This window comes from Triplophysa rosa, linkage group LG11, assembly GCF_024868665.1.
Source record: "Triplophysa rosa linkage group LG11, Trosa_1v2, whole genome shotgun sequence".
NCBI classification, from domain to species: domain Eukaryota; kingdom Metazoa; phylum Chordata; class Actinopteri; order Cypriniformes; family Nemacheilidae; genus Triplophysa; species Triplophysa rosa.
The window spans coordinates 6,253,785-6,397,963 of record NC_079900.1 but is presented as its reverse complement, the minus strand read 5'-3'; the positions used below and the strand labels follow the sequence as shown (position 1 = coordinate 6,397,963).

At 37.6% G+C, this 144,179-nt stretch overlaps 11 protein-coding genes across 20 annotated transcripts; 10 read left to right on the top strand and 1 right to left on the bottom strand.

Annotated features, from left to right (window-relative positions):
• Positions 1-4,104: 4,104 nt before the first annotated feature.
• eve1 (even-skipped-like1) lies at positions 4,105-6,903 on the bottom strand. The gene is given in 4 exon segments (XM_057345466.1): positions 4,105-4,167; positions 4,170-4,535; positions 4,860-5,101; positions 6,828-6,903. Coding segments are annotated over 4 exon segments (747 nt in total).
• Positions 6,904-14,201: 7,298 nt separating this feature from the next.
• hoxb13a (homeobox B13a) lies at positions 14,202-15,261 on the top strand. The gene is made up of 2 exons (XM_057346429.1): positions 14,202-14,865; positions 15,014-15,261. Exons 1-2 carry the CDS (start codon positions 14,202-14,204, stop codon positions 15,259-15,261), a joined length of 912 nt encoding a protein of 303 aa, XP_057202412.1.
• Positions 15,262-29,104: 13,843 nt separating this feature from the next.
• hoxb10a (homeobox B10a) lies at positions 29,105-32,278 on the top strand. Its single transcript, XM_057347166.1, is given in 4 exon segments — positions 29,105-29,609; positions 29,612-29,813; positions 29,815-29,906; positions 31,078-32,278. Coding segments are annotated over 4 exon segments (819 nt in total). The 5' UTR covers positions 29,105-29,167; the 3' UTR covers positions 31,161-32,278.
• A 3,399-nt stretch (positions 32,279-35,677) lies between these two features.
• hoxb9a (homeobox B9a) lies at positions 35,678-40,667 on the top strand. The gene is made up of 2 exons (XM_057347167.1): positions 35,678-36,323; positions 38,772-40,667. The coding sequence occupies exons 1-2, from the start codon at positions 35,810-35,812 to the stop codon at positions 39,005-39,007; spliced, it is 750 nt and encodes a 249-aa protein (XP_057203150.1). The 5' UTR covers positions 35,678-35,809; the 3' UTR covers positions 39,008-40,667.
• A 4,405-nt stretch (positions 40,668-45,072) lies between these two features.
• Positions 45,073-47,763, top strand: hoxb8a (homeobox B8a). Of its 2 annotated transcripts, none has more exons than XM_057345951.1 (2): positions 45,073-45,919; positions 46,680-47,763. In XM_057345951.1, exons 1-2 carry the CDS (start codon positions 45,496-45,498, stop codon positions 46,994-46,996), a joined length of 741 nt encoding a protein of 246 aa, XP_057201934.1. In that variant the 5' UTR covers positions 45,073-45,495; the 3' UTR covers positions 46,997-47,763. The 2 variants fall into 2 exon arrangements, with proteins under 2 accessions (XP_057201934.1, XP_057201935.1); XM_057345952.1 differs by having other exon boundaries at positions 45,074-45,919; positions 46,683-47,763.
• Positions 47,764-48,834: 1,071 nt separating this feature from the next.
• LOC130561259 (homeobox protein Hox-D3-like) lies at positions 48,835-61,866 on the top strand. Its single transcript, XM_057345465.1, has 4 exons — positions 48,835-49,370; positions 52,394-52,640; positions 59,870-60,324; positions 61,316-61,866. The coding sequence occupies exons 1-4, from the start codon at positions 48,947-48,949 to the stop codon at positions 61,564-61,566; spliced, it is 1,377 nt and encodes a 458-aa protein (XP_057201448.1). The 5' UTR covers positions 48,835-48,946; the 3' UTR covers positions 61,567-61,866.
• On the top strand, positions 54,965-104,197 carry hoxb3a (homeobox B3a). 9 transcript variants are annotated; one of them, XM_057346959.1, is made up of 4 exons: positions 54,965-55,142; positions 95,281-95,347; positions 100,844-101,453; positions 102,080-104,197. In XM_057346959.1, exons 3-4 carry the CDS (start codon positions 100,952-100,954, stop codon positions 102,838-102,840), a joined length of 1,263 nt encoding a protein of 420 aa, XP_057202942.1. In that variant the 5' UTR covers positions 54,965-55,142; positions 95,281-95,347; positions 100,844-100,951; the 3' UTR covers positions 102,841-104,197. The 9 variants fall into 9 exon arrangements, with proteins under 9 accessions (XP_057202942.1, XP_057202944.1, XP_057202938.1 ...); XM_057346961.1 differs by lacking the exon at positions 54,965-55,142 and adding an exon at positions 73,348-73,678; XM_057346955.1 differs by lacking the exon at positions 54,965-55,142 and adding an exon at positions 81,684-81,864.
• On the top strand, positions 63,859-66,314 carry hoxb5a (homeobox B5a). The gene is made up of 2 exons (XM_057346964.1): positions 63,859-64,518; positions 65,224-66,314. The coding sequence occupies exons 1-2, from the start codon at positions 63,939-63,941 to the stop codon at positions 65,469-65,471; spliced, it is 828 nt and encodes a 275-aa protein (XP_057202947.1). The 5' UTR covers positions 63,859-63,938; the 3' UTR covers positions 65,472-66,314.
• hoxb4a (homeobox B4a) lies at positions 76,675-80,307 on the top strand. Its single transcript, XM_057346965.1, has 2 exons — positions 76,675-77,735; positions 78,676-80,307. Exons 1-2 carry the CDS (start codon positions 77,312-77,314, stop codon positions 78,990-78,992), a joined length of 741 nt encoding a protein of 246 aa, XP_057202948.1. The 5' UTR covers positions 76,675-77,311; the 3' UTR covers positions 78,993-80,307.
• A 132-nt stretch (positions 104,198-104,329) lies between the features above and the next one.
• Positions 104,330-109,231, top strand: hoxb2a (homeobox B2a). The gene is made up of 2 exons (XM_057346963.1): positions 104,330-107,189; positions 108,004-109,231. Exons 1-2 carry the CDS (start codon positions 106,700-106,702, stop codon positions 108,717-108,719), a joined length of 1,206 nt encoding a protein of 401 aa, XP_057202946.1. The 5' UTR covers positions 104,330-106,699; the 3' UTR covers positions 108,720-109,231.
• A 10,651-nt stretch (positions 109,232-119,882) lies between these two features.
• hoxb1a (homeobox B1a) lies at positions 119,883-121,584 on the top strand. The gene is made up of 2 exons (XM_057346465.1): positions 119,883-120,504; positions 121,268-121,584. Exons 1-2 carry the CDS (start codon positions 119,883-119,885, stop codon positions 121,582-121,584), a joined length of 939 nt encoding a protein of 312 aa, XP_057202448.1.
• Positions 121,585-144,179: the final 22,595 nt, after the last annotated feature.

Sequence of the window (144,179 nt, the reverse complement as noted above, 5' to 3'; positions counted from 1 at the left end):
TCCTCTTAAGTCTTCGTTATTGTTGGAAGCATGATTCTGGTATGTGTGTATGTGCAGTTGTATATGGTCTATAAATGTGCATGCTTGTCTGTATTGGAAAGGTGTAGAAAGTTTTGTGTGTATTTAATTAATAAATAAATACTTTTGTCTCTATGGAATGTTTGTATTTAGTCTGGGCATGTCTGTCTCTCTGCCTATTGTGTGTATTTAAACATAGAAATTAAAGTGAGGAAAGCTATAAATTCCAAGAGTTCCAAGGAGAGTGAATGTGCCCATTTAGTACACACCAGGGCTCTATAATAAATATTGTACAATAACTCAGTAAATTAAAAGATGTTGCATTGCTTAATTTCGCTTCTATTCGCTTTATGTGCAGGTTGCATATTAACTTCAGACATTAATTACTGTAGCGGCTCTACACGACACCAGCCGAGGAATAAGGGTGTTGTATAGCGAAACGATTAGTCATTTTCCAAGAAAACTTATTGAAATTATATACTTTTTAACATAAATATATGGCTTGCAGTGCCTCGGAGTGCCTCCATGATGCGTGTCCACTATACATAATCACATCTACAAAGGTCGCGGAAGTTCCGACCCAGTGTTTACAAGTGTGGAGAAAGAAGACCGTTCAAAAGTTCTTGGATGTTGAATGACACATTATATGTCTTTGTGCAAGAGTATTGTTTAAAATGGTCAGTTTGTGTTGTGTGCATATCAGGGATGTTTAAATCTTAGAAATCTACGTCAAGCATAACATTTTTAACACGATTGCATAATACGTAAGCCGTGCAAGCTATGTATTTGTTTAAAAAGTATATGATTTTTTGTTTTCTTGGAAAATGACTAATCACTTTGCTAGACAACACCCCTATTCATCGGCTGGTGTCGTGTAGAGCAACTGAAATTTGGAACTCAACCAACAGCCCCCCGTTGAAGTCCATTATGTGGATAAGAACCATGCTTTTTTCAGCCTCAATTTGTTTTCGACAGAAGAAATAAAGACACGGACAGCTTGTATGACATGTGGGTGAGTGAATTATCATGATTTTTTTATTTTATACTCCTTTATGGGTTCCTTTTTGTACCTCTACAGGTACAAAACATATGTACCTTTTTGAGTACATATTGTATCATAATTACCTGTTGTATACCTCAGTCGAATGTTAAATGGAAACAAAACATACTTTTAAATGTACACAATTAGAGGAACAATTATGTACCCCAAAAGATCATAAAGTGTTTTGAACCTGTAGTTGTACAAAAAGGAGCCCTTAAGGGGACCACCCCAGTGACGGCTATTGTAACTTAGAAAGTACAGTTTTGTACATATTTTTGCATCATTTTAGAATTTGCACACAATTTTGACATGGGTTGTTTATTTGATCCATTATCGATTGTTGGTTATATTATGATTTTCATGGTCTAGAGCAAGCAGTTAAATCTAAACAGATGTGACTTCCCCTTCTGAATTGTGATTCATAACTGTACAAATATTTAATCTTTATAGATACATAAGTGGTAGTGACTTTACATAAGATTTTGTTTTTTACATTTGTTAACAGTATAGTTTCTGAAGTTCTACTCTCTCATAAAGCTTCTGTCCACTTCTTGTGGGGCTTTTCTATGTCATATTTCTCTCTAGTGCAGACGATTGTGGAGTTGTGATTCATGAACTCCTGTGTGTGATGTGAATTTGGAAACAAAACATTCTGTGCAGTCTTCTCTTGTTGCACTGATCCTCTGGAAACACATATAGTACTTCAGACCTGACATTGCCTGAGATGAGCTTATGAGTTTTAGACTTGCCTACAGTATATGAAGAACCATACAAATTAAAGGGATAGTTAGGAATACTATAATTATTCCTGAATGACATCTTGTTAGTCAGTCTTGTTTGGAGCTGCAATGCTGTATTATTACTGTGAGCTGGTTGTCTTCATAATCTTTTGAGCTTTTTTGGTGTTTTGCACGCTGGACGCATTAGAGTTCTTGCATAACTTGTATACTGTTTTCAGGGGTAAACTATATGGTTGGTTAAATGCAATGTGAGTTAGGCATCATTCTATCTAAAATTGTACATTTTCCTTTGAGCAACACAAAGTGACATCAACATTCATCACTTGCTCACATTCCATCAAGTACATCACAAATATTTGGCATCATTGATATTAAACAATAATAATATGTTGATATTATCGCTGCAGTTTGACTGAAGGAGACAGATTTATGGAGAACTTGCCATCATGTCAGCCTGTCCACCTCTGACTCCCTGAGGGCCGAGGCAGTGTTAAGAGCAGGAAGTTGTAAAAATCACACGGTAGTGCTCTCCAGACCAAAGACGACCTGCTACTGTGTGCTCAATCAGTGTTCCCACAGTCACCATAGAGGAGAATCTCTTTACAGTCTGTTCAAATTTACCACATCACTCACAATTCAGTTTTTTACTGTCATTTCCCACCTATTGCCTAAATTTACTGCAGACATCACCCATTGAGTTATTGTCAAACTCAGACAAGGGTATGACTGCTGGTCCCAAATGATCTGTGCATCTAAAGAGTTGTTTTTACCTAAATACATGAAAAGATTTGATAGCGTTACAATTATTCCTATTAATCTTGCAGTTTACCCTATTAGTCTAATTAGATACATTTTTATGAGCATTGGATTTAAAGTGATAAAGTGCCATTTCTTACAAATGATCCAAAAATGTGATCCAGTCTCTGAAAACCAGCTAAAGTCATTTTTTTGTGATTTAACATTTTCTCCATAACATTATTCTTCTACATAGCTAAAATGTAAAGAACATTCTGTGAAAACCTTGATATCTTTAATATGGACTGAGTAAGACCATTTCAAAGATTGAAATCATAGTGAAATCAAACTTTGATGCTTGTTATCTCATAATTTGATTTGGAGATTTTAGCCTGGTTTTCACAGACAGGGTCACATAAATTGCAATTATTTTAAAATTTACATAAGAAGCTCAAATTATTTTGGTTGAAGAGTAAAATATGTAAGATGAAAGACATGAAAATAAGCAGCAATGAATTTTTCTCATTATTTTTGTAAGGGTTATCACAACACAGCATGAGAACAGGTTTATTTTTGCTTAGACGTGGGGTTTAGCTGCTTTTCAACTAGAAATCACCTGTAGCAGGTGGGGGTGAGATAAGCCAACACACCTGGATACTCGACAGGTGCTTCACTTCACATAACCAAAGCTATGTCTGAGGCACCTGAGCTATAACTCGGTTCACAGTCTTAACACCCATTAAAAGCAAAATGCATTCAACACTGGAAAAGCTGATATCTTCCAAACATTGAAAAGATTAGCTACAACACATTAGCCATATATGCGGTCAAACAAGTCAAACAAAGAAGTTGGTTATTTCCCATCTTTTTAAAAAGCAGAGCAACGTCTTGTCTCTATCCTTTTCATATACTCTAGACAGTATGTTAAAACCTATGAAGTTCAGGTGTCTCAGGCATTTCTGTCCACCTGTTGATGTTTTGTCTGGCAACAGAATGTTTGTTTTTAGATTTCTAGATCATAATTCGGCAGGTTGTGTCTGGAATAGACTGTAATGACAGGAGCTTCATGTCTGTAATTTGATAAGTGGTCTTTTAGATTAATGTGGTGTTTGGTCACCAGATTGGTGTTAAACCAATAAGAAATGTGTTGGTGTGAATGACCCGAGACATGTCAGTTTGTGTAACATTCACAGACATTTTTTAATGTGCATTCATAGCCCTATTGCTATTTTTTTGCTATTTATCTTGCAAATAATAATAGAAAAATGCAGAAGAAAACTTTTTCCATAAATATCTTTAATACTCAAATTTGTCATATACATTTTTGAAAGCACATATTTACACAGGAAACTCTATGACAGTGTTCAGATGCAAAAATTGCAATTGCATATAAAAATGTTTATAAACGATCAGTGAAGTATTTCAAGCAGGCAAAATGGTCATCAAGATGGTAAGAAAAGATAAATAGAGAACATGACCTACACGTCTCCAGTGACTATCTAGATTCTGAACTGCAGATACATAAATACAACGTGACATCATCTTTATTGAGGCAAAGACACCTCTTTGCTATTGTCCTGAAGCATTGCCAAAGGTTTTGAGTTGCGTGCCTGTCGAAACCCCGGGCTGTCTCCCCCTCCGGCTTTATGCAGTTGTTCCGGTCTCCAGTGGAGGCAGTGGGGACATGGGCATGCCACAGGATGGTGCATTGTCTGGGCAGGGGTGTACAAAGTTGGCTGTGGAAGTCCACCCAGCCAGGGGTAGGTTGAAGGAGGGAGGTGCAGAGTGTCCACTGGCCTTGTTGTGGCAACATAAGGGTTTGAGTAACCCATGCCCAGGTGAGAGTACAGATGAAGAGGTATGTGGGGTAGCAGCGGGTAGGGCAGTCCGGATGCCGCCTGGCTCACCAAGAAGGCACACAGGTTTGGGTCCAGTGGATTAGGCCAGTGTAGACTGTGACGTTGCCTCTTGTCCTTCATTCTTCTGTTCTGGAACCAGACCTGTAATAGATATAATGGATAGTTTGGGTCTGAGTGTAGGACACAACATGGTGGCTGGTAATGTTGTAAGAGAGAGTTGAAAAAAATCTTTTTTTTCAAGACTGAATAAAGAAGTCCGTTTTTCATAATCATCAATTCTTTTATAAGCGCTTTTTACAAGAAGCTTCAACTTGAAATGCATTTAAAATTTCGTTTTGGATAAAAGTGTCTGACAAATGACTAAAGGTTTAAATGCTTTAAATGTTGTCTGGATGACTGGAGAAGCTTTTCTTGGGCCAAAGTTTTGAATAGGCCTATGTCATACTACAGGTGATGTCGAATTACCTTTATCGTTGTCTCTGGGAGGTTTAGCGCTGCAGCCAGTTCACATCGTCTGGGTCGAGACACGTAACTTTCTTTGCAGTATTCTTGCTCCAGACGGTTCAGCTGCTCCCGTGTGAACGCGGTCCGGTGTCGCCGACTTTGGTCTATTCCATTGAGGAGTGAAATACGAGGGCAATCTTCATCTCCTTGGTCACTGTCAGCTTGAACGACAGTAGACACTGGCGACTCCCTGACTTCTCCTACTGAATAATAAACAAGAGACCGTCGTTTAGATTAATTCAAATTCAGATTATGTTGGCTATTAATACATTTTAGCTGGGAATAACGAAAAATAACGAGTAAATTGTTTAATCATGCTATTTAAAACTATGTACACACAAAAATCACTGTTGATTTTACTTCACCGAAACCATGGTAAATTTTCATAGGCCTATATACATTGAAAGTTAGTAAAGGAGACGACTTTTAATCTAAAAATGAAGTTGCTGCTCTTACCTAGGCTACAATGGCTGCTCTTATTAACGGCTATATTAAACCTGTTGCTGTGAGTGCATATATCACGTCATATTTACTTAAGTAACATGTTTAACAGGTAAATATTTTAGTAAATAGTTTATGCAAAACATGTCGACATTCCTCTTCACAAAACGTAAATGTTAAAATATGGGCACTTACACATTTTACCGTTGAGTTTCACTTCCTCTATAGTCCACTAATCCAAATATTTCCAAGCGGATTTTCACAAGCTTTTCATTTTCCACGAAACGGCCCAAGACAGGCCCAAAGAAATGAACGATCTCTCTTCACACTGCTTTTCTACCGAGCCAAGTTGGGTTATGCGCGGTAAGATGAGTTGTTTTTGTAGTAGCTGTCCACCCCCCTCCCTCACCTCTGCATCTTTCAGGTCGTCCCATCTTGTCCTAATGAGAGAGACGCGCTCTATCCGCCGAGGCGCCGCCTGGGCGCGCGGACAGAGGGAGGTGTTAAATTGTCTTTGGTTTCCGACTGGCCTTTGTACTTTTGTTATGGAGAATTAAGATCGACCTCCCTTTGCGTACTGTCACAGTGGCTTCCCCGTCGAGATAGGCCGAACCTGATTGTTCCGTGGCGTTTGATGTTTGTATTTTTGGAAGTCAATCATTAGAATCCTAATGTCCTCAAATTGCAGAGGTCTGCGGTTTATAATAAAGATGAAAGCGCTGCAGAAACGCCATACAGGCGTGTGAGCAGCGAGCATTTGACGCAGTTATAATAAAAATAATTTTGCACTGATCAGACTGGATTTATCTATTGTTGTTTACAGTTTGACATAATAAGTGATACCTGTGCCAGGTGAAGACAACTATTAACACACACTGCATTCATTTGCATCACACATCACATCACACTTTAATGTGTCTTATGAAGACAAATAAATAAATAACCAATTAGGCTACAGTTTTATTATTAAGTTTTGATGAGGTTTAATTTGCATTTAATTTTCTGCTAATCTTCTGTCAGTAATTGCTGGGCACATGTATGCTGACAAACAAAAGGGATCAAAGGTCATTAACCTGTTTACACACACAATCTATGACTTTTAGCCACATTACAGCCAACATTAGATAAAGTAAACAAGGCAAGAACAGAAGAGGAAAATAGCATTTAATGGTAATTCTTAAAATTAACAAAGTTAATTAAAGTAAATACATTTTAATTGGAATTGACAAAAATATTGTTTCTAAATATTATAAAACATACTTTACCAGCATAGATGTTTGCATGTCTTTATTACCAGTACATGTAGCCATAGATAGACCGTCACCAGTAACTTATTAACAGATCTCTTCTCCCAGACATGGTTTCAAATCCTTCCTTGGTGGTACAGATTAACCTGATATCAAACTGTCTGATTGTTGTATTGTTATACATTAGTGCTTTGATCACTTGACGGTTGGGGAAAGGCTCCGGCAAGGCTATAGTCTTTACCTGGACACTGGGAGCAGATATCACGTATAGGGGTGACAGACGCTTCACCTTCGTGAACAGACAAGCCCGTCTTCATCACTTGAAAACTCTGGGAAACCTGAGCATGTTTTGTTTGCACTGAAAATTTAATGTCAGTTTTATTTGGCCTTTTATATATTCTTTCGGTTATTAAATTGGTCAATGTCCCCATTGATTGTTGTATAAACCTAAATGCGTTTTGGTATGAAACAAAGATTTTCTTTCAATATCAATACTCAGTTAAAGGCATACTCCACCCAAAAATGAATATTCTGTCATGAATTACTTCCCCCAGAGTAGTTCCAAATCTATATACATTTCTTTGTTCTGTTGAACACAAAGAAAGATATTTTGAAATATGTTCGAATCTGACATTTCTGGGACATCATTAAAAGTCAAAGGTGCCCTGTTTACTTTCCTAAATTCTTCAAAAAAAAATGTTGTGTTCAAAGGAACAAAAAAACAATACAATATTATATCCCAGAAATGTCAGTTGCTAACATTTTTCCAAATAACGAGTTTAAGATAATCTCTGTTTTAACAGGCACTATTATTTTGCAGGTAGCAATTTTAGTTTGATACTTTGTGTGTCTTTGTAGTGAGCTTTTTATAATTTAGTACATCCAGATTTTTTCCCGTGTTATATCAGTGCTTTGTCAACATCTAGCTTTTGACTACAATTGTAAAGAGTGCATTTAATTGTAAAGTCCATCAAATATCGTATTGTTTTATAAATACATTATGAATACATACAGAGCAAGGCGCATAGGCCATGTCCAATAACTGCATCTCATCCTAATAGTACACCAGTGTGTAGTGTCAAGTGTTATCCATGATGCACCTCAACCTGCTCTGCAGTGTTCAGGATAACTTGAGGATCACAAGAAGGTGTGTGATCAGTGCTAGAACTAAAAGACAGCTCTTCAGAAGCAATGTTGGCTGTTTCTGGTGTAGCTATCGCATGGCACTTGAATGAAGTCCACCATGTGTCCAAGTGTTCTACAGGGTTGGTGCAGGTCATTGTGGGAGTTCATTGTGGGTGTAGATTTTAAACAGAAAAATGACAACACTTTTATTTCAGTTCAGTAGTTCAGATACCCCTTATACATACATGTGTACGTTTCAGATTAGAAAGTAAAGTATATAGCATTTGCCAGGTCTTTTGCTTTCAACACAATTCATTTATATTTATTTTAAAGTAATTGGCCACATGTTTTACTTAATACTTTTTCTGCATGACTAATGTGGTTTTAGAAAGTCTAATGTTTCAGTGTGCTATGTTTTGATGCTACAATGTACTGTCTATTTGTGAAAAAGTGTTTCTATGTACATCACCTGCATACCTTCTTAACAGAGTAGTGCTTTCCCATTACATTTTCTTACAATCATATAGAATGATTGTAGAAGTAGAGCTATAGTGATCAACAGCGTGTGACATTTACTTGGAATTTAGTTGTACAGCAGGGGTACTTTGTCCTGGTTATTTATATCAGCTCCAAACCTGCTCCTACAACCCTGACTGTAATTTTCCACTTAATGCCTTTATTTGCTTGTTTGGGTGTGTTTAACTGGAGATGAAATTAAACTACAGAAGTGTGGATCTCAGACAGTAGAACAAAGCATACATTTTAATATCAAAAAGACCATTTTTTCTTGAAAGAATTCTTGAAAAATTCTTAAAAATATCAAGGGTCAGTTTTTAAAGTAATAATATTTATAATAAAAAAATCTATTTCTAAATATGAAGATGCCTCTTTACCAATTAGAGTCAAGTTTGTTTGACAAATTACTCCAAAATTCAAGTTGAAAGTAAGAAATAGTTTCATCAATTTCAACTGTACATATGAGGGTTGAAAACCTTTAATGAATAGCATATTTCATTACATTATTTGGGATAACGGATGGCACGAAAACAATTCACAAAGAAATGTTCACATACAATATTCAAGTGTTTCCACAGTTTTTGTTGTTGTTTATGTTTTTAAATAGGGTCATTTCGTTTTGAAATGGTCATTTTCAAAAAGTCATTATTTAGTTCTATTTTCTGTATACCTAAATCAGATGCACCCAAGGTTGATTGGCAAACTATATATTTTTTATATATCTTTGGTGGAGCAAATTTCCAAGCTGGGTTCACCCAAAAATGAAAAAGTATTTGTCATCATTCACTCACCCTCCTGTTGTTTTAAAGTGGATGACATTCCTATTGCACAACACAAAATTTTGATGTAATCCAGACAATGCATGAGAATCAAAGAAGTTAGAAAGTTTCTCATATCTTTGAAACCAGTAGGTCTTGCTAATATAGGCCCACTATATGAGACTTTAGCAAGGGCGGAGTTTCTTGTGGTTGTATTTATGTTATGGTTTAAATTATTACTGTTCCATGTATTAGCAACAGATATAAAATAATATAAAATCTCCTGTTGTTCTTAGGTGTGTAGTCATATTCTCGAGTTTGGCGTTTTATTGCTTTATATGGTTCTGAATATTAATAATAACTGCACTCATTGAAAATGTATAGATAAAGATAAATAAAGGAACTCGTAAATTACGTAAATTAATGGCCACTGATTTTTGTGGGCGGCCACGTATAGGGGGTGCATACATTTTGAAGACAAATATACAACATCGAAACATTTAAGAATAAATAAATGAAAAAATGAATGTCGTATGAAAGCCGGTTAAAGTTAGCTCCTATGCCACCTTTTAGCATATACGCTTACCTGCTCTTCATGCTGTTAAAACCCTGGGGCACTCTTTTCATCACAGACAAGACCACGTTGCCACTTGATTTATCCATAAAGCGCACCTTGCATCTTAATTCCATCTTTAGTGCGCTCTTACTGTAACTCTATAAGGCAATCGTTATCATTGTACATGTATGTCAGGACCATTACTGCAAACGCGCATCAGCCGAGCCAATCGGTAAATGCGTAAAAGTAACACAAAATACAGAACACGAATTTCGGTGAATTGTCGTATACGTTATCGCGCTAAGCATTGTTCATGTCCAAATTGCAAGAAGTAAATTTACCGCATAAGTGCATTTAATGGAGATGATTCGATCTTATAAATTGTTTTTTAACCTATGTGTTAATGCCTATACTTATTTCCATATGTTTTGTCTCATTCCTACTTAATTTACAGTAATTTAAAGTTCATTAAAATCTGCTGTAGGTCTGCATACCTGCCCTGTGCAATGCCAGTGGCATTTCATGAGTTTTTTTCTGTGAATGCAAATCTTTTCAAAGGTTTTTCTTGTTACAACAGCATTGTTAACCTGCCCGCTTGCTAATTTATAATAATAATAATTTATATATAATACAAAAAAATAGCGTTCATTGTTAAACATTAAAATTCTTGGTCACTGTAACGACTGTTTTTTAATGTAAGACTGCGTACATGAATGTATGCTACTTAATTGGTTAGCTAGATTGTTCACAGAAGTAGCCTTTGATTATTTTCATAATCATGCTGTTTTAACATATTTGTAGCGTTGTTTCTTACTCTTATTTAATTTTGATTAAACATTGTCTTGACTTTAAATATGTGTCCTGTCATTTATTGCGTTAAGTCACCGTCACCGGTGGTGCTACAAAACCCGTGTCTTAAAAATAAAAGTATCCCACTGGACAAAATAGTGATTAATTACTGTTTTATTTGCCTAACAATTAAGAATTATTATTTGCTAATTAAGAATTAGGGGGGACATTTATAAATGACTTGGATGTATAGCCTGTCTTCTTCCACCTCCTCATTTTTGTCACTTATCTGCATTGCAGCACTTGTTATAGCAGACCACCGTTTCATTTTGCTGATGTCCTTGAAGCTTACATCTCTTGTACGTTTCACAACACGCATGACGACCTTTTCTAGACAGGCAAATAGACGTATTGCTAAAACAAAGGCTGTAATGAAAGTACGTAGTGACGCGCACATTATCAGCTCGGTCATTAAAGGTCCAGGATTACAATAACGTCCCTGCCAATTGCTACGTGATTTCTATGTTGCGAGCAGTAGGCCTACATTGAGAATGTAAGGAGGCGCTCCTTTTGCATTAGTTTAGGCAATACTCTGTCATTGAGAGTATTTATTTAATTGTGGACAAATGTGAGGTATTAAAATATACGTACCGACCTTGTGCTTAGTGCACAAATATGCAGTTTTTTTAAGCTTGCAAAAACAACATTTTATCAAAAGCCGTATTTCTTTTGAACAGAACACTTATTTAATCCTGTTTATTGTGTGGTTCTGGGATATCTCATTCTCTATCAGCTAGAAAAGGTTTTTTGAGTCCTGTTAAAGGTACATGCATTTACAATATACATCACATTATCTGTTATTCGTAGCCTGAAACCCTTTGGATGAAACAACTGTCACTGCATTAAAACATGAAACAACAAGAAAGGGTTATGCAGAAAATAAAAAATATGCAATAATATAGTATGCACGCAACGATCTCGCTCTATAATCCAAGTACAACAAAACAGTTATGCCTACCAGCTTTCCAATTGAACAAGTAAGTGCAAAAATACAAAACAATTACCAATTCCAACTAAACAAAAAACTTTTATCTAAAATGATAGAATACCTATTATTAGTTGTTAATTACCACATTAAAGTTGTTAATTCCATTTATTATAAATTCCAAACCATTTAAGATCTGGCTAATGTAGTTCAAATGACCATGCTAACACTAAATGTCTAAACTTAAATTGTTTAGCAACGCTGAACAATTTGTACATTCCGTTACGATTTAGATAATTATATTGTCATATTAAGTCTTACCATGCTGCGCCTTTATGTCTCTGTATGTACTGTGTATACAGAGTATATACATATATTTGTATGTACTTGTCGGTTCACGCGATCTTTGCATCTTGTTTTATTGTACATGCTTCAAATGAATTAGACGTACCCTATTGACGAGGTGTCTTCGTCATTGTTAGTTCATTTTGGAAGAATGTGCACAGTTCTGGTAAGAACGTGCAAGGGAGACTACATTTCTCGTGGGCAGGACACTGTACAATTAGATCATTAAATGATTTCTTGCGCACAGTAGCAGTCTCCAGTGGGTACAGCATTTTATGAGGCTGCTGTTGTCTTCAATCACGAATACCATGCAGCTGCTCAAATGGCGTGATACCTCACTTTGTGTTTAAAAAACACGAAAAGCAGGCACTTTGTTTTCAGTTCATTCTTAGTTTGAGGCAGATCTGTTTACATTTTCTGATACATTATAGCAGTTTAAAGGAAGAAGGCTATTCAAGACAGGCTTACTCGTTTGCCATAAATCTCGGCAGTTTGTTATCCCCCCGGCCGCGTCATTCTTCAAATGTGTTACCTTTGATGACAAGTTCGATCCAGAGACCTTGAACTTGAATAGTTTGTCTAAGGAGGGACTGCGTCTATCGCTGCCGCCTAAATAGGCCCTTCAGGGGGGGCTTTACTCGTCCCTTTAAACTTGGCCTTGACCTTGAGGGCCTTGCCTGACCTGTTTGTAAATACAACCGTCTGGGGATGTGTGTGGGAAGGCACATTAAAGGGGAAGCTTTTTTTTCCCATGTAGCCATTTTACAAAACCTCACAATGTATGCCAAATATCACATCAAGCTTAAACGTAATCTTACCATTTTTTTATTTGGTGGGAAAATTATACAAAGTAGCCTATATTACCTCCAAATAACGTTTATATTTAACATGCGTTCACATGTTACAAATAGTCTACCAACGTTTTCTGTTTTCAAAATTATTCATTTAAATCCCCGCAGCATTTGTATTATTTTGTTTATAGGACATCTTACTTTGCCGTCGTAATAGTGTTAAAATTTGCGTGCAAACACATCTTACTAAAGTTTGGATTCTTAAGCATTTTAATAATGTTTTCGATTGCTCTTTTTTGTTATCTACATCACAAATAATAATGAATCTTAATACAAAAATCAAAATCCTTAGTGATAAAGAAATGTTTGAAAATGTTGATCATTTCACAAAAAGTTTTTTTTTTAATAGAAAACCACCAGTCCCCCAAAGCGTGTAAAACATTTCTTTAAAATCCAATGAAAAATAACGTTTAGTTTAATATTTTGTTCAACAATTTTCAACCCATGTTGTTCGCATTAAAGTCAAGGCTGCCGTAATAAACGAGACTTTTGACTGTTGTTTGGGGAACAATTTTGAATGATTTTTTCCCTCTATCAGCGGAGAAAATTTGTAAAAAGGCGTGAGGCGTTTTTCAAACTTACGTGAAACAAGTTATGATTTCAATTTTTATGGTAATGATAAATCGTTTGTACATTTGGCACTGGTGATTATAGGCCATTTAAATGTCTGTAATGAAGCATTCCAGTGTGCAATTAAATCCTAAATAAAAATTATGACCTATATAATATTCTATATAATATTTGATGTTCAGTATTTTGTAGATTTGTACTTCTGTGATATTATTCTGGTATTATTCAAGAAAGTTGATTTTTTCCAGTGTTGCAACAATTTAGTTACAATTTGAAATATTTTTATCATCAGAAATACGAAAAAATAGGGTAATGCAGGTTTTAAACAACGTGTATTAATTGTTTATTTACTGCGTGAAACAGCTTAAACATTGTTAATATTAGTCCAAATGCAATTGTTAACATCCAGTGTGTGTAATACGGACACTATGAATGCAACCTGGTTGTCACATTGTCACTCCAAATTGTTGCATGAAAGAAATATTTATTTATTTCACGTGTCAAAGCAATAACATAATGTAATGAACGAGTTGTAATAGAATTTAGAGTTCATTGAATAATACATTGAATAATAAAAAAATGTCCAGAGAAGTGGAATGTGGTTCTTTTAAGTTGCTATTCCGATTTAATTTCCAGATGGTCAAAACGTCTAAAAATGACCTATCACTATGTTAAATAAGATAGCTCATGAACAAAAATACTGGCATGATTTTTAAAAATATGTATTTATTAAAATGATATTTGTTGGACAAAATACTCGATATTTAGCTACAACTTGAAGTTCTTGAATAAATAGCAATAATTTTTTTCCCTAAAAAACAAAATGACGTATAGGTCGTTCTGTTTGTGTGTAAATTAAAAAGGTATAAACCTTTAATGCATAAAGGCAATGCAAAATTAAGGCAGGATTTGGAGCGTACTTTAAAGAGGCTTAAAAAAATCTTTGACATTCCTATGTCAAAGTTTATTTTATGCATCACGTGGTGCACTTCTTATCCAATGAAGCCACAGCAGTGCAGACGGTCTGTTGCGTCAGTGCAGCTGTGCCAATGTAACCGAGAGTCCTGCTTAGGACTGGAGTCTTTGCAACATAATTCTCCGTCTGAATGGTGAGCGTGCTATGACAACCTCCTTGGTCCTGAATCCTCGCTGGGCGGACACGGTTATGTTTGTGTATGAAAACAACTTGGAGGAGCTAAAGAACATGGAGAGTCTGGTTGGAAGCGGCAATTTTGCGACCAATCAGTGCAGGAATCTGATGGCACACTCGGCTTTGAGTGGCCACCCGTCTAGTCTCGTCCATGGCTCGAGCTATCCCTCTGTGGACGTACCGACTTCGAGTTCTGCAGAGACGGGCAAACAATGCACACCTTGCCCAACGGTTCCCCAGGCTTCGTCAACCGGTCCTATACCGTATGGCTACTTCGGCAACAGCTATTATCCTTGCAGAATGGGGCGGGGTTCGCTGAAGTCCTGCACGCAGCCGAGTGCACTCAGCTACTCTGCAGAGAAATACATGGATACCCCAGTCACATCTGAAGAATATCCTAGCAGGGCCAAGGAGTTCGCCTTTTACCACAGCTACCCCAGTCCCTATCAGTCCATGGCCAGTTATTTGGACGTGTCAGTGGTACAGACGCTCGGAACTGGAGAGCCGCGACACGATAGTCTCCTGCCTATGGACAGCTACCAGCCTTGGGCTCTCGCTAACGGATGGGGTAGTCAGATGTATTGTTCCAAGGACCAGACCCAGGCAGGCCATCTTTGGAAATCCGCACTAGCAGGTAGGCTTGAAATTGCAGTATAGCAGAAGTAAAATGTGCGCATTTTCCTCAGTAAGACCAACACCCAACGGTTGAAAGTCAGAGAATGCAATTGAGGTGGACAAGTAATTAGCCTATTAATAATAAAGCTGTATGTTATTCATTCCAGATGTTGTGGCCCACCAACATGACGGGGGCTCATTCCGTCGAGGTCGAAAGAAGCGGATACCCTACACAAAACTGCAACTAAAGGAATTAGAGAAAGAATATGCAGCCAACAAATTCATCACAAAGGACAAGAGGAGAAAGATTTCAGCGGTAACCAACTTATCCGAGCGGCAGATCACTATTTGGTTTCAGAACAGACGGGTAAAGGAAAAGAAATTTATTGCCAAAGTTAAGACCAGCGCGCCATAATGCAGGCGCGAGAGCTGAATCTTTGTTTTCCCAAATGATCGTCGCTAGGACTTTACTTGGACTGGAATCGAATGTTTTTCTGCGTATTTACATAGAAAACGAATAAATTGATGGACTTAAAAAAACAAATGTTCCACAAAAAGTGAAAGGACCATAACTTGTAAATACCGCACGTGCCTGCCAATATATAATTGTGTTCGTTGAAGTCTTTTGTCGTGCTTTAGCTTCGAGTTTGCATTTACATGTTATATGTCAATGTTGTTGCAACAGTCATATCGCCTATTACTCAATACTTGTCAGTACTTATATTCTATGTTTATATCGCTTGTAAAACAATATAACATATATCAAAAACTTAATAAAAGTGTTAATTCCATTCAGTGTTTTTAGCTTATGCATAAACGTCAGATTTAGCTACATGGATTCTTATTTTGCGTCGCGTAGTAATGCCTTTTTAGTCGTTTTTTCAGTATTCTGTAACATTTCCTAATGTGGCATAATGTGAAGGAAATCAAGAAATTTGCCAAGAGTGTCTCCTTTTAAATTTTAGGATTTCCTTTTCCATTTTATAATTACTGAATAAGCGGACGTTTGTCTTGCTGTTACGGTATCTGCATAAATTTGTGTTTGTAAAATTAGCTTATTGACATTTTACATAAAATCATTTATCGTTTTTTTTAAGGAAAGATTTGCGGTTCCTTTGTTGTCATTTCGGGAAGTTAAAGGCTTTATTTAGAATGTTGTGTTTAATAATTTTTTCTTGCAACATTTTTAAAATATATTTTCGATAACAGATTGGAGCGATAATCCTAACCGTTTATACACATTCATAAAGAAAGAGCACTGATCCTTAAATTTAACGATCTGGGATTTCCTCCTCACGGTGGGACAGAGCACGACCGGGAATGTTTTGATGTTGGTGGTGGAGGAGGGGGCGCTCGACTTGCAGCAGATCCACTAAATCAGCCCACAACCTTGACCTTGAAGGTGACGTGTGAAGATAAGAAATAGATTTTGTTCTTCCCGAAACAATGCGTATTTTAGCATACCACTTCAATTTACAACACTGCGCTTAGCACTTATATTACTGAAAGGTTTCCTGTTTCCATAATTATCTTTGAACATTTTACATCAAACAAAACGCCTGGTTATTTGTCTTGGGGCTGCAGAGGTCTATAATCCTATGAGTAATATTGTGAGCGCCATTTATCTCTTAATTTTAAATCATGAGCTCATGGATACAAAGTTATCTCTCAAGATGATTTACTAACGATCATGTCGTTCATAGTCTACAGAAGATATAATTTATGTTTCTTTCCAGGTCCGAGCAGTTTAATTGTTGGACAGTCCACAGACCCACAGTCTGCTGTCTTTGTAACCTGCACTTAATGTCGGTCTAGATTAGTAAGGGTGTAAAAGGTCCGCTGTTACTCAACGGCTTCACTTTGTCACTTTCGACTGCAACACTCCACCTGTGATTACTTTTTAAATTTAATGCATCTCCAAAAACATAAAAAGTTCGCTTTAGTGTATGTATAGCCTAATATTGGTAAACTCTGGAATGTAAAGCTTGGTAAATCACGATACCTCGTCGTCAAGATAGAAATCAAAATGCTGGGTTTATAATCCATGTACCTCATCCAAATATAATTAACGTATCATACCCCACATTTTCGAAATGGTTATTGAGAATAAATTCCGCTTCAAACTTCTCTCGAACAATACAGCAGATGGCCAAATCTATATGTACGGAAGTTTAAAAAAAAAAATTAATTTATTCTGAGCATAAACACAAATTCTAAGAATTCTATTTAGAATGTGGAATTATTCAAAGTTCACAATAAAACAAATAGCCTACGTTTGTATGCGAAAAATAATTGCCAAAAGACGTAAAACAAAGTTCTAAACAGAGTGGTAAAATGTAAATGTAATGTCTACCTTCCCCAGACAGCACAGGGGGTCATAAAATGTCCAAGTTCTTCCTTCCACTTCCAGTTAACATTGAACTTGACAAAAGCATTCAAACAAACGGTACGTTTTTTTCACGAGTTTACACGTGATTTAATAGCAATTCTTTCCTCTCGTTTCAAAATGCACAAACCACTATCAGCCTTAGAGCTCGGCCAGTCCTAACACTAACAAACAACTGCCACATTTGTTCAAAACTAACAATATGTGGGGCTAAATTGATCTAAGTGATTGTTCTTGTGGTCAAATTTGTCCGACTTCAGTAACCAAGTGTTTTATTAACATATAGGCTAACTATCATAAAGACGCAAGATGAGAATGCAGCAGAGAATAACATGATTTACGTGCAGTTGATTCTTTTTATTAAATTGTTTTATTGCAATGATATTAACGATATGTAATGTACGAAGATACAAACGATTAACAGCTTGGTCCGATTATTTACGTAAGATCAAAATCTATATAGGCTTTTATGTAAATAAAGTAAAATAAAAAGGTGAATAAAAAAACGATTGTTGCTATGTATTTAAATGTGTTGTAGCCTATGTGTTTTGGTGCCAACTGGTTGACTAAAGTTAGACTTAATTCCCTCAAGTTCACGTCCAGCCCCCTCCCCCAAAGTTTACTGCAGCCTCCAGCACTGAACCCCCCCAGCATTTCTTCGGACAGACTTTTGTTAAGCGGCGGACTTCACAGTTGAACTTGAGACATCTTGTAAACAATAAGTAGTCTGGCCCTTGTCTGGGCAGAGGTTGTTCCATAGGCCCGTAGATTAGAGCAAAGTGAATCCTCTTAAGAAAGAGGAGAGGAAACAACTTCACACGAAAGGCCCCCAACGACGAAGAAGAAATGTCCACTGTCCAAGTTGACATTCTGCAAAACGATTGGTGCATTTACCGTGTTGTGACGCATTATTTTTTTGGCAAATGTTACAGGTTGACACATTTGAAGCGCTCTTGTGTGTATTCAAATTACATTTGTAAACGTAAACGTTATTAAATGTAAAATGTAAACTGTGAAAGAACGTGTTTATTTTTTTCATTCGTTCCCACTACACAGCAAAATCGGTAGTGTTAAAAAAGGTCAAAGTGTGGATTATATAAACACTGTGAGTGTTAATTTGAGTGTTAACACTGTGAGTGTTAATTTTTTAACACTGCCTATTTTACTGTGTATTTATTCTTTTTGTCTCATTCTTTCCCACTATTTATTAAGGTATTGACATATTTAAGAAGCGAAGAAACAAAACGGATTTAAAAACGTTGCAGCTGTGTCTTTCTGTATATACAGCGAACCCATTCTCATCAAAATTGAACTTTGGCATACGTATTACACGATATTGCAACAGCGTGTTATTTATAAGCAAATCGATGAGAACGGGTGGGAACCGCAGTGAATGTCAAATGAGTTAAGGAAATCGTCCAAGCAAATAGTTTTACCGAAAGATGCATGTCTTCTTTTTATGCAACTAATTTCACTATACAAACAACAACACGAAGACACCATAAGAAAACACAAAACACAACATAATTTTAAAACAAGTTGATTGTTTTAATATGCTTATGTGGCACATGGGCCTTGATTTGCCGTAGTCTATATGTTCGACATTGCCCCAAATGCCCAGATTCCTTGTTCTGCACTGTTAGTCAGGTAACCTATTAGAAACTTTTCATTGTGCATGTGCTCTTTCTAAAATTACAAATTCGATGTAAACTAGGAACATGTAAATGGATTTATTGTGTTTTACGGTGGACCTTTAAGCGTTGCCGAATTTTCTTTGTGACTTAATTTATTAGTGATGTCAACAAGAGCCATTTTCCATACCTTGATGCCTTTTAACCAGTTTAGTTTGAGCATAAAAAATGGGAGAAACATTTTTCTTTAATCAAATATAAAAAGTTCATGCTCCATTTAGGTAACTGTTTAGGTATCTCTGACGTAATTTCCAAAAAGGAAAGAAATTAATCATGTCCTGCTTCTAAAAACACGAAGCCATGCATATATTGCAGCAAAACATCGAAAATCCTAATTGTTTTCTTGGCTTTACCAGGAGGAAAAAAGAGACGATGTATTCGATCAAGTCAGTTTTGGATGTTAGTGAAAAAATAATCTTTGACAACCCCGCAACTTTTAGCTTTATTGTTATTCAATTATTGTAATTTTATTATCTTATTCTTCTTGTAATTCTTTTGCAATAGCACTATACAACAAACTCATTATTAATCAGCAACACATTTTAGTGCTTTTCTTATTATTTATTATAATATAATATTTATCACAATTCGAATTATTTAGACACGTTCAGGATTCTATCGTCTATTAATTATGCAAGCAAGCAAGCGGTTAAAAAGAACAGGGTTGATAAAGCTACAAAACATTTTGTCCTATGAGTGCACAAACTAATATCTGATATACCAAACTGCGTCGTAGCTGCTTTCTTGGAATGCCAAACCGCCTAAACACAAATTAACATAACTGTATGTCAATAAAGAAACCAAATGCATTGGCGTGCAACATGCAACTCATGGGTGAAATTTTACAGGGCACTACAATTATGTTGACCTTATAAAGGCGAGTTAATTGGAAAGAACTGGATTTCTTTGATAACGCATGCCATTATTTTCTGTTATTGCGATAATTTTCACGCTAATGTCAGGCTGCTTGTGGTAAGAACGATACTTAGTATTGGTGAACTGAAAGCCTTCGTTTTGAGATGACTTCGGTTGCTCTTCCTTTCTTGTTGGTTATGACATTTTTTAATAATTTGGTTTTATATAGGCCTCTATTTTGCTACGTGCTTAGATGTACAGGGTAAATAATAAAACGTACGAAGAATATGCTACTTTGTAAAATAATTACGGATTGCAGTGAGATTGTGTTGGAGCCGTGAGATTGTGAAGAGCTTTGGTAACGGTCTCGGTTGAAGGGATAATTAACACAAAAATTAAAATTCTGTCATCGTTTATTGGCCCTCATGTCATCCTGTTATGTCTATATCTTCTGAACAAAACAATAATTTATGAGAAATGTCTCTGTGGTTTTGTGTCCATACAATGAAAGCCAATGGGGTTTGTGACTTTCTTTACAAATCTTCTTCTGTGAAGAAAGTCTTGCAGGTTTGGAATGACATGTGGGTGAGTAAATGATAAAAGGATTGTAATTTTAGAAGGATAAAAAGGATAATTAATTTTATCACGTTAAGTGTTGTGCTCTAACTGGCACTCTGCGATCCATATGTGAAGGTTCCATGTGCAATGGTATAAAGCAATAATAAATTGACATCCATTACATTTTGTCAAAAAGGAAAAATGAACTATTTTACATTTTGTACAAAATTAAAAAATAGCTATTCACAATAATGTGTGTTAGGTTTTAATCATGTTTTCTAAAAATATTGTGACAGGTGGTGCCAGCTAGCAATTTTGTTTGTGAAATTATAAATAAACCTTATATGTCTTGTTAAATATAATAATACTAAACTAAAAAAAATAATGATAATGTTTATGTTTAAATGATGGATGATAATACAGATTTCTAGTTTAACATTTCAACTTCAGAAAAGTTTAGGACCATCTTTAAAAATTAATTTGAGTATAATGTTTATGTATAAATGATGGATGATAAAGAGGGTAAATAATACAGATTTCTAGTTTAACATTTAAACTTTAGAAAAGTTGAGGACCATCTCTAAAAATTTATTTGAGTTATTCACATTTTAAATGGCCTCAAATAGGTTGCCCGCAGTAGCCTATATCCTTGTGTCACGCATGCCTGAATTAGCCTGAGACAACAGCTTTATGAAGGCCTACCTTGATAAATGAGTAAATAGAAAGGAAAGATGTTTTTCAAGATAAAAAACATAGTACTAGTTCTACCATAGTAGGAAAAAATACAATGGTACTCAAAAGTACCCCAGAACTGCATGTTTCCTGTCCTACATTCTTCAAAATGTCTTCTTTTGTGTTCAACAGAACTAAAAAAAAACTATTGTAGTCAATGGGGGGCAAAATATGTCTGGTTATAAGCGTTCTTCCAAATATCTTTTACTGTGTTCATCGGAACAAAGAAAATAATACAGATTTGGAATAACTCGAAGGTGAGTAAATGATGACAGAATTTTTATTTTTGGGTGAAGTATCCCTTTAAGTTGAATTTAATAACGAACGATATATTTGGTTTGGGAAACAGGCATTTTTTCATGTTAAAATAACGTGCACGTATCAGAGAACCCAACACTAAACCATTTGTTTCGATGAATAGCCTACAAGTAGGCTAAGTAATACAGTTTGGATAATAAAAATGTGATTGTTAACTCTTAATTATCTGTGAAATAACTAACAAAATTTGTATAATTACTGAGGTGTTTGGATTAACAACATTTCAGTAACAAATTTAAATTCGTTTTCATCTTACATTCGGTCATCTAAATGTTCTGTAGTGACTTTAGACTCAGAGCAGAGTAAGTTATTTACTTGTTTTATTACTTAAATAGAGATATTACATGATCAATGCAAATACAATGCAAGGCCATGAATGGCTGTATTAATAAAACGTAACTGAGTTTTGGTTACTGACATCTACTGGCGACAGACTCTTACTGCATCTTGCAAAACAACAGGTAACTATTGTGAGATTAAGCGTTGCTTTCGGTGTAAATTGTGGAATGCTATAGTTGATCAGTTACATTTGTAATTCTTCACTAGCACAAAGCAACTGTGGCAAATTGATATAAAACAAGTTCGAAATTCTTGTATCTTTGCCCTTCACAGCCGAGCAAGGTCACACTAGATTTCATTGTGGAGGCTCTGATTTGAATACGGCTTGGATTTTTACGATTCTGAAAAAGGCGGTCTGTCTCTCGGTGACGACACCCACTGCAGGTTTTTATAGGAAGCCTCTTTATTGAATTGTTCTTGCTCTGATAGGCATCCAGAATATTGGGCGTGTGTTCTTTGACCTAATTGTCTGTTGGCGGCTGTAAAGCGTCACTGAAATACACAACAATAAAATACTTCACCCATGCCCATTGATGGAGAATGTCTGTCCAGTTCGCATATAAATGAAAGATTAAATTAGAAGCTTGATAATAAATGCATTTTTTAAAACTCAATTTAGTTGGTTTTAGGATGTTAGGGACCTTCAGGATTATCAAGGTTTTCACACACGCACGCGCACACTATATATCTACACGCTACACACTCTCTCTCTCTATATATATTTTAATTTTAGTTTAAGTTTGCTTTAATGACATGACAAAATACTTTACTGTCGGACTTGCAGGCTACGTATTAGAAAATAAGGAAAACTTTCAAGAAACATATATTTACAAACTTGTGGTGTTAATATTTAATTTTAGAACTTTTTCCTGATGTGTTTCTTCCATTTTGTTCACAGTGTGGACATAACCCTTCTAACTGGCAGCCATGTTTTTCTGTGTTTGTCTGGTTCTTTAGGTCGTGACCTTGTGAAGGTGTTTCGTTTTATCCGTCACTGTGTACCATTGTGTCCCATGTTTTACGACCAGATAGCATTTAATTTTAGTTGTTGTTTGCTAATAAGTAATATATATTTTTTATATATTAAGCTGTGGTGTGTTTGGACTAAATCTAATCCAATTTTAATGTTTAGCCCGCAGTATGTCTTTTAGTAGTACAATGTCTCCACCTTGTGGTCATTATATATAACAACATTACTTTTTGACTATACTGAACAGTCTTTTTTCTGTCGTGTTTTTGGGAGCCTCTGTTACTTCTAAGAAAAAAATGTTAGTTTATAGACTTCCGTTTTTTGTGCATATTATGGTTCCATGTTCCATCGTTGAAAATCCTGCACGTGTCACCTACAAACGTTTTACATACAAACATGTATTTAAACACACTTTAATCGCAACTGGCTGTACCATATACAACCCGAATTCCGGAAAAGTTGGGACGTTTTTTAAATTGGAATAAAATGAAAACTAAAGGAATTTCAAATCACATGAGCCAATATTTTATTCACAATAGAACATAGATAACATAGCAAATGTTTAAACTGAGAAATTTTACACTTTTATCCACTAAACTAGCTCATTTAAAGTTTGATGACTGCTACAGGTCTCAAAAAAGTTGGCACGGGGGCAACAAATGGCTAAAAAAGCAAGCAGTTTAGAAAAGATTCAGCTGGGAGAACATCTAGTGACTAATTAAGTTAATTGATATCAGTTCTGTAACATGATTAGCTATAAAAGGGATGTCTTAGAGAAGCAGAGTCTCTCAGAAGTAAAGATGGGCAGAGGCTCTCAAATCTGTGATAGACTGCGTAAAAAGATTGTGGAATACTTTAAAAACAATGTTCCTCAACGTCAAATTGCAAAGGCTTTGCAAATCTCATCACCTACAGTGCATAACATCATCAAAAGATTCAGAGAAACTGGAGAAATCTCTGTGCGTAAGGGACAAGGCCGGAGACCTTTATTGGATATATATATATATATATACAAACCCGATTCCAAAAAAGTTGGGACACTGTACAAATTGTGAATAAAAACAGAATGCAATGATGTGGAAGTTTCAAATTTCAATATTTTATTCAGAATACAACATAGATGACATATCAAATGTTTAAACTGAAAGAATGTATCATTTTAAGGGAAAAATAAGTTGATTTTAAATTTCATGGCATCAACACATCTCAAAAAAGTTGGGACAAGGCCATGTTTACCACTGTGTGGCATCCCCTCTTCTTTTTATAACAGTCTGCAAACGTCTGGGGACTGAGGAGACAAGTTGCTCAAGTTTAGGAATAGGAATGTTGTCCCATTCTTGTCTAATACAGGCTTCTAGTTGCTCGACTGTCTTAGGTCTTTGTCGCATCTTCCTCTTTATGATGCGCCAAATGTTTTCTATGGGTGAAAGATCTGGACTGCAGGCTGGCCATTTCAGTACCCGGATCCTTCTTCTACGCAGCCATGATGTTGTAATTGATGCAGTATGTGGTCTGGCATTGTCATGTTGGAAAATGCAAGGTCTTCCCTGAAAGAGACGACGTCTGGATGGGAGCATATGTTGTTCTAGAACTTGGATATACCTTTCAGCATTGATGGTGCCTTTCCAGATGTGTAAGCTGCCCATGCCACACGCACTCATGCAACCCCATACCATCAGAGATGCAGGCTTCTGAACTGAGCGCTGATAACAACTTGGGTTGTCCTTGTCCTCTTTAGTCCGGATGACATGGCGTCCCAGTTTTCCAAAAAGAACTTCAAATTTTGATTCGTCTGACCACAGAACAGTTTTCCACTTTGCCACAGTCCATTTTAAATGAGCCTTGGCCCAGAGAAAACGCCTGCGCTTCTGGATCATGTTTAGATATGGCTTCTTTTTTGACCTATAGAGTTTTAGCCGGCAACGGCGAATGGCACGGTGGATTGTGTTCACCGACAATGTTTTCTGGAAGTATTCCTGAGCCCATGTTGTGATTTCCATTACAGTAGCATTCCTGTATGTGATGCAGTGCCGTCTAAGGGCCCGAAGATCACGGGCATCCAGTATGGTTTTCCGGCCTTGACCCTTACGCACAGAGATTGTTCCAGATTCTCTGAATCTTTGGATGATATTATGCACTGTAGATGATGATAACTTCAAACTCTTTGCAATTTTTCTCTGAGAAACTCCTTTCTGATATTGCTCCACTATTTTTCGCCGCAGCATTGGGGGAATTGGTGATCCTCTGCCCATCTTGACTTCTGAGAGACACTGCCACTCTGAGAGGTTCTTTTTATACCCAATCATGTTGCCAATTGACCTAATAAGTTGCAAATTGGTCCTCCAGCTGTTCCTTATATGTACATTTAACTTTTCCGGCCTCTTATTGCTACCTGTCCCAACTTTTTTGGAATGTGTAGCTCTCATGAAATCCAAAATGAGCCAATATTTGGCATGACATTTCAAAATGTCTCACTTTCAACATTTGATATGTTATCTATATTCTATTGTGAATAAAATATAAGTTTATGAGATTCGTAAATTATTGCATTCCTTTTTTATTCACAATTTGTACAGTGTCCCAACTTTTTTGGAATCGGGTTTGTATATATATATACACACATATATATATATATATATATGAACACCACCTTGTGGCTGTTGTCTGATCATGCTACCTCCTATAGGCCTGAAAAGGAACTCCGATCCAGCAAAAGTATGTGCCGCTGAACGATAGAAAATTAAACACGTGGTATTATAATCATGGAGACAGATTTCATGATTCCAAAAATTAAAAGACTGGCAGGTAATTTAAGCTTGGAGACACTTATTGTTTCTAAATGTTTTCATTATAAATTCTGTCATCATGTTACGCACATCAATATAGCCTATTGTTTAGCCTGTTTTATTAAGTCCCAATGTATTGGGTTTGTTAGTAGCCTAATTGCGCAGTGTCCCTAATTCAGAGCGTTAAGAATTAGCAGATGTCTAGAAAATCCTTTAAATTGTCCATATTACACTTGACCTCCTGTCACGTCCTCACAGTTCAGTTATTTTTAAACTACACTTAATGCAGGGTGTTGATCTGTTGTTTATAGCGAAAACATGTTTCTCTCATTAAAAATGTATCGGAATGCATTTGTAATTGTTTGCAGAATTGAAGCTTGGATGCCGTTCAAGTTGATCTCGCCGACAAAACATTCGCTAAGTAAATATGCTAATATGCTTTCTGATATCGCCTAACTAATTTAGTTGTGGCGTGAGTTTGCAGCAAAGTGGATGGCGAATTATTTGATGTATTTTAGTTTTTTATTTTGTCAGTATGTATTTCAAAAACCATTTGTTGACCATTTTTAAAAAATACATCAATCAAACCTTGATGAAAAAATTTCTATTTCTATAATTGCTTTAAAGGGATACTTCATCCAAAAAAGAAAATTCTGTCATCATTTAGGCTACTCACATTTGAGTTGTTCCAAATCTGTATAAATTTCTTTGTTCTGATGAACACAGAGAAAGATATTTGGAAGAATGCTTATAACCAGACAGATTTTGCCCCCCATTGACTACCATAGTAAAAATACAATGGTGATCAAAAGTGCCCCAGAACTGTTTGCTGTCCTATATTCTTTAAAATGTCTTCTTTTGTGTTCAACAGAAAAAAGATTAAATAATTTTTCCTACTATGGGAGAATAAAGAAATTTATACAGATTTGGAACAACTCGAATGCGAGTAAATTATGACAGAATTTTCATTTTTCGGTGAAGTATCCCTTTAAAGCTTGAGACAAATAGCCTTATAAATGCCTTCGAAATTCAAAATCTGGCCCTCTAACTCAGCTGTCTAACTATAGAACATGTGGATTTATTGAAAAGGAATGTTTTCCGTAGATACAATATTCTTGCTACACCTTTTGTTGTAATTGTTCTACATCTTGCTACAGTGTATGCATAAATGACGTCATTTCAAAGTCTAACCGGAATACGTATTCAGCCTTAATCCTGAACTTTTAAGAGCAACAAATAATTATATCACTCCCTTCTCCTCTCCAAACCAGACACATGTTATTTGCGGCCTGGCAGTAAAACTTTACAGCAAATGGGGTGGCTCAGTTGTCATGGCTACAGTTATACGAGTATGACCGAAGATCCTCTCACCATTTGGAAGGGGCCAGCTTTTCTGTTTGTGATTATAAAACTGGAATGCGAAGAATATATAAATTCGACTAGGTTTCCTTTCCTTTCTCGCTATTTGTTTGTATGAACTGGAGACAAGAAGGGAAACTATCCCTTGGCATCTGATATTCTTAAAAGTATTAGACATGTCTGTCAGAAAATGTTTAATGGTTTTAGGGTAGCACGCCAGACAGAAAGTAAACAACTGCCCGAGATTGGTGATGTCAACGTCAACCCGTCAAGTAATCGCTCGTAGTGCATCGAAGGCCAAAGGCCTTGAGCCGAAGAAGCTGTATGCATATACAGAAATAGCAAGAGAAAACATAGCTTCGTTTCGTTTACATGCCTGATGTTTTTTTCATTTGTGATAGACAATTAAAAAGGAGACTGGAGAGAAATGTAAGTATTGCGTTTTGAAATGCATTACTCTATACATTATTTATCTCCACTTTTAGTTTGATCAGGCTAGTTCTTGTTTTACGTTGCGAGCCTATATGTTATACTGTGTACGAACAAAAACGAATGTAATAAAATTACGAAGAAAATGCAACATTAGACATTAAGATACAGGCAAATTATATCATATGCTTTCAGAGCCCTGTGCTTGCTTATGTTGTTCTAAACGGGCTGAGATTTAACAGTCATTTTAGCAATATTACGTGAATTCACTTTATTTGCAATAAAATAATGACAAAATGTAACATTGAATGTCCGAATTTGTCAAGTTTCGAGCGACCTACAAGGGACTACACATTTTCTTTGTCCATTAAGGCTAAAATGAGCTCTTTGGCACCCACAATTAATTTCGTCAATATCATACATGTTGTATTTTTTCGTTTAGATAGAATATTATGCTGGGGGCGCAGATATTCTCAAATTAGCAAAAGATTGTTGTCCTTTTAGAAACTATTATGGTATGTTCATTTTCTTTGTACGTTAATACATATCGGTTGTCTCATAAACCAACATGTTATTTAATCTCAACATTTAATCATGAATTGATGAAGCACGGGATTTGGGCCTAGGGTCCTATTATGTTTTTGTTTAACGCATAATAAAAATAAGAACCCAGATTAGTCTACTGTATGCTATGATAATTAAAGAATGTTGTAATATATGTATGTATATTTGAAGAGTTTGGTTCCAAAATAAGATAACCCCGTTTTAAAAAAAAATCAAAAATCATGTTTTTTTATTGTGCATTCCAATTAATACCAATCTAACTGCTGTTTGTTTGTTTTGATTTAAGCCACATAACTAAGAAAAACACAGCAAACTATAGCAAAAATAAAAACATGATAACATAATAAAAAACATTATTTTTGTTTGTTTTTTAAACGGAGTTATCTTATTTTGGAACCAAACTCTTCATTTATATATTCTAATAGTTTGTTGAACGTATAATGCGTACGCCTATTACTTATCAATTTGTAGTCTTGAAATGAATTTAAATTCGTGGCCATCCTGTATGTTATTTAAACTCGTGGCCATTCAATCGATGAAAATGCTAACTTATATATTCATGTATTTGTAGTTCTAAATCTAATTCTACATTTTAGTGAAAGTAAAATCAAATGATACCAACAAGGTAGCAAATTCGTTTATGGCAAAGTAGTTTTTTTTTACAATTTTAGATAAGAAATACTACAACAAGCACAAATGACAAACGCAGTTCTGTGTGTTTAATAAAAATAAAATACATACAATATAACTGCCATGCCATAAACGGCAACATTTTTTCGTACAATTAGCCTACAACACATAGTACATACAATGTTTATTAGTTATTTCTTATGATTTGAGTGTGCGTTTTACCTGTAGCTGATAACGAAATTACTATCAATTAAATTAAATCTGGATATTTCCAGTCCTAACGGCAGTGCTCCAAGTATTAGCTATTTTCTCTATGTTTTTATTTCTGATGTCAGCGAAGAATAAACTCTGATTTCGAAAAGAATACAAATCAAGTTCTCTGTATACTGCATCAGACAAAGACTTATGTAGCCTATCATGTATAAATAAGGACTTGATTGTGGACGACATTTTCATTGTTATTAACTCTTATTATAAAATTTTAATTGTCCGCAATTCGATTATTTTGTGGAGCGTTAAATCATTAAAAGATGAAAAAGTATATAGTTATTTGGAGTAGAAATAGTCTGCAAGGGGAGGAGCTTGTCCATGAACCCCAAATTCTATTTAGTATGAGGCAGAAGGAAACGTTAGTGTGCGCTACAGGCTGAAAAGCAATTTGTAAAGGACTTGCTTCATGGCTCAAAATATGCTTCAACAGTTACATGCTCCGAGACATTCATTTTCTAAATGTTTTCGATGAACTCATTGATAGCCACGGTTCAAAGGAACCTCCAGGTGGGGCATACGGAAGCTCACGTTCTAACATGGACCGTCAAGTCCAAAATAGCTGGACGACCACATCAGATTCGGGCACGTTCAAGACGATAAACCAGATTCAGACAGACCCGGTCCAAGAAGCCATGGCTCTACCGCGTCATCAGTTTCTCGATGTATCACGCTTGAGTCCTGTTCAGATTCCGCAGGTCAGCACGTGTCCCTTTAGCGCTTCAGGTGGAAAGGAGAACACCATCTATTTTACGCTGGACGCGGCAGTGCAAGCCAGACAGACCTTTGATTTCTCCGCCTTCAACAGACTCTTGACGGATATGGGGTCTTTGAACGTAACAGGTCCCATTACAAACATTCATCCTCCAGAAGCGTCTTTTTACATAAACTCTTGACACCATATACCGACACGGACGGTAATCCGGACAGTTCGCCGCGTTCTTTCCTTTCTTACTCCCAACATTTGCACAGTCTGGCTTTCTCCGCGCCTTCCGAATATGACAGTAAGCCTGTGACTCGTTATTTAACGCTTCACGGAACAACACGACATGACAGCTGCATCGACAGGACCACACAGACCACCAGTCAGTCAGACAAACGAAGACGACACAGTGCCCAATATTCTCCAAGCAGACTTTGCGAGGGGAGATAAAACTCACAGAGAGAAGACGCAAGGTGGGTAAACAGGGTTAGAAGACATAACGTTGGATAAAGCAAACTACCCAAAGGCCAAGACGAGTTGTTTTCGTTCCGAAGGCCATTGAAGGGTGTAGCCACGAAGACACAAAGAGAGCCTTGGCTGAAAATGAATTTATTGCACGGAATTACCCTAGACAGACTAAATTGCACGTCTTTTCTCAGAACATCAAAACAGCGGAAGGCTCCATTGTCAACTGGAAGCCGAAGAGTGGGCCAGGTGTGCTATTGCTTTAGGGCCTGATTTTATTGCTGAAAAAACTAAAACTCGCGGACAGACAAATTCTGGGTGCAGAATTCTTAGCGCTTTTAGCATGGGCTAAAATGGCTTGGGTTAGACAGTAGTCCAAGTTTAGTGTCAGTGTGTAGTCCATACACAACAAGGATATCTGGAGATAGACAAGAGTACGCGATTGGTAATAGTCATTTAAATAACAATTTATTTGTATTTTCCTGAGACCTTGAGACTAATTCATGTATTTTTTCTGTTGAGGATTCTGGTAAACGTGGCAGAGGCCTTAAGCGTGTGCTAATGTGTTTTGGCTTAGTCATTTAGTGTCTTTGTGTGACACTTGTTTCTCATATTCTCTACTCAAATTTTACGAAATAAATGTTAGGTATACGCCATTGTTTTGTATTTGATCTAAATGCAATTTTTTAAAGTTTTTAACCTTCACTGTGTAGCATTTTGTTGCTAAACATTATATTTTTGAATGACATTAAACAATGTAAACGTTTTTCATTCGCTGGCTTTTATTTCAGTTCCACTTAAAAATTAATACAATTTTAGATTCTTCCACTAGCCAGTTTTCCACTAGCAATTTCAATTTGCGTCACTGTAGTTGTGATGTAAAAGCTAATTGCAATCGAGCATGCTTAAACAGTTGCTCTCATGCATCTTTTCCTTTGTGTTTTGCTTTTCTCCCCCTCTCACCAACCAACACAGACACACTGCATTGTCTAGTCGGCAATTGCATTATTTCCTGTCATAAAATGTCGGACACAGCCAGGTAATGGCCGCAAGCGTCAAGCTCAGTCATTGTTTGTTTACTATATGGAGGGCGAGTGTTACAACAATCTTTCTTTCTTTCTTTCTTTCTTTCTTTCTTTCTTTCTTTCTTTCTTTCTTTCTTTCTTTCTTTCTTTCAAGACACAACTTTAGAAAAGTGCGAGTGGCTGGCTGTCGACAAAAGCTGGGAGGAAGAAGCAAAAAATGAAATTCACAAAAAATGAATTTCTGTTCAACATGTACCTGCCTCACGAGCGCCGCCTGGAGATTAGCCGGAGCGTCAACCTCACCGACCGTCGAACTGTCAAAAGAATCCAGGACAAGGGACCCTGACACCAGTTTCAGTCTCTGATATGTTCTGCAAAACGATTAAAAGCTAACTGCTACTGCTAATGGATTAGACTTAATAACGACGCTCGTCTTTGTCCATTCAGTGTAAACTTATCATGTTCACACAGGTCCAGGAGTTCTTTATTTATTGACGTTTTGACCAATTCGTTCACCCTTTGACCGATTATTTTTAATACTTTTACAAATGTCGAAATGATTTTTCCATGTTATGAGTTTTATACAGTATTGGTCGTCATCACTCAGGGCATAATTTGTACGTAATGTGACCTGCTTTATAATAAGCCACTTTTACCTGTTTAAGTTGTATGCCCTCGAGGATAAAGAAATGTGTGTGCTTATTGTGTTTATATGTTTTTATGTCTATTCCAGACCGTAACTGAGATATAAATAATAAATATTGAACAAGACTTTGCTGCATGCAACTGAAAACATGTTTCTGGGTCAAAGTCACTCAAAATTATGGAGCAGGTCACATATTTGCGCACAATGGCGTAGGCGAAATGGCATAGATTTTCTTCTAAAGTATGCTGGAATGTACTTATCGGACTGTGATACTTTAATATTTGTTGTTTAACATGCAGTTTATTTTAAATATAATATTGCTCTACGTGACCATTATATTATTTTGGGTTATACTAAGCCTTTATTCTCAGCGGTTATACTGTCTGAATTTCAAACATGTCTATATTTGCAGTGATTGAATAGTATGCTAAGCATTTTCGTTGTAATTTTTTACGAGTTTTGTGTTGGACCATTAGGCCTACTTGGTCTTCTAATTTTCATAGAAGAAATGATGCATCTTTCTTACATATAGAAGAAAAAAAGGAACTCCGGAATATTTTTTTAACAGTTGCAAAGAAACAATTCCAAAGCTTTCCCACTGCTTGCATACTAATATGCTAATTATGGGACATACGACATGAAATAATTTTAAATTAGACATTTAATTTAGGGAAAATGGCAAGTTGTTAAAAAAGAACAACAGGGCGTGGTGAGGTTGTAATAATGTAATAATAAGAAATTATACGTCAATCAGAGAAAGAGGTAGCATGCTAAAGTGTGTCACAGTTGCATTTTAGAATATTAAAATGAAAAATTTAGAAATTCATTCATTTGCATTGATTTAAAATATTGAAGTGACACCTCAGAAATATTACGAGTTTGCATAACTCACTGATGAAAGTATTCTTGCCTATGTGGGATTAAGAAGGTACCCAACATGATATCATGTGAACCATGTTTGGAAAAAACAATCCACACTGTCTTTAAGTTTTTTGGATAGTAAGAAATAATCCAGAACATATGCTGATACTGCTTCACTTAATACAGTTCCCTCTTTTAAGTGAGGTAGGCGAGTCCTGCTTTGGTGAACCGCCATGTTGAGATCAGACATTCCCAACGCCATTGGCTAGGCAAGAACCTCTTCTTATAGCAGGGGCAATAGACGTTTTTATTACCGACAGTCTGGAGAGAACCGGAAATTACTTTATTTGAACTACTGTAGACAATGCCCAATACCTCTCTGTATTGTTTTTCCTGTTGTACGTGAAACGTTTCACTGGATATTTTAGCACTGGTGTCTTTTAACAGGATTCCCTCCGTTAAACGGTGCTCTCTGAAAGTAATACTGAAATATGAGTGTGCATCCGGTTCAGCACGTTTGGACGCTGGAGTACTGGCAGCTATTCAATGTCTTGCCTTTGAACACGGAGAAGGCAAAGCTGGTGTGATTTAGGTAGTTTCAAGTTGTTGGGCTGGACGTTTAATATCACAGGAACCTGAAACTGCCTGGATTGCTCCGGTAAAATGCATCATAGTCCGTTTCAGTTGGACTGAAGATATTGTAACGACGTCGTTCAAAGTAATGCTTTGATAGCCTATGCGTTCTGTTAAACCAACAATTTTTTTCAGTTTATTATTTTATTCGAGAACGCTTATGGTGTGTTTCGTTTTCTACAACCTGTGACACGGAGCTTTACGCGCAATATCTATGCGTTTTACATATTCAGTTCACCTATGTTTATGAAAACTTGTTCATAATATACTATATCTAGGCTAGGCTAATAATAGTATCCGACACCATTGTATAGCATTTTATGGCAATATCTAAATGAAAATATATTAGCCTGTTGCATAAATGTCCGTAAATCTTAGGGCCATGTTAATTAAATTGTGGTCACCTGTGACGTTTTTTAATTTAAATAAACAAAACATTCCTGTCGTTTATGCTAAACAGTGACCACACACATGGATAAAATAAAAATCAATAAACGAATTTCTGGCTTTGACACCATAATTAATTGAGGAAGTTGGGTGTGTGTGTATTTGTGTGTGTATGTTTGTGTGACTGCATGCCTGTTTTTTGTTTTGTTGACTCATTTCTGTTGACAGCCAGAGTTAATTCGTGTAAATTTACTTGTAATGCATATATAACTTTAGAATTTTTAGATTGGTTATAATTAAAAATTATAAAAAATAAAACTAATATGATTGTTTTATTTAAACATAAAAATGTCCCCTAGCTGTTTTGCATGGTTTGATAAGTTTGATAACTTCATAGTTCACGTGCAAAAACAGATAACAAAAAAAAATCTAATTAAAATCAACCAAACTGCATTTGGGTTGTTATGATTATGTCATAATAACTCAGAAAAGAACAGCTAAATAACACAATAAACATGACAACATAATAAAAACGGTTGAAAAAGGTTTTAATAAAAGTTACCTGTTATTGCAAATAAACTCTTCATATAATCTATTTAAAAATGTGTAGTCGTATAGTCAGTGTATGTGTGTGTGTGTGTGTGTGTGTGTATACAGTATATATATATATTTTTACTGTTGTATTAAAATAAGCACTGATTGTCTTATACTTTAATTAGTTTGTTAATATGTTCTATAGATATAGATATATTACAACCTAGCGTTCAGTACACATTTTTCAGAAACAACAATTTTACAGAAATCCAGATTCTTGCAGTCACATCGTGTGGCAATGGACCGCTGATAGGTTGACTTACATAGAGTTTAGATGCATTTTACAGTTGATCAAACAAGTTTGATCAAAAAGAAAAGTTTCCTGATATAATTATCATTTTTGTGGCTTTCCTGGGTTTATGCACTTAATACACAAAAGTCACATTATGTAACTGTAGCTGTCTACACCTTTTACTGTGTGCTTCATAAAATGAGCACTAAGCCAAATGCATTTGGCTGAAGTTACTGAGAAAAATAAAGGTAGAAAGAAAACTGTTACATGAGAAGGGCGTTTAATTTTCATGTGCAGAAACATTTTGGGTATTTGGGTACAACATATTTTTGTTGGTCTTTTTGCAGAGGCACAACGGCCTGACTCGGTTTCAATTTTTAGGGTTAAAATATTTCTTGGGCACGGCCAAGATGCTAGTCGTTTAAAACGGACAGTGAACGTCTCTGTAAAACATTTAATTCACTGTCTAATTCATAATTTCTTTCTATCAACACAGAGTGGACAAGACGTGTGTTTTAATAATTCAGCAGAATAATAAAAACAGGAAATTTAGTTTGTTTAGTCTGTATTTGTGTGTGTGTGTGTGTGTAAGTGCAAAGTGCGCGCTTGGGTGGAATGCAACAGTGGAGTCGTTCACGGTCCTCGCCACAGGCAGTATATCAGGCCTATAAAAATCAAAGGTGCCTGATGTAGTATTTTATTATAGTATTAAACGACCAAAAAGTTCAAGTAGTTTCTTCCATAAATACAAGGGGATTGTCGCATTGTGGTGTTTAATACCCTCGTTAAGAAAAAAATACTGTTAATTTTCCAATAAACCTGCTCATTATCTTAGCGTACACCAGAAGAGAAGAGGTTTGCTTCCCTGGAGGTTATGAAGTTTAGCATTATAAATAGTATAAACATTTTATATGCAACATAAGCTTATATAAACAACCAATAATATTAATGAAAAGTTGGAAAAATATGGTTAAGTGAATTACACAGCATTTGTTTTTGTGATGTCTTTTGCAATCTTGTTTAATATTTCAATAAATTGTCCACTTGAATTTTATAAAGCAAATATTATCAAGATTCCCTTAAGCACTGTTCCTGTCGAGCACAGAATAATGCATACATTTACAGAAAACAATGTTGTCTCACTTATTTGTAGCCCGTTGCCCAGCATATGCGTTTGAACACACAATGTCAAAACGTTTCATAATGTAAGCTGACATTCGTAGATAAATAGACGCGCTCCAATTTTGCATATTGCATAAACAAGAGAATTTATATAGGCTAGATGGGAAATATAAAGAACGCAAGTGTAGGAGAGCGTTGTACAGCCTCTTGGCGGATTGATTTACACCCCATTGACGCTTTATCAGGCTCGCGAAAAAAGTCTGACCAATCACTTCGCTCTGAGCGCACACCACAGCAGCCCAGCTCTACTTTGTTAGCGAGAGAGTGAAGAGGAGTACCGTAAACAGGGGGGTGAATTTCTATTGTACATGTTTTCCCTTCAATGAACAGTAAGTTATATAATGTCCGAGAATGTCCATTTCTGGAACTTTAAGCAACTACTATGTCGATTCTATCATAAGTCATGAAGGAGAAGATCCGAATGCGTCCCGCTTCTCCAGTGTACAGTACTCCAGCGCTAGACAACCGGGACCCGGAGACCATCCCGAGTTCCCCTCTTGTAGTTTTCAGCCCAAACCTCCGGTGTTCAGTTCTTCGTGGAGTCCATTCAGTTCCCACGCGTCCAATGGCTTACCAGCAGTCTACCATCCATACATATCGACGCAGCCTGTGCCTTCCACGGATACACGATACCTCCGCACATGGCTCGACTGTGCCCCGAGAGCAGAGCCGCTGCCTGGGCAAGGGCAGGTCAAAATGGAGCCGCTCCTTGGACATCTCGGAGAGCCACAGAAACTCGGTGGGCAACATGAATTTATCTTGGAATCCTCAACAGCACGGGAGATAAATTCTTCCCGCAGCGCTGGGTTTGAAGACAATAAGGACATTTGCGAAGGTACCGAGGACAAAGAGGGACCGGATCAAAGTAAGTTATAAACCTAGGAAGTGAACACTCTGTAAAGCTTTTAATGCTGTCATAAAACTAGAACAAAGCAGTGGAAAGCCACAGACACCTCACGGAGCCAAGTATGATCATGTAGCTTTCCGAAGTGTGTCTTAACATTAAGCTTTACTTTTGTAAGTCGTTTTTTGCCCTTACTATTTCATTTTGACCGTGATTTCGTATGCAGTCATATTCTTGCTGAGACCCGTTTTGTTTTGTTATGGAGTTACGCAGAGGTTTGTACACGTTTCCACAATAGGTTAATGCTTCAGCCTTACTCAATTAGCTTTTATTTCGTTGTTGAGAAACTTTTAAGTTTATTTTTCTCTCTCTCCCCCAATCACAGTCTGCTAGAGTCGGTTATTTGCGCGTCAGTGCACTTTAATGCACCAGCCAGTTTTAGGTCGGCAGTAAATTGCTTTTTTCAGTGTCTCTCTAAAGCTTCCACTTAGTTTTTTTGTTGTTGCAAAAATACTGAATATGAGCTGTCTTTGTTATGCATTGCATTTATGTTCTTTAAATCTATGGAGGAGAGAATAATTATTATTCTTGACTACGTGCTCGTATATAATGTCATTAATACTATTTACTAGCTTATGCTAGTACTGCATAGATATGTGTCTGGTTGCTCTTGTTGCCTGTTATTTTTTCAGCTCCTTTAGCTGCACTATAGCTAGAGAGTGGATGTGAGCTGGTGCATTGATAGCTCATAACCAACAGACACATACTATGGGCCTTGGATGATTCATTAAGTCCGATACTTTCCATTGGTGCAGCCAGGTGGTAAAGAGAAAAAACTGATCAATTATTTCCACAAATTCAAAAATACAGCTAAATGCTTAATCGATGCACCTCTTTTATTTTTTTTATAATTCATTGGAAATACCCATTGATTTTATTCGGTGCAATAGGTTCAAGAAATGCAAAATGAAGGAATTGTGCGCAATAGAAATCCCCAATGTGCTACCCCGAGAGGAATCGTTATCCCCAATCGTATGTGAGAATCGGTAGTTGTGCTTAAAATAAACTCTAAAGATAAATACAATTTTATCTATACATGCAATAAGTTTCCTAATGTTAAAGGTCCATTTGGAGATTAGGCCTGAAGAACCGTTATACATTAATTTCTTTATTTGGAGATTTTGATGTTTCTGTGGTACACGTCACTTTCTTCAAATCATACAACCTAACACTGGGTGTTTCATTGTTGGGTTTCAAGTCTTCAACCCATCTCGTAAATGACAATGTAAAGTTCTCTTTGTATATGTGTCCGTGAGGCCTACAGTTGACATGACACGGTCATTGATCATTTTAGACAGGTGTATGTATTTCACTCCATTATAAAAATAGAATTACGTAATACAATTTTAGGATGCATAGATAGTTACTGTACAGCTGAAGGGCATATCTTGGAGCATAAAGCGATTGGATTTCCACTTATGTGATGAGAAATCGTCGCATCACGAAATTGTGTCTGGTTGATTATGATCTAAAGTAACTAAATCAATGTCAAATGTTTTTTACGTAACTCGGTCTTTATGTACAAAATATTTGACATTGATTTAGTGCTTCAAGTGAATATTACAATTTTGACACGGGACAAACCCTCAATCAACGTTATTAAGCCAAAGCAGTTATGGGGGTATTTACGGAGTTGTACTGTGAGATTCAACTTGTTAGTGTGCATAGTCCCAAATGCATCACAATGGAAATCTTTTGACTCCCATCTGCATTCCCGACCGAACCGCTGAGGTAGAAGACGCCTCGTTAGAAATGCTCTGCCTCTATAATTTACCCCACAGATTTCCCTAAAAAAAGAAGATAATCTTATGTCACATGTGTCAACACATATTACAGTCTGCATATTACAGAGTATTACAGTGCTTTGCACACAGTTAAAATCTGTTTCTTCACAATTCAATTTTAATTAGAAAATGTAAGCATTTCATTTTAAACCTATCAATTCATTGCCCAAAAGCTCTGTGAACGATAGATAATTTCAAAGATGATCTCTTGTTCATTGCGCAGTCCATGGATTCCAGTTGTTGTTCTTGAATTCGTTGGCCTCCATCAGGTCTACAGCAGCGCTTTAGGTCGCCTCCCAAGTCTGCTGCAGAATTAAGTCAATACTACCCCTATGTTGAAAACGTAGGACTAGCAGTAGAATTAGACAAATATTTATACTGTAAGTCACTACGCACTGAAAGGTCGTGGTACCGTGGAAGCGCATATTATCAGTGTTTTGAGGTTGTATTTGTATTGTTTTCCCTGTATGTTCAGATATTACACTCGTTTAGATATGAATGAGCCCCTTTGATATTTTTATGGCCTTCGTAAATGTTCGAACTGAAAGTTCATTGTAGCATGTGTTTCATGTAAAAATCTGGAATCCTGTAACTAATATTTTGATCTGTATTGCTTGTTTTGCAGATGATCCCTCAGCCAATTGGTTGCACGCTCGATCATCCCGGAAAAAGCGATGTCCATACACGAAATATCAGACCTTGGAGCTTGAGAAGGAATTTCTGTTCAATATGTACCTCACTCGCGACCGGAGGCACGAGGTAGCTCGTCAGCTGAACTTGACAGAGCGACAAGTAAAAATCTGGTTCCAGAACCGGAGGATGAAAATGAAGAAAATGAACAAGGACCAGGCCAAAGAATGATAACGCAGACTTGTGCCTGGCTTCCAAACCTTTTACAAGAGTCTTCTGAATCTGGAAGCTGATGCAAGCACACATACTTTCCGTATGAATGAACAGTATTAAGCAAAGAATATAAAGGAGAGGTGAATGACGCAGAGGAAAGGGAAACGTCTTAACACTCCCTTGAATGCTACTTTTATTACGTTCATGTCTTGGGTGAAAGAAACGGACACTACATCAGGAAACACACAGGTGTAAAAACATATCTGGTTTACGAAGTGTTTAAAATAATCTGCTTTATAAGGTTGTTTCTTCGAGTTTTGCATTTCCGTCATTCCTTTTGTGATGTATTTAACATTAAATTTAAAGTTAGCCTCCTCCATTGTACAAGTCAAATTAAGATTTATTATTATTATTATTACTGCTACGAAAGTAAATGAAACAACCCGTTTCGTTTCCTAGAGTCTGTTTTTCCTCAAACGAAGTTTGCTTATTTTTAGGTTTTCAAAAATGTAATGTATTAAATATATTAATGGTATGTACTTGTGTTAAAAAATAGGGTTGTTGTAAATTTATTGTAAAATTATGTTACATCTCTCACATAAAGCATCTTATAAAATGTAATGATGATAATAATAATAATAATAATAGGCTCATCGAAATCTGCTCTCTTTATTTTAACTTTAGCCTGGAGTTTTGTATTATTTTAACTTTAGCCTGGAGTTTTGTATCGTTTGCTTAAAATCAGGCAGATTAATTAAACGCGAACAGTGATTCATTTCCTTATCTTTTCCGCTTTCGTGACAAATATCTAAAATCATCCTTGAATAATTCTAAAAATAGAGGTTTTTAATTTTCAAGGAATTACACACAATGGAAAGAAACACCATGTTTTCGAATACATCTTCTGAGTTGTAATTGTAGTGTGCCCGTAACCATGCAATTTACATGTGCTCAAATGTATAACAACCTTTAATACAAATTCGGTCGCCGTTATGCTTTCTCGTTTACATACATTTGCGCATGCCTTCATTAGTGTAGTTTATATGTGCTAGTAAAAGCTAGTATTAATTCAAAGCTGTTTTATGTGCTGTCCTAGGATTGTATTTTTAATTTATTGTAAAAACATTAATAGCTTGTTTCTTTTGAATGAAATGTGATTTTATTGTTGTAAAAATAATTTCAGAAAGTCTTTATACTTGAATGGGCAGATAGATGTAATTCTTCTAATTTTATTTTGTTTACAGCTTTCATGTATTTGACCAGCATCCGTTATGTCCGTTGTTTGTATTGTCAGTGTGTTTTCTGTATTTGCCCTTTTCTCCATGTTACGTTGTTGAGATTTATTTTTTAGGTGAAAAAACAATGTTGTGGTATAATTTTACTCTACAATCAAGCGCGTCTTCAAATAACAGTTTTAATATTTAGTGGCCACTAACCCAACTCTCTCCCACCTTTTTTGACACATGCCCGCATTCTTGTGCACCAACACAAGAACATTTCATTTAAGACAAAAAACAATGCTAGATTTTAAAGCAGAGACCCACTCTAACTTCAGTACTACATCTATTTCGTCCATGTACACGTTTATGTTCTCCGTTTCATTTGGTGTTACTGTTTTGTTGTGTTGTTAATCTGTGCTATTGCACGGCTGATGCTGGACTCATATTAAAAGTTTACATAGACCACATGCTGATGTCTCGTCATTTTTATGTGCAGAAATCAAATTACCATCTAAATCTAAATAAAACTGTTAGTCTTTTAAAAAAAATATTTTACTGCAACAAAAGCAAAATCTAGAATCTAAATGAAATATGGTTTTAGGCAATATGATGAATGCACCTTGCTCGTCACAAGTGTTATTTAAAAATGTAGCATGTGTGTTTTGTTTTGTCATGTCAGTCTGTCTTTAGGTTCGGTGGTTTGTACCATTGACAAAAATAATATAAAAATGGCATCTTCGTCAATAGTTATGTTCTTGTTCTTTACGGCCCAACATTTATTTTGCATTCTCAACCCCTTTGTGTGCTGGAGCTTCATGTATATTACGTGTTATAATAAGAGGCACATGTTGTAAGTATGCCATAGAGCGCTAAAGCATTCTTATTGAACTGGAGAGAAGGAACGTGCAGATCATCTGTGAACAAAACAATTATTGCGAATAACCATGGCTTATCTTTGCTTTGGCTCTCTGCTTTACGCTTTATTTTACTTCCCTTTTATTAATCCTTGTACGTTTTGTTTTACTGTTTCTTCCAAATGCACTGTTTGTTTAAAAAAACAAAGAAGGGTTTCCGGCAAACGCGATGTATAATAATTGAAGCAAACTAATAGAGATAAGGGTTGATGTTAGCTTTCGAGCTAATAACTAAAAGGCTTAAACGATGGTAAATGCAGTCATGTGTTTCATTAGACTCCACGCAGTTCACATAAGCATATTATGCAGTAGCTTTGAGCTTGAAATTAAAATGACATTTTTTTACATTTAGACTGATAAACAGATTTTTAAGGGAAGATTTGGGCACCCCATATCAATCCTTATGTTTACTTGTCAGTGCTGCTAAATAAAGATGAAAATGTTTTTCATACAACAGCCTGTTCAATTAAATATTTTTGAAGACATTGCCAGGTGTCCTGGCTTACAGATGTTTTCAAGAATGACTGTCACTTATTGAGTATTTGTACTGATAATTCCAAAAGCTAAGAGAAATTTCCAGTCCAGCCATTTCACCCATCAACGCCCTTTATTTTGGTGTTTTGAAAGGAAACAAACTGCAGAAAGAATGTACGCTTGCCCGGAAATGGGAAGTCAACTGTCATAAAGAAAGAGAAAGAAATCCAATGTGGTGTCCCGCAATAAAATAATATGAGTGCAATAAAACTTTATAGTGTATAAATTTCTGAAGGTTAAGAACTAAATGGCTGGAACGCAAACACCACGCGAAAAAAGGAGAAACATTTTAATTCATAAGAACGGTAAGACAGTAATTTGCCTAGGATACGCGCTGTTCGCATAGGGAAAAGGATATTAGCCTGTTTTCGCTCCTTTTCTCACATTTGTCGTTTTATTGTGCACGACGTTTGTTCTTTATCCGTCCAGATTCCTTACAGAGTAGGGGGTCGAGAATGGTGAGATCTGGACTTCCACATAAGAGCCCTGAACCCGATTCTCTCTACGCCCGCACCCTTTGTTCTATTTCCGAATGCACAACAGCCCTTATAGCGGCCATAAAACGGCACAAAAAGGATTTCTGGCGAGACGTCTGGGATGACCAACCTTAATTTGTTTACAACCTTTGGGACCAGCTCGACTTCGCCATTCTGTGGCCACACATCCGATTGTGTCTTGGTGAGATGAGATTCAAAGGCTGGTTGCTATAGAACAACATTTCAATCACCCAACATATTCGTTCTCTCTATTAGGTTATCTCTAGCACATTTCCCCAAACAATGCATTTTTTAATAAACACTGGAAATGCAGAACTGTTGTTGCTGAATTTTCGTTAAATTACCAATATCTATAAAACAAACCGCACAGGTTTGTTGCTAAAGTGACCTATAATGTAACCAGACCTAAAAAAAAAAAAAATTATTCTGAAAAATAATTCTCGAAAGAAAGCCTTTTATGACACACACACGCACACACGCACACATACACACACGCACACACACATACACACATATATATAAATATATATATATATATATATATATATACAGATTGTGGTAAAAAACAGCCGTATTAGTATTTATAAAAAGAATACGGGAACACGCTAAATGCTGCAGTAACAATTTAGACGCGATATTACATTTGAACATCATTCTTAATATTTGATCTTGTTCATAAAATGGAAATCAAATAGTAATAAAATATATAAATAAACATATAAATCTTTGCTACGTTATTGTCATAATGTGTTATTCTACGTCAATGCCAACATGTAGGTTACTTTTCTAAACAATTTGGAAAATCCACACAGACAAGGATCGGTTTAAATGGATTCCTTATTATAGAGAATTAAAATAAGTACTTTACATTATTGGATTTGCACTTACTGAGCTGTTAATTCCCTCATTCTGTTTTTATGTCGGTTGTTTATAGAACCATTAGCTTTTGAACTTTCGCTCATCACAGCTGAATTTGCTGTAGGCCTAACACACAACTGCCGCTTGATGGCAATGTTGCTCCACCAAAACGAGAGTCATCGGTCACTTTTCCCCCTCAAGCCGGAAATCACTGAAGCCAAAACATGTGCTGTGTTACACTTGACTAAAAGAAGGCTCACACGATTTACGTTTGACACGGTGAAACTTTTGAGAGGGATGAAGAAGATTAACTTCAAAAGATTATTTAATATATTTGACAGAGGACCCCAGTAGTCTGTGAGCAAAGTACATTGAATTTTCTAAGGAAATTACCCTACATTTTTGGACACTCCTTGTTTTAATTAAAATTACTCGTTCTTTTCTTTAATACTTTTTTCTAACATTTCATTTGTCTTATTGGGAATTCAAGGAGCCACGTGGAAAGTGCAGTGACTCATTTTTAGGATTACGGTCTCCAACTCGTTTAACAAAACCCCAAATTTGTTATAGGCAAATTTGTTATCTACTTTTATGACTAAATTGTTTAGACTTTTAAATAAAATATTAAATTAGCACACATAACTTTGGTAAGAAAATTGTGTTTTATTGAGAAAAACAAAAAAGCAACGACAAGGACTTTTACACTGAAATTATATACAATTTTTAAATAACTTCTGACAGACAAATTAAACAAACATTTTCAGATTTATTATATCAGTGATTATTATTCAGTGATGATCCTATATTCATTGTAGGCTAGTCAATAAAGTGTCAAAAATTCTTCACATATCTTGTTTATTATGCTAAACATTCAGTTTTATTGGATTAAACATCAGAACTCATATGTAAAATGAAGAAAATTCAGCATATTTTGAACCCGTTGTTAAAATAAAAGATTGCCTAGGGTTAGTATTTTGTCGCCTATGTTAAGTATTGCACATTAAACAACATAAACATTCACAAAACAATGCGCGTTTTGGAATACAAATATTATTCTTAATATAATTAAAGTAAAGATTCAATATGATTCGTGACATTAGGACCGAAGTGCTGATTTTGGGCAAGATTTTGTTTCAAAATCTTTGCAGAAATATATTTACTTTTTACTTTTTGATTTTTGCATTTCATACTGGAGTAACAAACATTATTTCATTCAATTGTTTTTCTTGTGACATTAGTTTACCATTATCTATCGGTTTTTCTACGAAAATGTAAACCAGAGTTTTTTGTCCTAAATATAATGGCAAACCGTTTAAAATACAAAACTAAATGACAATTAAAGGACTTCTTATTTCTGCAAGGATAAAATCCGGAGTGAAGCATTTACAGCCCTGGTAGTGGAACCTCATAAAAATCTAACAGCTTTTTCTGATGCACTACGTCAACAACAAACAGTAAGGGCGTTTATTGCATTTTATAGTTTGTTAAACCATTTACAACCACATTTACCCTATGCCCGACTCCTATCTCTGTGGAATATCTTTAAGTAATATTTTTAAAGTAAAAATTTAAAACTGGAAAGATGACTGCATTTCAAATTTCGATTCGTGCGTTAGTCGACTCAAATCATGCTGTGACGAGTTTTAACGTGGAGGAAAAAGTGTTGTGTGATATGTTTTACCAGAAACATCTTTATAAAAGAACATAGCCTATTTTTTTCATGCTTTTTAAAGTTGTCCGTCTGGACACTGACATAGAATAAAACAATTATTAGTCTTGTTAGAGAACTAAATAAACCAATCCGTTACTTAGGATTCCTGTGATCAACATGCAAAAAATCTTTCGGATAAAGGGTTGTAGTTGATAAGTTGAGTGGGGGATGGGCAGGGGCTATGCACTTGATCTGATGCAAAGCGGCAGATTTCTCATTAACTTACTGGCTTGAACATATTAATGTGCATATTCTCCCCTCCTTTCTCCTTTGACTAACCCCCTCCCGCTTCCTCGCTCCCCCGCTCTATCTCTCCCGCTCTCTGTTCGCTCGCTTTCTCTTTTTCCCTCTTTTTCATTCTCTTACTCCCTCCATATCAGAATAGCACAGAGCGGTGTCCGTGATGGGATGCAAGAAGCCAATGAGATGAGGATCCGATAGTAGACGCAAATTGTTGTGAAAACACTGCAAAATATGAAACTACTTATTTGCCGAGGAGTAAGTCACAGAATGCAACTTGGGAATTGGCACCCTTCACCGGAATTGTGATGCTGGATCTCTACAGTGGGAACATGTCTATGGAAGCTAAATAACTTTGCTTTAGAGAAGTTGTTTTAACAAAGGTACACCAACGCAAGGCATTCCGTTATTGGAAATCATCGCTTGTTGTACTGTAACTGTGAAACGGACCACTTTCTGTAACTACTGAGCTGAAAGAAGCACATTCAAAAGCAAACCCCTGAACAAAATCAGCATCGACAAACGTCAAAAGATGAGCTCATATTTCGTCAACTCTCTCTTCACTAAATATAAAAGCGGAGACACGCTACGGCCGAACTATTACGAGTGCGGTTTTGCGCAGGACCTGGGGACAAGACCCACCGTCGTGTACGGTCCAGGCACCGGGGCCACTTTCCAGCATGCTCCTCAGATTCAGGAGTTTTACCACCACGGCGCGTCGACGCTCTCCGCAGCCCCTTACCAGCAGAGTCCCTGCGCCGTAACTTGTCACGGCGAGCCGGGTAACTTCTACGGTTATGATGCTCTCCAAAGGCAAGCTCTTTTTGGTGCTCAAGACGCCGACTTGGTGCAGTATAGCGACTGTAAGCTCGCCACGGGGGGCATCGGCGACGAGACGGACAACACGGAACAGAGTCCGTCGCCCACACAGCTGTTTCCTTGGATGCGACCTCAAGGTGAGCCTCGGTAAAGATAAGCCTGCCAACTCGCGTTGTGTGTTAGTGAGAGTGACATTAAGTTGAGTTAGTCCCACTAAAATTCTCGTTGCAATTTAATTTTAGAGCTGAGTTTCCTGTGTGCACAAGGGGGGCGGGGGGGGGGCAATAGCGGTTTATTGTTTTATGGTGTTCAAAACTTGTGAATCACTTTATAGTTTAATGACCCTGCCATAGAAAAAGAGGGTAGTGGGAAGAGAGGAAGACAAGAGAAAAGCCCAAATTCCCTTCTTTCTGTTTACATGTGTGAGATTTTGTCCCACGGCGGATCTCTCAGTTCTCACCCAGGTCAAAGTTTTACTGCAGCCTTTAACGACTTACAGTGAGCCTTGGCCGTTTCAAAATGCTTATGTCATTTATGACTTTGACTAATTCTTTGAACATGTGAAATCTTATAGACTGCTTTTGATGACTTTATTGTGTTTAGCATTAGGAAATAATGTCTTAATGCTAATCTATTTATATTTTCATTGACGGAGCCTTTATATTGATCGCATATTATTTAACGTGAAGTCTCCATGGTACACTAAAAGCATATCCAGAAATTATATATTGTGTTAAACACATTTGTGCTCGTTATATGTTTGTATTTCGTATAAGCCTTTAACGCCTGTAAGTTGCTTTTAAATGTACTGATTCCTAGGCAAAAACTTAATTCTAAAACGTTGGTTTGGGGTACATTTAAGATCTGTCTAACTTAAGTGAACTTTTTTATTGCCAGTAGCTGCCGGACGGAGGCGAGGTCGCCAGACATACAGCCGCTATCAGACGCTGGAACTCGAGAAAGAGTTTCTCTTCAATCCCTACCTGACACGCAAGCGACGGATTGAAGTATCACACGCTTTGGGACTGACCGAACGACAAGTCAAGATCTGGTTTCAAAACCGCCGCATGAAATGGAAAAAAGAAAACAACAAAGACAAATTTCCAAGCAGCAAGTCTGAACAGGAGCAGATCGAAAACGAAAAACGGGAGAATGAACAGGCGTCCGGGGCACAGTCAGCCGAAGAAGACTGCGACAAGGCAAAACAAATGTAGAACGGATGTGTGAGCGTTGTGTGTGAGCGCGCGCGTGTGTGTTGAGGGAGCAATCAAAAGAATAAATAGGGAAACAAAGCAGACAATGATGAAAAGAATAAGAGTGTTTGCATGGGAGGTTTGTCTCTCAGAGACAACTTGAGTCGTTACATCTTGGTAACACGATGAAGGAACATAAAAATGACTGGGAATAGAAAAATGACTGTAAACCTAAAATGCTGATGACAGAACTTCAGGACGACGAAGGACCCGAATTTCTACTTTCTACCTGATGTTCAGAGAGTGTGATAGTATTAAAACTAATCTCCTTTCTTTGTGGAATAATTATCGTGAAACTCATGTTTCTATTGTTAGGATATTGTCATTAACAATTACCTTGGCAGCTGTATAGTTTTTAAGTTAAATGGTGCACTTTTAACTGTTCTCACTTATATGTTATGATGTTTATGTAGTGATGACTTCCAACAACATGAAACTGCCTATTTATGCCGTAGAATCTCTTTTTACACGTATTTGGTTCTTCTCAAATCGATGGTATTTTGTTGTCTTCCTTTCCTGGGGTAAGCATGCGCACAGTGGATTATAAAAATGAATAAAACATAATAAAAATAATTTAAAAATGTCATGTGACCCATTGTTTACTAAAATGTTTTTTGTTTGTTCACAATTACTGGTGAAGTAGCATACTTCATGGCGACGACTATATGGTTTGTTGACTTTCGTAAATGTGTGAAATGTCTAAAACTGGAAGAAGCGGAAGAAAATGGACACAATAAAGTTTACACGGGAGAATCCGTGACATCATGTGTCCTCTACCTCATTTCCTTTTAATATGCGGATCAGAGTGATCCGGTTTCACAAGGATGGCATCGGCCAGACAGCGGTCGTGTTTGTTTAAAATTCTAAAAATCTATGGGCTTAATAGAATGACAAAGAATAAATTTACAGTATAATTTACCAAGTAGACCTTTGTTTCACATTGTGGTCACGTTCTTGATTTATAGTTGCATTTATGAGTAACGTGAACTAGGAGAGAGGCATTTGAAGCCACAATTGAAAACCACTATTTTGTCAGTACGGCACTAAAGAGAAACAGATATTTTATGTTATCGGGGTACTATGACATTTTCTATAACACGAAACTTTGTCGTGGCTAAACGTATTATTGAAGGTCATACGAAGAGTTTTGTTCCAAAATGAGATAACTCTATATTAGATTAACTCTAAATTATATTATCATGTTTTATTCTGTTATTATGTCTTAAATCAAAACAAACAAACTACAGTTTGATTTAAATTTTTTGGAATGCACAATAAAAAAACATGATTTTGAATTTTTTTAAAAACGGAGTTATCTCATTTTGGAATCAAACTCTTCATATTATTGTTGACAATTTTGAACAGCGGGGTGAGGGTGGCGCGTGTCCCTTAATGGCTACAGTAGGCTATAGCTGCGGCCCTGGTATAAACGCCGCAAAAAAAGTCGGTGAAAAAGGAACTATCGTCGAAAATCAATACAAAAACAAAAAGGGCTCTTGTTATTTGTGTGTTGGATTTCCAAACAAACGACACGTTACTAAATCTATAGCCAATCCCGGAAACTCAGTAAATATATTTAATGCTCGAGTCAGGTGATTACACAAAGCTTCTCGATAGCATATCGATTTGTGTGTTCTACTGTGCTGTTGTGTAACCTGTACCTTTGGCTGTAAGTGAATAATTTAAAAATATTATGTGGACCATCGGCTGCGTATCCCTTTTCCACTTTCGACAAGGCTGTGGATAGCATACTCATTGGAAGACTTTCATCACGTGCTGCTCATCACGTGGCCCCTGAGGAAAAAGGAGTGTTTTTTTTCGCGTAAACCTAGACTGCAATTCTGTAATATATCATTGGGTCTCGTAAAACCGACACTGAAACCTATTGGCCTATAAATCATTTCTCAAATTATGAGTTCATTGTACTATGCGAACGCGTTGTTTTCCAAATATCAAGTGGCGAGTTCTGTCGTCTCTGCTGGCGTTCTTCCCGAGCAAACTCCATGTGCCTTTGCGAGTAGTGCGGAGCGGTCCAGCAGCTACGACTCGGCTTTTACTGGTACACCGGTCTCTTCCTCATCTTCCGTCTTAATGTCAAGCATGTACACTAACGGTGCAAGTGCTTCCAGACAGGGCTTCGGTATGTTGCCCACTGCATATGAGCTGGGGGCTGTCTCGCTGAACATGCACAGTTCTCTGTTTGAGCATCCGAGTCTACGCATGGTGTGCGCTGGCGATCTCTCTAAAGCCCAAAGCAGTGGTAAGGCAGAGCATGGAGACTATCATCAAAACAACGAAGACAACCTCCGGATCTATCCATGGATGAGGAGCACAGGTCTGTAAAAACTGGGTTTTTCGTAAAGACAGTGGTGTGAGTTTTTGTGTCTGAGGGGGAGGGAAACGGGTTAAGGGGAGCAACCACATTTCCAAATAGTTTTCTTTTAACTGTGCTTAGGCATTAGGGTTGACTTGCAGAACGTACTGGGCAGCTGTCTCCTCACATCTTTTATGTCTAATTGGCCACCATAAAAATGATTATTCAGCACATCATAGTATCTTTCAGAGTAATGGAGGGGCGAGAAGACATTTTCAAGACGTGTTTTATTTTATCATGAACAAATTTTAGACTGCTGCCAAGTTTTTGTGTCATTGTTGCATCGCATTTCATGTCGCTGCACAGTTTCACACAGACATATATAACATTAGAAACGTTATTCCTAATAATTGGCTTTAAATATCCATATATTTTCACAAAAGGCACTTGTATTTCTATGGTACTGCTAGATTGACCTTTCCATAAATTACAGTTGGTAATTTGGACGTGTGAATTTTGTATATGTATTTGTTCTACAAGTAGGCTAATGTATGAAAGTACTGTATTGCCATAATTGTTTGGTATACAATAATAATGTCAACGCATTCATTCTAACATATTTTACTGTATTCCTTTTTTAAATATCACGGCAGGCTCTTTATTTTATTCTGCCTTATCTTTCACATTTTTGTGTATTGTTGTTTTGGCAATATGGTATGCAAAACAAAACAGGTCTGAAATTGACAAAAATGTTCACAGAATATATGACTCAATACTGACCGATAATGATTTTTTACTTAATAGCATTTTCCCACAAGTAGCTACCTCACATATACCATCAGTAGTAATTATAAAGGAGGTGGCTCAAGACACTCCCCACGAGCAACGACGTTTCTATCAGTCAGCTGTCAACCTGGGGTGCTTCTTCTCTTGTTAACTCCCAGTGTAAAAATACAGCAACATAAATAGTTTGAAGAACAGATACCTCATTAGCAATGCTGGTGACATTTACTGGCAGAGAGCCCTTATATGCTAGTGAGGAAGCTCCGTGTGGAATGTCAGTCATGTTGTGAAAAATGCATACTTCATAAATCGCGTATTTTATGTAGGCTACTACAGAAAACGCATGACTCTGCTAATAACACCCGCAGTTTTTCTACTTTGTAAAACGAATTCCGATGTAGGGCATGATTAGGCCTCCCAACTGTTCACACTATTCATACAGAACTATTTAAAATATTTAAATAAACGTTGATGTATTATCATGCATTATCATGTATTTATATATGCAGGACTTGGCCTATATAGGAATATAGTAATTTACAAATCAGTGTAAACAGTTATCTCGAAGGAATTTAGATTCACAATAATATTGGTTAAACGACAAACATAATCATAAAGTTAAGCCTTTAATGTTTCCATACATTTTAATGCATTACACACAAATTCCTTGCAACCACAACATGATTTCATGTTTTACGGGGCAGTTGCCTTTTCAGTCGATTTTGTGATTTGATTCGATATTCTATTGAGATTCTTTTCCCTCCCACTTCCTCTCTCACACACTTTGACATACATAGATGGAATTCTGTTTTCATTTTTTTATAATTCTGAAAGCTGTGTACGTCAAAGATACTATTTCTAGAGTACAATGCTCGGCCTTGTTTTAACTCTTTTTAAACTCTTTTTTTGCGACGATAATACATATCATATACGCTCAATCGTTAAGAGCACAAAATAGCTGTATTGGCTTTTAATGAAAAAGTACGTTGTTTCTGCCTAATATCTTTTTTTCTTACCAAATTCCTCAAGCTTTTGCACAGTTTGTGTCAAGGCGTCAGAAACGGAAGTAAGATTACCACTAAAGAGCGCAATAAAACGTTCCAAAAGCACACAAACTCAAAGCAGTCCCCATTTGTCGACAGTCTGCTGGAAATACACAGACAGCACAAGTCGCAAGTCACTGACTGTGGACAAGGCTGTGAAAGTGTAGATTTGTCCTTAAATAATGTGCTGTTAAAAGATGGATATTACTTATACTCAAATCGAACACTTAATCGACGCTTCTTTGGAAAGGAATTAGATCCTGTTGTTGACTTTGGACATGTTTTGGAAGAAGTCTGAACGCCCGCCCCACTCACGGCAAATTCGGAAGCCAAAAAATTAAACTCATATCAAGGGTATTTGCTGAGCTTTTCTGTGTTTGTAAATGATATTCCACTTTGACATCTAAGCAAATTTTTGGCTTGTTTGGCAAGTTACCTGTTTTCTTAATTCAAATGTGTGCTAAGCTTGAAATACTAATGCAGGTTGTATTCTTTCTTTACTAGTTAATACAATCACAAGAGGATTCAAAAAAGTACATTCAAAAAATTGTTCGCCAAAACGTACAAAAAAAAGTTAAAATTTATTCTTAACTGCGGCATTTTCTAATACATAACCCGCCCTCTAAAATATAAACCCATCTACGTTGGCCTTTCTTTCAAGCTGTTTAAAATGTCACAAATACTAAAATATCTTAAATCTGTCTTCACGTATTCTTCTGGTATCTTCATAATCTTCAAGTTGTTTTACTTTAACAGGGAGCATGGATATACGTAATATCTGCATTCTTTTCAGATGAAAGGAATGACTTGTTTTTGACAAACCCTCGTTATCAATTAGAACAATTCATGTGCGGATTTAATGAGTCCTTTTTTTCCAACTATCCAAAAAAGTAATCATAGTTTAACTACCGTATTTATACTAAAACCATAATAGCCACAAATGTACAATTGTCTCACTACAGTAAGCATATAGTTCAACCATGATATTTGATATTTGTAATAAGAGCTATGGTTATACAAATGGTAATTAATTCGCCAAAAACATACACTTACAATAACAAAACCATAGTTCACAGTATATACTATTCTTTTTTCTATGTTGTTACTGTCCTTGCTACAGATGTATACAATGATACAAAAAAGTTTTCTATACTTTTCTGGTGATTTTGTTTTGCCCGCTGTCAAACCTGAGCCCCTTGCTTACTTCATTTACCACAGGTGTGGACCGGAAAAGAGGACGCCAGACATATTCGCGCTATCAAACACTAGAGCTGGAGAAGGAGTTCCACTTCAATCGTTACCTTTCACGACGACGGCGTATTGAGATTGCACATGCCCTTTGCCTGACAGAACGTCAGATCAAAATCTGGTTTCAAAACAGAAGGATGAAATGGAAAAAAGAGAACAAATCTACGGGTCCCTGCTCTCCTACTATCGACCAAGTCAGGGGCGACGAGGAGGATGAGTAGCAGACTGTGAAAAATCTGATTGTCGGAGGAGCGAACTGACCTGTTTTAATTTATATTACACTGATGCTAAAGATGCTACCTATACTGTAGTCAAATATATCTTACTTACATGTGGAAGCGGAGTGTTAATTTGACTAATAGAATGACAAGATATTACTTATAATAATAATTGTGTAGATGCTAATTTAAAAAGTGCATAGCGATAGCCTATATAATCAACGAAATAATTCCTTGCAAAAAGTATACGTCTAAATATATGGCCTATTGGATGGGGTCAACCATAGAAGGGAACAACCTATTTTATAATAATTAGCTATTGGTTTTTGTACCGCTGTCCAGAATTATTTATGTATATGTGCATTTTTGTTAAATGTATACATGGAAATAAACGAAGCGTACAGTTAATCATAAGATGTAGAACTGTTTTCCACTTTTAGCTTTGTTTTTTCTTTTCTTTTCTGAATCGAAACACGTCATGGAACGTATACAGCATGCTGTGTTAAAACTAATCATGTAAATTAAAACAAATAAACCCATGCAATACGGGAATGTTTTTAGGTTTTAGTTAGAGTTATTAATAAATACCTATTGCTTAAACAAACAAAATATTATCAAGTTACAATACATTGGAATTGACGTTTTATTAGCTGTGTTTGTAGTATTGTTAGCCGCATTACTGTATTAATAAAAATTTAAGTTATAAATTGTATCACTCTGGACAGAATTTACTGTGTTAAAAATCATACCATGATTTGTGTAGAATTTGTATTGTTGGTAAAACAGTAGGCCTATATGCTTTTTAAAGTAAAAGTAAAATATAATAAAAAGCCATTTAAACAGTTTTGGGTGAAATAAGGGGAACCGCTCGCCAAAGCATCTTAAAAGCAAAATATATATTCGTTTTTATTTCAGTATAATTTTATTAGTCTAGTACTATTGTAAGCTAAATTTGCACCATTATATGCCCAAAAAGTATTTTTAAAACACTGATTTTTTTTCTTCTTAGGTCAAGCCGAGTGGACGGAAGTGACAGGTTGTGTGTCGTGTGAGACCAAAAGAAGGCGTTTATATTATGGGTTGTAAACTAATGTGTTTAGTGCGTCAATAAAAAGCCGGAAACGCAATAAAAGGAACAAAAATCAGCAGAATAGGAAAGTGCTCTGTTTTTTGGCTTTAGGCCTTAATAACATGGTTTACCTTTCCGATTTAGATTGAACTGTGTAACTATAAAAATTAAGTCGAATACAAAAACCTCTAGCTATCTTGCTATCAGCTATAGGCTACTGCTTACCGTAATGTGACAAACATTTGTCTTCTATTTCTTATTTTTTTAGAACATTATATAACGTGAATGAGCGAAAAGGTAACTGATCAGAAGGCATTTAAAAACCTTATGTTTGAATCAACAATATTTTATTTTTGGTAATATTAATAACATAAATTTAAATAGCAAAATTAGAATGAAATACTATGCTCATATGTTACAAAATAAAGGCCGAACATCCTCTCTTGGGGCATACGCTTCCCTGAGAATTATATTCAAAACATTTTGCCTTATAAAGTCACATCCCAGGTGTTTATAGCATCGTAAACAGATAGCTTCACTGTAGCTTATTTTATTTCTCTTAGTGACAATTGACTGGATGCCTTCGTTTTATATGAACGCTTTTGAAGCCTGCTTTAAATAGCCTTAAACCATGACAAAAATGCTAAATATGCTTTACTTAGGCATTGCATCCACAAAATGCAAGAATACATTTTAAACAATCGTACATTCGAGTAATAAGCCTTCTTGATAGTAAGGCCGTACATGTTACAGAAGCCGAAAAAACACTATAATTTCCCTTGCGTTCGAACAGAAAAAGATGGCGACTGCAGAGGTACTGCTGTTAAAACACTCATGAAGAAATGCAATAAATTCCTTGTTGTTTTATGAAAATTTACAACTTTGTGATAGAACTTTATGAGTGCCTGGGACCTGGGATTGGCCGAGGATGGTCATGTGGACGGGTAACCGTGAACATGAACTTTTTATGATTTCCCAAGTGGTTATATTGCAGCATTCTTTTGGCCGCCGCACTTATTGTAGCGTCTCTGTGCTCCTTATAGGTTCTTTCTCTGTTTAAATGTATATTTGGGCAAATACCGAACACACATTCAGCCTCAGAGCATTGTGTAGACTGATGTTCTCACATTGTAAAGGGAGAGACCCTCTCCGCTCTGCTATGCTAATGTGGCCGCCTGCATCTGGGATATCCACTGAGATGGAGTTTTACTCAGATGAGGACACGCAGTAGGATCACACGAATTTTTTTCACGCGGGGGTCTCACTCCCGTTGCCTAAAGCGGGTGAAACCGAAAAAAGCGTCGGTGCCGATGTTATTTGTCACTTTTTCGTGCTAATGGCGGAACCAAGAGGAGCAACAGGATTTACCGAGCGCAGGCTACGGCGAAAGCCTTGCCTCTCTGTGGTGCTGGCTGACGAATTATCAACAAAGGTAAGACTGTCATTGTCTACCAGCCCCATCGTTTTTCTGAGGTCAGAGCTCGACCAAACCTAACCATGCGCACTGGATGGAGAGTCAATCTATTTGACTTCTAAGCTATTGTGCAAGCGCGGCTTATTAGTAAACACCTTGTCTAAATCCAATTATTCATTTCCACTTTGGGTGGAGCAGGCTTAAGCCTTGCCATATTTTCACTTCAGCATTGCTAGGATATTTAGATCAAATGTATGCTGTGCATTTGTAGAGATAACGATTTCGAATTTGTCTGCTGCATTACTGTATTTGAGACGGCGCAACCAGGGTATCGAAGATAGGGCGAGGTTTGATGAAGCTGCAGTATTTCCAATCTGGTCTCTTATGTAAAATGCTTAGTAAAGAGAATTTATTTTGCGACGTTGCTGCGCTAAAATTGATATTGTATTGCTAAAAATACTTAAAGACCTCTAGTAAATGGTTAGAATTTTGTAAAAAAAAATATATGAAAAAAGAAAACAAAATACCCAAGGGTGTCCGAACTGTTCCGAATTGGCCACCATTCACTTCCAGATCAAATGTACAAACCTTCCAGGTTATTCTACCAGCTGCCGTGCTGGAGCTTTTTGGAGATTTACATTTGTTTATTTACTGTACTATATTATTTCATAGTGCCAAGCCTGGAAATTGCTTATTATTTTTATGTACAAAATCTCTTTATTCAAATATCATCAGACAAATATTATATTTTTGTCTTAGAACACCATCCCAATAGACAATGAATAACTAAAGGTTTAGCTTTAAAAGCGTTTTAATTTACAAGCAAATTATTGTAGAGTTTAATACACTGTTTTTATAAGTTTTCATGTATTAATGTTTTTATTTCTTTTGCCATTTGTGACGCATCTAAGTTTGTTATAGCAATATTTTGCAAACTCCACCTCTTCCGAGGTGCATTATCTTGGCTATCATCTTGTTGATGGGATCTCCTGACGCAGTTCCAACATTTAGTGCAATGTCCCGCTATCTGCTGCCATCTAGTGGACAGTGTTGCTTTACGACATCACACTACCTTTCTCTTGACTGTTTTCAGGGTGTTTACTGAACTAGGCGTGTGTGTGTGCGCGCTCGAGAGTAGAGAATTTATTACAGTGCTTATTTGTTCGCTATATAGTGTGTGAGAGTATATGTGTTCGTCCGCACGGGCGTGCGACTCGAAGTTTTATGGCAGTGAGAATGTTTTAGTGTTCTTCAAAAGTACGTTTTATTGCAATGTGAGAGCGTAACTGTGTAGGCTATCAATTGTTTCGCTTTAATCAACTCACACCAGCATTGGACACTCACCAACAGCTGTGTGCTTTTGGTTTAAAAAAATAATAAAATCTTTGGTAAATGTAGTAGCCTATATGGCAAAACACTCACAAATTGCAGTCGCAGATAACAGAACAGACAGGGAGGGGTTTTCGGCCCGGTGGCAGTGAAACGTAAAAGAATGCAGGGGTTGTAAATTCTCAGAGCTGTTGTTGCTGCTCTTTGAAGTGTCTGCGTTTAGGAAAGATTTGTGGCACACACCCAGAAAAATCAGACCTTAAGGGCTTATATTCCTTCATCCCCATTCTTTTGCCTATTGAAATCCAACCAGAAAACGAGCATTTGACCGCTCCGTGGTCATTCCACTGTACTGGAAATGAAGTGCGCTGAGGCTTAAATTTAAGCCGATTCCTCTCAATAGTTTCTAAATCCATACTATTTTTTTATTTAATGCACTCTCTTAGGGAAGCACATATTCGGAGCTTTAAGTGTTTATTTAGACTGGCAGTGGACAAAGTAACCGGAAGTAGAGAGAAAAGGGAAAGGGAGGAGGGACTGATTCGAAACTCCTGTTTCATATTATAAAGAGGGAACGTGCGATATGGTCTGTCTCTTGATCTTTGTATACATTTCTTGACTTATATATTGCACATTAGTGCGATCATTTGTGAGCAATTCCAGCCACCAAAAGAAGTTTCCATTATATCAAAAAATTACACCCACTCTTCTTTTATTTGCATAGCACCCATCTAAGTTCAATTATACAATTATAGCTTAACTACATTATAGTGCATAGTAAATTATAGTGTTGCGTTTACGTTACTTAACGTCTTAATTCCATGTACTAAAACATGATATAAGTGGACAAAAATATTATTAATTTGCATTTTAACACACACGCACGCACGCACGCACGCACGCACACACACACAATAAATATACACTATTCATATGTTTTGGGAAACACCAGAGGATTTTCGTTTTGCATTAAAACAATATGCTTTGCATTTGCAAACTCAGAAACCACTTGATGAGGATTGCTAACAAAGCCTACGAAATCGATGCAAAATATTTACCCGTTAGGTCTATGACGTTGGTAAAATCCCACGTATTTATTTTCAAGTTAAACTGACCTGTTTGAATTACATAGCAAACTCGCTTTAAGAGAAACTTTGTAATTTACCCAAATCTGATACTTTACTTAACTTCAGCTTGTTAGGGTAAGCTTTTTTCAATGTCTTGTGTTTACAAATATGTGAAAATATTGAATTTGATTTGGTAATTTAATTTAGAGACATCTATAATTTAATAAGATGAAGACATGGCGTTCAATATTAATTAAATATTTAAGGTTAACATTATTTTTTCACAGAAATCGTGTACTGGTTAATTTAAAGCTTGTTGAAGGAAGGTTATGATGTACAATCGGCGGACCGACTTACAGTACATTTACGTTTAAAAAGTCTTAGAGCAAATTTGAGAGCGTAATTATTACAGCAATGTAAAAACTTTAACAGCTGGTTAAAGACCGGCTATGTACACGACATGCAGAGCAAGTATTGTGAGGTATGTGCCTGTTCAGTTTTAAGGATTCTCTTCATGGCAGAAAGATTTAGCTATTTATAACCACTGCCGTTAACACAACAGCCACTGAGATTTATGGTCAATCAATATGGGTTATGAAAAAAAACCACCCTTTACACTCTTTATTGAACATTTGGTAACATCTTTACTAACAAATATTGATTGAAGTGATTGTTACATATTTTTAAAACACACATGAATGTTTACAAATTCAGTAACAGTTTATTAATTTTAAAACCACGAGTTAATATTCTTTAAACAAATGGTACGCAGGCATACTCTGAACACAATGAAAATAATATTTTTAAGATACAGTCTACATAAGTTTGACACACTTACTGCATAGCTTAATAACGCATTTTTTACATACTCACATAAACTTATTACAATGCGGCACACTCCAGGGAATTAGCAGAACGTTACATCACACTTGCCATAAAGCTAGTAACAACGCATGTCACTCCATGTACAAATTGATGTGAAATTGTCAACTTTTCGTCCTTATATAGGTGATCCGGTGATGAAGTCAAAATAGTTGTGATTTCTGTCAGTCAGCAGCAACAGTGTTCTGGCTCCCGTGTTTCCCGACGAAAAAACATAAATGCCCTGTAGGAAAAAATAAAGTTAAATAGTAAATCATATGCTTCAGGTGAAAAACCGGACAATTGTATCTTGTGGTACATTTAAATCGCAAACACAAGAGTTATTGGTTATTGTACGAAACATTAGTAATTATATGCATTACAAATTAAAAAAAGTTGACTGGACTCTTCTCCCCATTGCTCACTGGAAACACAATAGATGTCTTCCGTTCTCAGAAAACTATGCAATGCGAAAGGAAACGAAGCATCCTCGTCAAAGGAAACCAAAATGAAAGTAAAGCGCACGCAACCCCCCTTGCGTCGCCTTTAAAAATATCCACTTGTTGTGCCGCAAATGGTTTATTGGTTGTATAGCGACAGGATACCAGGCCACCATAACTGTACTTTTGGTTAATGAAAAACACACGCACGCTGGACCAGTGCAGTGGAAAGTCCATAAAAAGCCGAAACACTGCTGGACCTACTTACTGGTGTTCCAAACGGTCACTTTTAGAGAAGGGAAGATTCTGTATGAAACGCTTTAAAAAATATATGTAAGTGTGTTTTCACGCGTTTTTTCGTCCTAGCGATGTTGTTGAATAATTTAATTCAGACAAATCCACTTTCTGGTGTATGTAGCGTGTAGGTTTTGGTTTTCCTTAACACGTCGTTTACAATTCATACATAACTATTATATTACAGTGATGATAAAGTGTTAAAGCATCTATCATCAATTTGTCATTTGTATCTGTTGTGGCCTACTTATGGGATAAGGCCTACAAAATTAGGCTACATATCTGAAGTACATGTATTTCAACCGCTGAAAATTCATAAAATGTAGTAGCCTGCGGAATAATATGTGCTTTGAAAATGTACTCGGAAGCTTGCACGTTGACGCCTATATCGCCATTGCTAAGATAGGTCCAAAACCGACTTTATGTAGAGTGTCGATGTATTCAATCTAACGTTTTAAAATGACTATGTAATTTATATTCAGCAATTTCATTGGAAGGAGAGGAAAGACAGAAGGGATTTTAAAAGCTAGCTCTCTGCTCCTGGGTCCCCCGGCGCGTGCAATCACAGCCCCCCTAAAGGGAGCTCTTTTGCAGTCACGTCCGCTTGCGATTGGTCAGTGCCTGGTCAGATGGTACGGTATCCCTCTGTCCCGCACTGGCATATAGCCACCCAGCCCCCCCCCCAACTAAAACCCAATCTCCGATAAACTACTAATAGCTAAACCACTTGGACTATAAAACACAACAAATCATAAACCAAGCAAAAGTACCGTGCCCTCCCAATGAGTTCCTATTTTGTAAACTCAACTTTCCCAGTGACTCTGCCCGGAGGACAGGAGTCGTTCTTGGGACAGATACCGTTATATTCCTCCGGATACACTGACCCTTTACGACACTATCCCGGTTCTGCTTATGGAGCTACCAGCGTCCAAGAGAAGGCATATCCATCCTCCTTTTACCAGCAAGCGAATGGTGGCTACGGAAGGGCAGCCGCTGCCGGTCCTTGCGATTACGCGACAGCAAGCTTCTATAGGGAAAAGGACCCTGCTTGCACCCTCGCAAGCATAGAGGAACACTCGTTTGTTCTCAGTCAGGATCACCGCAAGACAGACTGCACGGGGACGACGGGGAAAATTATCTACCCCGAGGACGAACAGAAATCGCCAGTGCCGGTTTATCCTTGGATGCAACGGATGAATTCGTGTAATGGTGAGTACATTTTTGGTCATTGCTAATACACACGAAGCTAGAGCGTACAACATGACTTACGGCTTCACTGTACAATGCCGGAAGCACATACAGTGCAAATACGTTGCTCTTCACTATGGAGTCACACTGAAATCTAAGCCACTCCTGTAATGTTTTGTGAAATCTCTCATTATGTTCTTGCTTTTAAGCGTGGAAATATAGTAATGTTATTTAAGCAGGGGTCATTTTATTTAAAGTACAGCATATACACGAGCCTTGTGTAATTATAAGCAAAGCTTTCGCCTTGTGTTTTATCACAAAATAGCCAGTATTGCTTTTCTAGGTCTCTCCTGCTGTTCATGCCTTATTTTGTTATATTAATATAAGGATGATCACAATGCAAAAACACAATATCGCAATGACATGGTTCTTGTTCGTATCTCCGTGGTACAGTGTGCTGTTATCAGTGCAGACAACAGCATACTGTACCACAGAGATACGAACAATGACAAGCACTGCATGGGAGGTATAGGTAAACGCCAAAGTTATTATGCGATCATGAAATGTATAATGCAATTCACAGTTTCTCTATACTTAAACATTGTTTTAAGGCTTTTCTCAAAATATAATCTTTATAACATTGTCTTGTATTTATAGTCCGGTTTGTTTTTAGCAACTACGTGTATAAATTTCAAATGTTCAAATTTAAAGTTTGATATAAAGCATTATAACTTTCAAATGTATTTCACTTCACAAATGTGAATTGTTTTGTTTAAATATAAGACAATAATTCAAATCAAAAGAGGCAGTATACTTTTTAATATGTGTGTGGAAAATGTATGACGTTGTGGACTGTTTCAGGTGCATACATTTCTCACTGTTTTGAAAGTTTCGTGTCTTGATGTCACCCTCGAGCTGTTTTTATCCGGACACATTTATCATAGTAAAAAAACGCTCTCGGCGTTAATGTTTGACTTACTTTTTCCTTTTATCTCTCTTATTTTGTGGACAGGGACCTTCGCTAATGCCGGGAGAAGGGGTCGTCAGACGTACACTCGCTACCAGACGTTAGAATTGGAAAAAGAGTTCCACTTTAACAGGTACCTGACCCGAAGGCGTCGAATTGAGATTGCGCACGCACTGTGCCTGACAGAACGTCAAATAAAGATTTGGTTCCAAAATCGACGAATGAAATGGAAAAAAGAGAACAAATTGATCAACTGTTCACAAAACGAAGAGGATGAGGAGAAGAGGACAGAATGAAACTCTGAAGGATATGTCTCAAGAAAAAGAAAACTATTGCATAGAGGGCACCAGACACCACCTCTAAGAAGACTTTCCATCATGTTAACAACTGTAGCATTCCTGTAAACTTATAATTTTATTTTTTGTTGTGATTTTTGTTGTATTTTTGACATGTCATTTTATAGCACGTAGTTTTGTGCGTTCTCACTCAGACTTTAGATTTGCTCTCAAAAATGAAATGTCCATGTGGAACGAAGCTATCTGAAATCTGTCATATTCGTGTTTATATTTAAACGGTGTAAAAATAAAATAAATTCCAAATGTGCGGAAATTGCTTTTCTATTTTTATTTTCATTATTATTATTATTTTCTTGTAAGTAAAGCTTTAGACTTTTAGACGTTTAAACATTTAAAAGTAATTTAAAGATGTGTTAAAATGGCTGGATCCTTGAGTTATTCCAGAGAACAATTGAAGGATCATAGTAATCAATAATCTTTATATATATATTTTTGTACGTGCTTTCTGTTTGTTATTCAATCCAACAATAAAACTAACAAATCATTCCGCCTGTCATGCTGTGTCTAATGACGGCCGTATCAAATAAAATAAACTCTTTTTTTTAATTTTGTCATAACACATGCTCTTTACTTTGTGAAGAACAGTAGTTTTAGCTTTAAATTTAAGACTTAGATGTGACATATGAGATATACAGGCACTTGCGTGATGATTTTAGCCTGTACAACAATGCAAGGGCATCTTACCTCTTAGGGCAACCTTTATGGAATTTTGAAAATGCTGAAAAATATGTAGGTTATTAATATATTTAATATTCATATAATATCGTGGTACAAATAATCGTCAGGTACACCATAATTAAGGGATTTGGTTTCGCTTTGTATACTGAGAAGAGGCCGAAACTTGCCTACTTCGTACCAAAATACACCCCACAAAGTGAGAGTTGAGAAGGTTGAGCAAGCTTTAATAGATAACCAAAGGAGAAAGCTGACCTGTCCGTGCTGGTCACTTACCCCGAGAGACTTTAAACGCTGGAGGGCCTATAGTGAGCCATTTCTCAGGTAAAAGTTCCTCAAGGAGTATTTAAAAGTTTTACCTCCAAAAATCAGATACCCATTCAAGATTACAAAATATATAGTTTTCTATAGATAACCAATGTATTGTGTACATACTAAATTTTATTTACATTATAAACATACAATTGTACTTGCATTTATATGTGTTCATTGTGCACATGAGATTGATTTCACGCTTCTGCGCCGTTTAGACGCTGTTTACCTGTTACTCTTTGTAGTTGTTTCCATACATTAAACAGAATTTCAATATAAATACAATCGTATTATAAAGCATTTTAACCCATTTCCGGGTTTAACATCAGCAAAATAGTATGAAGGTTTGGTACAGATTTATGTCGTGCATGAACATAGCAATTGGCTTTTTGTCAACAAACCATATATCTTGGATCATATATCACGGACTCGCATTTCTGATATTCAGTCTATATAGTGTGCGACCAGGAACATATCTTAAGGCATTTATCCTTACATTTTACATTTAAAATAAACAAAATAAAGTCTGTAATTAAACTAGTAACAGGAAACATTTTAACTTAGCATTTCGTCTACCTTAACCTAGATAACTTGGTAAAAATAATGCAGTTAGCGTTCTTATTAACGTTTTATTTGTTATTAACATATTTTATCGTCAAATTGACATATGTCATTTTATACTAGGCTACTGGGAGAGTGGTCGTAGAATTAACACAATTGGAGGTGTTACACATTAATGTCACGATGTCAATAAGTAAAGATTTAAAATATTACTTTAATAATATATAATTGTTTTTATATTTTTGTAATAATGTTGTATTTACCATTTAGAATGTCGTTTGCATTTTTAAGGCGCACTATATATTCTGGGCAGTTTCGCGTTAAAAAAATACACCAGACGTTAGTAAAATGAGACAAAGAACATTGTGAGTAAAATAAATATATTTACTCTAAGTGAATAAAATAGGGTGGAGAACTCTTCCATGCGTGCAATAAATTTGAATCCCAGTAGGTGACGCTGTCCGCTTACAGGCAGCAAATCCCTGCACAGGGAAGAATACGTTGAGTCGAGTCTAACGACTCCCAGTCTCGTCATCATTTGTAACCATAGAGCATGAATTACCTCTTGAAGTCATCAGTGAGAATTTACGACTGGTCAACAAAAGCACGTGATTCTCAAACGCACCCCCACCCCCATATTTGGCCGCATACATAGCAAAAACGAAGTACAGTGCATTGCTATAATTCATTAATACATCATAAATCGTCAAGCACAGCGTTATAACGACCAAGATCTACAAATCAAGCCCTCTAAAACAACCTAAATGAGCTCTTACTTTGTAAACTCGTTCTCAGGGCGCTACCCAAATGGCCCTGACTATCAGTTACTAAATTATGGAACTAGCAGCAGCGCTATGAACGCCTCGTACAGGGACTCCGGCACCATGCATTCAGGCTCTTACGGCTACAACTACAATGGGATGGACCTAAGCGTCAATCGTTCAACCACCACTGGCCACTTTGGGGCGGTTGGGGACAACTCCCGGGTCTTCCAGTCTCCAGCTCCGGAGACGCGATTCCGTCAGCCATCAAGCTGCTCGCTCGCGTCTCCGGAGCCGCTGCCTTGTTCCAACAGCGAAATCCTGGGACCAAAAAGCTCTTCGCCCCCTTCCGACCAAAGCACCACAACTGCGGGTAATAATCTTACCAAAAACACACATTTCACAGAAATCGACGAGGCCAGCGCCTCTTCTGAGACCGAGGAAGCGTCTCACAGAGCGAACAACTCAGCACCACGGACACAGCAGAAGCTAGAGACCACGGCAACCTCCACTACTTCGGCGACGTCCGATGGCCAGGCTCCCCAAATATTCCCTTGGATGAGGAAACTACATATTAGCCATGGTATACACGTATTATGTTTATGCCTCTTTGTTTGTTAGAAAGTGAGTATTGTGTTTATTTGAGAGATTTAATCCAAGTGTGCATGGCGTCAGTAACAGCCTTTATTTTAGAATTCCGTGAAAGTGCCATAAATCTATCAAGTGTGGAGTCTCGCAAACTGTAGAGGAGAGAATGGGGTGGAAGAGAGGGCAGCGGGGCTTAGAAGTTGTTGTTTCTTTGAAAAGTTCAGCTTTATGGTGTGTGGGAATGCGATTAGTTTAGTGTTGAGGAGCCAGTATTAAAATGAAGAGAAAAACATGGGGTGGAAGGTAATAGTGGGATTGATAAACAGGCTGCGATGAGAAAAATATAATATGCACGATAATCAAGGATGCTCGATGCTATAATAGATGCGTCACGTTGTGGTTTAAAAAAGTAACATGACACAAAAACAAAGCAGACGCCATAAAGCTACGGTGTCGAGTGAGACGTTTTGCACTGTACCATTTGGTGATTTCTCTCTGCGCATTTTGTTTTGAATCGCAAGTCAACAATGTGTATCAAAATGAGAATGTCCATATATATATATATATATATGTGTGTGTGTGTGTGTGTGTGTGTGTGTGTGCGTGTGTGTGTGTGTGTATAAAAAAAACTTTTTAAATGCTATGCAGGTCCATTCTCGCTAATCTTTACTTCCTTTTGCGTTTTGTCCACAATATTCAGATATGACTGGACCAGATGGCAAAAGGGCCCGAACTGCATATACCCGCTATCAGACGCTAGAGCTGGAAAAAGAGTTCCATTTCAATAGATACCTCACCCGGAGGAGGAGGATAGAGATAGCCCACGCTCTATGCCTCTCAGAGCGCCAAATTAAGATTTGGTTCCAAAACCGGCGGATGAAATGGAAAAAGGACAATAAACTGAAGAGCATGAGTTTGGCTACCGCAGGTAGCGCTTTCCAGCCATAGTTGTCTCCCAAGTCATACGTTGTGGTGTGCAAAAGAAAATCAAGAGGATGAAAAATATGTTTCAAAACGTCATTTACAGAGTACTGTACATCGCGGCACCTTTCGGCATGTTATGGATGTTTTAGGCATTTTAAAATTCTACTGTGGTACTGCTATAATGAAACGAAAGTTAGTGTTCATATGTTGTTCTTTTAATATGGTGATTCTAATTTTGACAAGTAAATAAAAACGGAAGGGGAAAGAAGCTATCAATATACCGCCTGTTGTCCTTGTTATGAATATTGTTTATGTGTCCAGTGCTATGTTAATGCTTTCTTGAGAGTTAGCATGTAAGCTCTTAAATGTTATAACTTATTTACACTACCTATACACGTGCATACCTTTTGAGTTTACAGCTTAGGAACGCATCTGCCCTAGTATGAAGTGAAGCTCTAGTTTTGTGGTAACTGCAGTAAATTGAGCAGAAACCTCTGTATGTTTCATGGTCCTATGTTTTATTGTCTTATTAATCCCATTCGACTTGTCATGTGTTGAAACTCTTCTGTTATTTTATGAGAAAAAAGGGAAATATGTAAATAGTCTTCACTAGATTCTTGTACCCGTTCATACGTGTGTATAGTTGTATTCCAAATATGTAATTGTATATTACTGGATCATGTTTATGTTCCAAAAGTATGTACATATTGAACATTTTTATTGTGATCAGTTGGCTATTTGTAGTAGGCAGATTGATCGGCAAAGGTGTGGAAAACAGAAAAAAGCTATCATGTCGAACTGCCTGTTAGAATTTGCCAAAAAGCTTTTTGTATTTGTTTGTAGTTTAACTTGGAGTAAAAAAAATAAAGTTCATCATTCAAATCTGATATATACAGTTATTTCGGCATCTTTCCGTACTGGCTTGGTTTGACGTTTTTTTTTTTCAATTGATGCTGAATCGAGTCATGTTATTCTTGTCAATGGCTGACAGTTATCGATTACACAAAAACTCTGAAACCCAAAATGTTGAACTGTCCTTCTGTTATTGAGATTCGCTCGCAATGCCACAATGCAGAACCGTGATCTGTCGGATAGCAAAACCATATATTCCACTTTAAAATAACGCGAAAGTATAGGCTATACACCAACAATATTGAACAAAATTTAATGTTTACGAGTCTATAGAACACAGGCTATACACCAAAAATATTGAACAACATTTTATGTTTACGAGTCTATGGAACACAAAACTATAGTTTAGGAGGTCATATCTACTCTTTAGTCCGTCAAATCCAAAAAAAAACATCGCCAAATTTCTAAAAATGTCTTCTATAATTACTGCATACGCTACACACTGTATATCTCTGTTTTCCTATCGATAAACAAGCACTGAACCTTTAAACTTACCATGCGTGCCAAACTCTTCTCTACATCTAAGGCGAGTTTTGAAAGCCGAGTGGAAGTCTCCGCAGTGTGCCAACGGCCACTTGCTTTTTGTTATATTTTCCTTTGCCCAAACTATACAAAAAGTAGCTATGACATTTACATGTCAAACGGATGAGCGTTTTATCTTGAAGTTAGATCGTAAAAATCGCCCAGGCCACAGACAGATACCCCTTACTGGCTCTCAAAAGTCACGTGGGGTCCATAAAGTTAGTTTTATGGTTTTGGGGAGTTGACAATGTACTATATATTTCACATTCTAGAATGCAAGTGACGGTTTAACTGCTTCGAGGGGATTCTAAAGGGTCAGTTGTGAGAGGACTAGCGTACCGGTAGGCCACTACAGTGCCCGTGTCTAGTCAGTGCAATATCTCTCCGGTTCTACCCATGTGGAGGCGGAAAAAATGGATAGTGGACCGTGTGCACTCAAAGTAAGTTCAATTTAAGCCTGCATTGGTCGGTGATTTGATATGGGAAGATGTGGGAAGGAAAGGAGGGGTATGTCTGAAGCAGAAGTGTCAATCATTTTGTTTCTCTGACGTTGAAGAGAGGTCCTGTTAGATTAAGTTCTGTGAAGCGCTCAGGCGTTATTACAAGGTGTCTAGTACATTACCTGCAAAAAATATAAATGTAACATTGTTTTGTTGCGAACTATTGGAAAAAGTGTGTTCATAAAAAAACTAAAACAGAAAAAATATTTTATAACGTATAACTTTGTTTTCGGTTGAAACTTTCGACTTAACAATAAATATTGATGCACATTTTAGCCATTACATTTTTCATTGCATGTTTTTAAAACGATCTTTCATTGCATGTGTTTAAAACGACAGTCACATTTTTTGACATTTATTGTGAGGTGGAATAATTTGATATGTCGTATGAAATTTTTTTTAACCTTAAATAATATTTTAACATATTTCATGTTCGTTTTGGGAAATCTGTCGTTTTTATTTTGCTATAACCTTCGCTTGTGCTGTTTCTATAAATTATATAAAGATCATCTCTCTCTCTCTCTCTCTCTCTCTCTCTCTCTCTCTCTCTCTCTCTCTCTCTCTCTCTCTCTCTCTCTCTCTCTCTCTCTCTCTCTCTCTCTCTCTCTCTCTCTCTCTCTCACACACACACAACAATATGCCTCCCTTAGGGTCTACAAGCAAAGCTTTGTTCCTTCCCCGCCCCTGTATTTTCCAGAGAGGAAGCGCGTAAGGAACACACAGTTGCTGTACTTTGTTAAACATGCAGACTACATATCATTGTGTTATACTATTGGTTATAGGCATATGGCCTCTTTTGAAATTTGTATGGTAAAATTATAATAACACCATTTATTGTCATAGCGGTTAGATACCACTAAACTTTGAAATAATTATAAAAGACAATTAACTTTACCAATATACTAACCAGGAAGACAACAATAAATCGTCTCCAAGGACAAGAACCTTATTTGATTCTCTAAATTGCATGTTTTATCTTTTAAATATACAAAATTAAAAATAGCATAAAAGATAACACGTGAACGGCATATTTAATTAAAACTGCTTTTGCTATTTAAATGTAATAGTTTACTTGTCTGTAGACTAAAATATCGAATTTCGGTGTTACATAGCCTCCTTTCAATGAGTGTTACAGGTTTTATATCCCTCCGTTTGGCATTTCTTTGTGTGAGAAAGGGAGAGATAAGCTGAGAGAAAGAGTGCAGGGGAGAGTTGATGGGAGTTTTGTGTGTATATGTGTGTTTGGGTATGTCCGCACAACAGAGTTAGGAAGTCTCGGGCCGTAAACAGGAAGGCGAAACTCTGGTCGCAAGCATAAGTCGAGGGCTACCGTTTCATTTTTCATCGACTTCCTTTTTTAATGATACGAGTGGGTAGGGCTCCAGCCTACAAACGAAAATGCAAGCATTCCTTTAAAAGCTCACTTACAAGGACAACCCTTTATTAAACCACAATAGAGGTCAAACGATATCGTACAGTACATAACTGGAGCATACAATACTGGTGTAGAATAATGCAAAGAGAGGAATTGTCGTATCTCTTGTGTGTTTATATGTGTTATGAGTCACTAAGGCGACTGGGCATTAATTCTAGGTGTGTTTGTACGTCAGGGAAATATTTGCAGGGTGTGTGCGATACGTTTTGACACAAGAGGATCAAAGACTACAGTCTCTGAATATGGATTTAATGGTTTGCCCAAAATACGACCAAAATGTACGACCATTTGCTATTGCTACTGATATCTAATTTTATTCGTATGTTACTTGGTCAAAGCTTGGGTTGAGAAAAAAGTATTTTGTAGCGTATTTAAATAAATAAAAAAATCTAATATAAAAAAATATTACGATATCTCTGGGCCCTCTACCAAGTAGACACAGCAATTTCAAACGTTTAAATAGCAATTTTAAAGCTAATGACTTTTGCATATTGATAGGGGCAATCTGCTAACATATCTCATCCATAATGCATATGGACGGGATCATCCAGGGGTCAACAGACTGGCACTACTGCTAAGGCGCAAGCGCGAAACAATACCTCGAGTCCTTCATGCAAAATTACGTGATTGTGCACAAATCTTCATAGAGAATGTTTTGCAATATTCTTATCCAGTGTTTGGAAAACCAAGACAACTAACGAAAAGTTCAAGAATGTTTGCTTTTCGACATTTTATACATAGAAAAGAGAGGGGAGTAAATGGCATAAAGAAAAGGGGTGCGCAAATGACACGAGTCCAGATGATTGACTTGTAGGCTATTTTAACGTGCCAGATTATTTTTACTGGACTACGGAATTGATGCAATACGAATATTTATTTATTTTGTATGTATCATAAAAATATAGCAAAAGTCAAGCAAAATATATCCGAACAGGGATGCAGATTATATATGATTATTCGTATTACGAATGTTTTGTAACATATTTGAACACCCTGATTAGATAAAACAAGTTTTATTTCAAATATTTGACATCCATTTTTGTTATTTACTGTAAGGCTGGTTTATTTCATGTTAACAATTCTTAGAGAGATAAAATTTAAGATACCACTATTGATATGGCCTACTAATAACTTTAAATGTACATAAATCTTAAATACTGTATTTACAAATATGGAACATACATAAACTTCTACAAGATAGAAATAGATCATTAGAAAATAATAGCAGAAATTTTTATTCGATGCAATTACTCTAGCTACAGTAGATTATAATCTTTATCTGAGCTCTAATCCCAATTTTGATACATATTAAAATTTAAATAAAATATGTATTATTTTAATTAAATTTAGAGTAGCCTAACCAACTATTTGTAACACTTGGAGTCTGTATATTAAATCAGAAACCTTTGTGAGACACACAATTTTTATGTGCAATTATTTTCACTACCGTTATATTTATTATTATATTTTTGATTTAAATTTATTTAAATCGTTTTATAATCTGTAGGTCATGAATTGAAAACTTTTGCCTAAAAGGTAAATGCACATATTCTCTGCTTGAGTTTTGTCAGATGTAACTCTCCTCCGTCGCCAGCAGAGCCCGCTTTAGACCAAGATCACGATGACTGAAGAAGCCGGGTTCTGCTTCTGCTAATTAGAAATGCCGAGAAATAAAACTTCCAATATTTTCTTACCATACGATATTGTCTAAATTACACCAATTAAATATAAATTCATTATTTCGTAGTCTGTCCGCAATTTATTGCGAGCAGTATTTTGTCTTTAGTAATGTAAGTAATTTACGTGTCAGATTAATTTAACGCTATATTTGTAATTTAGGGATCTTAAACAGTTAGATCGTTCTCTCTCGATCTAAATTTCATTAACTGGAGTGAGTAGAGGTAAACTTTAGTCTCGTTAGAGTGACGCGAGATCTGGCAAGGTCATACAGTTGAAGGGTCAAAAGTTTACGTAGTGCGTGACATGGCCGCTGGCTGTCGACTCGCTGCGCTTGACCAATCGCTGGATGTCAATGGCAACGTGGTAGAAGAAAAGAGGGGGAGAAACACGAGAGGGAGCACCCACGGGGGAGTGAGCAGGTTCAGTATGTCTCTTTTGAAAAGATGAGAGAATGATAGGAAGAGCAATGCTGCAGAGAGCGAACTTGTAACAAAGGGTCAATGCATAGTGCAGAAAAATAACGTATTATTTCTAAATTTTATACATCTGAAAAGGCCCAATGTCTTGCAATTTGTTCACTAATCTCAAACTAAACCATAGTTAACGATTCTTTGTTGCTAAATGCAAAAGGTCGTTTAAAATTTTGTGTTTAGGTCCTCTGAAACATGTTAAGTCAAATTCATGCATTTCCAACCAAGGCGTTGTTTGTTAGACAAACCAAAGTTTGTTTATGATTATTGACGATTATGGCAAAACAAATGTAAAATTTATGTTTAATTTGTGTGTGTATTAATAATGTGAGTTGACAATTACACTCACACACCAAAACTGAATTTATTATATTTTTCATCATTACTATGCTTATTATTATTATAATTACTATTTTTTAGTAAGAATTTTGTATACTTAGCATAGATTTTTGCTGTTGTTTTGTAGCTATTTAAGTTTTAAAATATAAATAAAAACAACATAAAAACGTAAACTTTCATTTTCGTCTTTTTTCGATTTGCTAATATTTGAACTCTTACAAAAAGTTTTTACTTTTTTTATTAGCATCGACTTTATAACGCCATGCTGAATGCGTATATATAGCCGAAGAAAAAAGAAACGCACTGTTGTACACGTCTCAAGAAAGGGAGAAAAATTGGCTGAAAATATTCGTAACTTAAAAAAAATATTTTGAGGTTTTTTTGTGATATAGCCCCTATTTGTTTTTCTTTTTGGTTGTTGATCATATTGGCTGCGTTAGAAACGGAAGACCACCCGTGGTATATTGTTTACGTGTTTAAAATGTAGCAAGTTGTTGTTCCCCACAACTAGAATCAACAAAAGATTTGCATAAGACTCCCATTTCCTTTTCTCAGAGAAACAGTAGTGCGACCACATCATTCCCACACTGCAACGTAAAAAACGAAATAATAAATGTAGTGTTAGTATTATTATTATCAAAACATTAAAAAAATGTACATGGAAAAGATAAACAAAGTCATATCAGTTCTAATTTCATTCTTAAAAGACCCGGAGGCAATGATTTTTAGATTTTTGTTGTGTTTGTGTGAAAATTTTAATATAAATATAATATATTTTAAAGTTTATGTTAGCGGTTGACTAAAGAGCAGAGAATTTAGATAATTGAAAATTTGGTTATGAACATTTGAATAATTTGTTGGTATAAACATTTGTACTAATGGTAGTGCGTTCGTGATGCTTAATGATTCAGTATTCTGAAAAACAACACGCGTAAGTGGTGAATAATTATATTAGAAAACTCGTCCCCTTTAGAGTTCAGATAGAGTTCACTGAATTAATTTCCATTCCATTCTAACATATGCCGTTGCTGGGCAGTGTTGTGCCCTGAATTATAATTTTTGGAGGGACTCGAAGGCGTTTCACATGGCGCATTTTGTCTTATTTTTATCTGTTTTATTATTATTTATTTAGGTCATAATTTAAAAACATCTTAACGTCAATTACGTTTATTTTGGTGAAGTGGGCAAGTTAGTAATTATTGGTTCGCTTTGAAAATATTTTACTGTGTAATTTCGTTTAAAACATTTATTTTATTTTTCATTTATTTTGTTAAAATAATGTTGATTATATTTACATTTTCGATTCTTTGTTGTAGCCTAGGAGTGAAATGGACTTAATTATAATATTTCAGTTCAAATTAAAACATATGAAACGACCTGATAAATTGTACAGATATGTTGCTGTATATTTAGCTATGTAAAATGTCTAAACATAAATCGTTTTTACTTGACTGGATTGTTAGAAACACGTTGAACCTTTAGTGTTCTGAATGCAAGTGAAATAAAGAATTGCTCTATGGTTGAACTGATTTGTGGGTTTCGAAAGGCTTTTTGAATGACCCCCTTTCTCCAACCATTTTTCTTCAAAGTAATGACCTGGGCACAATTCAATATGAGCGAGCAAACTGCATACATTACTATAGAACTTGCGAGTGGGAGAGACCCAGAGAAGGGGTGAACCGGAGGTCAGCGCGTCTAACAAATATTAAAATGTACTGGGACTCGTGACACGCCTCGCTGTTTAACAAAGACTGCCAAAGTGCGAGATTAATATGAAAACTTGAGAGTCCACAACAAAATGCCTTATAGCGCCCAACGGTATTGTAGAGCTCACAGCGGCGTGAAGCCAACGTGCATTTTATTTTACGTTGTTTTAGAACAGAGAAGGCAGCGTTGTGTGGGGAAAACCCCTTTTTGTTAACATCAAGACACGGAAAACACTGCCCGATGGCTCCTGCTATCGCAGTCAGTGAATTGCCGTTTTATCGTTTATTGGCGTAGTATCGTATTGCTTTTCCTCTTTCCTCTTTTCGATTGAGCTCCTTTGTTTCTTGAAGATTGCCTTGGATTGTTTTAATGTCCGCTTGTCTGTTATCGCTGGACGCTTTTGAAGAGAAACTCGAGGGACCCACGGAAATGAGAGGGAGTTTAGCACACAAAGGTATCACGGCGAGGTCACGGGCTAAACCTGTGGCTTTGAAAAAGGGAGAAGGGAAAAGGGAGGGGGGTTCAGACGGTCGCAGAACGGTTGAAACGGAAAGAAAGGCTTTGGAGTGGCGACAATCCGGTGCAAACACCGCGTACGGCGAGAGAGAAGGAGATATGTGTGGGAGAACACCGAGATCCGAGATGCAACGCTCAGAGTCGAAAAAAGTAAGTAAAGAATTGAGCGCTTCATTTACATATTGTCGCGCTCTTTTCGGCAGGTGCTTTGCCTGGGCGGACCACGTGCTTGCTTACACTGTGAAGAGAGTAAACGGGTCCCCCCTCCTTTCATAACGGAGTTATGACTTTGAATTCGAGCCCCACGGAGTTGCACTGTTATGTTACGTGTGTGGGTTTTATATGGTGAATATTTACCTTGGCTATAGTCTCTAAGCTGCGGCTTTGAATTCTTGTCGGTGTACACATTAACCCCATTATGAGGCAGATGGCTCGAGGTCCCTATGGCTTTTACAAGGAGATGGCTCACGGGGGTGAAGGCGAGGTCGGGGACTTCAGGGGGTGAAAGGGTTAGAGTGGACACCAAGGCTGAACTTTCTCCCTTGCTGATACAACGGCTTTGCGTTGCTTAAAAATAAAAGGAGACGTATACTTTGTGTGTAGTAAATGTTTAGTTCACTAGAGTTTCATAAAAATATTGGCCGATATATTTTTAGCTGGGCGCTATTTTCAATGGCAGAAGCTTGGCACGATTAATGCTAAGAAGCAATTAAAATGAAATGAAAGAAAAGAGCCAGGCAAGGCGAAAAACAGCTGAAAATGGCAAAAAGGCCCATTTAAAAATGACTAGAGCTTTGACTGCCTAACGCTAGGGGTGCTACACATTTTCAATTTATTAGTGAATGGAATATTTTCTTTTGTTTAGGAATATTTCGATTCTATACCATTTTACAATGAGTTGCTTTTGAACAAAATATTTTTACTTTTATTTTTAAACCAAGGAGACATCGGCAGTGGGCCATTTATGTAGAAGACGCAAAACCACGAGTGATTTGAGAATAGACAAAGACTTTTGGGTTATATCTCTCTTTGTCTCTATTTACGACTAATTGACCAAATCTAGCCACTGTGTATTTAAAGTCGATGAGTGTTAGTAAAGTGGTAATATTAATTTAAACGAAAATAAGTTGTAATTTTGCTATTTTCTATGTAAAACGTGTTTAGCCTACTACACAGATGCAGAGTATAATTTAAAAAGAATGATAATCACAATAATAAAACAAAGTACACATTTTTATGTTCTTAAATCTTTTCACAAAAATATCCTTTCCATGTAAATTTAACATTTTGGAAATGCCTCCGAGTTTTAGCATATTTTCTGTGTCGGTAAATAATGGCGGCAATATAATATTACGATTTATTGTGTGATGACGCATGTTAATTTCTTTATTTTTGGCAATGCAATGTGATAGCAAACTCAATAAATACAATAGCAACATGATGGGATTAAAATTGTGGGTTTTTTATTCCAGGTTTATTTTCTCTTGTTCGTATTGTGGTTTTGAAAAGCTAATAATTATAAAATGTAGGCTAGGTGTTAGACATTTTGATTTAAAAATTGTAAGTGTTTTCTTTTTTATTCTATGTTATACACAAAACATATTGGATGTGTTGTAATAACCCAAATCAGGTCGAGTATTTTTAATATCAAGTATAGTATATTAGCTGTTGCATCGAAATATTAATCCGTTAATCCAGTCTTTCATTTTAAATATTTTCCACCAACGTACTATTATGTATTTAATTAAAAACCTTACCTTTTCTGCACATCTAAAAACAACCTTTTCCGTGCCTTCCTAAAACAAAGAGGACCTCAGTAGAACGAATTAGGTGATCTTTATATCAGAACGTTTTGTAAAATGATGGACGGGGTGTTTGGTGTGAAAAACCTTGTTTAAAGGGTCATAAAATGCTTGCTTGGTGTCGTGGGGTTAAAAGAACTATTGGTATGTTCCTATGTGCATATTTTATTGTTTTATACCCTCTCACCTCGCGATTCATTCGCCGTTTGACTGGTGTTTGCGGGCAGCAAACAGAGCTGACCTGCCATAAAACCCGCATGTTTTATTTCAGGGGTTGCTTCGGCTTTCTTTGACCTTTCTGGAGATCTGTCTTGCTCACATTTACTTTCTGGCCTGGATGTGTGTAAGGATTCTGCTGTACGGACTTGTTTTAAAATTCATTTTGAATTTCAGTCAAGGCAGTATGTAATTGCATGTTTTGATTGCGTTTCATTTTTTTTAAACTTTTTTTATCTTTACATTATTTAGACTAAATTGTTCTACATTGCACCTTGAAGAGGCAAGCTGTGTTTGTCAGTATTAGTATGCTGTATTTTTTATGTTTCACGAAAACATTGAAAATTTTCCTCTTTTGGGCTGTGTGTTCTTGCTATCCAGGGAAGAAATGTATACGAAAATGTTCGTTGTTTACAACAAATCATTAGCAAAGTTTATAAAGGCAGGAAGAATCCATTAAGTGTCGAGACAGATTGCTGATATCCTTGGAGGCAGACTGTTCCAGGTGCAACAACTTGACACTGAGAAGACGCTGTCGAGGTGAGCAACCTCTCTCAATACCTGTCAAGAGGATACCTGTCATCTATATATACCCTGTAGATCCGGATTTGTGTAAACAGACGCACAGTCACAAATTCGTATCTAGGGGAGTATGTAGTTGATATATAGGCTACATTTCAACTTCAACGGGCGAAGAAAATGGTAGTTTGTTGTTGCTTTTGGTTGCTAATGATCAGGAATACTACGAAGTTTTGGTAATGCAATATCCACGAAGGAACGATGTTTTAAAGTTTTTCTTTGAACTGCTAATTATTTTTTCTGCATATTGTGGCGTAGATTTAATGGAGACGGTAATGACACAGGTAATCATCTAACGAATTTAAAACGAACGGCAGAATATGTACACATATAAACTCTCCGATTCTTAATCATCTGAATGCTAAAGGTAAAAATGCTACCTTCAGTAAAAAACTGCAATATTTGATGCTGATAATAGTAAATCGTGCTTATGAATTACTATTCAAGGTGTGTAGATTTGGCGTGCACGATAAACGCTCTGTTTGGAGGGGAATGACTGCAGACTTCGTTTAAATGCAGAGGTTCTCCGTTGTGATTTAGGGGGCTTTGTAACCTGAATTAGTTGATGAATTTTCTATCGATCCTAAATAAGCCCAGATTCATCTCTGACACGCTGCTCACGCCAAGACCATTCTCTCACCGTTATTAGCGAATGCATTTAAAAGCTTGGCTGAGACGAGCTCCTTGCATCACTTTCACCTGGTACCGCTTTTCATGAGCACCAGCCAAAAATGAGGAATATTTCAGTTAACCAAGTATGAACAGTTCGTTGAGCAAGGGCAGTCATGTTCTCGATGTGCTGATAAACTGAGGAGAACTGGGGGCGTGACTTTCCAAATGCTTGCTTACATTTGGTAGATTCCAGCATGTTTTTTCTTCACGTCTGCTTTCGTTTGTTATTGTTTTGATTCTCTCACCGTCTTTCAAGCGCATACCAATGTATGAGAAAGTATGGAATATTGGACTATTCCGAATTGTGATTTGATGAGCGCGGTCCAAACCCGCTAATCCCATTTCCTTATCCGGGAATCACGAAGACCGCGTGGACTCTCATTGGCTGACGATGTCACATGGACTCTTAACTTTGTTCACTTGACAGAAAGTAGGAGGGTTCTACGAAACAGGAAAACGACTAAAGGGATACATATAAATTTTAGTATATTTTGTGTGCAATTCAAAGAAATTAATGGCCATGAGTTCCTATTTGATCAACTCCAACTATGTGGACCCAAAATTTCCACCCTGCGAGGAATACTCCCAGAGCGACTACCTACCCAGTCACTCTCCGGACTACTACAGCGCCCAGAGGCAAGACCCCTCGTTTCAGCATGAGTCGATCTACCACCAGCGGTCGGGCTGCGCCGACCCACCCTATTCGTCGTGCTTGGGTCCGGGACAGCCGGCCGGGGCGATCTCACCGCGAAGTCACGTACTACCCACAGCCGCACTCTCGACCCCTCTCCCAGAACCAAGCCACCACTGCGACTCGGCGACTCCAAGCCCTCCGCTTGCCTGCGGTCAAACTCCCACTAGCCAAAACACTTCATCGGACATCTCAAGAAAAGATCCCGTGGTATACCCCTGGATGAAAAAAGTCCACGTAAACATCAGTAAGTTCCGCTAAACTTCTAATACTATCGCGTAGCCTATCTGTGCGCAGACAGCTCACCTACTTTAAAAATCCCAATGTCCGGCGGTAACGTTAAATCTATTGCTCTCCTTATGAAGTTGCCCTTGGTAAAGATTTATGGTCGTCTGTTTGCAGGGCAATATAATTACATCCCCCATAAATTTTTATTGCACTCCTTCTTTAAGCTCTTTCGGCGTCTATGCAACTTTCTCTTGCTAATTTCTTTCTGCGAAGGGTTTATGAGTCCTCGTGTAATCCATGAGTTAAATTTTATGTTTTGGTAATTTGATTTTAAGTGGTTAGATGGATTAATGTGTACTTTCCACTGCCACTTCACTATTGTTAGCGACAATGTTTTATGGCAGCTAAAATGTATATATTTATGAGGACGATAATACAACATTAATGGTAATGCAAACAGTCGGACTCTTTTATGAACCCACACAATTATTCTGCAAATTGGAGTATGTTCTTAAAGAACTGCCACGGAGAGCGGTGAAAAAGGGTCAACGCGGCGTTTGAAAGTCACATAACATAAACTGCCCGAGTAGAGTTTATGCTGTTCCCTCACCCTGTTATTGTTAAATGTGATGTTATTCTAATTTCTAATGTGAAAGGGGAATATCCCTGGTGTCAACAGCTACAAAAAATTACAATCATTATTCCAAAAATAATTATTACCATTATAATTTCTATTTGTTAGCATTTAATATTTTTGCGTAATTTAATATTTGAACATTTGTTTGGTCTAGCTTGCTTCATGATTTATAATTATATTGATATCTCAAAGAATGTGTCTCTGCGTGTGAGTGTAAATGGACTGGCGTGTACTTATCTGTGTGTGTGTGCGTGCTTGTGTGTCTTTGAGTGTGTGCGTGTGTTAGACTTATTGTAACGTGTCGCTCTCTGTATCCCAACAGTAAACCCGAACTATTCAGGGGGTGAACCAAAGCGCTCACGCACAGCCTACACGCGACAGCAAGTTCTGGAGCTGGAGAAAGAGTTCCATTATAATCGCTATCTGACCCGCAGACGGAGGGTGGAGATTGCCCATACACTATGCCTATCCGAACGGCAGATTAAGATTTGGTTTCAGAACCGGCGTATGAAGTGGAAGAAGGACCATAAGCTTCCCAACACCAAAATACGCAGCAACTCTGCCAGCACGAATGCAAGCGACGGCCCGACACTGGGCAGCAGTCAGAACCGATCTAGCGGACCCCCGCCAAGTCTATAGCCTTGCTCTGTGACCCAAAACACGCACAGTTATAAAATCTCAGTTTCTGGAGTAGAGCGTGGATGTCGCCGCGTTATGTCTCCATACTCTCCCCAATGCACTCTCTTTAATTGCAGGGATGAAATGCGAAGAAGTTATGGAGAAAAGGTGCAAGAAAACGTTCATCTTTTAAACACTAAACTGGGTGCAGACTCGAACTCAAATGCTACTGTAGATGGGCTGCCCTCCCAGTCTGGTTCCCATTTTTACCCCTTACGCCTCTCCTGCTCACTCGACCCTTTTATTAAAACAGAAGGCGGCAGATAGTTTTGGTGAAGATGGATCCGCGGTTCATCTTTAATCACGCCAAACTCGGCCCCATTTGTCATGTTTACTCAGTGGTACAAAGGATGAACCGTAGGCCTGCCCATTACCTCGACATCTAGCGTTGTGCTTAATAAATGAGTCGCTCTGTTTTGTCAAGAAGCCTTTTCTAATTCCCTTTATTCCCTTGGATTCAACATAAATAGCCCAATGTTTTTAAACTGATATGAAGTTTTGTATTTTGTAGCCATTACATTATCCTGCGTTTACTGTTACTGTTTACTATCCTTATGGGACTGTAAGAATGTTTTTTGTGTGTGGTCCATTTGTCGCTCATTAAAAATACAGGGACTCGTTTCACTCGCAACGTTTCAAATGTCTGCCTATTTAGCGCATTTCATTTTTAGTGCAGTAAATGAAATGGTTAGTTGTTATTCAAATTAAATATAATATAAAAGCTGAATAAAGCTGGATGGCTTGAAATGCATAACCAAAATCGGTACAACGCAAAGCATATTATTGAGAGCACTGCTACGTACTATTTGAATTACCTCAATTGTATTTTTTGTCTGGTTTTATGAAGTAATAATTTTAAATTCGTTTGACTTAATAGCAAATATCTGCAATAAGTAAACAGCATTTGTTTGTAAGTTGAAATGTAATTTAAGTGTGGCCAGGGTTGTATAGAGAAAAAGTGCGTATATTGCATGAGTGCATACAATATATTTTCGTTTATTTTTATGATGTCAATATCGTCTTCCTTTGTTTTATTGTCTATATATAGATATGCACACATACCATAATTCGCTTTCTTTTTCTGTTCGTCTTTTTCTGTTTTCTCGTTGTCTCTTATGCGCTACGTTGAGTAATATTATTATTTTTACATTCCAAATATCAGTTTTCTTACTGATGAATTGTAAATTTGCCCTCTTAAATGTTTGTTCGTTTCTTTTCTGCTTAAACCTTTCACTGTTTACATTTGTTACATGTAAATAGCTCTAGAAATTTAATAAATTGCAGAAAAGTATCAGATTTCTCGTGTGTTATGTCTTTTTGTGGATTCTTGAGTCAAATATGTCTTAAAATGCACATTCTATATTATTTGATACCATCGTCCATTAAAAAAAAAACGAAATAATTTCATTTGACTTGCCATTGCGTATTTTGGTTAGGCTTCTAACACTCGCCTGTCCTGAAAATCACTGCATATCTGTCTGGTGATTTATATCGCTGCATTGCGAGTAATCCTGGTACATTACGCCTTGTAATCTTATTCTAAATCACAAAACCCTTGCTTTCTGTCTCACCTCTCCTTAATTTAACGGTGCACAAACCCGCTGTTCACCGACGCCGTGGATGCGCCTACAATATGGATCCTTGTTAGAAAAAAAGCAGAAGTTAAATAGTTTCTCGGCCCGTGGGCTTTTAATGCTTTAATGAGTGTAATTCTTGCACAACAGTTTCGCGAGTGTTTGCCAGCGCAAGCTGTGTGTTTTTTATATTACAAAGGAGCGGGTCGGTGCCATAGCTCAAACCCTGACAACCAAATAGATAATCAAGAAGACAAATGGCTTCTTTTGGAAGGCGCAGCCCTTGTATTAATTTTCATTTTCTTTTCTCAGAGCAGGTATTGAAAATATAGAGCCGAAGAAAATAACATTCCGTTTGCTGGCGTTGAACTTTACACAAAAGTATGGCCTTAAATTGGTCTGATACATTCCGTGGCACCAAGAAGATTTTCTATTACTTGCTAGTTGATATCAGAGGGGCCTTTTCGCCACACAGCCTGCTCGAGTCATTTGTCTGTTCGCTCCCTTCATTTATGAAATGCTCTCTGGATTTAATGTCAAACAGTTCCAAACGCGAAACTGCGAGTCATTGAAATCATATCAAGATAGTACTCGAATTAAAACAGATACTGTAAGTCAGCCGCAGTTTATTTAGAGTCAATATTAAGAAAGAAACTAGCAGTTGAGTAAATTTAACAAGGCTAAATAAACGTAAATACGTTTACACATAACCATTTGGTATCCTTTGAGTTTGTGTTTCGAACCCTAATCTTAGAAATAAATGTGACATTCAGAGCATTTATCTCCCCTTGAAAGGCACTCTAAAACAAAATTTGCGTGTGGCATCTGTAGGCACCTTGGAATTCTATTATTGCTTGACTTATGTCTTAGAAAATGAGCTCTGTGCAACGGTGGTTTGAATAGGAGTGAACAGATTTCTTTTGAGGGCCTCAAAAGTTCACCGCCATTATTTGCAGACATGGACCTTAAGAAAAATGTGAGAATTATACAGAAAAATCATTAATCACCGCTTTTCTTTAAACAAGTCTTTCTCCTATTGTCATTCGGCAGCACAACTGCTCGGACCTTCTGCTAGCAGGGGAGAGAGATCTTGAAGGGCCCTTGAAGACGTTCCCCTCCCTCTTCTACCATCTTCTATTCACCAATTCATGCCACAAGAAAACTTTTTTTTTGGTGAGGGATGTCCCATGACGGAGAATCCTCTTGAAATGTTAACGCAAGTGAGAATGTTAGCAGGGCGAGTGATGGCAGCGTTTAAGGTACAGTACTTTTGTCTCATTTGGAGCACTTTTATTGCTTCGAGCTTTATTGGTTTATGGCCTTGTTCTCGCAGTTGGGTAGCAGAGGTACATTTGTTCAGTGCTTTGACAGAAGGCTGGCTTTTGGGTGCCGGCTGTTGTGTGTTTGTGATTACTTCTTGACGTGTATATAGTTGAAGTAGTAACATGCTACCGGAGTATCAACTCTTAAGTTAGTAATGTAAATGTTGGTGTTGAAGTGGCATGGTAGACGATAAGAGATAGTACTAGATGTGTATCAGGGTCTGTTGTCACTTTGTAGGCGCCAGAACGCGCATGTGTGCGTCTTGCATCAACATTGTGAATATGCATGAGTTGCACGAGCCATACACGCATGTAAGCAATATCTGTTATGTCTAAAACATTTCCGCTGCAAATACGACACACTTTTAGTAACATTTTGGCGTATTTATTGCTGTTAAAATTATTTTATTTTGTTTTGTTTCCAAATCATTGTGTGTGTGTGCTTCTCACGTAAAAAGTTTTATTCTATCCAAGTGCTTGAGCGATGCACAGGTGCAAAACGCCCAGCCTCGAGAATAAATTATTTGATGCTCTGTTGGTCAGACGTGAAAAGTACAGAAGAGAATGTCTCGAGTGCAACTATTTGCCTAAAACAAACGACTTGTGGCAAATTGTTTCAATTTCATGTTGTGTGCTTAGATGAGCACGAATGCTCTGATATAGGCTCACCGCCATTCAACCCCTGTAAATCAATCTCTTGTGTGTGTTGGAGAAAAGGCGCGTGGTTCTGGTTTACGGTTTTGGCCTCTCTCTGCGGACCTGTGTGGCATGAAGCGTAGCAAAAGAAAAAAAACGATAACCGTATAGGAGCCAATACTGAGGGAAGTTGAGGGATGACAGAAAAAAATCGATTCTAAGAGCAGGCAGGCAGAATGGCAGGAATGGGTTCAACTAGAGGACATGCTTTTATGACCGATTAGGTCAGTTGCGAAGGTTCAGACTGACCCTTCTGAAACCCTTGACCCGCCGCGGACAGGACAGCGCTACGCGTTACATGGTCAACAAAGCCCTAGGGCGAGTTTGTCATAACAGCGCGGCCGGGGCACTGTAACCCGAGGGCACCATGCTATCTTTTTCCTCAGACAGTCTAGTAAACCATCGGGGCCCTTAAAACAACAGCAGTCGTGGCCTTGCAAAGACCCATTCTAAAACATCTCTCCCTCCTAATGATTCGAAGCACTTGGGAAAGACCGAGAAGTCATCACACGTGTTAAATCTTGTAGGATTCACAAGAGATTTCCTTAATACGTATCCCAGTAGCTTTGGTATTGCTAGGGAGACCAAGAGTGCCTTCCGCTCCAGAAATATGACGGCTATTTTGTGTGACAACGCCTCACATTGTATCACATAAGCCCCCTCCATTTCTCTCTCTCTCTCTCTCTCCTTGTTCTGGTCTCCACTCCCTCCTCTAAACCCTTCAAGATTTGTTGGAAAGCTCAGCCGCTTGGCCTTGTATCGCAGATGTGATGGTGTGGTGCCTGTTTTAGCTCACGCCGCTAATTGCGAAACAAATAGCCCTCACGTATTGCTGAATTATTATTGTGAAAAGCCACGGAGCGCAGGTCAGCACCGCACAGTCACCGAGATATATGGTCCGCGCGCGCCAGCTTTGTGGGCCTGGGCTGAGAGCCCTTGCGTGTGTGTGTCTGTGTGTTTTAAAGACACACACACATATCAAGGCAAAGTACTATTACAAGTACAGTTGTTAACATTGCCAGCAAAACGCCACCCCTTCTTTTTCTACTCCATGACTAATCTACGATTACATCAATATTACTGTAATATTGCTGAGTTCTATACACATGGCGCACTATAACTATTTGGCAAATATATTTATTTTTTTGCTTAAAAAAAAATGCAGATCAACGTGCGCATTTATTTCCTTAACTCTCCGTATCTCTCCAACTGGGCCTTCTTCATTCGATATTAATATTTAACTAACTGAATGGTTGCTGCGATACAGATTCCATTATATCCTGAGATAGCGAAGAATAATGAGTGAGCTCACTTAAGAGGAATATTCTGGTTCTTTATTTCGTACTCTTGGCTTCTGATAACGTGACTTCTCATTTTAATAGGGAACTAACAGATCGCGGACGCAGGGTGCAGCGATCACACATTATACATAACAAAAATGACTTTTACTGATACAATACAATACAATATAAAACATTTAAAATACATATTTTAAGTCATATTTGGCATAGTCCTTTTTTAAAAACGAATCTGACATAGAAAATGCACATGTTCACCGCAACAAGCAGCTGTGGTGTCTTCCTATTAAAGAATATACTTTTTTTAAAGCCACTGAGCGCTCTTCAGCTTTTGACAGATTTACAGTCCCCAATAAAAGAGGGTAGACTGAGCGCCGTAAATCAATCTTCGCCGCTCTGTTTAAACCTAGCCTTTAGCCAAACCGTGCTGTTTACTTAAGCGCCTTTAAAGATCTGTTATATTCATTGACTGTTTAAAAAATACATACCATTACTACCAATAGTAATAATAATAATAATAATAATAGTTGCTTTGTTACTCGGTGCTCCTGTTTGCGCATTGTTTTAATATTACACAATTAAAATTATAATAAATGTACTATGAATTTCTGCTCTGTAAAAATGTAATCTTATAAATAAATAAAATATATTTATAAAAGGTTTTATAAAAGGTTTGTATTTTTATTAGATTTTTTAACTTGGCCACTAATTGATACAGATTTATCTCACAAAACGCACGTATGACTTTATAACCTTTATAAATTTGATAAATTATTTGTTCATATTTTATTTATTATATCATTTTTGTTATTTCGGTTGTACTAGTCCAACTTTTTGTCGTAATTATAATGAAATGCCATTTACTTTTAATATAGCTTTTTTTAATAAACCATGATACATATTTCACCTTTGTATCAAATAAAAACCATTGCCCCAGTGTTACTGTTATCTAGTCTGGAATCTCACAATTTCCTTTCAGTCTAACAAAGCAAGGACCACAGCGCCACATAAATGTTTTAAATCTTGATATAGGCAGCAGTGGTTTTGTTTCCATTTGTGAAATATTGCTTACATTTATAGCAACAGTTTTATTGCATGCAAAATAAAAATGCATGAAACCATTTACTTTGGCTACAAGAAAATGCAAAAGTGAAACCTAATCTATGGACAACAGCCCATCTTTATTGCGTTTGCCTTCTTTGAAAAATATATAATCGATTTAAATAAAGACTTAGTTTTTCCTCATACAGATTTGTTGACCACACTTTAAATCTGCATTTTATTCGTTCCTTCGAGCTATTTTGACTGCTAGAGAAAAGGTGGTGCAGACTCTTTGCTAGACTTCTAAGCACACAGCAACTGAGGCTATTGTTTGACCTTCAAAGTCTCTGTATTGCTCCGTTTCTTTTGACTCGGCCCCAGGTCTATTGTTTCCGTTTTGCTTCAGCGCTGTGCAGAAGGGTATCTTTACCATTGTTGGTTAGGGCTCGCGGCAGGGTCTCCACATGAGATTTTTCCCTTTCTATATTGCATGTTACCTGTTTTAATTTGCACAGACTACTAACAGCCTCAACGAAAAAAGAACAACAGTGACAGTAAATAAGAACGCGCAGTCTACATATATATATATTTTTTTTAGACAATCAGTCATTTAGAAATCTACGATTTTGCGAAGAAGCTCTCTGCATCGAAAATGTATAAACTGACTTAATTTATATACAATTATGACATGGCGTGGTTGTAGTTCTAATACGTTCGCAAAGAATCAGTGATGAAAATTGGTTATATGATATCAGTTGTAATGCCAGCAGTCATTCATCAGAGTGCTTGTTATCGGAAGAATTTCTTCACAGAGAGAGAGGGGATAAAGAGTCTCTCTTATTTATCATTATTCAAATGCATATTCAAAATATTGCTACAATGAAATCGCAAGACTTTGAACTGAAACATCAATACAACATGCGAGACAAAAATTTGACAAAGAGTGAAAAGATCTCTATTAAATTTCAGATGTAGACAGTAGATACAATAAATATGAAACTTTAAAGGATTTAAGTAAAAGTTTTAATATGACGGTCTGAAAACAATTAATAACAACTGGAATCACGTTATAGAAATACCCAATGTTATGAAGACATAAAACAATTTCTACCGCTTGGTTTATTCGCCTGCACATTATGATTATTCTATGTATCACACAGTTTACTGTTTGCCACATACAGCCTATAAGCGTGTACCGTAAAAGTTTCAAAAACATATACAATCGTTTTCTGTATATTATGTGGACTTTTATTGCACATATATAAAAGACAGAAGTGCATGTGTGTTGCTGTGGAGTGTTGGGTCATAGTAATCCCAGGAGCGTGCAAGCCGTGGTGCCCCCATCCCCCTCCTGGTCACGTGATTCATTAAATAATTAATGCAGTGGTTGCAGAATAGATATGTATTCGTCAGGAATATCGCAGACATGGTCTCCTAGTGTCTGACGTGAAATTCAACTGTCCTTTTAAAAACAAGTCCTATAGCGGAGGGAAAAAAGCGCAGGCAGAGACCCTCGCGGAGGCTGCAATAAAACAAATTTGGACGAGGGAGCATCTCACCGTGTGAAGCTTGTGAGTATAGAGGAAACGGGGAACGCCACTTTGATCGCCGCCACCGTTCCTGGCTTGCCCGAGTCCTTGCATTTATTTGCTGTTTTGTGGTGTTGGTAAATATCGTCCAGAAATACTCATCCTCTCCATCCCTTGTCATCATGTATGTATGTCTCACAAGCCCATTCCATCGTTTGAATTCTGCTGCCAAGAGGAGTGATGCGCCATGTCATTGCTCTACACCATACTCCATTCATATGAATGCATATATATATATTGAAAAGCACCGTGTTACTCTTCTTTCCTCTCCGTTCATCATAACCCATCTTTCTCCCTTCCTTTGCATGTCCCTCTCTCCCTCACTCTCTCTACCGTCTTTTCAGCTAGCTACTTCTCTTGATTTATAGTGATATGTGTGTCAGCGGCAACGGGGCTGCCTTTGTGTATTTGTGAGGGAGTTGTGTTGTTTATGGCCGTGTGTGCGATAAATCATTTCTCTTTGAAAATGATGGGCGAGCGACGATACGCGGGAACTCAATGGATTAACGTTTAACTTGCCGGCTTTTTATTTTAAAACGGCTGGTGAACCCCTCGCTTTTGCCCTCTACACTCATCCTTAAGCCCCCCAAGTTGATTATTGAGAACGATTTACGACAATGGTTCAGCGATTTATACGAAGGCTAACTAGCTGCAGGTCTTGAGGTACTGAATATGCAATTACCAATTAGGGGAGATTTGTTTAAATTTGGCAAAACGGGAACGCCTCGTAGCCTTGTAAATATCATAAAAGTGTCCGCGCCCGCCAGGAAAATCATAGCTAGGGGTCTCATACCTGGACTGCAGCTGTTTTTCTTCATGGTGTAAAAAACTAATAGGAGAACGCAGAAAAGCGCAGCTACATAATTTATTTTTATTGTTAACTGTACCGTCGACAAAGTTTGATTGTCCTTAAGCAAAACAATGGTCATGGAGTAACCGTTCAGACACAAAGATTTCTTTATTCTGATGTTTTTTTATGTGTAAAAGACATAAATTGGACAATATCAGTTCATGATTAAGACAAGACTTTCCAGTTTGGTAGGGTACAGAGGGCTTCTTTCTTCATTTAATTGCTTTTTTTATCAAAGTAATTGCAAAAGCGTGTGGAAAATAATAGTAGAAGAACCTGCCCCATTGGCTGTATGCTATTTGAACTGGATTCCCCCCACCCGTTCGCGCACGAGGGGGGAGGCTTGTCAAGTGAGCGGCTTTACCTGTAGTAAATCTTGTTTATGACGTGTTAATGTTGTTTCTTAGAGATGATAATAATTGTCCAGTGCACATGCGCCGCTGAAGAAAACCACAAACAAGTATTTTTTTTCTCCTTTAAAAATAAATCTTTATTACATTCTTCAGACAAATATTAGAGCTCTGAAAAAATAATAAAAAACATTTTACGGCATAATCCTAAAAAACATTACAACTGGCATTGCAACATAATAATAGCCTAATAATAATAATAATAATAATAACAAAATATGTAGTTCCAGGACCCAATGCCTCACAATTGCAATTGTTTCTCCACCTAGGTAGTGTAAACCTTTGTGTAGGAAAATTAGAATAACTCTTTGGCTCCTATCAAATATTAATGGGCACACCCGCATGCGCGAACACTTTCAAAATGTATAATTCCTGCAGCGCTCCTTGTTGCTGGGCGCTGTGTCAAAAACAATATCCGAGCTCATTTTGGAGGATGCGCAGGGGGCGAAGAAATGGGACATTTTTCGTGCAGGGACTTGCCAGCCGCAGATCTCATATCTGATTTCATGTGTTCAGTGACAGTCGAGGTTGAATAAATGATTCAAATGCCAGTCAGTTTGGATAGACATTAAGAGCCCCCATAACTTTCCAGGAAAGGGAGGAAAATATTTTGGTTGTGCTTATCGATAGCTATGTTGGACTACTACAAAGCCTTTATTGATAGAGATTAATTATTTTTATGTAATCAAATACATATTCCTGTTTATCATCCTGTTACACAAATAATTGCTTTCAGACTTGCTCGACATCCAAGTTACAATTAATACAAGCAAGTGGCCTTTAGCATAAAAATCACAGAGAAAAACAAAACACTCAGAGAAAAACCACCTAGGATTAAAATAAAACAAGCAAGTGTCCTTAAGTACAAAAATAATAGATAAACCATATGGAGTCATGGAATTGATAAAAAAGTACGGGCCTATCTGTTCATTTTGCGTTTTATAATTGTACTTATGGGATATCCCTATGTATATGGCGGGGGAGTTAATGCTTAGTAGAATTTTTCTTTGTTTATCAGACAATAATCCAATAGTTCAAACATAGCATCCCTTAGGTTAGATGTCGGCCATATTGTCCTTTTATTGTTCGCAAATACACTCAAAGATATTTTTTGAATATTCAAACCTTCTGTGAATTCCATTCATTGAGGGCAAACAGTACTAAACGGGTAGAGAAAACACGAGCGCAAATTAAATCTTAATTTAAATAAAATCTTTTAAGCAAACTCGCACAAATCACACATATTCTGTGGAAATGCATGGATTAAAATATGTAAGTACCAACGCTCCTTAATCCACTTACCCTAAATGTATTTATATAACAAAGCCATGTTTAGAAATTACACCAGTACATAATTTAATATGCATATGAAAGCGCTGTAATTCTACGTCGTTTCAGTGCGTTGACGAGATAAAATAGTGTTTCGGTCCCAAATTGAATTTTTATGTTTTTTCAATTGGGTTCGTCATTTTATTAGGACAGTAACAGCAAATGTACATACGATTTATTTTATGTAAGCTTAGGTGAGGTGTTTCCCCTGTCTCGTAATGCAGGAATAATTACCCATTTGGAAATAAATCAATATCAAACCTCTCGCTAATTCATAACGGTCTGCGCTGAGCAACGATTGAAAGCACATGAAAAATGACCGGTGAAACGCTATCCAGAGGCGACGCGGCGGATTTTCATCCATTTGAGGAGCATGGGCAACCGCGATAAGAGAATTCAGCCGGAAATGTCCAAGCCAACGTCTGCCTTTTTATGCAGTGTTTAATAATAGCATGGATAAGATCATCACAGTTTTAATAGTTATAATTGAACGTTCAAGGGCGCGCGTGTTGCTTTCTGCTATATCTGCGTGGGCAGTGTACAACCCAGCACACAAAAGCATTTAAGAACCAAAGCCAAGTGCAGTGTCTTAATGTTCACAATTTAAGGCTAGTTATGCAGGCAACAGGCTTAGTGCAAAGCTATAGTAAAACAAAAGCGCTACGTATTTTAGCCAAACCCGCCGCGGGAAATACTGAGCTAGGTTATTTTTTTAACTCGCAAACATAACACAATTTCTATATACTGGAATTTGGCATTATTCACAACAAATGAAAAAAAAGGACACAATAAACGTGTTGGATGTGGACAGGAAAGAGAACAATTATCGGGATGAAGTTGACCGTGGTCGCCCTTGCAGAAGCCTGCAGGTTGCAATAACCATATGGCCCGTGTGTTGGCCCCGTAACCGTGCAGTTCCCTATTGGACAAACGAACCCTGTTGGCTTCTCCACCCAGTGTGTCCTGTCAGTCCACTGGTTCACTAGTTCACTGTGTCAATCCACCCTGCTCCGCGCAAGCAGCGAAAGGCGGAAAGGCAGCTTTAGAGTAGAGGGAGAATCTTTCGCCTGCTGGTGACTGCTGCTTCTTAACACGCCACGACTCCGAGCCCGAGGTTCGGCTGAAGAAAAACGTGCTCCGGAGAACCGTTTTGGACGCCGCGTGTGGGTTGTGAGCGCATTTGCAGTTCCGTACGCGCTTGATCCACAAACTGGTTATTGTTCTAGGTAGACTCTGAAATCGAAAAAGAAGATATAAGACGGTGTTCTCTCGTATCGAATCATAATATACATTTATGTGTGTGTGTATATATATATATATATATATATACACACACACACATCTGTAAAAAAATCCTTTCATGGCCGTCTATCTGTTCCGTGGTTTTGGTTAATTCCAAAAACAAGGTCTCATCTTCGGCGGAGAGACGGGGAGGAATGCTGGATGTCAGGTAAGGTTTGCAAGCTTCAACTGATGCCGCATGCCTGGACTCTTCCTTGTGCTCTTCTGCAGACAAGTCATTAATTATCCGTTGTGTGACCTAGAGTCATCTCTGGGTGTGCCCGAGTTCCAAAACTTTTTTGTGTCCAAACAATCGGAGACGCTTTCCTTTAAATTGGCTAAATGTTGGTAATTCACTAGATTTATTTCATTGCTGAGTATCTAACCACATTTCTTGTGAAACGTTTCCTACTAGTTAGCCAAATATCGCAAAATCTTTCCGAGACAAGTGTGGGAGGCCTAATAATGAATCTTGAAAGTTAGGTGAAAAGGAGTGTGAGACAGGAGATTTATGACCTGAAGACGGAAATGCTCTTCCAACAGCTCTTAATTTCGACCTTTCCATGCGTTTTCTTTTCACCATTTGCGCCACAGGTATCCAAAAACTACACCACATTACCAATAACGGTTGTTGTTTTTTATTTAGTTGCGTGTGAAAGAACCAGTGCCCCTGTAGCGAAGGTGTAAACATGCATTTGTCACCTTGGAGAGTTTTTTTATTCATGACCCTTAAAAATGACCTTTTGTGTAAGGTGTTGTAGTCAGTTGACTAAATTGTATTAAATCATATCTGAATAAAATGTTACTACATGAAGCACATTTTAGTTTCAATGGCAACGTATTATATATTTATTTCATTATTTATTTATTTTATTAGTATTATGTACAATGGTAGGCCCGAGATATCTCTAATAGGAGCAGGCTTATAATTCAAATGTATTCTGAAGGTGGACGGCTGCATAGAAATGTAATGTCTCTTCTGATATGTTTTATTCCCTGCGTGTTTAAATCTTAACTCTTTATATTTAAAAATAATAATAATAAAACACAGTAGACTGTGTTGCCTTAGTCCACACATCAGGTACAAAATCTCGAGTCGATGGGATTTAATATAGAGAATACATGCAAAATATTGCTGTAGTCAAAAATACAGATCGATTTATGTTGAGAGACTACAAAAATGTAAAAATTTCGAATCATTTTGACATCTGTCATTAGATAACTTGGGATAGTGAAATAATGAAATGTAGAATAATAAATAAATATATAGAAAGATTACAACTATATTATCAAGCAAATATTCTAACACGTATATTTGAAAATCAGACAAGTAAATGCTTAGAAAAAAAGACTTCTAAAGACTTTTTTGTTTTTCTAAGGACTTAAAATCCAACTTCTTAGTCGATCAATGCGCTATGACACCAAATCTCTAAGTATTACTTTTGCCTTTGTTTTTGTCTTTAGCCCAGATAAAAGACAAACTGTAAACAGCGGTTTCCCTGAACAAGCGTACAGGTAGCAATAATTCCACAAAACTCCAAGTGGCTATAATTTAATTGATTTCATCATAAATCACTGACAGTGCAGAGAAAGCATCAGAAAGAAAGAGAACAATTTAAGTACAATGCGGATTGTCAACTACGTCAATATACCGTATATATATATATATATATATATATATATCTTGAATATATAATGTTTTCCTTGTATCAAATTCTATGTCAAATGTGTGTGCTACAAAACGCGTGGGGTTAGAAATCGCACTAAAACCCATGCTTAAACTGGCAAATGCTACACAATCACTCAGAGACAGACCTGGTTGCTATTACTCTAAGTTAAAATCAGATTCAACTGCCTCTAACAGGATGCAGTTGAATGTTCCCTGCTCATTTGTCAGATTCATGAGGTTGGCAGTTTTGAGGACCCTGGGGGCATGGGTCTTGGTTGACCCAAAGACCCTGACTCTTCCTCAGTCAGTGTCTTCATTCAGAAAAAGTTAAATATTATCCACACTTTGCACAGATGGTCCTTAAAAATTAACTTTGTGTTCGAATAGCTGAAGGTTTCACTTAAAATAAAAGATAATTTGCATGTGCACTAGTTGGGCCCTAAGCGGTGCACGCTATTTCAGAATCTTTGGCATTGCAGTTTCGTTAAGTTAGCCTTACTAATGAGTCCACTTGGGCCATATTTTGACAAGATTTGTCTGATCACCTCAATCAAGCGAAAATGTTAAAGTGCTAAGAAAATATGACAAGTTTATAGATCACGAGTGGTGTCAAAGGGTTTTTAAATAAATATTTCAATAATTAAATACATCAATAATTACCATGTTAGGCATGTTCTTCGATGATTGTTGTGAGCATCATGCACAGGTCAGAAGGAGACATTTGCAATGCAGAAATCTTTAGTTGAGGCTATGTGCGTGGGTGTCAAAAACCAAGCCCCCTGTCTATTCACTCTGCCCGAGAGAGTAGAAAAGATTGGCCACAGAAGGCCTAGCTATCCAGCGGCCTCACACTTAAGTTTGTGGTGTTGAAAGTTGTATGTCATCCGCCAGAAAGTAAGAGAAAAGAAGACATATCTAGCCGCTCCCAGTTTAAAACAGCCTCCTCTCTCTGCATTTGGGTATGCTAAGCGTTCAAGCTCATTTCATTTCAAAGCTTTGGAATCCAACGAACGGACCTGATGAAAGCACACCATTTCTATGATGAGGAGGCGACATAAATCTTTCTCCTGGGTGACGCACGAAAAATGGGGCAGAAGGCATTAATTACAATTAATTGTGGATTATAAACGCGTTGTTTTGGTGGATTTATTCGACAATGAGAAGACTCGTTTCATTTTGAAAATATTTGACGTATGCATGTCAAGTGAACGAAGGACACAGGGCATCATTTTGGATTTGGAGAAAGGGCCTGGTATCGCCCAGTCACAAACTTGCCTGTTCACAACTGCCTGGTAATTGCACAACAAATGGGATGTGGTCAGTTTTGCGCTGACTTCCAGAAGGTGCTATACTGGCTTTTTGAGAGACTGTGAACGAAAAGGACGAGAGATTAATACATAAATATAAGACATTACAAGGGGATTCCAAACTACTTCTCGTTAATCATTAATCTGGTGAGTTATCGCACCTCCACTGAAAGGTCAAACAGTAAACCCAGTGCCAATCTGTCAAAGCCACAGCGTGCGTTTTAGTATCGCGTGTTTTTATGTTTGAATTTACGTGTTGCATGAAAGTTGCATGACTGAGTGATTTTTTTCCGTTGAATTGTTTTCCAAATGCCATAAGACCATACAGCGGTGAGGTGTTGCAATATCGGAGAGTGAGAGGGAGGGCGGTGGAAAACATGATAATACATTTAGAAATGTTACCGTCTTCTATGTGAGCAGACCTGAGCGTAAATGCTGTGTGCAGTTTGAGTAACTGGTCAAATTGCCAAATTAACAAAGCGAACACTTTCTTCATGCCCGTGCATCCACTTAATATGCATTTATATAAATGATGCAGGAGTCCTTTGTTGCAAAGCCCGCAGTAATGAACGCACGTGAATCCGGTTGTTGTTGTTGACTCATTAGACATTAACAATATCAAATAGGACGCTTTTCGTGCATTAGAAGAGAGAAGCTGGTTCTGGTTCGGCAAAGTCGTTGCTCTCTGGTTGCTTTCTCTCCCGTTTTCCTCACTAAAATTGGCTCATCAGCTCTTCTGGCTGGGAGCTGCCTCCTCCCTTTGTTCTGAGAGCAGCAGCGTTCCTGCTTGCTGGGGCACGAGAACCCTTCACTTTATAGGTAACTTTAGGTTAGTCCTGCAAGGCTGCGGGTCGCTGGCGTGTTACCGGGGACTAAAATCAACCCAAAACTACTCGGACAGCGGTTAAAACGGGCCCGGGTGCTGGGAATGGAATCGAGCCAACGGCTTGCGTAAGTGCGGGGATGCAATAAATAACTTTATAGCGCTGTAGGCCGCAGAGTCGGGGAGGTCGGGGAATCCTCGTTTTGATTTATGTGTTTGGGGTAGCTGTCACGAGCCGGCGAACGAAACCGTCCAACGTTTTTATTCCACTTTTAATAAGCGCTGCTATGCAGACCAGCAAGGCCGTTTCATTTCATTTCTGTTCAGGCCATCGCCTACTGTATATATCCATTTTCGGTCCTCCAGGGCTCCTGTTTGGATTAAGGGCTGTGTTTATCACAAGTTTTATCAAGAGGATTTTAAACTAGAATGGTGGGGCTTTTGGATTATGGATTCTCAGTGGTCGTAGCACCTTGTCGCATGTTATAGACTGTCAGTTTAAATGTGTTTTGTAATTTGTTTATCATGGTTGTATAATGTATTATTATGATCATTACAGTTATATTTATTGTTACTATTATTATACAGCTTGTCACTGGGGCTGTTATATAATAGTATTACAGAAATACAATTCAGGCCATTAAACACGAAACAAATTACTGACAAAAAGGTAATTTTTTTTCTGATATTTCACAGCATTAAATGCGCATTATGTGATTTAAAAATATATATTTTTATTTTCAAAGTATTCTTTCTTCTGTCAGTATAGCCAAAGAAAAGCCAAAGGTTGTCTTCTAAATGATTAGAAATATCATGCTTAATTCAATTCATGTTGAAAATCAATAGAAGTGAAGGACTTTGGGATACAACCTAAATATTTTCGTTGGCCTCAGATTTCACTCTGTATTCCCGAACATAACTTAAGGTTAACATGTCGGTCAACAGTGGCCAACCATCAAATTGTCTTCGAGGTCAATTTTTCTACATGAAGTGTGATGCTCTCTATTGGATTTTTGGCTACCGCGTTTTGATTGTATCTTTCCTGTCTCTCTACTTACAGTTCCTTCTCTTTATCAAGAAGCTGTATCCTTGCATAAAATCTAGAAGTGATAAAGGACAATATCTCGGTAAGTGATCCAATCTATTTTTTAAACTGTAGCATGTGACAGTGATTTATACCCTCTGGTGATGCGCTTAAGAAAGAGGCTACATTTTTTATTGTTTCGATTTTTACGTTGATATTATGATGAAATCTGTTTTATATTTTACTAATTCGTAAAGGAAATTTTTTATGCTTTATTGAAATTTGCGATTACAAAGAAATAGGCTGCCTTCTTTATACAAAACAGCAACATTTTAGTTGCAATATCTTGTCATTCAGACGTATGTTTGAATGCATTTAATGAACCCTATTTTGATGGCAATTGACTGATGCATACTGGGGGAATAATCTCAATAAATTCTATAGGCCTCTGTGCTATGACCATTAATCGATGTTGCTTGAATATTGTATTCATGTTAGTTTTAAACCTGTAAAAGCAATAATGACACAGAAAAATCTGTTCTTATTTGTTTCTAACTCAAAGATAAAATGACTTTACAAAAATATTTACTTTGAATACACATTATGTGAAACACTTTTGCAAGGTCTCTGAGAAATCGTTTAACACCTTAAATAACAGCAAATGGTGACTTGTTATTCAAAGTTATTCCAACGCTAGAATAACACTTACGTTGTTTGGATGTTTATTTACACTTTTCTTCCATGTACATAAACATCGTAACAACAACAGTAACAACAGCTCATTAATTATTGTGCCAAAAGGCTACTGGAGCTATTTGTTGTTGTCAAAATTTGTTGGAATATATTGAAATTAGGCGTAGTAATTAATTAAAAACTGACATATCTGCATTCATCCAATTATTATATACTCTTTAATTTTAAACATTAAGACCAAACATTTCTTTCGATTTTGAGATACATATTCAATAGGGTTTGTATATACAAGTCTTAATACTTTCTTATTTAACTGACATAGTATATCTAAATTCCTTTTAAACAGAATGAATGATTTTGATTTCAAAATGATTGTCCAAGAATCCGCTTGAGACAGAATATCCAGTATTTTTCTTGTTTTCTCTTATTTCATGGAAAAATACATCGAAACTGTGGTTGCCCTTTTCTGTATTCCACAAGGGGGAAAGAGAGAAATTTAACATCCATCATCGGACAGCTCAATATGTCTTCCTTTTTATGAAAATTAACAAATATGATTTCCAGTCCATGAAAACAGTCCATGTAAATCCGAACTGTAAATTTCAACTCGCTGTCACCATCTAAAATAAAATAATAGTTGTGTTAATGTTTGTGGCAAAATATAGAAGAGTATTTTTGCATTTCGTTGCTTCAGCCCACGTGTTAGTTAATTAGTATCCCTTTAAGTGTCTCCCCATTGGATCCTTTTAGCAAAGGTTGCAAAATAAAGAACAATACCGTTTAGTAAAAAGTTGCAGACACCTACATTTTTGCCTTGTGCCTTCCTCCCACACCGTTGGTGATGCTCTCTATTCAAGCACCTAGAAGAAATGCATCTTTTTAAAGTTGCCTGTTTACAGCTGCCTGTGTATTGTGGAAGTCATAAATCTTACGTAGCCATAAACGACGGGGGTAGTGTCCTGAATAATAAAAATAGAGAGAGAGAGAGAGAGAGAGAGAGAGAGAGAGAGATAGAGTAAGAGAGAGGGAGACGCGGGGTTTTGACTTATGGAGAGAGAAAGCGACCATTTTCGTTTTTCCCATTTTGGACCGGCTTTCTTCCTCGTTTCCTTCTCGCGTTTTTCTTTCTATGCGTTTTTTCTTCTCTCCCTCATCCTTAACGGATATGTTGAACTTTTTCATCTTCTCCCGCGTGACAAAATCCCTTTAATCGCCTACAGTAAAACACAGGAAACTCGTGTATTTTTCGCAGTCCAAGATACTCAGAGGATTTGTATGACCAACACTCGTCTGAGAAGCTAAATAAAAAATATCTTTCCTTTTTCCTTCTTGGTGATTTGTTTTCACACCCCTCCCTCAGGTTTCCAAGTCCGCTTGTTGTCTGTTCTTTTGTTCCTTCACCCCCACCTTATTGGTTTATATATTTTTCGCATAAGTTATTATAATAGTTGGGTGTGTTGGCAGGGATGTGATGAAATATTAACAATACAGATAGAATGTTGTTTCTGCCTCGAGCTAGAAGCCGGCACTGAGAACGTACTTCCTGGTAATTTAATATACACCGGTAGAGTAAGAGAGGGCAGAGAAAAATGGGTCTGCTCTACTACAGTTGCCTACCAAATGTTACCAGAGAGTAATATTTAAACCACACAAGTGAATAGGATTTGGACAAACGCAAATCATTTTCTGTTATAGACCCCTATCTTGTCCTGAGCGCCTGCAATTAGCATAAGTTTTCACTGGTGACGCTGTTTGATGGGGATTAACGCTTGCGCCTCTCACACCCAGCCAGCCACGTTACTTCCAATAGCTGGAAAGGCCTGGTGTTGACTAAACAATAACCCAGCCAGCAGGAGAAAATTATAGCCTACAAACAAACCCCGGGCCCCGACATGAGACGAGGAGATGTTACGGAGAGTCGGGAGCTCACCTCGGATTATGATGTTCAAATTTGCGCCATAAGGAAGAGGCGAGTGGAGATTGAAGGCGAAATCTGAGGCCATTGTTATCTGCGAGCAGGGCGTACCAGTCGACAGGGCTGCCAGGAGCAGCGCTGCCTGTCCATTTGCAGCCCCCCTCGCATACCTCAGATCTTTCATGCTAGACCGTCTCCCCCTTTCGCGAGCCGAGGGAAATCGTCCAGCAGCGCCCGCACTCTGGCGCGGGGCAGCCGTGCTCGAGATACCCGGCGTTCGATGCGCGCTGTCTGGCTGGAATATCGAAACCGGTATGAGTTTTGGATTTTTTTTATCGATTGCACCGTGGCCGAATGTGGAAAATATGATGCCTGCCCGTGCGTCTTTCGTCAAAAGCTAAGGTAAGCTGGTTTGAAATAGGCTATCAGTTTGTGAATGGCGGTATGTGTGTCCTAGTGATTTATGACCGTATGACTCCAAACGCGGTTCAAGAAGAGTTCACAACGCTTTAAGCGTCCATCGATGCTGGGGCTTTCTTTTTCTTCCTCTGAATAATTGCACGAAAATTATTATCATCTTAGTTTATTTTTTGGCTTTGTTACATAAAAAGGAAATCATTTGGGGGTGTTTGTACCCATATGCTTTGATAGGAAAGTATGCGTTTATTCTCGAGACTAAAGTGGTTGTTTTTACGCGAGTAAAAATGGAGTGGCTTTACGTCAATACAAAATATATATTCGAATGATTTTAACGATTTCAGCAAATTATTTCGATTGCCACCATGGTGTTTTAATTTGACATTCAATTGCACGTCCAAGGCCTATTCTTTCCTAATGGAAAGACAGAGCAAACCCGTGATGGTGTATCTAAATATTTGCTTCCTTGTATTCGTTAGATGTTGTTGTTATTTAGGTAGATTTTAAAGAAATACCAGTTCAACTATTTTTAATAGCTAAGGTGCGCCCAAGCTGTTCTGTATGTTGTTTTTGTTGACGTTTGAGCTGGCCCCTCTCCTACTACGTCCGCTCTCGACGTAATTGTGTTAGGGTTTGATCTAAAGAAAAGTTGGTTATTGTATTACCGTAACAAGAGGGCCAAGACATTACGTGTTCCATTTAATGGAACTGCGATATGATTTCATATCTATTATGCCCGTTTTTATATCCCCCTCTTCCTCTCCCCTTTCTCTCCACTGAACAATTCCTTAGAGTAAATGATTAGGATTCCGGCCGTCCTCTTCGAAGATAAATGACCGACATTTGTGACGTGTTGAGAGTTGATGTCCAAAAGCTGTAGCATTCAATTCACGCTTTATGTAACAGAAACACAAACCTATCCCTTAGTGTTTACATATTTATTTCTAGATAAAAGTATATTAATCCTACCACTTGGTATATTTTCCATTTAGCCAGGAAATATGATGGAATCATTAACTACCTTTATTTTTCCGAGAAAGACAAGTTCAGTGACTACTACAGTCACAAACATATTCAAGAAACATAATCATGAGAAATCATTAATTCCAGATAAGGATAACATATGCTCCAATTTTTCATTTAGAACCGTTTCTATGAGCTCATTTGGTCCTTTTGTTTTATCGTTTTTTACAGAATATTATTTTAGGATGCGTAATTTAGTTAGATTTTAAAAATCATCATATGCTGTTTTATGTATCACTTTTTTGTTATTATACAACCTAAATACAATATAAACTATGACTTATTATTTCATTAACATTGATAAAATATTTTCTTCTCATTGGTGACAATAGCACAAGACGCAATGTATGTAAAAATCTAAGGCCTTCGTTGTTGTGCATTGGTCACGTTTTTTTCTTAAACCGCATGAAGTATTAAAATTACTATGTTTTTAATTTTAGTATATTGTGTTTAATAAATTGTGACTATTATTCATTTAAAATTCCCAGGCCATAAATATGTTTGTATCGAGTGGATGCGCACACGAAATCGTTAAAAAACTGTCTAGTGAATCGTGAAACGTATATTGTTGACAAAACTAACCCTCCTAAAACATCTTACGCAATCTTTTGGCTTCCCCCTTCCTTTTAATAAAATTTACTACCAAGGCGATTGAGTAGGAATAAATGCCAGGTGCATGCAAGTGTTTGAGTGATCGTTTCGCCCGGTCCTCTCAGCAACCCCAGCGCCAAGCTGCGTGGTCGAGCTTTTTATAGAGCTGGATTTGTCTATTTCGGTCTAACGACCATTATGAATAACACCCTACCTAAGCTTCCGGGGACCCCCTTATATTCCGCGTTCTTAGAGGCCAACAACAAAGTTCAAAGAACAGCGCCGGTTTTGCAGGTTTTTAATGTTTCCCAAATACGTTTGTTTGTAACTGGAGAAAACCATTAACAGACGGCTTTTGTGTCGAAGACAAATACACATGTCAGCAGAGCTGTAGTATTCGTGTTTCTTTTTAATAACATTTTGGCCAAGCTATGCATTTTTTACCAGAGCATTTGTTCCATTCTGTTGTATATTATATTACTTGCACATGAAGCTAATAACTATTTGTTTATGTAATAAATATAAAATAATTCTACAATATAATTATGGGTCCTAGTGTAAACATTTACTTAAAACACATGTTGGCCAATGTTTTGTAACATCTTTATTATTATTTATATTATTATTTAACTTATTTTATTTAATTGCTTGTGTACTACAAATCAAATGACCAATCAGAAAAATACACACACGCACACACTTTAATAGCATTAATGTGATATATGTTGTATATTATTTACACACACAAATAATGTATATAACAATATGTGTTCAGATGTAGCTTGCAAGTGCTGAGCTGTAAGTGTGGTTTGTTATGATGTGCAAAGGGCGGGGGGAGATAGAGAGAGCATCTGCAGGCTGCGTTGTGGGAACATGCTATTCATGTCATGGCGTCTTTCAGTGCAATAAGATGGATTTACCTCGCACCCCTCTTATTATGTGCCTCTTATAACCTTTCAGGTCAGCTTCCAAGAGGCCATTGGAAAGAGACCGTCACGTGACATCTAGTGCCAATGTTCTTCCAGAAGGTCGTCAGGACCCTGGTAGCCAGTAACTCCACTTTTGGAAATGCAGAAAACGACCTACTACGACAACTCGACACTTTTCGGAGGTTACTCGTACCAGGGGGCAAACGGTTTTGGCTATGATGCCCCGGCTGCAGCCTTCCAGAACTCAGCGCATCTCGAAGGCGACTACCAAAGGTCTGCGTGCTCCCTACAGTCGCTCGGCACCAGCGCACCCCCCCAGTCTCAGCATGCCAAGACGAAAGAGCTCAATGGCAGCTGCATGCGGCCCAGTCTACCACCTGAACACCACCCACCCCCACAAGTGTCCCCTCCTCAGAACCCTGTAAATGTTGCTGCCTCCAATGCCACCCAGCAGCCAGGTGGTAGCAGTGGTGGTGGAGGTGGTGGGGGGACCGGCAGCGGGGGAACGGCCAAATCATCATCCAAATCATCCTCACTGGCCCCAAACCCAACGCTCGCCAAGCAGATCTTTCCCTGGATGAAGGAGTCACGTCAGAATACAAAGCAAAAAAACAGCTCCCCCAGTGCGAGCTCAGCTAACGGTGTGTTTACCAAACCCCCCCATTATCCTCTTCTCTTCTCTTCTCAACATCTTTGATCTGGCTCATTCTCAAAGATCTGGCTCATTTTAAAAGCTATTAGTCATTGCATGTTTAAGAAGTGATATGCTGGTCATTTTCAGTACGTTCTTAAAACTGAAGTATTAACATAGTATAGAATTAGACACCATTATTATTGTTTGTTATCTCATTAAAGAGGCAGAAAAAAATGAGGTATACGCTGATTATAGTTTATATTTAAAGCGAACATGCACAGAATCACCTGTCATACATAATTATTGTATTCAGAAAACAGAACAGGCTTCTGAATTTGTCTTAAAGTCTTAAATCTTTTTTTATCCACTTTATAAACCGTTCAAAGAAAACTAATGTATCAAACACACCGTTGCCTAGTACACAGTATGAATCTGGCCCTGGGCTTTAGTCATAATGTGATTTACATACACAAGGTCAATGTTAGGGCATGTGTCTCTTAATAAATGCCGAAGATATGAAGTGTTGACAACCAATATCAGGGGGATAAGTTTTTCATGGCCGGCTTTATTAGTGGGAACGATGCATTCAATTTCCGTGTGGAGTAATTATGTTTTATTTCATTCGCACCCCAGCGGAGAGCAGCGGTGGTGAGAAAAGCCCTCCGGGTTCTGCAGCTTCCAAGAGAGCACGCACTGCTTACACCAGCGCACAGCTGGTGGAGCTCGAGAAGGAGTTTCACTTCAACAGATACCTGTGCCGGCCACGGCGCGTGGAGATGGCCAATCTGCTGAACCTCAGCGAGAGGCAGATTAAGATTTGGTTTCAGAACAGGCGGATGAAGTACAAGAAAGATCAGAAGTTAAAAGGCATGGGGTCATCCTCAGGTGGACCGTCGCCCACAGGAAGTCCACCCCTCCCAATGCAGTCTTCGGCCGGTTTTATGAACTCGATGCACTCAATGGGAAGTTATGACGCTCCCTCTCCTCCATCTTTCAACAAGCCTCATCAAAACGCATACGCCATGTCAACAGCATATCAGAACCCAATGAAAGGTTGCCCGCCACAACAAAAGTACGGAAACACCGCTCCGGATTACGACCCACACGGGCTACAGGGTAACAGCGGCACCTACGGGACACCAAACATGCAGGGTAGCCCCGTGTATGTGGGAGGCAGCTATGTCGACACCATGCCTGCCACTGGGCCTTCTATGTATGGCCTCAATCACCTACCGCACCACCAGACGGCTAGCATGGACTACAATGGTGCCACACAGATGTCGGCGAACCAGCACCATGGACCGTGTGACCCACATCCAACATACACAGATCTGTCTGCGCACCATCCTTCTCAGGGTAGAATCCAAGAAGCACCCAAGTTGACTCATCTGTAGCAGGTTTGGACAAAAAAAGAAAAAAATGGAAGATAAACAAAACAGACTAACCCATGGGACGATGCAATGGGGTTGAAAAATATGATCCAGTGGTTTCTTGCCATGACTAGAACACCAGTTTGTGTCAATGTTGTCCTTCCATTCATGTGTGTAAACATGCCATTTTTCCATGAATTTCATATCCATAAGTCTAAATGCCCCTTTAAAGTGAAAACTTTCATGAACAGTGTGTATAAATGGCTAGTTTATGCCAAGGAATAGATTGTCTAGCTGTATGACCTCATTATATCATCGTAAATGTTTGTGTACTTCAGCATTATCGCTGCATTCCTTACACTTTGGAGGGCTGTACGGTATAGCTTACATTTTAACTGGTGCAAGAAAACCACTGGATTGTTTTTCGTCCACTACCCTTATTTCACATACCTCTTCTTTTTTAAATTTCTCACTAACGGTCAATTTGTTATTAACTTGTTCTCAAAACAACAACAAACTGCACATTGTTTTTGATCAAGACGTTCATCCCTTTATCTATTTTAAGGGGTAGAAGTCCATTTTAAACTATGCTACCTATCCCTCTTAATGAGAAGTAAATAGAAATTTGTTATGACTTTGACACAGGGTAAAAAAAGTTGAGAGAGTTGAGAATTTTAGTAAATTAAAGCTCATCCCCTTGTTCTCAGCTTACTATCCCCTCCCTCTTTTCCCATCCCTTTCCCCATAGTTCTTCCCCAGTTCTCTTTCTTTCCCAATCTTGGGTTTGCCTACATTAGTCTAAACTAATATGAAAGGCCCACAAGTCTTGACTTAGAAAAACTAGGAAACAGGGTATATTTGAACAAAAATGCATGTCCGGGAAACCAAGCTACGGCGCAGACGTCTCTGTTTACGCCTAATACGCTCTTGTCTGGGCATCATTGTTGCACTTAGAGTTTACATTTAATGGGTGAGGAAGAAAAGTAAATCTTATTTTGAATCGAAAGGCCTTCAATCAGCGTCTTTCGCTAAGTGTGTTCAAGTGAACATTCATAAATATATATTTATTTGTTATAGCCAGTTTAAATACTTTCTTTTTTGTATTATTTATCCCCATGTATTTATATCGATAAAAATGTACTTTTTTAGTATCTACCTGTTATAAAAAGCCGTTGTGTTCTTGTCATTGTAACAAGTTAATTTTTAGTTATTGTATTTTAGAGATATGTAGGTTTATGTTACCCTTGTATAAATAATGTCTTGACATGTACAGGGGGCGCATGAGCGGAATCACACCGTTCCTGCGTAGTCGAGAATTAGACGGAATATAGCAAAACATTTTGAGAACTTCATTTGTCCTTTGTAACTACTTTTATTTCCTTGTTAAGAGTTGGTTGTTGAACGATTCTTTAATAAAAATGTTATGTTATTCATTCCCACTCTAGAACTTCATGAGTTTATCAAGAAGACTTACTAACACATATGCAAGTAGGGGTGGGGGCGGGGTGCGCCTCGAGGTCTGTGAAAGAGTCCTGGAGGCAGTGCTTGTAATGGTCACGTGAAGTGAATCCAATAGAATTGCACCATTGCTGGTTATGGAATTAAAACGGATGATTACAAATAATTACAAGCCTTAAGCAGTAAGGTACATGTAGCAAACGTGGTATACATATTTGTGGTTTGTTGAATCTTAACTAATTATTGTTTAAACGGTTTTTGCTTTGTGTGTTCCTTCATTTAACAGCAGACTTATTAGCATGACAAATCTTAACGAATAATTTAAAATAAAACAACACTAAAAACAACGTAGGAACAGTAAATGTGTTAGAATATAAATTCGAAATAATAACATTATTGTAGATTTTAGTTAATGCGATTCTGGTTCACCCGAATATCATATACATATCCGGGTCGTAATCCCGGTCGTTTTCTTTGTGCTAAAATATAAACTGCAACGCTTTGTCTAAATAACCCATGAAATGCTGTTACATATCGGTTGTCAAATTAAAAATAACTCACAAATTTGCTTTGCATTAAAAATACACAATCACATTTAATCACATCCGGAGGCAGTGTACAAAAATAAGCTTTCATAGTCAAATGTTGTAACAATTTTCATTCATAGGTAGATAGATAGACAGATAATAATAATATTGGTAGATTCTACGACAGATAAAATAAAAAAATAAGAACCGCTTTCCTCGAATAATACAAATCCCTTTGTTAGACGTTTTAACAGAAATTATAATTTAGTCCCAAAATCATTTTTCATATTTTCCAGAGAAAATAATCCAGTTGGAAAAATAAAATAAACTCAGAATTGTTATTCAAGAAGGATCCAAAATATAAGCACAATAAATAAAAATGAGATCAATGCGTCCTAATCCCTCGCAGCCGGCTCCGTTCTGCAGTGTAGCATTAAGGCCTGTTAGACTGACCTCTTTCCGAAGAGCCCACGGCCTACAGCTTGCCTTGTATTTGCCTTATAATACCCATACACCCACACACAATTATATACGTTTCCACTCTTCTTTTAGGGAACAGAAGAAACGACGCCCGTGTTTCAAATCCAAATTTATGCTGTGGAGTTTGTTACAGAACGCTGCATCAGAAATTAGTATTAACATCTATCTTGCATAATCCTATTAATGCGACGCTCCAAAAGAATGTATCCATTGCAAAAATGACTTCATTCTGGTTGTAAAAAATCCACAAATCTACGAGGGAATAATGGGGGGTTTCTTTGTTGTGATCTTGGAGGAAAAAGGCGAATTCTTGAGGGTGGCTGCTGTCAAGCGCTTTGCCGGCGAAAAGATTGATCACCCTTGCTGCCTCTCTACTCGTGCTCTAAAAATATCTACCCTGTTTTCCCATTCGTTTTCAACTTTGACGCAACCAATTTTCTGAGGTATTTTATAAACTAACATTTTTTTTCTTCGACCAAACTGCAATAATAATGCATTATCCAGTTAACACAAACGCAACCTGGCAAGAATATTCATTCGTAAACGCGACCTCAAGATGAACTTTTGGTTGTTCGCACTGTCAACAGACTAAAGCTCTTCGCACACAGGCACAAACACACCACGGAAAGTTCTTATTTGCATTTTATGCGTCTCACCTTCATCTTGATTTCAAGCCTGAAAATAAGGAAAATATTGGTCCAAACTTCAGCATTTGTTTTTTTCTGACCTGGATTTTACCTCAAACCCAATCGCGTTAAGATCCTGTGGTTTCAGGAATTCTTCAGAGACTGGCCAAAACTAATAAAAAAGGATACCCTTCTACAAAAAAAGGCTAGTTGGGAATCTCCTATTCGACAAGTGTGGAAGATAATCTCAACATCCCTCTTGTACATCCTTATTTATGTGCTTGATGTAAAAAAAAGATTTCTATAGCTGCATATCTTGTCTGTTACTCTTGTCAAAACTTTTAAGATTAATGACCATTGATTATAAATACGCAAGAAGCCATATTGTGGATGTGCTTATCAGGCGAGGCCTGTGGATTACATCACCCACAGTTCTGCATTTGGATGGTTACTGACAGTCATCAGAGACCCTCAATTTACTTTCCCAGACAAACACTTGTGTCCGAGCACATGGCAACCGGGAGCTTTTTTTATTCGCTATGAGGTCTGAATTTGTAATATCCTGTTGTATTTTTTATCAGTTCAGACAAATATTGCTTTCTTTTGCCATCAGGCCCCGAATTTCGATTGGCTGAGATTAGTCACGTGACCAGGAATTGGCTGCAATTTCGCCCATAGTCTTCAGTTTAGTAGACCCTGGTCCCCATACGCTAGTAATATCACCAATATACACAATTATTAAAGCCCGCAAATGCAGTCATAGCAGAGGCGCAAAAAACCCTAGCTTTTTGGATGTTATTTTTTGCGTACGTTGGTGTCGCTGGACGCCCTTCTTGCCCAGGCGAAGCGATGAATTTTGAATTTGAGAGGGAGATTGGGTTCATCAACAGCCAGCCTTCCCTTGCAGAGTGCCTGACGTCTTTCCCCGCTGTCCTGGAGTCATTTCAAACTTCATCAATCAAGGACTCGACAGCAATTCCACCTCCTTTCGAGCACACCATCCCTAGTCTGAGTCCCTGCACAGGCAACCAGGCGCGACCGAGGAACCAAAAGCGAACTGCCTCTAATGGCCTCCAGCTCCGGACACAAACGGCACCGCCGACGCAGCACCAGCAAGGCCCGGCCCCGCTGTCGGGTGGCGCGCCCCTGGCCCATGAGTTTCCATGGATGAAGGAAAAGAAATCCGCGAAGAAGTGTCCCAAGCCCGGAGCCTCAACAGCGACAGCCTCGCCCTCTCAGGCATCCTCCGGCTACACGACCGCGGGACTCGAGTCTCCGACAGGTACGTTTTAAAAAGCAGTCTGTTCGGGATTTTTTCATTTTGGTCATTTTCCTCTAAATGGCTCATGTCTTAAATAGAGGTCAGTGATGCTAAAACCTAAATAATGGTTTAATTTCTTTGACTGTTATTATGAATAAAATTCTGATATTATTTTAGGTTTGATATTTTATTCTAAATGAAGAATTACACTCTGTCGCGATTATGTTCTTTGTCCTATTTGTGAATGATATAAAGCGAGCATAGCCTGCTTTGCATGACTACTATATCACTTCACCAGCTTTGTCTATTTTGGAATAATTATGTAATTTTATTTGATGCCTGTATTTCATGCACCATTACGCATGCAAGATTTTGGCGCATAAAACTTTTTTTAAAAATAACGTTGCTACAGTGTCTTAAAAGATAACATGCACCCCTCCCCCAATTCTTGGCATATATACAAAACAGTGTACATTCTGAGAGAATAAGTTCCGTCCTTAAGATTTTGATCTGTAATAACGATTTAATCGCAATTCATGTCAGACTCGGACTCGATATTTATTCATAACCATATCTCATGGCTTGGGGTAGCCATTTTGAATTTCATAGTATACTGTGAAAACTGTGGTGGAAAAAATATTAGGCTTGCTGAAATAACGCATGCTGGTCTGTTGCCACAAGACATGCCTAACCATTGCAGTCATTGCTATATAACAGATCCAAACCACAGGGATGTTATACAATGGGATTTTATAGACATCTAGACAAGTTTTCACACGAACTTCGATGACTTTGCCTATTATATGGGACTTATTTCTGATTTTTTTTCTTGCAGAGGTTCAAGGTGGGCTGGATAACAGTAGCGGTTCACGGAGGCTGAGGACCGCATACACAAACACGCAGCTACTTGAACTGGAAAAGGAGTTCCACTTTAACAAATACCTCTGTCGGCCCCGACGCGTTGAAATAGCAGCACTTTTGGATCTAACAGAGCGCCAGGTCAAAGTTTGGTTTCAAAACCGACGTATGAAGCACAAACGGCAAACTACGCACCACCGGGATGGGCAAGAAGGCGAACAGAGCGGCTTCGACTCCCTGGACGGAAACGACGCTGCTTCGCCTTACTCGAGCCAATCTCTGGAAATATCTGGTTCTGGTTCGGCAGCACCTTCTGAGAGCGAGACAAATTCCTCCTACACGAACGGTGCGGACAAAAGCCAGCCTACGCCTGAAGAGAGCGAGCCGGAGCCCGCATCTGCTCCTGACACAGCGGTTCACTCCCCCCAATACCCAACGCCTACTGCAGATAACCCCACCACAATGGGCGAGGGCCGCGCAGCTGGGCCGGAGCATTCGTTCACAGAGACGCAGGATGCCACCTCTCTACCAGATTTGAATTTCTTTTCGACGGACTCCTGCCTACAGATTTCGGACGCTTTATCGCCGAGTTTGCAGAGTTCACTTGACAGTCCTGTTGACTTCTCCGAGGAAGATTTTGACTTGTTTACAAGCACCCTTTGTACTATAGATTTGCAACATTTGCAGTTCTGAACAAAAGTAATGATATCAAAAAGCATACAAGAACAATTTCCATCTTATCTGTGTCATGAATGCTTCTCTACAGCAACATTCCTAATATAAGACAGAAAAAAGAAACATCTAAAGGGTTTTTAACAAATAGATGTGACTCAAAGCCTAAACGGAGAGAAATTGTGCATTATTTTGAAAACACGGTGATGTGTAATCGTTTGAATACAGGTCGGGATGGCCCCTGTCGAAGTTTCAGGTATTTTATTGCCTTTTGATTCTCGGATTTTAGTTTATGTCGATTAATAGACGAATGGCTGCGGACTTTTTCAGTGAAACTCAATCATTGGAATCTCAGGAATTGTGTCAGACATAAGGGTAGTTGAACTGCTTTTAGGAATTCTTCCAAGACGGGCGTTGTCCCCGGTGAATAATTTTAGAACTAGTTTATTTATTGAGATTCTTTAATAGTAAATTTCAAATTTATTTATTGTACGTTATTTTCATAGTTGAAATAATAAAACACTAAAACATAATATGCTGAAGCGAGTGTGATTGATTCTCGAAGCTTTAAGTTTTTTTATATTGCAAGGCAACTTAATTTTTCGAATTTGTGCTATTGTAATACATTGATGAAAATCTAAGTCAGACTATTTTGAATGAATTTAAAAAATATTTACTAAATAGTAGTGTACAAAAAACGTATTATTATTTTTATTGTATTATTATTGATGATGATAATAGTAGTGACCATATTTGTTTTGTTTCTGACATTCTGCAGGGGATTGCGACAATATTAATGATAACGTTAATGTTTTATTTCAATTCTTTGTTTATTACAAGTCAATTGCCAAGCCAGATTATGCATCTTTCATACAGTATATATCAATGTTATCAACATTCGAATGTCCAGAAATGCGGGAAAAAATCAGAGCCTCAAGAAAAAAGAATACAATTAATTTTAAATGTACAGGGTAAATCAACCTTCAGAACAATAACAATATCTCGACCAACCTTTTGAAACAATATGCATCAAGAACATTCACTACCAGGAATTCTAAAAATATAAAAAGGCATATAGCCTATGCAAAATTGGCTTTTGGCACAATGCTGTGTAAGACTATTATTTATTTATTCATTTGACTGTTTAAAGAGATGTGTATTAAGAAAAATGAACCGAGAGGAGCTGCAGGAGGGTCAAGCGGTTCACTGGGCTGTAGGCTCCCTTGACTGCATTCATCCTGATGCAAAATGGCGCTCGAAACACAATGCAGGATATGAACAATAAAGCGGCAGCCATTATGGATAGTTTGGGCTGCAGCTGAGACCGGGGTGTTCCGAGCTTGAAATGCTATATTTAGAAAATATAAATGAACATTAACCCACATGCAGTGTCGTGTCAATTAGGAATAAGGATTCGATTAAATTACTTTTTATAATAATCATTATTGGACACATTATGTAACAGCTGAATCTATAATAAGCCCCTAAACATGAGAAGATGCTCATAACAATAGCACATACATGGAGGCTACGTCGTTACACTATATCAAAATTAAAAACATTCATATAATAGTATAGCCTATATTATTATTCATATTATTATTGTCATAATAATTATTATTGTTACTATTGTTATTTTTATTTAATATTCAGATAATTTCGAAGACCTTAAGACACTTCCAATTGTACAAAGACGACCAAGTCAGATCTTTTTAATCCTATTCTATTATTCCTTATCCCAATCTACTTTGTGTGTGCTCATGTGAGACATTATAGAAATGGTTCTCTTAGTTTGAGCAAATCATGTAATGCAATAATGTCAAAAGATTTTGATAGATTTTGCTGGGGGTAGGGTATGGGTACATATATTTTTGAATGAAAACTACAGAATCATGAAAGGTATACATAGAGGAATCAAACTAATACAGCTTCTGAGGTATGTGCGGGGGAACAAGTGCTCTGCTCATATTACTGGAGAGGTGGAACTGGTATTTCACCCAAGCAGGAGTAAATGCTATAATGTCAGCTGAGAGTTCAACTCTATATGTACAAAAGTCGAACAATCAGTCAATACACACCTCAACAGGAATTCATCAGCTCATAGAGTACTGTGAGGAAAAAAATAAGACCTGACAGATATGAATCTGTTGAATATGAGAAAATAGGAACAATTGTATGCTATCCAATCTCAAGCACAAACTTCAATTTGCTGTCATGGTGTGAGAAAGAACTGGAGAAATTGATGCACAGATGAATGGATGGATGGATGAAGAAGTCAAAGAAACAAATGCTTGTGCTGATCTGTAAAAAAGGAGCCTGATTTTGGCCATCTGGTGATTGGTATTAATTCCAATATTTCAGTGTCCATTTCAAGTAATCAACTATAATTTCGAGAATTTGGTTATTTCTCGTTTAGGTTCTGGTTTGGGATTTGTTAAATTACTGGTTCCAACACGCACATGACTTGTTCACTCTCACATTCCATCCATCTGCCCTACTTTTAATTCATGTGAGACAGGTGAGACAGACGCTTTGAATATCCACATATCTCTACACAAGGCAAACAACTTCTACTCTGCCCCGAGGCCACACAAGTTTGGTAAATATTTTAAAAACCCGCCGGTGGTGATTTTTTCCATTAGCCTGATAATATGAGGTGTGGTTGCCGGGTCGAGTTTTATCTCTGTTTTTAAGCTTTCCTTGGTGGTCCGCCAGCTCTTACACGTTTATCAGCACAGCCCTTTCTCTGTCTTCCGCCACTATAATTAGGGAACTGTTTATGTTTTTCTGCAGACCACAGAGCAACAGCATTGGCAAGGCTTCCTCCTTGGGCCAGTACAGTCTAAAATAAGGAGTTATGATGGGGCAGGGATTCACTCACATGAGAAAATGGGCCAATGTTTACAGTGGTGCATCCTGGGTAATGCTAATGCCTTAAGCAGTGGTGAGACTGGCCAAGATTAAAGTGGAAAAGTCTCCTGCCCTATTTCAGTCAAACCACCATGAAAGCTCTGTTTGATCACTGAAGTGGTTAGAAAACCAAAGTACTTTGTCACTGAACAACAACAATAACAATGGTAACGACAAAACATTATCTTGGCTTATTTTAGAATGTAGGGTTGTCAGTATAAACACAATATATTAGATTTATGAGCTTTGCAAAGAACCGTCTCTTTAATAATTCTTGCATTTGTTTGTTTAGCCAACTTTGTTAACCAAATGCTGATTAATATCCAGCTACTGTACAAATAAGGTCACGTGCTTATCAAATGAAGCATCCCAGTATGAAGATGGACCAGAATGGAAATATACAAATTGAATGAGCACCAATGATGTTAAAAGAGTAGCTCATCCCAAAATGAAAATTCTGGCGTTCACTCATGCTCATGTCACTAACCCAAACCCACTACTTCAAACATTTGGAAGTTTTATAACGAACATTGGCTAAGGCTTTCAATCTTTGAAAAGATACAAAAGCTCTCTTAAAGTATTCTAAAAGTGGTCAACACAACCTGGGTACTATATTCCACGTAAAATGAAGTTTTATGTCCTTCAAATTTATACTTTTGTGTTCCACAGTTGAATGAACAGTCATGTAAATTGGGAATAACATCAATGCACTTTAAGTGCTTTGGATAAAAGCGTCTGCAACATGCATAAATGTTAATGTAAAACATGACAATCTTCTTTTTGGGTAAACTGTTCTGGTAAAATAACAACTCATAACAGATGCATCACTTTATGCTCAATAGAAAAATCCAAACCTTGTCTTCATCTGAACCTCTCCGTAACATTAGTAACTCAGTAACTTAATCCGACTTCCATTTAGAACTTCTGATAGTGTCACAATAGCATATCTAAACTTAAACTGCAAAACTAGTATGCAGTATGTTGGCCCTTTTAATGAAAAACAAGAAATAGAATCAGCCGCATATTGTCGCTGTCCTTTGAAACCTTGTATGTCAAGATTCGTTTTTCAGGACAAACACTGCACTTTTTAAATGAATAAATACTCTGTTGTCGAAGTTGACAATCACTTATACTTTTTATTGGCTAGATATTTGCACATTGACAAACATAAAGGGTGACTAATAATAATGAAAAAAACGCCAAAAAATTAAAATCATGAAATATGGAGATATAAGGTTTCAGAAGGACAGCAGCGATACAAAGATTTTGTAATGCAACTGCAATGACCTGATGGACTAAGAAATTCAAATGAAGACATGTTGGCAGAAAAGGTAGTAAAACAAATGTAATCATTAACAAGCAGCATGATTTTTATTCTTATTGATTATGTTCATACTGTCAACCCACAGGCACACATGTAGCCTACGTATACACAACATATACATGTTTTAATTTAATCAATTATTTAATCATAGGCAATACTATAAAGCGTTATCCATCATTATGATTGTCAGAATTTTATATAACCATTTTTACTTGCACAAATAAAACCTAAATGCAGACAAGTGGAAAAAGAAACAGCTGTCATCTACAGAAAAGGCTGAATGCAAAATCACGTTTGCTAGACAAACCCTTCCTGCAAATCATTCAATGTTTAAACAGCCTTTCTTACAAGCTTTCTGGTTCTTACAAGCTTTTTGGATTAACTTTGAACTGCATTTCCTTTTATTTTTTTTAATCTGAAACAAATGCTATCCTATGTTACAGATACATACATTTTTCTAATTTTACTAGACTACAAATGTTCTAAAATACACCTAAAAAATGACAATAATTTGTCTAACTGGCATTCATTTAAATGTCAAACTATATACATTCAAGACACACCATTACACCACCACTTATCCTATAAAATATAATGTAAAAATACGGAAAATATAATGTTATTAAACAGATTAGGGTTAGAGTAATGTTTTCATAGCATTTAAAAGCTGGGAAGGTTTTCGGAAAGCAGCATATGATATTACTTTGCTGGAGACTACAGAAAGCAAATCCCCCATTAACAGCTGTAATGTTTAGAAAGAGCTGACAGTATTAGCTCTTGTACAATGACTTGAACCTTTCACATCTGTCCATATCAGCTCAAATGGTGAGGGGGACATTGACTAACACTTGTACAGTATAAAATGGCAACAAGTCTTTACCTTTAACCCTGCCAACAAAGAAATGTGCTCACACAATACCTCAGAGCTATCATGTTCTGTTCTTTTGCTAGACAAGATGACAACTTCAAGTCAACCTAACAATAAATGTACCCATGCAACATTTTTGAAGGTGCAGACTTCATATGTACGATTTTTTTGAGTCTTTACAGTGAATATAGTTATATAGTTCGATGTTACTTATTTTCTGTTTTGCTGATAAATAAAAGTGTATATTATTTAAAATGTGTAAAATGTGCCATGTAAATGTTACAACCTGCCCTGACCCCATACTTATAAAAACACAATTGTCCTGAGAATACATCTGAGCTATTTGGTTTAAATGTACCTTTATAATGTAACTGACCCTTGTCTTTGTGTATTCCATTGTGCTTTTATTGTGTTCTCTTGTTATCCTAGAGCTAACACAAAAAGTAAGTCTTCCTAAAAAGCAAAGAAATCTTTTCCAGGTATTTATAATAAAACCAGTGCTAGACAAAATGAGAAAAACATTTATTCAATTGAACTTTCTGGCTCAAAACCTTTGTGACTCAAAACAACCTAATTAGATTGTGAAATGGAACTTTTCCTTTCTTCAATTTTTGATGGGATCGAAAAGTGCACAGCATTAATGCAATCGCCAGTCTCTTCTAAAAAGTGGGAGATGGAATATCACCTCAGAGAGCCTATCATATTCCATGGCTTTCCGCTCAGACAGCCCACATATACGGTAAAGAGGTAATGAACAACATACAGAATATCATGTGACCTACTGAAAGCTTGGGAAGGGTAGCAAAGTGCTATTTTCAGTTATTGTATTTTGCCGCCTAGTGTGCTGCAACCTCTTTCAGTCATGACTATACTACAACACAGCACTGCCTTTCCTTATTAGTTTTATTAAATGGATGCTGTATATTAAAAATACTCATAGAAAATCAAATGACATCCTTCTGTTAGATGTTGTCCCTGACAACATACAAATAACAACTAGCTATGGGTGCTAGACAATTAAACAAACAGTAGCCACGGCTATTGACCAATCAGTATCAGGGACCAGATCTGCCTGTTTTATCAATCCATCTTGTATGACTTATTAATCATTTTAACAGGCAAACTTGTGTATTAGATACTTAAAAAACCTTGATTCTCGATATATCTATATCTATAAATCTTTCTTACCATGATGTTCGCAATGTAACTGCAATATGTGTATACTACTACATTTTGCAAAAACATCATGATAAAATTATCTTTGAAATGCAAATAAAACTTTTTTAAACTTTTAATGATATAAAAAATCTGGCAAACTAGAAAAGAGCACAGAACAGAATATGAAATGTTAAATGCTACTCTAAAGTATTAACCTTTGCATTAGCAGCATAACAATTTCATATTCTTTGACCCTGGAAACGGCATAAACCGTTTAAACATTGGAAAAACAAAACTATGTGTGTAATGTACTAATGATGTTGGCTGGTTTTGATTTATGAAAATGTGCTCGTCTATATCCATCAAAAGTATTTAAGATTTAGTCACGCGTGGGTAACCTCCACTTTGCTACTCAACCACCTGGAATGACAATACTGCCGGCCATAATGTTTACATTTGATTTGCAAATAGTTGACTAGCAAAGAGTACCATGTGAGAGATTTGACAGTGGTGGGTTAATTTTAGGGTGGACTGGTTGAGTGCAGGGCCACTGGGAATTGTTTGTGAATGTGAATTGGGAAAGAAGAGAGAGGATAACATTATTTGCACAAACAAACCTGTTAAAACCTGTTATTTTAAGTTTTAAATGGTGAGAACTGTTGGCAATACATCACTGACAATATTAAAGAGAAAAAGAGACTGAAGCTTGCTTGAGGGTAATAAAACAAGGTTCAAAAGGACTTGGCATAATTTGACTTGGCTGAGGCTTTCGTTCGAGATCAACCTAAAAAAAAGACAAACTCTGATCCAACATATTGTGGTGGTCTACACAAGAACCACCTAACAATAAACTCTACAATGACCTCCCATGGCTCACTGTTTTTGATATGGTGGCGGTGTTAAGATGCTGCAACAAAGAATAACTCTGATTTCTTTCTAGACATGCATGTGAATGACAATATTTAATCTTTGTGCAAAGTTTTCCTTAGAAAAGAATATCCGAAGACGTAAATCCATCAGTGCACTAAATATTAGATTTACTGAATGGTGTGGTGGCAAAAATAAGCACTCACATCTATGCAAATAAAAAATTGCAAAATATGAACACTGAAACCAAAAAAGTTCCCACTCTATTTAGGAGGATGATTTCTACTGATCTCCTTTGATTATTTCTGTCAAAGAACATTTAAGTTACATTTTATGCAATTGGCACTTTGCAAATTTTTGAGTGCATTTAAGGTTTCATTTTTTTCTCCAGGAACTGAACCCATGATCTTGCCGTTGCTAGCTCCAAGCTCCAACAAATGGTCTAGAAGCAAATAAAACACTGAGAGCCAAACGGAAGCTTTTTTCCAACTGCTCGTCACCTGTTTGTTTACGCTTTTGAAATTACCTGGATCACTTTGGAAGTGAAATTCAGGGAATCTACACATCCTGAGTTTGCTTGTTATATGATGATTTGGATAATTTAAAAGACCAAAAAGACCAAGTAGATGGTTCATTTAACCTCTTATCAGCATATGAAAATGAGAGTGACTGACTTTAGGTAGGTGTGTTTGACAAGTATCACCTCTCATAAAGGAAGTTTGGTTGAGGAAATCGTTGAATTTGTATAGCGATTCTCTCTATACCCAAGCGCTTTACATGTAAAATGGACTGACCTCAATCTCCACCTCTGTGTAATTTACCTTGTTGATAAACCCGTGTGTGTCAATCATCTAACCACACATCAGCTACTTAATGTCTACAGAGAGGAAGGCTGGTGGATGGAGGAAATTAGCTATATCTCAAAAGAACTGTACAGTTGAGGAATTGTAGGAGGAAATTCATAATAACATGATGTTGTCTGTTAAGGTAATTAGGTAAATATATGTGGTCCATTGGACAGGGGCTAAATGTTGAGCATGGTTAAAATAAAGAAAGAAAACTACATTTGAATGGCTTCAAGGGCCATTCATTATGCAAGTTAATGACTTGATTCTTTGCATAACCAATGGTAGATGATGGAAAACTCATTACAAAGTTTGGGTTCAACCGAAGTTTGGGTTTTGCCTAGCAAAGCAGAGCAAGAGTTTAAAAGCCAAGTCTATCAATTAAAAAACATTGTAAAATTTGATGGTTTAAAACACATTAACAATAAAATTCAGTCTTTTCAAAACAATGTGCTAGTAAAGAGTATGTTTGTATATGGTGATGATGGTAAAGAGAATAACTAAAACTTTACAAAAAGGTTCCTTCCGCTAACATTAGTTAACCACATTTGTTAACATAATCCAACAATGGATATACTTGAGCATTTATTATCTTAAATGGATAGTTCACCCAAAAATGAAAATTTTGTCTTCATTTACTCACCCTTGGGTTGTTCACGCCTGTATGAATTTCTGTGTTCTGTTGAACACAAACAAAGATATTTGGAATATTGTTAGCAATATTCAGTTCTGGGAACTCATCCACTACCATAGTAGAAAAAAATATATTGTATGTTTTTTGTTCTGTAGAACACATAATGAGATATTTTTAAGAATTTAGGCAAACAAGCAGTTCTGGGGCACCTTTGACTATTATTTAATTTTTCTTACTATAGTAGTCAATGATGTTCCTGAAAATAGCTAAAATTCTTCTAAATATCTTTCTCTGTGTTCATCAGATCAAAGTAATTTATACAGGTATGACAATACATGAGGGTGAGTAAATGATGACACAATTTTCATTTTTGGGTGAACTGTCCCTTTAATTTATCAACTCTGATTTAACATTAGTTCCTGCACAATGAACAAAAAAATGAACAGTTGTGTTGGCATTAACTAACATTAACAAAGATGAATAAATGCTATAAATACATATTCCTCATTCATGTTATCTGATTTATTAACTAAAGTTAATGAAGGGTGCACTTTATAAAAAGTTGAGTTATTCTGTAACACAACAATTTAAGTAATCATCTCCTTGTTCAAACCAAGTCATATGATTTTCACATTCCGGAAGCATTAAACATTAGACGCCAAAAGCGAACGCATTTATTTCAGAAAAAATAAGCAAAAATTATTAAAATAAATAATACAAAAAATATTTGAAAAGAAAAAAAGCATACAAATGAGTTGCTCAACGCTGTTTTCGTTTCCATGAATGCAGTAAGTCGCGAGGGTGCGCAGCGGTGACGTTTTATTTTATTTTTGCGCGCGTGCTCCTTTGAAGAACTTCCAAGCCACACATAAATCAAACATATGACTACGTAAAAACAGGTAATAGGCCAAACAAAAACAACAACAAAAAATAATGTTTTATCATATAAAATAGTGCTTTCACGGTTTACAAATGTTTCAATGTTCATAAAACGAGTTAAATGTAGCCTATTCACAATTTACCTCGGCAGTGCACATTTTAAAATGTGGAGCATACATAAAAAAATCGCCCAATTGGAACTGGTCAAGCAAGCTTTAATTTCTTCCAAAGGACACGGTAACAGTCTGTGAATCTTACATGACGTTAATCGTTCGTTCAAGGAAATTGGAGACATTAACTGTTGCAGTGTATTAAAGGGACCTGGGATCTGAAAAGCGGTGTTTGTGTGCCATGCTTGTGCATTAATGAAATTGATATTGGCCTGTAAAATGCACTGCATTCCATCAACTGATGGATACATATAAAAACAAGTGACTCAAAAGTCTTGAGGGCTCTTGAGCTATAGGAACAAACCTGCTGAGAGTAGTTTGAATCTTTAGTTGCATCACTAGACAATCACTTGGCACGTGAGTCGACAGATAACAAATTACTGTGGGTGTTATATTGTTGCCTTCTCTTGTACCCCCGTGTACTAATGAGCAAATATGTTGGAAATTCTTCAGCCCCCCTATTTTGAGCGTGGGCTTCTTATGAAGAGGAAGACTTGCTTAGCATTGTCATCTTAATTAATTATTAGCTTTCCTCTTCTCTTGCTGTCCACCAACGCCCGTCAAAACATCGCAGTGCCGACGAACTGGTTAGTTTGATGTACAACCTTAAGGTTGAAAGATTCGTGTGGTTTAAAATGTCTGTTTTGCAGTCATACAAGTATGGGAAATGTAAAAACGAAAGTTATACATTTGTAGACCAGTCTCCAAACTTTAACTGTTTCAATAAAGCTTCAATGTGGGAAAGTGCATATTTCAAACAGCAAATGTTTTCGCAGTTAGAGAAAGGAACTTGTTGGCCTTCTTAGCTTGGACTCAACAGAAGGCCTGCTGTCTGTATAATTTCGTTTTGGTAACAGATCAGTTCAGTGATTCAATTAGAAGGGTCCAAAGCCTACCCGGACCGATCTGTGAACCATGGCGTCACTTCCAATTCGAGTGTTAAACAGATTTCCGTTTTAAACACACGCAATGAACTCTACGCAGGACCATGCCTAAAAGGCAACACTGAGTGCTTACTGTTATTAAAGAATACAGTCGAGACCATTAACCATCCCCTTTACAGTAGGCCTACGAAAAAAAACATTCTTCTCCAAACCGCATATTAGATTGAAACTAGAAACTAAATGCGACAGTTGTGTAAGAGATAAACGGCCAAATCTCAATGCAAAGTCTGAAACGCTTTTTCTTTATTTCTTTTTCTCTCGTTCGTATAGCCTTTCACGCAGGGTTTGACATATTCTAGCTGTTATCAGATTGATGGGTTGGTTTGATTGAAGTGGCTTTGTCATGCAAATGTCAATCGCGTGATGGATGGTCGCAGTGCGCTGACAAACTTCTGGAGGTCCCCTCACCATTGGCGCCGTGACGTCTCACGTGACCAGCAGCTGAGGTAAAGATGTGTTATAGGGAAGCACGAGCAAACACTCAGGAGGTAAGCATTTCCCCGTTTCGCATGAAATACTGTTGCAAGCTTGCAGGACAGGAGGCTCTCACTAACTCTCAGGTTGACCCTTCGCTATTATTTGCGCATGGACAATTCCAAAATGAACTCTTTTTTGGAGTACACAATTTGTAACCGTGGGACGAACGCCTACTCGCCCAAGGCTGGATATAACCACTTAGACCAGGCGTTCTCGGGCCCATTCCACAGCGGACACACGAGTGACAGTTATAACGCTGATGGACGACTTTACGTAGGGGGTAGCAACCAGCCAGCAGTACAACATCAGCACCAGAGCGCGGTCTACGCGCATCACCAGCACCAAACGCATCAAAGTGGCATTAGCCTCAATTACGGTGGCACGGGGAATACGAGTTACGGGAACCAGGCCTGTGCCAATCCGGACTATGCTCAACACCAGTATTTCGTCACCCCTGAGCAGGATGGAATGTATTATCACTCATCAGGTTTTTCGACCTCAAATGTGGGCCCTCATTATGGCTCTATGGCTGGCGCATACTGCGGGGCACAGGCAGCCGTTCCAGCCGCACGTTATCAACATCATAGCTGCGAAGGTCAGGACCAGCAGAGGGGCTACTCACAAGGCACCTACGTCGACTTAACGACTTCGAATGAGAGGGACACGGACCAGTCCTCACCTGGGAAGACATTCGATTGGATGAAAGTCAAAAGGAACCCCCCTAAAACAGGTGGATTAAAGTGGCCTTGTAAAGAAAAGAAAATATCGTTGTAGATATTGTGCAGAAATGAGGAAGCCTTTTGCGTCATTGTAATGCATTGTAATTATTGTTGTGCCCAAATTACTCTGACCAACTCTTATAGGCGTTATCCAAAACCTTATAAAAATGGTAGATATAAACAGGATTCGTGAAAATACTAGCCTGTGCGCTTTTATCTTAGTTTCATCCCGTCTCCTCCTGCGTTAATGCATCGGACAGACATGCTTACTTGCGCCCTGGGAAATACCCCAACTGGCAAACTGTTATCTTTAGCTTTTAAGGTTCTTTTTTTTGAACCTCCGTTGTGTTTTAAGCTTCTCTTTCTTGTCCCTCCCTTGATTGTCTCGATTTAGGCAACCTACCCTTACGCATAGGGGGCAACACTTTTTACTTACTGTACAAACTGGTCATCAGGCATCTTTGGGGAGTATTGAATAGCATGTACCGTGCAAAGACACATACCTCCCATGAGTTCTAATAAAAATAATACTACGGTAAGAACATGGGAATTATGGTAAGATAAACAAAGAGTGCGACACCATCAACCTGTCCAATTCACTTTCATGCCACCGGAATTTAAAACATACCGTATGTAATAAAGCTATCACAACGAACACATTAATATGCTGTTGCTGTGTGTTTAGGAAGTAATAAATGATACGTAATTTGACTGCTCAACAGTGTTGAATTGTTTGAACGGCCATTTAACAATTTTATCACTTTTTTCCAACAGCTAAAGTGGCAGAGTTCGGACTGGGCCCGCAAAACACCATTCGGACCAATTTCACAACCAAACAACTCACAGAGCTCGAGAAAGAGTTTCACTTCAGCAAGTATCTCACGCGAGCGCGGAGAGTGGAAATCGCTGCCACGCTCGAGCTGAACGAGACCCAGGTGAAAATATGGTTCCAGAACCGCCGAATGAAACAGAAGAAGCGAGAGAAGGAGGGACTCGCTCCTGCATCGTCTGGCATGTCTAAAGACCTCGAAGATCAATCCGATCACTCAACTTCTACATCTCCAGGAGCTTCTCCAAGCCCGGAGTCCTAATCGGGGCATTTAACAAAAGATTTTAAATATATCTAAAATATATAAGTCTATTAATTTAAGCATTCCACAATGTGACCGAAAGAATTCTCTCGTATTGTATGCTTTTGTTATAGGACCATTCTGATCTGGAATCTAATGAACTCGAAAATAACATCAGGGAAATAAATGAAACGAAAGAGAGTTTTAGCACAAGAATGGACACGTTTACACCACCAGCACATGCAACACTACACATTGTTTTTATGTGCGTGTTAAACAGGGTATTTCTATGATGTCGACAAAATGTAATGCACTTTCACTATATGTTTACAAATCTCTAAACGAACCTAGATGACTTTACAGGGAGCCTTTTATGTTGTCAAAATGTCGATTAGTGTTTTGTCTTGTGTTTTTTGAAAAGGTGTTAATTGAGTATACATTTCATATAATTGAGGTTTGCGGATTGTAGCTATAAGGGTTTTTAGACTCCTTGCACTATGCGGATACAGGGTAGGCCTTTATGAAGACCAACACAGTTAAACATGCGCGCGGTTACAGATTCAACTATTTTTTACATTGCAACAAGAAAGAAATAATTAAGACTGTGTTGCTAAACTAATTTAACTATAGTTACCACTTTTTATTTTATATATGTAGACTCGGACAACTCTTCCCCAAATACCACAGGCGCCTTTGGGATGTTTCCATGTCCTTTGTAGAAAAAAGAAAATGCAGATTGTGGAAATGTACTTTCTTATTAAAACCGTTCTTTTTTTAGCCTGGTATTTTGTATGCGCAGACCAGCTGAGTTTTATTAGTTGCTGTCTGTATGATTCTGTGGGCTAAATGTGTCAATCATAAATTTGTCACCTCTGATCTACCTCAAATAAACGATATTTTACTGAAATGGTGTTTGTTCGTTTAAAAATTACGTTTTGATATCTCTAGAATTAATTAAATATTAATGCGGTTTTCTATAATGTGCACAATTTGGTTTGGTCTTTCACATTATCGAATAAAATGTTTGTTTTCTATATATGTATAATAATCACAAGGGTTTTAATGGCCCTGTATTCACTTGGAGAGGGTGAGAAAGCGAACACCAGTCAATAGTGTTTATTAGGATACGGAGCACAGACCGGAATGTTGTTGAGCAATCAGGGTGGCTCACGATGACCTTTTTACCTCAGTGCGCTTCTGGGATATCTAAACATACAAACAAACTATCTCGAACTTTGGCGTGAGGGTGGCACAAACAACACTAACCCTGAGCAAATTAAAGGCAATATATGCTTTCAAGAAATAAAACAAACGAAATCCTTTCCCTTAGTTATGTGGGCGGTGCATTTGGTTTAAGTGTTACTATGAATGGACTTCTCATTGACTTGTTAAACACTTCTAACATTTTCAAACCATAAATCTTCAGAGAAGTGTTCAAGAACAAATAACGCTTTCTAAACGTATGAAAAATGGACTTAAACACTTTACATAATGCATTTGTAATGAACCGGGTTTCCTGATAACATTAAAATAAGGCAACGGCTATTTGAACTAAGTGTAAATAGCAATTGATACTATTTACACTAAGTGAAAATAGCGACAGATGCTATTTACACTAAGTTTAAATAAATTCTGTTTACACTAAGTGAAAATAGCAGCATTTCTTAGCGATATGCTATTTACACTAACCAAAAATAGCTGTAGGGCATATTTTCTTTGGATTAAGTAGAAATAGTAGTTAGATGCTTTTTACTTATAAATAGTGGCAGATAACGTTACTATTTGCACCTCAGTACTGTTGTGAATTAAACATTATGCAATAATAACAGACAGCAAATCATTATATTTATAAAAATTATTAAAATGATGGCAATTTATTGAGAGATTAAAGCCCTATACCTACCCCTAAACTTACCCTAAACCTAAAGTTTATGAATAAAAATTAATTTTAAGTCTTAAATCAATTTTATTGAAAACAAATGCCTTTATGATCTGTAAAGTAATAAAAAAGGTTAAAGAAGGTTTTCAGCGGGATTAGAAACCCGGTCTCCCATGCCACGCTATACAGATTTAACACTTTATGCCACTAGAACCACTGTTTGAAGTGGCGTCAATCTTACACTTTCTCTATTCCAATCACATATTGGTGGGCGGGGCTAGTGTACATAGTCTCTGCCAGCAAAGCTGGCTATTTGTACTCAGTGTAAATAGACACTACGTTGAAATAAAATAAAAATTCACAATAAAATAAAATGTTCACAAGATCATCATAACTCTTATAATGGAGTAATGCCTAACAAGCAGGCAATAGCCTTGTCCAAATCAAACAATCATATATCAAATATAACCAAAATGCTGAAAGCTTTAAAACGAGATTATATTGAATACAATACATTTAATAAAAAGCTGGCTTCTTAAAGAAAGGGTTTCAGAAATATTGTAAGAGGCCGTGATGTGGATCAAAAGCCTGCCACTTATTCTCCTTTGGGTGGCAATTTGTGCACTGCGCACGTGCAGCTGCCATTATGCAATACGTGAGACTACCATGCCGACTACAGACTATGGTTAGTGGAGCAAATTCACTATTTACCATTGGAGGAACGATAAGAGGAGATGGGAAGGGAGATTGAAATGCTTATTTAGCAGCATTTTTTCATGATTTATTTATTTGATTATTTCTATTAAAGTTTAAAAAGCAAATATTCAACATTTACCAACACTAGGAAAAATCGGTCGACTTCCTCGTGCCATGAAAGATATGTTTGAAGAAAGTGTTAGCATTAAGTCCACTTCACACAATGCTCTGCTGCTGTGGCATTCACAACGCACCAGCTCCCTGGGTGGTTTTCTGATACACATCCCTCTCACCAAGCCAGGGTTTTTTTTCGGTAACAAAGGCAACACATATGGTAACCAGCATTTCCTTTTATAAACTGTAAAAGGTTTTCAGGCAGTATCCAGTGAGTAATTTCTGCAACAGAACTGCTAAAATAGCTAATTTAATATTGTATTTATTTATACTTCACCATAACCTGAAAATCAAAATTCGATAGCCCATGGCGTACTTATTTATTCCACACGAGACTGTTCGTGTATTTAAAGTTTTTATTTTAATAAATAAAAAAGGTGTAGGAAAAAAATGGCACAACAATATTATAAAAAAAGGCTTCATAGAAATCTTCTTGACCATCTGCTGGTGCACATTTTAGTCATGCTGTCCGCAGCGCTTGTCCGGCACCCCCCTGATCGGGCCTTTGATCCAACTGCTATTCCCCGTGGTCAACCTCCCTGGTCAGCATTGAAAGTAATGCTTACAGTAGGAGGGGTTTAAATACAGGTCACCGTTAACTTTATTTGAACTCTGAAAGCTTTAAATAAATCCAACCTCTTGAAAGTCAAATAAAATAACTTCATTTCGAAAAAATATAATATAATTAGTTCACACGCTAGCTTCGTTTAGGTTTTTTCTATTGATTCGTTTCAATTAGACATCAAATGTGGAAACTCTTCGTTTTCTTTAGTGCCACCCCCAAAACACATGGTGAGCAAAGCAGGTGAGCAGAGAGAGGGCAAACTCCGGTGAAAGAACTGTGGAATGAACTCTGATCTGGAGGGTGCTGACAAGTGGTGACGAGAACTAGTGGAGGGGGTCGACAAGGTTTGGGGGTCGTTTTTCGAACATTTGAGGAAACGAGTTTGCCTAACTCTTCCCCCCTTGTGCACTCTCTAGCGGCCTCACCTCTTCTCTAAAGTTTACGTCGGCTTGACAGTTCCATTTCATCCCCGAACCTCTGACAGACTGCCTTAATATTTGCTCAGGCGAACAGGTTTGCCCTGGGCCCTGCCTTAAACATCCCTGCCTGCTTCTCCTCTGGCCTCGGTTCATGTAGAGTTCAGGCCAAATGAATACTTGAAATGCATAGGTCAGCCTGTCAGGAGATGCGGATGGGCTTCCATCTCACCGGGGTCACACGCAGGTCTTTCCCTTAAGCTTGCACCGCAAGCACCGTTCTGAGGCTTCACTTCGTCCCTCTAGAATTTTTAAGCGACTTACCCTTAACGTCCCCTTCACTTCGCTAGCTTCTTCTATTTACAATGCTATCCATCGTACTGTAAATACGTGTCTTAAAAAATAAAAGGCACCATCTAGGGTTGTCTTTTTGTTTTTGTCTCTTCCAGGTCTTTCAGGTCAAAGTTCATCGTAACAAAAATTAAATATCGCTCGTAAATAAAAAGCAATACTGCAAATATTGTTTCAGAAAAAGGTGATTTTTTAAATGCGGGCAAGAAACTCAATTCTCAAAAAAAAACATTATCTGTTCCACTCATAAACACATATTGGTATTCTTATCGTATTCGAGGTCATAATCACATATGTCGTTAAAGATTACATATTTTTTTAACAATGAAAATTGAAAATACTAAAATACCTTTAATTGAATGTATAATGTTTGTATTTTGACCTGCCTTTCAAAGAATTAAATAAATAATTTACATGGATCATTTACAACTTTAAAATTACTCTTGTTAAAAATTTCATCAAAAATCTTAAAAGCCAACCGTATTTATAATATTGCCATTGTCAATATTTAACTTTGGCTACATTGTTTTAAGACTGATAAACATTAACTAATTATTTGAATTATTTACAACAATAACTTAAATAAAAATAACAACAAAATAATGATACTAAAGAAATCATAATAACACCAACATTAAGCCTATATTGTTTAATTGTTAATAAGTTACTTTTAATAATTATTAATATTATGCTGACAATAAAACTGCCCCAAAGATAAATGATACATGGCCAACTTGGAAAAAATACAATTTTCTTAACAATCCATCAAAAGTGGAAAGGAGCGCAACCCACTCAGCAGGCTTCAGGGTTCATACAAAAAACGCCAGTGAACTTACCATGACCCTGCGCTGACCAGATCACCGCGGAACGCTAAAGTTAACAGTATAAAGTACTTGCATAGATTTATTAGACGTGCATTATAGGTCTACGAAAAGAATCAGTAAAAATGAAAAATTATTAAACAGGAAAAATGTTAAATATGCATGCGTTTAAAAATCAGTTTACAAATAAACAGACACATATAAAATGTTAACCCATCACCCCACCACACCAGCCTACCTTTAAGTATTAACGTAATTTTTATTTGATAAATTATTAGTATTACTTTGTAAAGGTGTGGCTTTCTAACGCATTCTGGAGTGATGCTTATTAATTATCTAAACAAATTTTTTTTTTTAATTTAAAATAAACAAAATTAAAATATTTGTCCATTCAAAAACTGGTGAGAACAGGACGGAGAAAACTATTCTGCTTCTTACACTTAGTCATTTAGCAGACGCCTTTCTTCTCACATTCTTGGGTGAATTCAGAGCAAGAGGTTATCTGAGAGAAAAATTCCTCCCTCATGCTTGAGAAAGGCCAGAAAAAATGCCACCAGACAAACGAAGAAGTATCTTTTAATTTTTTTCACGTTATACAATGCTGTACACACCACTAGCTTAACAACAATGGCACTACTATTAATAATTAACCTCTATAAAGTTAATGCTACTAATATTATATATATTACTGTGTTCTGTATGTTTGTTTTCTATTAAATTTCTCTCTAAAAAACTATGTCACAAATGCTTTGTTGGGCCCATTTAACTATTCAAGACTTAAAGAATTTATGTTGGTTAACAAAAGTCTTTTAGGCCGTTTTAAGAATTTGCATTAGAATAACAGAGATGCTATTTTGCACGATTCTGGACCCCTCTGCCACTCTCTCTCTCTCTCTCTCGGTATCTGACTCCAGGTGGACTGAAAGAGTAGCCCTACCTGTCTCTTTTAACATAGACACACACACAAGAGTGTTGAATGAGATTCGCACAATAGGCTTGTTGACCTCACACAAACACAGCATGTTGTCACAAGGTATTTATATCTCAAATGGAGATTAGAAACTACACGAACATCTCCCTCACACACTTTAACATACAAATATACACACCCTCTTTCTGAATAACAAGCAGAGCTAGGGCATAGACAGGGAAATTGTCCTAAAGAATACGTTTCAAAGAGATTTTAAGTGCTGCCGTTTTATAGTTTTAACTTACTTTCACAAACCTTGACAAAGTTAACTTTATCTGAATGCAAACATGGACAAAGAACTGAAGTGCTGATGACATTTTACAGATGATTTAAGTTATTTTTCAAAACGTCACACGCTCTCAAAAAATGTATGTTTAATTATTTTGTATGTTCAGAAAAATGCTTTGTTGCTCACTTATGAAAGCATACGTGTTTGGGTTGTATGCGGGTGAAAGATTGCACTATGATACACGCATGATGTCTGGAAAGGTAAAGTCGGGGAATTCCGCTGAAAACGTTACCCCGTTCCAAACATCTTTCCCTTTCATGCTGGGATCTATGAAGGGGGAAACTACAATGTCTTCCTGCAGTTGTGTGTTAAGTTGGTATCCAGAATGACCCCTTATCTTCTACTCTCATCTATTTCACCTTTCCAAGAACAACACAAACATCAAACAGTCATTCTTTCCCTCAACCTCTCTAGTTGTCACCAGAGAAAGGGTTTGTATGGAATTTGTCCTGCTCAGCAATGTATGCCTGTTTAGCAACCTTATGAAGATTAAAGAAAGCATAATAACGATCTCACTGAATAGGAAACAAAATCTTCGACGAAGCGAAAAGCCTCCCCCAGCCCCCACCCCAAAAAACATCTCAATAGCTCTCGACATATAGTTGGGCAAATTAAAACGAGGTCTTGCTAATGGAACAGTGCCATTCAAAGTTATTGATCGTGTCCATCATTTCAGGGCTTGACAGATATGTTGAGTTTAGCGACCGGAAGGCGTGTAAATGTTTGTGTGCACGCTATGATGGCGAGTGGGCCGTGATTTCACTCCTTTCATTTGAGATATGTGTGAGAAACAAGAGCAGGGAGATTCAGGAGGTGAAATGACTGCAGAGAATTTCTGTGTGTGTGTGTGTGTGTTCACAGATCAGAGGTCCAGATGAGATGGTGAGGACAGTGTGGACAGCTGGAACATTTAAGCCAAACCAGAGACTGATGATGAAGGATTGTGTGTGTGTGTGGAGGGGGGTACTTCTTATTTTACAGACACCCTGACATTTGGCATGTAGGAGTGTATTAGTGAAACTGTGGTGTAGACAGAACAGAAAACCAACTTCAGCCAAAAAACTTGTATTTTATATACATATATACAGTATATGTAGACTGAATCCATAGATCCCCTTCATTTCCTCTCCTCTGCTCTGCTCTCAAATGTATAGACATCATTACCTGTCCATCACTAAAAGTTCATAGCCAGGGCACACCGACACCCTGTGACCTTGCAACAACGACACATACACCCACACGTTTGTTCTTTACCCTTTAATATGATGTGGTGGTCTATAGAAAGACTAGCGCTGAAACACGGCTCACAACACTCCAGATGCACAACGTTTTTAGCATGACCATTTCAAACCCAGCTTGCTGTTGAAAAGTAATACGAGATTTGGGGTTACATTAACACTTCACCATTAGACCAAAGGTCACTATAGTTTTTGGTCTCCTCACTCCCTCCCCCCCACACTGAAACAGGGCTATATATGGGTATACTCAAATTTCGTGCATTTTTCCTGACTGAATAGCTGATATGAATATCTGATATGGTATGCACATTCCATTTACACTTGCCCACATAAAAGTTCAGATATAAATCTGATCTACTATTTGAGAGCTATAGAAATACAACAGGACTGACCTCTGTGATGTTGCTAAAACCGGGAGACAAGTTTTAGTCAAATGCTCTTGATGTTTATGTATGTCCCTTGAACAGCCAGATGTATTTACACTCTGCAAGTCAAACTACCTCAAACAACACAACAAACGTGAATATATCTGTAAAACATGAACACACATTAATTATATTTAACAATAACGCACCATGTGCCCCGTCACCAACATTTGCATCCGACCGTTAGGCTAAAGAATTACAAGCAATGCCAAAGCATTACTGTGTTTAAAAATGCTTTTCTTGATGTTAATGTCTTTTATTATTTTGCTCTTGGTGTTATTTAAAATTTTTTAATAATAATGAGTGTTTGATGTTTCAAGGTGTATTACTCCATCTGTTGCCTCTGCTTCAGTCTTTTTTATTTCAAGAATTTTGCCTCGACAGTCTCTACTTTCTGTGATTCTCTTTGTACATCGGGATATGCCCTGCTGGAGATGTAAAGAACTGCACCTCTCCAGCCACCCCCCCTCCCCAGGCTAATTCTTTCTCTCCACGAGCTAATCAAGTGAAATCCAATTTCGTTTGTGAAAATCAGGCTTTTAAAAATCTACAGAAAGAAAGTAAGAGACACCGAAAAAACCTTGCTCTTAACATTCCCCATCACATAAAACAGAGCCTCTATTTATATACCCTTGTTCATCTGTATGTAATGTTTCTAACCACTGGCCTGCTGCGTCTGAGGTTCACTGCAGCAGAGGGAAACCAGGTTAATGTCACTCTGGGACGGGCTCATATGGTCTTAGGGAGGTTCCAGCTGAATGCTCAGATTTACTTTCGTCTCCCAGAGCGCACTGCCTGGATCTTAATGACAGCTAAACTCTGTCTGAACTCTCACTCATACATACACACACGCCATCTCCCCTCCTTCATTGCACTTTGACATCCAGTTATAATGTGCAGACATTATATTTTTATGCTTTACAAAGCACTCCGTCGGCATGTCTGAAAAATTTAAGACTAACTATACAGCAACACGGAAAATCAACACATTGTTTAACGGGTAATACATAAACTTCATCTATTTTCTTATTAACATTTTAAGATGATAATAATGCACACAATATTGGAAAGCACTTTCCGGATAATCTGATTGGCTGGCTTAATGCTACTTCCTGATGTAAGGGCTTTTTATCACTCTGCCTAGTACTAGAAATCATTTTCTAATATTACCAGATTGACACAAAGAGCAATTTTCACGGAAATATTAATCACTGGATTTGCCAAAATTGGCCAGGCAAGTTGCATTAATCCTAGAGAGTTTTGCTTGAAGAGATTTTCATAAACAAAACCATTTATTATCCTTTATGCTTTTATCGATATATATATTTTTAATTAATATCCATATCCTGATTTTCGATTATGTGCTGTTTAGGGACTGTGGCCAATTTTGGTTACCATCAGACTGTCTCTTCTGGTCTAAATGAATGGTTCTTGGCCAGAATAAGCTACATGGCTTAGCCAAAAATCTGGCTATACAAGACTACTTTCACATTTTGTGTTATGGCTGTTAGCTGTGGCTGTATTTTTTCTTATATTTGGCCATCTACCAGCTCTCTTAATGAACCCTGACGCAGAGCGCTGTCCTGAGGCCTTCACCATCCCCTGCCTCAGCAGTGTCCAGCCCACACAGTTCACTCAGGTGAGCCCCATGGTGCAGCTCCGCCTCGGGGACACACATACCACCATTAATCAATGGTGAGCACAGTATAGCCACAGACTACACTGGATCATAGCCCACACACACGTACACACACTTAACATAGACGTAATGCTTCATACACACACATTACTCATACATGTCATGGAAACGTGACTACATTTACATTTACATTTAGTCATTTAGTAGACGCTTTTATCCAAAGCGACTTACAAATAAGGTAAACAATGGAAGCAATTGGAACAACATAAGGACAACAAAAAGCATAAGTGCAGTAAAACTGGTCTCATATAGCCTACCACAGTATACAAAGCTTTGTTTTTAAGGATAGAAAGAGTAGAGAAGAGATATAAGTCAGAACTAATCGGTCAGGTGCTGACGAAAGAGATGTGTTTTCAATCTTGTAGCAGTGGGCAGATCATTCCACAAATGTGGAACAGATCCAGAGAAGGTACGTGAGAGTGATTTTTTCCCTTTTTGGGATGGCACTACAAGACGTTGTTCATTTGCAGAGCCTAGGGATCTGGCGGAGACATAAGTCTGTATTAGCGAGTGAAGATATGGGTGTACCGATCCAGTGGTGGTCTTGTAAGCCAAGAACAGAGCTTTGAATTTGATGCGAGCGAATTTAGGGAGCCAATGTAACTTAATGAAGAGAGGAGTGACGTGGTGCACTCTTCGGTTCATTGAAGACCACTCTTGCCGCTCCATTCCAGATCATCTGTAGAGGTTTGGTTGTGCAAGCTGGAAGTCCAGCCAGTAGCGCATTGCAATAGTCCAGTCTGGAAAGGACAAGAGCCCGGTCTAGGACTTGCGTAGCATGCACGGAGAGGAAAGGTCCAATTTTCCTAATGTTGTAGAGGATGAATCTACAGGACTGGGTGGTGCTGGTAACATGATCTGTGAAGTTTCGCTGATCATCGATTACCACACAGAGGTTTCTGGCCGTTCTGGAAGGTGTGATGGTTGATGAGCCTAGTTGAATAGAGAGGTTGTGATCAATCTTCGGGTCGGCCGGGATTACAAGCAATTCTGTTTTTGCGAGGTTCAGCTGCAGGTGATGGTCCTTCATCCAGAGCGAAATGTCACTCAGGCATGCTGCAATGTGTGCAGGTGGAGTTGTGTATCATCCGCATAGCAGTGATAGGAAAGCCATGTTTCCGAATGACAGAACCTAGGAATGTCATGTATACGGAAAAGAGCAACGGTCCAAGCACTGAGCCCTGAGGCACCCCTGAATTGAGATGTTGGGACTCAGAGACCTCACCTCTCCAGGATACAGATGATCTACCTCAGAGGTAAGACTTGAACCACTGTAGCACCATTCCAGAGACACCCATAGCCTTGAGAGTCAACAGGAGAATGTGGTGGTTAACGGTGTCAAAGGCAGCAGATAGATCCAGTAGGATGACTACATGCATGACTATGTGATTAAGATGTATTTTATAATGTATATTAATATGACTAAAGTAAAAAATAATTAGTGTCTGGCCCACCTCACTACCAACTAAGCTGGTCTAGATAGTGACCATTCAAAAAACACCAGCGCTTGTCAACCTAAGGGTGATTCCCAACAAAACATCATCCAAAAGATTTTCAAGTCTAAACATTGGCACAGTCCCCATACTTGAAGAATCCAGAATCTCTCACCTATGTGTATACCCAGTCACAGTCAACATTTTAAAGTTAAATACAATCTTAAAGGGACTGTTCACCCCAAAATGAAAATTCGGTCATCACTCACCCTCAATTTGTTCCAAATCTGTATCAATGTCATTGTGAACACAGAGAAAGATATTTGGAAGAATGCTTGTAACAAAGAGTTCTTGGTCACCATTAACTACCATAGTAGAAAAAAATTGCCTCATAAATTTCTTGTTCTTGTGCTCTGTCGAACACAAAAGAAGAAATTTTGAAGAATGTAGGAAGGAAACAGTTCTGGGGCACTTTTGACTACCATTGTCATTTTTCCTACTATGGTAGTCAATGGTGGCCAAGAACTGTTTGGTAAGAAGCATTTTTCCAAACATCCTTCTCTGTGTTACAGAAATGTATACAGATCTGGAACAACTCGAGGGTGAGTAAATGATGACAGATTTTTTTGGGGGGTGACAGAATATTAACAAAAACTATTTTAAATTTATAGTTATTTTGCAAAAATGTATGTTGTCCACCAATGAGGTGAATATGCAGTACTGTGTCTGCAAAAAAATACCACATTCAGTCTCTGGCATGAGGTCATAAACAACATACTGCTACTTGTGAGAGAGAGAGAGATACTGATTGATGCCTGCGGAACAGTTGCTGGATTAATCCAAATCACTTCAGCAGCGGGCTGATCAAAAACGTTTGCTTAACACATACACACCACTTTGAACATTCACAGACAAATACACAAATAAATCACACGATCCACACAATTACTTACACGTTCATGAGTGGACAACACCTGGACTGTGTTTGAAGCACACAATTCTGTGTTTCCAGCTGGAGACTAATGGATCTATTACAGTGTGTTACATTTTGCACAAATTAACCAGACTAGCCACAGAAGCCCTTGATTAAAGGCCTGTCATAAATGTAAGTTATGAATATATGTACATGGCATTGTACACAAATATCCTTGATTGTATCTGAAATTGTGTGTGAGTACATGTCTGCACAGTGGCTGGTTTCCAGATGTTTCTTGGTGAGAAACTGTCCCGACTGCCAACAGGGATGAACTGGTCACATCCAGCTGGACTCGAGAGATATTCAAAAAGAGAGAGTGACGAAAAGAGTGAAAGAGAGAGAGGTGGAAGGAAAATAAGAGCAAGACAACAAAGACTGGGATTCATTATGTTAATCTGACCTTTCCAACTCATCAACAGCTATTAAATGTTTGCTTTGAGATTAGCTGCTAAAAACGGTGAATGTGTTTTACAAGATGACCTTTTGTGAGAATATATCAGACTATAAAAGGAGAAATGAAAGAGAATCTCTATTCCTTTAAGAGCATGTTGTGGATTATGGATTGTCAGGCTGGATCGCATTAGCAGACTTTTAAATCATGAACAGATTATAAAAACATTTATAAACAACAGAAATAGCTGCAAAACTGATTCTGATTAAAAACCGCACTGCCCACAACACAAGCACTTCAACATTCAGGGCTACACTGAGAGAACATCCAAACAGTCTCTCTGGTCCCTCTTTGTTACTTTCATCCTTGACAGATTGAAAATCCGAAAGAGGCACAAAACAACAAACCGGCGGCTCGATTTTAAGAAGACTGATTGAGCATACGGGTGAATAGGACGTGCTCCTTTCTGGATGGGGGGTTTAGACACTACTGCTGTACAGGACAGGTTGTGTCCAGGGGGTTCGTTTGGGGTGGGGGTGAAGTGGACAGGTCTCGGGCCTTTGTGACTGTGTGTTTCCATGGTGGACAAGCCCCAGGCCGGCAGAACTGCCCTCTGCCCCCCTCCCAAGCCTCTCTCCTCCCTGTCACCCTTGAGTTATTGATGGGACAGGTTGGCAATGGAGCCCCCCCTCCTCTCACACGGGGCCATGAATACCACACAGCTGGACAGGGAGTGTTCGGGATATAGTAAGTATGAATGGTGTATGTTGTATTTATGTGCGTGATTGGAGATTATGTTTGTCAGCAGATTTACAGTCAAGTCTGTGGGATGAATGAATCAATGTACTGCTGCGTTCAAGACGCATCAGATTTAGGATAACTCCTACATCAACCTGGAAATAATTTCTGCAACGGGGCCACAGAAAGCTTTAAGAGACTACTCTTACTATTTCATAAAGGTACATGTTTAAGTAAAATGTAATATATACAGCCATGGAACAAATTTAAGACCATTTCAAATTTTCATTTAATCATCATTTCTAGGTGTATTGCGGTCATTCCAGTGCAGTATTTGTTGAATTTCAACAAAATCAAACCTCAGGAGTCACAAAGTCATCCAACAGCAACGTGAAAAACTGACAGCATGACAATACACATAAAAACATTGTTGCATTGCTTAAAAGTGAATATAAACTTGTTTTCTTTGCAGTATTTGAGGTCTGAATAAATTACAGAGCATCTTTTTTGTTATTCTGACCTGTTTCTCCAGTTTTCCTTTTTTGCAAATAAATGCAAATAGAAACAATATGAAATTTGGCAGAAATATTATTAGTAGTTCACAGAATTAAACAAAAAATTCATCATTCAGAAATTTTTTTAAATGGTCTTTGAAATGGTCTCTTAATTTGTTCGTCGGCAGTAAATGATTTTTAATAAAACAATATTGTAAAACAATAAATTATAATAATGTATAATAATGTACAAAATATACTGTACATAGAAAAACAAGATATAAACAGGATATTCTGTTTGACACGTCATTGCTTTCCTGTTTCATCAAGACAAAACAACTCTGGGTGTACAATGGAGAACGTCTTTCACCCAGAATTGTTTCACCCAGACGGGTGTTAAAAAATAGCTCTGTGCTCTTCCGGAACAGTATATCGCTCTCTCAGCACAACAGTAACCCAGACACTCCAGACTTCTTTCTGCTGGCAGGTAGATCCTTCCATCTCATCATTCCTTGCTGCCGTTGGCGAGCCCGCTCGTCGGATCGGAACCTCTCGGCCCACAGCGGGTGTCCTGATGCGATCTGACAGAGCTGTCAGCGACCAGGTGGCGTCTCTTCCCCTTTTCCAAGATCTGTAGATGTCGCTGTCGCAGATACAGGCTTCCACACAACTCATCCCCCTCCCCAGATCTGCAGTGTGGAAGCATTGTGGAGTGTCTTAATTTCCCTGTACGCTCCTGTTCGTTGTTCACAGTGTGACAGTGAAAAATGGTTCGTCAGCTCGGCTCTCTTTGCCGGGCGACACAAGGCCAAACGACGCAACATCTGGCGTCGGCGTGTCGTCTCCAGGGTTTTTTGGCACGTGCTCCTGGCTGCTGGATCTGCTCTGCCTCGCATTTCATTTTCCCCTCTCTCTCTTTTTCTCTCTGCACCTTGCGTCGCTCGGCCCCCAGAGGTGCTGGGGAGCAACCGCGGGGCCAGGTGGGCTCCTTTAGCAATGACACTCTCAGTGACTTTACCTTGACAACCATGACATTCACATTTACATTTATTCATTTGGCAGACGCTTTTATCCAAAGCGACTTGCAAGTAGGAGAGAATATAAACATTTTGTCAACACGCTAAACACCGTTAGCTTACAAGGCCATGTTACTAGGAGGATTAAAGCTGTAGTAAGCAAGGGAGAGAATGACAACAAGATTTTTTTTTAGATACAATACAGACAGTTATTGGTTAGCCAAATAAATGCGGAACAGGTATGTTTTGAGCTGTTTTTTGAAAGTTGTGAAGGATGCTCCAGTTCGGGTGGAGGCTGGCAGCACAACATGATGTCATGGATCTATAAAGTTCTCATTCAAAGTGTTGGTTCTGGAGCGACGTTATTTCTACCAGCACACACAGACTTTAATTCGCACTATTGAATACACACAAATAAACGCACGCAAATACAAAGCTCTGAAGAAGAAAAATGGAGATGTTTGACAAGAACAGAGTAAATGCCCACATCTCCCGTAAAGAGCCCACACACCCTGCGGTTTCAAGAGCGCCCTCAATAATTCATTAACTGATACCTAATCACAGAACATTTCACTGGCGCCGAACATCACCTCTTTGCTCGCCAGCAGAGAAAGTCTGGGCGCATGCTTCATTCCACCGGACTGCATTCGCGGGTGATTCATCAGCATGTGCCTTAGCATTCGATCATCTGTTGCTGCTGGTACAGGGAACACTTTTGAGAAACCTGATATCAAATGTGAGTGGCACCCTTATCAGTATCTTCTAGAATAATACAAAAGCCTTTTACTATGATATTTACTCTTCCTGACACAACAAATCTTCATTTAGAAAGTGATAATCAATGATGCGTTTATACACTTTGAAACCAATATGAGCTGCATCAACAAACTGCACTTCTGGTTTCATCTAACACGTGAGAATAACATTAAAGTGACGGCTGACATGTCTAAAGACCAGTGGACTCATGCATAAAACTTTGTACAGTTACCAGGGTGTATCATCACACCAAAAAAAAAAAATCACACTAATTTACAAAAAAAACCACATTTCATGCATGGTGTAAATCTACTTAGTAGTCAGTTCACCCAAAAATAAAAACCTGTACTCATTTATTCAACTTCATGTCAATCAAAACCTGTATATGACTCTATCTTCTGTGTAACACTAAAGAAGATATTTGGAGAAATGTCTCTGCGGTTTTATGTCCATACAATGGAAGTCAATGGGGGTCAGTGTTGTTACCAACGTTCTTCAAAATATCTTTTGTGTTCTGCAGAAGAGAGAAAGTCATACAGGTGTGGAATGACATTAAGGTGAGTAGATAATGAAATAATTTTCATTTTTGGGTGAACTGTCCCTTTAAATATTTATAGGAAATTAGTATAATGCCACAACCATTAACAAGTGTTGTGGTTTTACAGTGTGAAACTATATAGAATTTGGATTATTTCCTTGACATAATTAGAACAAGAACTAATGTAACAACTGAGGAATGAAGCCAAAGGAAACTTCATGGACTATGAGGCTGACGCTCTAAATAAAAAAGTAGAAGTCTGAAATGTTAGTATTTATTTAGTCTGACTCTGCAGGTGTGACTAACAAAAGAAAGAATGCTGGACTGCAGTAGCAAAGATGAAAGATTGTAAAAGGTTGTTGCCTGGCAATGCAATACGTGTCATCAAAAGTGAAAGAAAATAAAGTGTATTGGCTTATTAATAAACAGAATCTTCAGTACCAGGTGTGCGCTTACCATTTTCATCACATTCGGTAGCGTAACGCAGCTGCGTTGGGTTGGGTCATTGATAAACTCAGTGTTGGATCAGGTGGTAGAACACACCCATATTATTTGGAGTTGTACTGTAACGCAAGATGACAAAACGCTCAAACCTCGATGAACAACGGCGGCACAACAACACAAAAACAAATTCCACACAATATAAGCTCCTATAAAATATAACATATGGTCAAGCTAAACTAAGATGAGATCCACACCATTAACAATTACTTCTTAAACATAGCAGTGCTTTGTTTATTAATAGTTTACATTATGCCATAACATGCAAATCGAATTTATTTTCAATACAGACAGTTTGTTATAGATGTGCTCGCTCCCTCCGAGAAGCCTTACGGGCCCCGGTCGTACTTCATCGGGGATATAAATGTCACATCATGTACTGTGATCTTGAATGATCCAAATATTGTTAGCAAATCCCTCTTGATTCGAGCATTGAATAGAGTGGTGGAGTGATTCATGTCTGTTTTGAGTGCAGAGGGCTATAATCGTAAAGTGAGGAGATTATTTTAAGAGCCAGGAGGTAGAGATGTGTCTTAGCTTGCTCACTGACTGAGAAATCTGGCTGTAGCACCACAGTATTTATGATCTCGGGCCAAAGGGTCGTGTTACAGAATTGCTTTACGAAGTCTCTTCTTGTAAGGCAGTTAGGAGCAGAATGATCAAAGCATTTTCTAGTCACAACTACTTTGCATTGCTCTGTTTTTAATTTTATCAATCTATTTTTTTTGGTCCCCATGTCATCCTATTCCTAATGTGTGTGCTTTACAGAGACCCCGTCTCTCCCCATTATTCCTGGATACGGGAAGCTTCGGGAAAATTACTCAATTTACAGACCCATTAATTCAAGCTGAATGCTACTGTAAATGAACGCGAGACAATAGCGATGTTTTATTGAGCACAATCCAGATGAGCCGAAGAGATTAAACGCAACGTTGATTTCAAAATCGCCTCACAAATCCTTATTTTACGAGCCCTCCTATATGGCGCAGTGGGATTCTGGAGCGACTAGGTACTCCGGCATGTCGTATTTCTCTGCACGTCTTATAAAGCTGCTCCTGTTGTGGAAAGAAGATCAAGCAAGAAAATAGATAAATCTTATTTGTGGACTCTTTTCAGTAGTCTGCTTTTCTAAGCTGGGAGTTGACGGTTTTATAAGGGTTTTGACTGGCATGAGACAGAGTTTTCTTGGCCTGTGAATGTTTCGCTTTTTACAAGGTCGCACTGTGTGGAGGTGATTGTTCCTCAGAGACCGGGACGCTTAAAGAGTGGGAACGCTCCAGCGTCTTACAGGAGGAATGCAGAGCCGTAAAACGCACATTTACACAAAAACCAAGGATCCAAAAGCCTTCTTATCCACAGTTTTAAAGTGTTTAGGCACAACACACATACATCTTCACTGTAAATCATTCCTTGAGGAGGATTTGGAGGACTGGCCAGAAGAACTGGACAATGTTTAGCCTACTGCTTTCAATGATATAAACCACAGTGTCTTAGAGCACTCAGTGAGTCAAGGGTGTGTGAATTCTTAGGCCTCAGTCTACCAAACTCATTTAACATGTATAATAATGAGATCTTTGGAGGGTGATAAAAAGTCAGTTGAGCCCGAAATACGGCTCCTCCGGGTTGGATTGTGCTTACATTCTGAAAGCATACCGGCGCAATTCACACGCTCATTTATCACCATCAATAGTAAATTTGGAAGTAAGGAAAGAGGGGACAGTCATTAAGGATATCGGGAAAAACAGTGTAAGCCATAACAAATCCTCCCTCATGTAACATGGTGATCATCTAGGTCTAGCACTCACACTGAAGCCAAAGCTAGTTCGTTGTATCTGCAATTCACCTTAGGCAATGCTAACAGATCGACAACAAATGACAATATAACAAATTTGTAGCATTTAACGGATAACATGATGCAGAAATCATACACAAAAGTGGAATAAAAACGAACTAAATAACACCAACTTGTAGGAGTATAGATGAGCTGCTCTCTTAAAGGAATCATTTACCCAAAATTAAAAGATGTATTAATTGAAATGTAAACAACCCGAGCTGAGCTCAAATATAGCAACCTTTATAGGTTCTCATGTCTTCGCACGTCAACTAGTCATGAGCCAGGTGGGAACCAGCAAGATTGCTGTGTGCTGCCACATTTCAATTTAGCGCTCATCCCTGCTGAAAACAATAGAAACCCAACAGAAACCATTAAGAAATGTTAATGGTTTCCATTAAAATACCATTATGAACCAATAGCTTTTCCCAATAAAACAGAATTTCAATTTTTTTGTAGTGTTTTGGGCATTATTCCAACATCCCACCAACAGATTCCATCATAGCCTACCAGTAGGCACCATTATAGTTACCATTAAATCCAATACAATTCCCATTAAACCCATTACATTTTCTATTGTATGTTGGGAAGGGGCTTAGTTTTTTTTCAGCACAGATATCTGTTTGTATACATTTTAAAGGATAGTACATCCAAAAATGGTCCCCACTGATTTGACCTTAGTCATTTTTATTCCTACTATGGAAAGTCAATGAGGACCATTTTATGGATAAACTATTCCTTTAAGTCTGATTAATTCAAAATGCAAGAAGAAAATGTGAATCGTTTTTCGTCTCAAATGTACTTGTTTTACTTTAACTTTAACGTAGTAAACATTTATTAACTCACTGGAGTTGGTAAGATTACATTAATGATAATTGTATGTGGGCAGTTGACAAATAAACCATACATGTGTCCTATGGTGTGACAGGAAAGACTTAGAAAAAAATCTAGTCTTATGCTATTTTATATAAATAATATAAAATGAAATATTATCAACAGTTTGTTTTATACATTTATGCTGTTACACCATAGGACACATAGTAAGGTGTATTTGTCAACTACCCATGTGCTTTATGGAGCCCCACAAAAGAAGATAACATGACAGCATTTTATTATAAAATTATTTGTGCTCAACTGCATGAAATCCATATGCATCTGGAATGACATGAGGGTGAGTAAATAGAGAATTGTCATTTTCAGGTGAACTATTTCTTTAATCAGTGCAGTCCAATTAATGAAATGGTTTTAAACTTTACAAATCTGCCACCTCAAAGTGAATCACCCTGTGCACCGCTGTTATCACCGCAGCCAAAGGTGTGCATACCACATTACCTGTCAGTGCTCTTGCCAAGCAAAACCACTTACAGGAGAATCAACAAGACGCATTCATCAGCCCACATTCATCAGCTCTGTAGTCTTGCTCGGGGTGAAGAGTTAACAAGAGTGGGTTGGATTAAAGCCAAATGACAAGTGTTTTGTGGTCATGCGCTTTGTGCGTCGACGCTTTTGACACACCAGGTTAGTGATCATAAGCTCTCTGCTCTCCCCACGACAAGCACACTTTTTAGCCAAAATCTCCAGCACAAAAAGACATGCAAATTGATTTTCATACGCAATAAGCTGCCTTGGTTTGAGGTTTAATATACTGACTGGAGGTGATAAATCACAGCTAAGCTACAGCTAGCACGCTAACGGTGCAGCACTATGATAACAAACACAGTTCTGTGTTATGGGTCATAAAGGCATTGACATTAATTTCCCAGAAGGTGAAGAACGGACTCACTGGCCTTCACAGCAAGCAGCAGAGCGATGGAACATTGGCCGTGCTGTTGGCTCCACAACACAGAAACAAAAAAACCTTTGATCGAAACGCACAAGCATAAGTGATCAGTCTTATTAAATGACGCAGAGTGGATTTAGCGGAACCGTCCGCATAAACAGCCAGGTCGGCATGCATTCACACGCCCGTTGTGATTTATGCAATGTACTGAATGCATTATTGAATGGTCACACATGTACAAATACACAAACTCACAGGTAAACATGATCCCTTCCAAAGGTAAACAAATCCCCACATCATACTCTAGGCTAAATCTACAGGGTTTTACCATCCCTGTTGAAAAAACCAGCATATGCTGGTTTGGTATGTTTAGATGCTGGTTTGCTGGTTTGTGCTGGTTTAAGCTGGTCATGTGCTGGTCACATGCTGGTCCTTAGCTGGTCAAACCAGCATCAAAACATATCTAACCCAGCATATGCTGTTTTTTTCAACAGGGATCAAAAGGCACCTTGGTTTTAAAAAAAAATTCCCACAAAGCACGGTTGTGCGCTTGTGTAAGCGAAAGGGAGACATAGAGAGCAAGAGACAAAAATAGAGAGAGCGAGCGAGCAAGAGAGAGAGACAACGGAACTCAATCAGAACTGGGTCATGAAGGTTCAGGGTTGCAATACAGCGTCTGTGCAGTACTGAAAAATGTGAGGTGACAGTTCATTTTCGCTGGTGACAGTCTTTGTCGCTCTCACTCGCCTGCTCGCCCTGCCAACAGGAACCGAGCCGGCAACCGTTGCCCTGACAGCAGAGAGGAGGTGGACCTTATCTCATGACAGGGCTCCGTGGGGACCAATTGGAGGAGCTGTAGTGGTCCGCGATGCTCAAGAGAGCGAGGGCGGAAAAATTACAGCAGAAAGGCTTCGAGTATCTTTGAGAAGAGCAGACGCAGCCCTTGTGCTGCCGTAACGATGAGTCTGGGCCAATATCAGAAATTACATTCTTTCATTAAGGGCTGATATTTGCTCATTAGAATTTACAATCTTATAAAAACACAATGTGCAGAACAAATCAAAGTAAACTCCCAGTGTATACAATTGTGGTTAAGATAATTATACAAATAATATTAACCCCACAATAGATGTAAATATAGAAAATAAACATCTGGCTGTCCACAGTCTTTCCTCATCACCAGACTGATCTAAAATCTGTTTCATGTTTTACAGTTGTTTCTTCACACTTTTTTTAAAACTTTTGTAACGTTTTTCATTGGACTGCTTGTCTTAAAGGTCCAGTGTGTAATTTTTTTCGAGACAGAAATGCAATATAATATACATAACTATGTCTTCAGATGTGTATAAAGACCTTACATAATGAAGCATTGTGTTTTTATCATCTAAGAATGAGCTATTTCTATCTATATACGCCACGGGTCTCTTGAATGGAATTCACCATGTTGTTTCTACAGTAGCCCTAAACGGACAAACTGCTTTAAACAGCGCATTTCGTAAATATGTTATCTCCTTCGGCAAAGAAGCGAAAACGTGACAAAATCTTACTTCTGCATCAGCCACCGTAGCACTTCGAAATTCACCGCTAGATGTCACAAAATTTCCTAAACTGGACCTTTAACTTTCTATAATGAAATTCTGTATTACAGTACACAGCTTACTGTTCTTAACTGCTAAACAGTATCTGGTTTCACTAAATTGATTCTGGTCTGATGGTTTTCACTGAAGTAAAGGCAAAAACAGCAGACTCTGGATCAGAAAGCAGTGGGGGAGACTAGATTTGATCAGATCTGAGCAAAATTTTCACTTGTCATTTAAGTGACACATGCTTTATGAGTAGTACGGATGACTGCTTCCTCTCTCTCTCCCTCTGTATTGTGGCTCCCACAGTCAGCTCAGTGGAGTGACGCCTGAGAAAATGAGAGCCGATTGGTGTCGGCGTGGCAACGAATGGCCCTTAATTTGCATGCTAATTGTGCAATGGCCACTGGATGATTGTTTTGGGGCTCGATCAATGTTGAGAGGAACCTCAGTATGGCACCCAATTAAACTCCTTCAGAGACGACTAAGAGGACTGTGTGTATAATCACGTTTTGAAAAACACAGCCGTACCTGTCGAATTTATACCGTTTATGCTACATGAAAACCCAATAAATGAATGAATGACACTGATGTTCTGTATTAAAATGCAATTACTTGTAAAACAAAAATTTAACAAAACATTCAATTGTCTGAAATTTACATCCAAAACGTTGTCATGTAAATGTCAAACAGTGTGGAAAAAATCTAATGAAAATTTTAGTCTTCCAGCATCCTGTTTGAATAGGAAATGAATAAACACAAGAAAAAAACTTATTGGCACTTCTAGGGGCAACTTCACACCAATTAAAAGTTGTGTGTGCAGGTGAGCCTGAAAAGATTCTTTCCAGAAGTGGGTCCGCCTTGACAAATTATCTTGGTTAACCTTCGGTTCCAATTCTCAATCAGAGTCTCTCTGCAGACCAGCGCCCATATGTACGGAAGCATTTCTATCGAAGACACATGGCCCTGGTGTTAAGCCCATTTAACACCTGTTCACTAAGCAGCAAAGTGAAGGTCCATTTATTTCATATGGGACTCAATAGCTCGACCATCCATCCA

Coding starts and splice junctions, on each gene's coding strand:
- hoxb13a (XM_057346429.1), top strand. CDS start 14,202: ATGACAACCTCCTTGGTCCTGAATCCTCGCTGGGCGGACACGGTTATG. Junction 14,866..15,013: donor TTGGAAATCCGCACTAGCAG/GTAGGCTTGAAA, acceptor TATTCATTCCAG/ATGTTGTGGCCCACCAACAT.
- hoxb9a (XM_057347167.1), top strand. CDS start 35,810: ATGTCCATTTCTGGAACTTTAAGCAACTACTATGTCGATTCTATCATA. Junction 36,324..38,771: donor CAAAGAGGGACCGGATCAAA/GTAAGTTATAAA, acceptor CTTGTTTTGCAG/ATGATCCCTCAGCCAATTGG.
- hoxb8a (XM_057345951.1), top strand. CDS start 45,496: ATGAGCTCATATTTCGTCAACTCTCTCTTCACTAAATATAAAAGCGGA. Junction 45,920..46,679: donor TCCTTGGATGCGACCTCAAG/GTGAGCCTCGGT, acceptor TTTTATTGCCAG/TAGCTGCCGGACGGAGGCGA.
- LOC130561259 (XM_057345465.1), top strand. CDS start 48,947: ATGAGTTCATTGTACTATGCGAACGCGTTGTTTTCCAAATATCAAGTG. Junction 49,371..52,393: donor TCCATGGATGAGGAGCACAG/GTCTGTAAAAAC, acceptor CATTTACCACAG/GTGTGGACCGGAAAAGAGGA. Junction 60,325..61,315: donor ACGGATGAATTCGTGTAATG/GTGAGTACATTT, acceptor TTTTGTGGACAG/GGACCTTCGCTAATGCCGGG.
- hoxb5a (XM_057346964.1), top strand. CDS start 63,939: ATGAGCTCTTACTTTGTAAACTCGTTCTCAGGGCGCTACCCAAATGGC. Junction 64,519..65,223: donor GAAACTACATATTAGCCATG/GTATACACGTAT, acceptor CACAATATTCAG/ATATGACTGGACCAGATGGC.
- hoxb4a (XM_057346965.1), top strand. CDS start 77,312: ATGGCCATGAGTTCCTATTTGATCAACTCCAACTATGTGGACCCAAAA. Junction 77,736..78,675: donor AAAAGTCCACGTAAACATCA/GTAAGTTCCGCT, acceptor GTATCCCAACAG/TAAACCCGAACTATTCAGGG.
- hoxb3a (XM_057346959.1), top strand. CDS start 100,952: ATGCAGAAAACGACCTACTACGACAACTCGACACTTTTCGGAGGTTAC. Junction 101,454..102,079: donor CAGTGCGAGCTCAGCTAACG/GTGTGTTTACCA, acceptor TTCGCACCCCAG/CGGAGAGCAGCGGTGGTGAG.
- hoxb2a (XM_057346963.1), top strand. CDS start 106,700: ATGTTATTTTTTGCGTACGTTGGTGTCGCTGGACGCCCTTCTTGCCCA. Junction 107,190..108,003: donor GGGACTCGAGTCTCCGACAG/GTACGTTTTAAA, acceptor TTTTTCTTGCAG/AGGTTCAAGGTGGGCTGGAT.
- hoxb1a (XM_057346465.1), top strand. CDS start 119,883: ATGGACAATTCCAAAATGAACTCTTTTTTGGAGTACACAATTTGTAAC. Junction 120,505..121,267: donor AAGGAACCCCCCTAAAACAG/GTGGATTAAAGT, acceptor TTTTTCCAACAG/CTAAAGTGGCAGAGTTCGGA.